Here is a 144,179-nt window from a genome sequence, read left to right on the forward strand (position 1 = left end):
GCCACAATGTGGTATCATTCCCAGGTGTCAGGCTTAGCCTACAGCGCAAAACCCATCAAGTTAAGAGAGATGAATGCATCAAAGCCTTTAAAGGCACACACCTTTAATCACAGCACTCGGGAGGCAGAGGCAGGTGGGTCTCTGTGAGTTCAAAACCAGTCTGGTCTACAAGAGCTAGTTCCAGGATAGCCTCCAAAGACACACGGAAACACTGTCTCGAAACCACCACCACCCCCCAAAAAAAAGAAAAAAGAAAAGTTCAAAAACAATCCAATCCATTGCTTCTCAAAACAAACAGCAAAAAGCTACACACAGCATGCACCTTTAATCCCAGCACTTGGAAGGCAGAGACCAGATCTCTTGAGAGGTCAAGGCCACCCTGGTCTGGATAGTGAGCTCCAGGACAGTCAAGGTTACACAAAGAAACACTGTCTCAAGGGGGGGGGCAGGTATCCCAGGCTCACCTTGAACCCATCAGGCTGTATTAAACTCAAATACCCCTGCATGAGCCTCCTGGGTGTCAGGATTATAGCTGTGTGTCACCACACCCAGTTTTCAAACACTGGCTACATTTTACTGCATACGTTGTAAAATGTACAAAACTCACTTTATGCCATCGTTGCAGACACACATGCCTGAAAACTATTTCATAAATCCTTAGCAGTGAGAATTTCTATTCTAGTACAGTTACCTGTTTCTATTCAGTGGCCACCCACTAAACTGTCTTCCCAACGCAACAGTACACGGGGACCCATAGTTGGGAGACATTAAACCGAACCCGAACTTCCCATTCGCTAATGAAGAAGCTGCAACTCGGTGGTGAATTAAGTTTCTCGCCCACAGAACTTTGCCCGTAGAGTCCAAACTCTTGTCTGATAAATCTCACGCCAGTGTGGTTTCCACTTAAGACCTCTGCCTAGGCACTCACTCACTCACTCACTCACACTCTGTACACAAACACAGCGTCAGAGAGAGCACTGACCCCAATTCCTGATCTTACATTCTTCTCCAAGTCAGCCCCAAAGCCACTGCTTGTTGGTGAGCGAGCCCTCGCAGCCGCTGCTTCATGTTCCCTCGGGTCAATCCCCTCAGCCACTATCCATCGTTCACTCCCTGCTGCATACTTACTCGGTCATGGTCCCGTCGCAGCCTCTGCCTCGTGCTCTCCGAGGTCAGAGCCCCTCGCATTTGCTGCTCCGGGGTCGCAGACCCCTCACAAGCGGCCGCCGCCGGGTCACAGTCGTCCTGGCTGTCATTGTGTCTACCTCGGTCACAGTGGCCTCGCAGCCCCTGCCTCACACTTCCCTGGCTGTCACTGACCTGCTCTTCAGTCACAGCCCCCTCACGGTCCCCGCCGGCGTTTGGACACGCAAGCAAACACTACCCGGGGTTCCTTACCGCGGCTCTCCCAGGCTCCCGCGCCGTCCGATTCCTTCCTCGCGCCGCGTCACCCACTGGCGAAGTCAAATAGGTTGCGGGGAGACGCCCGGGAAACATCTGACCCGACTGCGGACCGGAAGTCCCGCCTACCGCCCGCCCTCTTGTCAATCCCACCATCGCATCCCTGAAAACCACAACCTGACATAGTAGTTCCGCTTCCAGCAGGGCCGGGCGGGTGGAGTGACTGAGCAGAAGCACCGGAGCCAGGCGCGGGGCCAGCAGCCCCGGAATGCCGGATGTGTAGCGCCTCCTGCCGGCGGGGACGGGACTCGCTCGGCCTGAGGTCTCCCGGCGTCCCTTGCGCCCGCCCTCGTTCACACGGGCGGTCCCGACGCCCAGCCTCACCGAAGAGTTCGAGAATTCGAGCCCGCTAGCCACGTTCGGGGATCGCTCGGGTCTGAGCTCACCTACTAGGTGACCTAGGGTGACCCACCAAAAAATGATCCCCACGAATCGACTCTCTGAGAAAGTAGTTGAGCCGGAGTTCAGGCGAGGGCACTGGTCAGAGTGCGCAGTCTAAGAGAACGCACTTGCCACGGTGAACTTTTGTTTTGTAAAGGTTTCTGGTAAGATTTGTGCGGGTCCACAGAGGTCATAAAAACGGCGACAGAGGAGCTGGAGTGACAGGCCCTGGTGAGCACCTTTAGGGGTGCTGGGACCTAAACGCTAGTCCTGTGCTAGGGCAGTAAGTGTCCTTAACTCTTAGCCACGGAGCCATCTCTCCATCCCATTTGTGATGGGCTATTTGTTTGGAGATTAAAAATAACTATTAGGGTCTTACACTATTTCCAGACTGGCCTGGAACTCACTATGTATCCCTCTTGCCTCAGCCTCCAGAATGCAGGCATCAGCCCCCACACCCAGCTCGATTTTGTAGATGTTAGGCAAGTGGGTGCATAAAGTTACAGAAGAAAGATGGGAGAAAATATTTTGAATACATTTGTTTGCACTTTTTACTTGAAGATAACTAAGAAGAAAGAGGATGGTTAAACTGTTGGGGTACATTCAAAGAGAAAAATGGTTAAAATCTGACATACACACACATTTAAGTTCAAGTAGGTATTTGGACATGGCAGATAAAATGGCCCAAATAAGGACAACTGGAGGAGACACCAAGGGCCTCTGTGGGGGAAATGATCATCGCAAAAATAGTAGATTGTAGCCAACACAGAAGTCTCCAAATTTATAGGGGTTCTACTTTATATATAACTTGAAACTTCTTAGACCCTGATACTAAACAAATGTCGAAAGAGCTCAGACAGCATAATAAAGTCAAACTACTAAATATATAAAATCTAAAACAACAGATTTTAGGTGCCAAAGTACCAACTTATTTTTATTTGATCAGGATACTTAACAATATAAAAAAGTCGAGGTTTCTTCATAGTCACAGTCATTCTTTCCAAAGATTCAGTAGTAGAAACAACCAAATGCTGCTACAACACAGAATAAGCTGTCCTATAAATGAATTAATAAATAAGTAAGAAAATAGAAATCTAGGATATTAGTGCTAATGAGAAAGCAGGTCAAAAAGGCAATTGAAATTAAGACTATATCAGTGTTATATACTAGTATAAATAAACTAGACCTTCAATAATTTTCTTTTTAACTTTTTCTTCTGTTTTCAAAGAATCTCCATACATAACCCAATAGGCTTCACCATAGACAATCAAACTTGAAATGACCTTCCTGCCTCAGGCTCCCAAGTATAGGGATTACAGATGATTCCCTCCATACCCTCCTCCTTTTCGTAAGTTTTCAATTATGAAGATTTCTTCCTTCCAGAAACAGGTTTCTAAGGGGCAGCTATAAAGTTGTTTTCCTGAGGATACCTACAAGACTGCTTACTAAAAGGTAGGTGGGGAGTTGGGAGAGTGGATAATTGAAGCAGTGAATTTGCATGTATGGAAATGCCAACGAAACCCATTCTGTATAATTAACATTCAGAATCTAATATTTGAGGTTGAGGAAGGAGGCTAGAGTGGGAGGGCAGCCTCTTTAATTACATGTATATATATAAATAATTATTTATACTTGTAATTAATTATATAATTACTTATACATATAATTAATTATATGGTGTGGTGTGCTTGCCTTTAATGCCTGCTCTCAGCAGACAGAGAGCACGATCTGAGGCCTGCTTGTTCTACACAGAAAGCTCCAGGCCAGACAGGGTTATATAGTGAGACTCTTGTCTCAAAAAAACAAAATCCGTGCTGTTGAGATGGCTCAATGGTGAAAAGCACTGCTCTTGCAGAGGACCTGTGCGGTTCCCTGCACCCTCATTAGGTGGATCAGTCTGATACCCCCTTCTGACCTCTGGGGACACCTGCACTCACATGAACACACACACACATATTTATATATACTTATAATTATATATATTTTAAAAACAATGAGGTAAAATAACAGGAAGATAGAAAAACAATCAGATTTCTTAGATTAAATATATGAATGAAACATTAGGTAATGCATATTTACAAAATAATTACTCTATATCCCCCTACTTAACACAAAATAATTATCAAATGCTTTGAGGTTGTTGGAGTAAGTGCATTACCCAGAGCAAGTGATACAGGATACTGTCATTGACAGTAACAGCACTTTATAATACACTCTGGATAGGGAAACACAGATTCACACATGCTAGGCAAATTTTCACTAAATCGCCCAAGCTAGTCTTGAATTCACTCTTTGCCAAGAGGATCTTCAAGTGGAGACCTCTTGCTTTAGCCTCTTGAGCCCCTGGAATTAGAAGCCTGCATCACCAGGTCTAGCTTTATTTGTTCATCTTTTAGCTTACAAATCACCAAAGCTAAATTAAACTTTATTTAATTGCAGAGCTCAATTAAACTTGTTAATGTTTTTAAGAACTTACTATAGGAGTTCTACCTGTCTTAGCAATCAATGGCTGTCACACCAAACTTACTCCAGCCTGGTAGCAGGGAGGAAAACAAGCTGAACTTGAGTACCTAATTATGAGCCAGAAGCCAGCTGTTTGGTGGGCAGCACTCCGCTTCTGTGGCTGGGTTTGTGTGTTCTAACAACAGCATATCTGTGGAGGAAGACTTGGTTTTTGGTTTCTGTTTTTTGTTTTTGTTTTTTTGCAATTATTCACAGAATGACAGTTTGGTTTTGTTTGTGGGGATTTACAGGGGTGGTTTTTTTTTGGGGGGGGGGTTGAGATAGGGTCTCACGTAGTCATAGCCTTGGACTTCTAATCTTCCTGCCTCCACTTCTCAAGTGCTAAGATCAGAAACATGCACCACCACATCTACTTTATAATGATGCTTCTGTAAATCCTGGCAACTAGCAGTAACATGTGGGAAACTTTCCACAGACTCAGTTACTAATCCAAACATCAGCTTATTGATCAGAATCTACTTGCAAAACACCCTGGCAACTATATTTTTAAATAAGTTCCCTTTGTATTAAGGAAGCCACCCCATCTTTGGAAAACCTACTTTCAAATATTCATAATGTAATCTCAGAATAATCCAGTGGTTTCCTTAAAGTCAATCAAAGTGACTCAGCTGGAAATGGAACCCCCTTCCTAGTTTACTCAGTTCAATTTGTGTTCTGCTCTACTAATTACAACCTGAAGGACTTTAATTGGGGTGATTTCTGCCTATATCCACCAAGTGCTGGGAACATTGACATATACCACTATGTCCAGTTCAGTGAAAGTGATAGGGAAAAAAAAGGCTAAATGGGGTACTTTTATATTCTGTATTATAAAATACATTTGTATTTAATATTGTAGAAAGGAATATGCATATATGTGCTAGCAGAATACATCATTAATTGTTGTTTGTTTATATTTTTGAGACGGTCTCTCATGTATCCCAGGCTATCCTAGAATTAAATTGTAGACCAGGCTGGCCTTGAACTCACAAAACGGCCTTCATCTGCCTTCTTAGTGCTATGGACTAAAGGCTTGCATTACCATGCCTAGTTAATTGTTCTTTTAAAAAATATATTTTAAAAATTATATTAAAGGCGACGCCTTTAATCCCAGCACTCGGGAGGCAGAGGCTGGCAGATCTCTGTGAGTTCAAGGCCAGCCTGGTCTCCAGAGCGAGTGCCAGGATAGGCTCCAAAACTACACAGAGAAACCGAAAAACAAAACAAACAAAAAACAAAACAAACAAACAACATATATATATATATATATATATATATATATATATATATCCTATTTTACCTGTTTGGGTGTTTTGTCTGCATTTATGTCTGTGTACAACATGTGTGCAGTGCCTGTTGAAGCCAGAAGAGAGGGTGGTGGGTCTCCTGGGACTAGTGCTACAGACAGTCCCGAGTTGCTATGTGAGGACTAGGAACTGAACCTGGGTCCTTTACAAGAGTAGCCAATGTTCTTAACTGCTGAGTCATGTCCATGTCTTCAGCCCCTAATTGTTTGTTCTGAGTTAACCCTACCCACATCCCAGATGCCCCCAGTTCCCAGAGGACTGACTACAAGGTTAATACAGAAGCGACCATCACTCAGTATTTGAAGTTCCTGAGCCCATACATCAACTGAAGGAAGCATGTGAAGGATGCTAATGAGAAACATACAGCCATCACAGGCCTCTAAAACATTCCTGAGCACCCGACTAGAGGGGTAAGACTGAGCTCCAGAATGACTTTGTCTCCTATCCAGCCCTGCTTCTCCCAGTATCATCTGCTGCATGATGAGGAGATGCAAACACACTTTTGAGGACGTTAATCTACTGTTGTCTCAGATTGTCAGCTCTCTGAATAAAGCACAGAGATTCAATTCCTGTCTCTCTTCACTGGCACCTGTGAGCAGCCAGGCAGAAGGAACTCTGGTTTTCTAGTCACTTCTTTTTTACAGTTCCTTTTATTTCTCTTTAGTTTTTGAGAAGTGGTTTTAAGATAAAGTAGCTAATTTTATTATTGAAAGTAAGTCATCCTTGCTTATAGAATCTTCATCCAAGTTCTTTTGTTGCTCAGTAAAGTGTGATATGTTCAAATGAACAGATAGTTTTAAACTAAGTTAATTATTACTCTCATAAGGATTATCAGGACTGGGTTTTGGGAACACAGTGATTTATATGGGGGTGGCCAGTGGGGGTGGTTTGAAAGAAAATGGCCCCCAAAGAGAGTGGCACTATAGGAGGTGTGGCCTTGCTGGAGGAAGTGTGTCACTGTGGGGGCAGGTTCTGAGGTCTCTTTTGCTCAAGTTTGGCTCAGTGTGACAAAGAGTCAACTGGCTGTTGCCTGCAAGATGTGGGACTCTCAGCTCCAGCACCATGTCTGCCTGCACACCACCATGCTCCCTGCCATGATGATAACGGACTGAACCTCTGAACTGTAAGCCAGCCACTCCAACTGTTTCCTTTATGAGAGTTGCTGTGGTCATGGTGTGTCTTCACAGCCATAGAAACACTAAGACGGGGTTGTATAGGTTAATCTTCATTGTCAACTTGACTAGGTATAGCATCATATCAGAGACACTGCTGGGAAAGTCTGTGGGAACATCGCTAGACAGATTTAACTGAGTAGGAAAGACCCGCAAGTTACTCCTGCCACAGCTACCAACTGCTTCTGCTTCCAGGCCTTCCTCACAGCAGTGGACTCTACTGCTGGAACTCAACCTTTCCTCATTAAGTGGCTTCCTGTCATATCTGGTCTCAGCAATAAGTAAAACAAGTAGCCAATATGGTCTTTTTGTTTGTTTGTTTGTTTTGTTTTTTGAGAAAGGGTTTCTCTGTGTAGCCCTGGCTGTCCTGGAACTCTGTCTGTAGACCAGGCTGGCCTCAAACTCACAGAGATCCCCCTGCCTCTCTCTGCCTCCCAAGTGCTGAGACTAAAGGTATGCGCCGCCACCATGTGTGCATGTGCAAAACTATTTTATTAGAAACCATTTTATCATTTTCCTGCTTTAAGCAGAAATGTCTATGAGTTATGCTTATGGTTTTTGAACAAATAAAATAGTAAAATTTAAAATAAAACCACTGATACCAGGCAGTGATAATGCACACCTTTAATCCCAGCACTCAGGAGTCAGAGGCAGGTGGATCCCTGAGTTCAAGGCCAGCCTGGTCTACGTCAGGGCTACACAGAGAAACCCTGTCTCAAAAAAAAAAAAAAAAAGTTTCAGTAAAAACACCTTATCCAGAAATCTGAGAGATGTGTCTCAAAAATACTACAGTATCCTCACTTTTCGAAGTAATCTGATATACACTGGCCATGTGTCCCCAGACAGGAGAAAGGAGTTTCCCAAAGACTTACGTTCATGAAGACATCATGAGTGTAGTTGTCAGTGTCTGCATCCCAGAAGCATCGAGCAGCCATGCTGAAATGCCAATCAAGAATGGTCAGCAGTACACTGGACTATGATCTTCTATGGGCAAGTTCACTCCCTACAACCTCACAGGTCCCTGCTCTAAACCTGTCCATGGCACATGGAGAGAAATGTATTTGTAAAGCAAAGTATTCTGGACAACCAGCTAGAGGGGAGGCAGCCAGGGCCTCTAGCCACCTCAGCACCCCAGCTGGCTGCCTGACAACTACAGGGGTCAAACACTCCAAGTCTCTGGTACTTAGAGTGGCCCTCCACTATAGATTACTTCAGCTAGCACACTTGTGGGTGATTTTCAGTGGGTTCAATTCCTGCAGGATAATAGAAAAAGTGGTCTAACAAAGGACCCCACATAATACTTCATCCAATCTGGTTATTTGTAGAGACCTATACAAGACAGGGACAACTGAGCTAGAATTTAGTCTTCTAACTAGACCAGCATTAGGAGGTTCAAACCTGTAAAACCAACCAGGGCAGCAGAGTGAGACCCTGTTTCAAAAACAAACAATAGCCAAGTATAGCCTTGCAAATCTAATCCCAACACCTGGGAATTGGAAGCAGAAGATGTAGAACTCAAGGTCATCCTCAGCCACAAAGTGAACTTGAGGCCAGCCTGGGCTACAGTGAAACCCTGTCTCAAAAAAAACAAAAAAAAACTAGAATTTGAAAATACTGTTAGGGGCTGGAGGAATATGAATACAACATCAGACTGTATTTATAACTAATAAAGCTAAATCAAAGAGTAGTGCTTTTTTTTTTTTTTTTTTTTTTTCCTGAGACAGGGTTTCTCTGTAGCTATGGAGCTTGTCCACTCACTGGAGCCTGGAACTCACTCTGTAAACCAGGCTGGCCTCAAACTCACAGAGATTCTCTTGCCTCTGCCTCCTGAGTGTTGGGCCCTATAGAATGTCTTGAAAGGATGGAAGAAAGAAACCTGTGCACCATGGCATAAAATGGAGGTCAAAGGGCAACTACTAAGAGTTGGTTCTCTCCTTCTACTAAATTGAGTCCAATGATTAAATTTGGGTTGTCAGGCTTGATGGCCGGTGCCTTAACTGATGAGCCATCTCTTTAGCCTCCCAGGACTTTTTGGAGCTTGGCCTGACTACATCCAACGAAGTCAACCCAAATCAGTAAAAGTTTCAAATACAAAACACAATTCTGAAGACAATTCTAGCTTTGTGGAGGCTGAGATTATAGTGAATTGGAGACCACTTACTTCCTATGCATAAGGCCCTAAGTTCAACATCTCCACCCCACAGACTGCAAACTAGATAATGTGGATTGTCAATGATATCAGAGTCAGGCCCTGCTGACAAGGGGCTGCGAAGTAATGCTATCACACCCACATGCAGAACATGAAACAACAGTGTCATGACTAAATAAGAGGTGACTCTAGGGACATGAACCTTGGAACCCACCTAGACCATTAGCCTTACTACTCAGCTGTCAGAACCTCTTCAGTGCATAGCTGCATCTGGTAAACCATCCTCCTCATTCTTGCAAAGACAAAGGCTCAGTGAATTATCTATCTATACAATGGATAACTCCCAAGGAACCCAGATATGACAGGAAAAACCAACTACTCACAATACTCCTTCACCCCTCTGTTCTCCAATCACTACTTGCACCACCATTTTATACCGGTCATATCCCAATTCTAGAAAGGAAAAGAAAAGAAAGTTATCTCTATTCAAGTACATAGTAAGGGCTGGAGAGATGGCTCAGAGGTTAAGAGCACTGGCTGCTGTTCCAGGTTCTGAGCTCAATTCCCAGCAACCACATGGTAGCTCACAACAATCTATAATGAGATCTGGTGCCCTTTTCTGGCATGCAGGCATACACGAAAATAGAACACTGTATAGATAATAAATGAATAAATCAAGTACGTAGTAAATGACCTACTGAACACAGATTCTTCCAGAATAGATGTAAACACTCAGTCCATGGGTACTTAAGGAATATGAGAGTGAGATTAGGGGTCTGAGATCTGGAGAGAAACCCTAACTATAAAAGTACGGCACAGTAAATCCTTAGAGCCTAACTTTTCCTTTGAATTTCTCTGTCTGTTAAAAGTGAATGCTCTCACCTGTTAGACTGTGAGGTGAGATACAGTATGCAAAGCTCTAGCTTAGTACTGATACACAGGGGTCTTCAGTGAACCTTGGCCCCTATCTGAGAAATGAGAAACCATTCCGCTTGCCTCGGGGACCAGAGAGCTCACAACAGAACTCAAAAGCAGACAATTTATTTCAGGAGTGGCATGCACAAGGTGTGACAGAGCTGGGAGTTCTTCGCTGGGGTGGAGGTGGAGGTGGGAGGAGGGGACACAGGATCAGAAAAGACTTTACCAGGTAAAGAGGGTTCTCCATTCTATGGAGAGGGAATAGCAAACACAAAGGCATGAGGATGGGACTCGAGGTGGCTCAGAGTACACAGTGCTTGCTGCTCCTGCAGAGGACCTGAGTTCCACTCTCAGCAGTTCACAACCACCTCTATCTTCAACTCCAGGGAATCTGATGCCCCGTTACAAGGGCACCCACAAATAGACAGACAGACAGACAGACAGACAGACACGCATGCACGCACACACACACACAAATTACAAATAAAACTAGGCAGATGGTGAGAACATGGGATCTTCAGGAAAATGTAAGCTATTCATTGACGTGGAGAGGAAGAGAAGGAAGGAAAGAAACATAACCTGGGCGTGGTTGCAAATATAACCCAGCACTCTGGAAGCTGCAGGAAGAGGATTTCAAGGCCAGAATGCAGGACAGCACAGTAAACTGGACAAAACACCTGAGGACTACAGATACCCTCCAGGGGCAGCTTGAACGAAATTCTTAGAAAAGAGCCTGGTGATGGTGGTGGTTTTGTTAGAGCCATGATCTCACAGTGTAGCCCTGGCTGATGTCACACAGTCATTAATCTCCCTGCTTTAGCCTCCCCAGAGCTATGACTACAGGTGGGCACCACCACCCTGCTCTCCAAATTATTTTTTTAAGAACACCACACCCTCACCTGAGCTTCCCCCCTTCTCTCTTAATCCCTAACAGCACAGAAATGTAAGTGGGACACTTACATTTACAGGGCTATACAGAGAAACCCTGTCTCAAAAAACAAACCAAAGAGAACACTGCAAAGGGTAAGCTAACTGAATGCCTTCACAGTATTATCAACTGGCCAACAGGTGAATTTCCTTCTCAGAGTTGTTTATAGTTGCACTTGACTATGTAAGGCCCTGGAGCACTAACTCATTTCAGCTGGCTTAGCACGACTATTTTTGTGACATAGCAGAACAGATTTTATAAGTATGTACCTAAAGTACTTTCTAAAAGAAATGTCAATTAATATTCATTAATTGTGTCATCAATTTATCCTGGTACCCCAGTGTTTACTACTATGATCTCTAACTTCTTAACCTGCTGTTGCTAATAATGCCTCTTACTTTCCATTGAGAGTACACTACAGAAGAAATATAGCTTTATTTATTCTGTGAGTATTGAAATACTAAATGTACTGTGAATAGCTGCCAATTCATGTGTTAGATGAAAATGGAATACTGTTTTGAAAACAAATCCTCCACTCTTACAGAGTAGCCTCACTGGAATAAAAGTTGTGACATTTTACCAAATTAAATGAAAAGAAAGGAAAAACTAATTAAGAGGTTATGGCTGGGTTTGTGACTGTGACTTTGTGGTACAACACTTGCCTGGCATACAGGAGGCCCAGAACTCTATCTCTGACACTACAAAAAAGGGGGCAGCACAGATAGAAATAAATAACTTTTCTGACGGTTTAACATTAAAAATAGGACATGAGGTGGTCATGGTGCCTGCCTTTAATCCCAGCACTCAGGAGGCAGATGCAGGTGGATCTCTGTGAGTTCCAGACCAGCCTGGTTTACAAAGTGAGTTCCTGGATAGTCAGGGCTACACAGAGAAACCCTGTCTCAAAAAACAAAGAAAAAAAACAAAAACAAAAAAACAGGCATGATGGCACACCTCTTTTCTCCCATCATTCAGGAGGCAGAGACAACAGATGAATCTCCATGGATTCCAGGCCAGCCTGGTCTACATAGCAAGTTCCAGGCCAGCAGAGCTATACAATGAGATCCTGTCTCAAAAAACAAAAAAGTTTTTGTTAGCAAGAGACAAAAGCACAAAATGTACTATGCATATGTCAAGTTTGGCAAGAGTGGAGGGCTGAATAAGAAAGGCAGTTAAGGATTCAGCAAGAAGTGGGCCTAGGACAGCCTGGGAGGGTACTGAACGCCAGACAAAATAATCTATAGTTGGTGGGGAAAACAAGCAAAATTTACCAAGGAAAGGAGGCCTTTCTGAATATTTGGGTTTCCTGGACATTGGTTCCCTATGATGCTTTCATGCAAAGCTTTACTGTTTCCTATAGTCTGCAAAATCCCACCTGAGTAAATGTCACCAAATAATTATAGAATTCTAGACTCTGAAGAAAAAGTTGTCTTTAACAGAATGCATAGTTCACCTTCTGGGTTCAAAGATGGGGCAGGGTGCCAGGTGGGCAGCGATGGCCCATGCCTTTAATCCCAGCACTCAGGAGGCAGATTTCTATGAGTTCAATGCTAGCCTGGTTTACAGAGTGGCTTCCAGGACAGCTAGGACTACACAGAGAAACCCTGTCTCAAAAGGGGGGGGGGGAGCAGTAACAAATGGGTAGAGTTGGGTGTTTGAAGCATTTCCAGCTGCAGCCCATGTTACCTTTTAGTTTATCCTTAATGGTTTCTGACAGATGTTTTGTGAGATGAGGCATTTCATCTGGAGAATATTCAGCACTTGCCAGTTCTTCCTTGAGCACGGCATGGATGCAGTCTTTAACCACAGAGGGTCTAAACCTAAGTCAAACAATTTGAGAATATCTAAATGTCAGCTCAGAACCCCAGTGTGTCTATACACTTCAGCCTTTTTGTCATCAGTAGCCCTAAAATACTGTATCTAGCTGAGAGGTGGTGATTTATGCCCTTTGGTCCCAGCACTCGGGAGGCAGTCTCCAGCTCTCCACCTTGGTTTTTGAGGCAGAGTTTCTCACTGGGACTTGAAAATAAGGGTGGCTCCCCAGGGAGCACCAGAGTCTGTTTCTCCAATACTGGGATCAAATTTTCATCACTGGGATTACAATATGCAATGACTCCTTTAATGGGTGCAGGAATTGCTTTCAGAGCATGACAGACAAAGATATCTCTACAACCACCCACCAGTCTACACTCCCACTTTGGCCTCAAATTTAAAAAAAAAAAAAAAAAATCCTCTCTTGGGCCCAGTGAGATGGCTTAGCTGGTAAAGGCCCTTGCAGCCAAGCCTGAGACCCGAGTTGAATCTCCAGGACTCACAAAATGGAGAACAGAACAGAACCCATTCCCGCAAGTTGTCCTCTGACCACAGTGCACAGTAGTATGTGTGCACTCTACACACGCAATCCTTTTTATTTTGAAAGATGATGTTAGTGACTAAGATTTTACAGACTTAAGTGACCACCCTCTTCTAGCAACCTATCGGGCTGGTGGTCGATGCTATGCTATATGGGAGGGCTCTTTGTATAGACTTGCGGACACCAGAATTATCCCGGCACAGGTGAGCACGCGGTAACTCTTGGAGTACTGCTTGCACACTGCTTGTTTCTAACCTCTGTTTTTCCTGTCCCCCGTGCACATCCCCTAAAGCCCCGGAGAGGTCAACCACTCCCACGTATGGCTCAAGGAAGGAACTGCCAATCCCACTGCAGAGCTCACTGAGGGAAAAGTCGCCACGTCTGAAGGCAAAAGCCCGCCCAGCCCCGCCCCTCTCCGCGTCTCCTTGGCGACGCTCGAGCGCCAGAGTCCCACTCCCGACCGACATTGCCCTCTGTGTCCCGTCCGCTACGCGCCTTTGCTGGAAAACGGGCCTCAGAATATAGGTGTTCTCGGGCTCCCCTGTGTTCTTCTCCGACTCGTACAAGGCATCGGAGGTGCCAATGGATAAGCGGGTGGACACAGCCATAATCCCGCATCTGGATCCTGCCGATCTCTAGAGCGAGGCCCAGCCGGTTGCTGCTGCTCGGAGGTCCGGGAGCGCGTCCCCAGGGCAACCGGTCGCTCACGTGACTTGTCACGGCCACGCCCTCCCTGCGCATGCGCGCTGGCAATACTAACTGATGCCTAAGCAGTTGGTAATTAGAGAATTTACCATCCGCTCACAGCCAGCAAGCTGCAGGACCAAACCCATCCTAACTTCCTTTTGTTTCCTCTGTTCCTGGTTTTTGAGACAGGATACACGTAGACTGGCCTGGAATTTTTTCAGACTGGCCTGGAATTCGCTAGGTAACCGAAGGTGCCCCTGAACTCCGGCCTCGACTTCTAAGTTAAAAGAAGTAGAATTTATAATTTTTTTGTTTTATTTTTTGAGGCAAGTTTTTTTAATTGAAATTTTTTATACACTGTATTCTTATCACAATTTCCCCCTATGCTTATTCCACCAGATCCTCCCCACCTCCCTGACAGATTCAAAGAAAACTAATTCTCTAAATTCCAAAGGGCAGCCCAGAAATGAGCTCAAGCTGGACCACAGGAATTCTGGCTGTGAGATACTCAGGACTGGTGAAACCGGTTGCCTTACCTCCTGCAGGAAGGACAGTAGTCAACCCAGGCTCTTATCAGCCTATCAAAGTGTATACTGGCCTCCAGGCTCCCTCACAGATAGCTCTGGCCATGCCAGTCTCCTGGCCTGGCCATGTTCAGTCTACTTTCTCTCTGCCCTGGACTCTCTCAAATGCCTCTGGCTATTCCCTCATATCTATAATAAAACCCTTAACCAGGTCATGTTGGCAATTTCTTTACTGTGTCCCCTTGAATACACTTCCCACCCCACCCCCAACTCAGGCCCTTTCTTTACTTTCAACACTCTGGGGACACAGGTTGGCAGACCTTGGAGTTTGTGGCCAGCCTGTTAGCCTGTTTTAAGGAGGGAACGTAGAGTGAAAAGGGCCAAGGAAAAAAATACTCTGCCCCTGACTTGACCCCAGAACCAGTGCTTGAAATCCCACCAATGCCTGAGCTTGCTCCAGAGCCAGGCTACAGAATCCCATCAACCCCTGAGCACAGAATCCCACCAATCTCTGAGCTTCCCTTAGAATCAGGTCACAAACCCCCCCCTCCCCCCAATCCCAAGCCACCCAGGGCCTGCCTCCCTAAGAAACTATGAAAGCTCTGTAAAGTTTTCTGCTACTTCTCACCCTAGGGGCAGCCACTCTCCTGGATTTTTCCTTCCCATTCATCTCTTAAGTGAGGTTCCTTCTGCGATGTGACACATTCCATGGAGTGGAACCCGGCTGTAATAATTTCTGTGGGAGCCAGAGAAGACAAGAGTTTTAACACTTCCATTGGGGAAACTTGCCCTAGCAGAGCAGAGTTGTTACAGTTCCCCAGGACCTGAGGAGAACTCTAACACTTCTCCTGAGCAGAGCTATAACAACTTCACAGGGAAACCTTCCCTGCCACCAGAGCAAAGTTGTTAAACTTGCACTGGGGAAACCTTTCCCTGGAGCAGAACTGTAAGCTGCTGTGCTTAGAGTGACTGTGGTAGTCCTTGGCTCCAGACTGCTAGGATCTCTTTCCACCTGAGCTGCAACGTTTACAAGTTCTGTTAGGTCCCAAAGAAACACTGGAGGAGTCTCACTCAGTACCTGTGTCTCCTCCCAGTACTTCTCAGCCTGCCCCACAGCCTAGCCTCTCCAACCCAGGGCCTGGGCTTCACTTCCTTTCCCTCAGGTTCTGATTTCTACACAACTCAGTCATTTTGGCTACATGCTCTCTTGGTTCCCATGCATTCTCTTAGTCCGCTTGGTCCCCTCTCTCCTCTCGTCCTCTCTTGCCTCCCCCCCCCCACCCAACACACACACATAGCCTGGTCTATTTATTCTGCTAGCCATGGTCAGTCTGAACTCTTCCAGATGCCTCTGGCTGTTCTCTCCCTCATGTACAATAAGACTCTTCTTCTAACTGGGAGGTGGTGGCACACATCTTTAATCCCAGCACTTGGGAGGCAGAAGCAGTGGATCTATGAGTTTGAGTTTGAAGCCAGCCTGGTCTACAAAGTGAATTCCAGGACAGCCAGGGCTACACAGAGAAACCCTGTCTCAAAAAAAAAAAAAATAGGAAGGAAGGAGGGAGAAAGGGAGAGAGAGGAAGAAAAGGAAGACAGGCAAAATAAACACAAAAGTGAAAACCAAAATATACAAGCAAAAGGCCAATAAGATATACCCAAAATAAAGCAAAATGAAGCAAAAAAAAAAAAAGTCTGCCCAAATCCATTGATTTCTGTGTAAATTGATGACACAACTGCTCCATGATGTGGTTAAGATTTTTATTGTAGATATAAGAGAACAGCCAGGAATATCTGAAAGAGCCCAGAGCAGACAGAGAAGGCAGCAGAATGGACAGAGTCAGCAGATCGGACTGGCTCTATATGAGGGAGGGAGGGAGGGAGGGAGGGAGGGAGGGAGGGAGGAGGGAAGATAGCAGGGAATAGAGAATAGAGGGACAATATCGAGAGAAGCAGGAGCAGAGCACAGAGAGACTACAGCAACAATAGCAGGGTGATGAGGAGAATGAGTAGCTGTGGGGAGGGAAGCCCATGAGTTTAGGATGAGGAGGAGGTGAGAAGGGCTAGGATGCTAACATGGACTTTGAAATGTCTAAGAGGTATTTATGATGCTGAGGGAGTCTGGAGGCCAGCATGAACTTTGATACAATGATAGGCCTCACAGGTAACTGATAGGTATTTCTGAATCCCTGATAGTGGGGAATTAAAAGTCCAGGTTTAATGAGCAAAGCACCCCTGGGTGCTCTTGGGGGAACAAACGTGGGGAAATCACATGGCATCTCTAGGGACTGGAGCTTAAGTACCCTGTAGGCATGGTCTTGAACAGCCCCAGGGGAGAAGCCACCACCTTGTGGACTTAGGGCCAGGGTTTGGAATGGGTAGGAGTGGAACTGAAGTGGAGCTCCCAGCTGAACAACTGGACATCCCAATCTTTTTGGTTACTTTTTTTTTTTTTTTTTTTTTTTTGGTTTTTCGAGACAGGGTTTCTCTGTGTAGCTTTGGAGCCTATCCTGGCACTTGCTCTGGAGACCAGGCTGGCCTTGAACTCAGAGATCCACCTGCCTCTGCCTCCTGAGTCCTGGGATTAAAGGCGTGCGCCACCAACGCCCGGCCTTTTTGGCTACTTTCTGTTGGCATGGGATGACATGGGGAAGGGAGACGGTAGTCAGTGGGCTCATGCTCTGTGGGAAGTGTGGGTAAAGACACATTTGGTTAACTGTCATCCTAGAGACCTCAGGAATCTGTTTCTTGAGGAAGTGGAGAAGGCAAGTTGCTAGGAGAAAAAATAGGTTATTATCACCAGCCCTGTGAATGGGGCTGGCCATGGGAAGAGTGAAGACTGCCAGGAAGAATGGAGTGGAGATGTGCCCTGGTTGCACAAAAAGAGAGAAGGGTGAATGAGCCACATGAAAAAGCAGATATGAGCCAGGCAGCGGTGGCACACACCTTTAATCCCAGCACTCAGGAGGCAGAGGCAGGCGGATCTCTGTGAGTTAGAGCCTGGTCTACAAGAGCTAGTTCCAGGACAGCCTCCAAAACCACAGAGAAACCCTGTCTCGAAAAACCAAAAAACTAAAAACAAAAAAAAAGCAGACATGCACTTGGGTCTGGAGAGGTGGTACTCTAAATTGTCAAACACCATCAGAGCTGAGAAAAAATAACTCTCACCTGAGTAAGCAGAAATGAGACAGGTTTCCAGATACCTAGGGCAGCTATCCCAGGTTTCTCCATGGCCAGTGGGGACAGAGGTTTCATCAGTCCTCAACTGCCAGGCCCAGAAGATCTGACTGACTTTCCTGTGGAGAAGAATTTGGGACGGGGGGGGGGGGGGGGGAGACTGGCCTACCTTGTCTTGACGAAGCAGGGAAATCAATTCCCTGGTGTCCTGCTGGTCCACAGTCTGGACAGGGTCCTAGTAGCAGTTAAGGTGCAAGGCAGTTTTACACTCTGTGGGTGGCTTTCCTACATTTGAAGCGAGCTCCAGATGGAGGCTCTTCTGTAGCTGCCAGGAGAAGCTACAGATCTCTATTCTCAGATCTCTGAAGCGTTTGAGGTTTTAGGATGGGATCACTATCTCTTAGGTGTAAGCAGTTTAGTATCTCTAGAAGGCAAACCCAGTTTTCACAGTGTAAACAATTTAGTGCTTTTAAAATTACTCTTACATTACAAAATCTGGCTGCCAGCAACAGAGGTGCAGCTTTGATATTTCAGTAAATCAGCATTGTTTTAAACCTTATCTTTCATAAACCTTGTTTTTAGGACAGGACAGGAATCACACAAAAATCCATCTTAATCTAAAGCATCTTGGAGACCTGTTGTAAGATATCGGTGAAGTCACATGACCTCCCTCTTTTCAACCCTAGTCAAAATGGTGTTATTTTCAGAAAAGTTATAATTTGGACTTACCAGTTTTAAGTTAACCTTTGTTACAGATTTTTAACCATATCCATTTCCTTAGCTTTTTTTTTTCTTTAATAATGTAAAATAGCCTAAAATAACTTTCTCTGTCATTACATCAGATTCAGGACCAGAAAAGTCCAGAGGCAAATTCTGAGTCCAGGCAACTAGTTGTTAACCAAGACACACAGAACACGTAAACTCAGACATCCAAGACCAGTCAGAAACAAGCATGTGGCCAGATAAATTTACATATTTCCATCATACAAACAAAATGTATGGAACAGAAAGACAAATAAAACTTTTCACAGGAAACCCTGTCAGATGACCAACTTAAAAATCCTGAAATAGGAGTTTACAGTATAAGAAACCATAGGAATAAAAGAATTCTTAGGAGTGAGGAAGTTGAGAGTGAAAACGAGTGAGGGGCAGGACTGCAGGTGGAAACAGAGATAGCATAGTAGGTCTGCAGTCTGACCGAAAGGTGAGAGAAAGCCAGGAAGGAGCAGAAGATAAGGGAGACTTCCACGTGGGTCTGCAGGCTGCAAGAGCCAGAGCCACATGGAAAATACAGCCAGCTTAAACTGTGGGTCTCAGAGGCTATTGGGGGAAGGGAGAGAACAGCCATGCCCTGGACACGTAGCAATAGCAGCAGCCTTTGTCTCTGTTCCTTCTGCTAGAGATAAGGGGAATGACTTCTCTTGGCTGATGGGAACCAGTTTCACAAGTTCCTGAGGAATGCTGGCTTTTATCCAACTTGCAGAAATCTTCCTATAGCCCATGTTAAGCTTGTTTCTGGATATTCAGACTGACTTTTGGAGTTTGGGAAATTAGTTTCCTTTGAACCTGACCATTCATTTTGTATTGATCAACTATTCCTGGGCATGGAGTCTTCCCTGAAGCATGTTTAATATCCCCAGTGAATCTCACTGGAGGGAAACTAATTTTCCTTTGCCAGAGGGTCTCAATTGCAGATAGCTTCCAGGTTGGGGGTAGGAGCCTGCGTTCATGTTTACCTTTCAGAGCTGGCACCCTGTCTAGCTTGAAGCTTCGCAGGTCTTGTGCATGCTGCCACAGTCTCTGTGAGTTCATGTGTGTCACCCATCACCCCTGGCTCTATAGCCTTCCCACCTCCTCTTCAGAATAGATTCCCCAAGCCCTGAGGGGAGGAGTCTGATGAAGACATGCCATTTAGGACTTTGAAGTCTCACTCTGCACACTGTCCAAGTGGGGTCTCTATTAGTTCCCATCTACAAGAAGAAACTTCTCAGATGATGGCTGAGCAAGATGCTGATATATAGGTATAACAGAACGCCATTAGGGGTCATTTTATCGCAGTGTTCTTTTAACAAAACTAATAGTATTTGGTTTTCCCCTAGACCCATGGCCTATCCAGTTTTAGGTTCTTGGCCATCCTAGTCGTATCAGGCATGGGTTCCATCTCATGGAGTAAGCCTTAAATCTAATCAGAAAGTGGTTGATTACACTCCCAACATTTGTACCACTATTGCTCCACCTTATCTTCCAGGCAAGTCACTATTGGAGGCCCAGGTAGTGTTCAGAACACCTTTCAGTACCACGAAGGCTGGGTAGTAGGGGTGAAGCCTCTAGTTAGGCACCAGCTTGAGTTTTCCATATTCAGCAATAGGGCCTTCCCATCAGTTGAGACAAGGTTTTGATAGGTAGCCTGCAACTCCACCTTAGTGTCCAGAGTGCTGGGATTACAGGCATCACCACTATCCCAATTTTATATTTTTGTAATAACTGTAAAGTCCAAAGAAAAACAAAACGTGGTGTGTTGGCACATTGCTATAAATCCAGTGTCAGGAGGTTGAGGTAGGAGGCCAGCCAGGACTAAGAGTGAGACCATTTCAGAACAAAACCCAAAGAATAAATGGTATTTTGTGAGAAGTGAAGATTACAGAAATTGACAGTGCTTTTTTGTTTGTTTGTTTTGGTTTTTCTTTTTTTTTTTTTTGTTTTTTTTTTCGAGACAGGGTTTCTCTGTGGCTTTGGAGGCTGTCCTGGAACTAGCTCTTGTAGACCAGGCTGGTCTCCAACTCACAGAGATCCACCTGCCTCTGCCTCCTGAGTGCTGGGATTAAAGGCGTGCGCCACCAACGCCCAGCTGTTTTGGTTTTTCAAGACAGGGTTTCTCTGTGTAGTCCTGGCTGTTGTAATTTAAGAAAAGTGGAGTGAAAAAGATGCCATGCGACAGGGTGAAAGCAGAGGTTTTTTTGTTTTGTTTTGTTTTTTTCATTAGGGAAAGAGATGATAAAAAGAGGCCTCTGGGGAAGCAGCAGGAAAGAGGAGGGGGGGAGAGGATCAGACAGAGAGAGAGAGACAGAGAGAGGGAGAGGAGGATGGGAGGTGGACGGGGCCCTTTTAAAGGGAACATAGTGAACATAGGTGGTGCTCTTAATGGCTGCAGCTGAGAGCATATGCTGTCAGAATCCCAAAAGACAGACCAGAACAGATGCCTGAATACTAACACTGACTGTCCTGGAACTCGCTCTGTAGACCAGTCTGGTCTCCAACTCGGATATCAACCTGCCTCTTCCTCCCAAGTACTGTTAAAGGCATGTGTCACCACCACCTGGCTCAGAAATTAAAAGCTTTACCCAAAACTTTCATTAAAAATTTTCAAAACTTCTTCCATGTACAAAGTCACACTGGAACAAAACACACTCATTGACATCTTCCCAGTTGCTTTTATCCTGAATAGGCAGACATGAGCAGTTACACAAGGACTGTGTGACCCTCAACACCTAAAATGTCGTCTTCCCCTTAAACAACAAGTTTGCAGAGCACAGTTCCAATCCCTAATGACAGCCTGGGTCATCCTGCTGCATCTGATCCACACCCGCTCTGGGGCACAAGTCAGGAAGGAGCTAATGCCAAACACAATGGAGTCAGAACTAGATTGACAGCAGGTGGGTTATTAAAGAGATAGTCATCACACAAGGGCCAGTGACCAGGTTCACACCGGAGCTGGAGTGACCGCAGATGTCTGCTCAGCCAGGCAGGAGAGAGAAAGAGAACCGAGTGCATGCCTCTCTGATACTTAAACCCTTGCTATATCACTCTGACCACGCAAAAGTGGGCATGATCAGCGGTACCTCTAAACAAGATTACTCCCTACAAGGAGAAGGCTAGGCTGCTTCCAGGCTTCCAGCCCTGGATCCTGTTTTAGAAGGCTGTAGATCCTGACCTCTTCCTTATTCAAAAACTAAGAGGGATGGAGAGATGGCTCAGTAGTTAAAAGCACTTACTGTTCTTGCAGAGGACCTGAGTTGGGTTCCCAGGACTCAAATCAGGCAGCTTACAATTGTCTGCAACTCCAGCTCGAGAGGAGATCCAATGCTCTGGTCTCTGAGGTCACCTGCAGTCATGTGCATATAGACACAGACACAGACACACAACACACACACACACACACACACACACACACACACACACACACACACACACACGATTTAAAAACTAAGAGAAAGAATTTCCTCTGGTGTCCATCCAAGCTTCTTTTGTAACCTTCAACTTGATTTTATTTAAGAGTTCCAAAATGTCTTCTATGATGTTCAGAAGGGGTAGTTGCTAGGGAAATACCCCATTACTAGTTCCATTATAGACAAATTTTACTATTCAGTTTTTGGTTCAGAATGTACCTTCTTCAGCCAGACATGGTGGCACATTTGGGAGGTGGAGGCAGGAGGATCAGGAATATAAGACCATCCCCTGCTACATGGTGAGTTTGAGGCCAGCTTGAGCTGTATGAAACTCTATCTCAAACAAAACAAAAGCCTCATTCAGGGAGGACTAGATTGGTCTCCTTGGTTCTAACAACCAAACCCACTTTCCCTGACCATCCTTCACAGAGTGGCTTTCCTGTGTTCCATGCTTGAAATCTCTCAGTGGTTCCTTTGGCTGCCCTCTGGCATTCTTCAAAATCTGACTGGCTTGTTATACCTTTCTCCTGGAACCGGCCCACACACTGAGGCTGTGGAGAAAGACCATATGGCAGGGTACACAGTCCACATCAGCTCAATGCTCACAGCCTCTGTAGCTGCCCCTTGGCTCAACAGCACCAGCTCTGTTTCTGGCTTGAGCCTTTCATCCATTGACAAGCTTGATATCTGTCTGACACTGTGATAGTTTGGGTGAGAATGGCCCCCTTAGGCTCATATATTTGAATGTTAGTCTGAAATTGGTGAACTGTTTAGGAAGGATTAGGAGGCATGCCACTGTTGGAGGAGGTGAGTTACTGGAGGCAGGCTTTGAGGTTTCAAAAGCTCATGACAGGCACAGTCTCTTTCTCTCTGCCTCCAGACTTTCAGATAAGATAGAAAGCTCTCAGCTACTGCTCCAGCACCATGCCTGCCTGCCTGCTGCCACGCTCTCTGTCATGGTGATCATGGGCTCATTCTCTGTAACCGTAAGCCTCAGTAAACTTTTACTTTATAAATTGAGTTTGTCATGGCATATCTTCACAACAGTAGAGAAATAACTAAGACACCCTCTCACTCCTCTTTGCTGGACTAACTTCCAAGTTCCATCAGCTCAGACATAACCAAAGCCTTCCTTAGGTTTTCTCTGAAGTTCACTGCTCCCCTGAGCTCTTTGGCACCTGTGTTGAATGCTAACATAGTTCTTTTGTTCTTTTGTTTGTTTGGTTTGGTTTTCTTGAGACAGGGTTTCCTTGTGTAGACTTGGTTGCCTAGAACTAACTCTGTAGACCAGGCTGAATCCACCTGCCTCTGACTCCTGAGTGCTGGGATTAAAAGCAGGCATCACCACTGCCCAGTGCTCACATAATTCTTACCATATAATGTCCAAATTATGATAAGTGGATCATCAGTCTGAAGGGCAGGGCAGAGACCAGAGAGAGAAGCTTGTCTTGGGCACCTCTGGATTGGAGTTACCGCGTGTGCAGCAGTGCAGGTATACCCTGGGTACTCAGAACACACGATTTGTTGAACTCTAGTGTAGACTGATAAGTAATTTTGGGCCCAGGTAGGGGTTTTCTCTGCTGATACAAGAAGCCAAGTCAGGCCGGATTAATAAAATCAGGTTTAATCCAAGCAAAACACCCCCAGGTGATCTCCAGGTAAGGAAGAGGAGAAATCACCCCTCGGGTCTAGGGACCGGGTCTTAAATACCCTGTAAGTGAGGTCTTGAGCTTGGGGGAGGAGCTGCCTTTTGGCAGGCTTTCTGAGGGGCAGGGTTTGGAGAGGGAGGAGTGGGAGTTGAAGGGGATCTTCCAACAGAACCTAGATCACTGCAAAAGATTTCCTCTGCCTGGGAGGACTAGTCAGCAGAAGCCTGTGATGTTGCTGTTGTTGAGACAAGGTCTCTCTATTCAGTCATGATTCTCCTGCCTCAGGCTCCCGAGTGCTGGTGTTATAAGTATGAATTCATATTCTCTCACAGTTCGGTAAGCTAGAAATTAAAGATCAAGGTAACAGTGGATTTGATTTCTATGGGGGCCCCTCTCTCTGGGTTGCAGATGGTTGGCTGGCTCGGTCCTTAAGTGGCCTTTTCTTTGTTCTCATGTAACAAATGAGATCTGGATGTCTCACCACCATCACCACCACCACCACCACCACCACCTATGTTTCTCTTATTGGTAGATGAATAAAGCTGTTTCAGTCAATGGACAGGCAGGATATAGCCAGGCAGAAAATCCAAACAGGGATAGAGAAAGGTAGTAGGCATTCTTTGGTAAACAAAGACCATGTGGAGATACACAGATTATTAGAAATGGGCTAATAAGAGAGAGCTAGCCAATAAGAAGCCTAAGCCATCGGCCAGTTTATTTTATTTATTTTTTTTAAAAAGATTTATTTATTTATCATGTTACAGTGCATGCCAGAAGAGGGTACCAGATCCATTACAGATGGTTGTGAGCCACCATGTGGTTGCTGGGAATAGAACTCAGGACCTCTGGAAGAACAGTCAGTGCTCTTAACCCCTGAGCCATCTCTCCATCCCCCAAGCCAAACAGTTTATAATTAATATTAGCTTCTGTGTGTTTATTTAGGACTAAATGGCTGCGGGACTGGGCAGGACAGAAACTTCCATCAACAACACACACACAAGCATGCACATGCTCTGTGGCTCACATTCACAACTCTTACCCCCCAAACAAAAACAACTTGTTTTACTTTATTTGTGTATATGGATGTTTGGCCTGTATGTATGTCTTTGTACTTGCATGCATCTACAGAGGCCAGAAGAGGGTGTGAGATTCCTTGAAATTGGACTTAGGGATGGTTGTGAGTTACCATGTGGGCATGCACACCAATCTACAGAATCTGTTCTACCAGATGGATTCTGGGGGTTAAGCCTCAGGTCCTCAGGTCCTCCGGTTTAGCAACAGGCATCTTTACCCAGGGAGCCACGTTCATCAGTTCCTCTTACCATAAGCCCCCACCTCCTCTCTGGAGCCTCATCTTGCATGTAAACAAAAGTTTTCTCCCTCCTTTTCAAAAAGGATGTTCAAGGTGTTTTATAGGTCAAAGGTTCCTTCTTCCTGCAGGGAGACAGACAGATTCCATGAAACTGTTTCTCTGAGAATTGACACCTGTATGTTTTACAGATCAGAGGGCTCCTCCCTTCCTTCTGGAAAAGGGTCCATCATTTAAAAACCAGCCCTCAGCCTACACTTGGTGGGATGTGATTGCAGCCCTTAGACTTTAAGAACCCTACTGTGCATCTTCGCTACCAAGAGCTTTTCTGAGGCTCTTGCCTGCTCTTAATCAGCAGCTGATAAAAAAAAAAAAACCCAGCATGGTGATCTGTAACTTTCTTTCATGGAATCCCTTCCTCCCTCCCTCCCCTTTCCAGTACTGGAGACTGACCCCAGAACTCTGCTTATGTTATAACAGTAAGCATCCTCAGCCCTATTATTTTGAGACAGGGTCTCAATATGTAGCCCAAGCTGGTCTAGAACTGACGATCTCAGGTGTGCACCACCATACTCAGCCTCTCATTCTTCTTGTAAGAGCGTCAATCTTACTGGATCAGGACCTCACGTTTATGACTTCCTGTATCCCCGACTACCATGTAAGGCCCTGTCTCCCATACAGTCACAACGGTGATAAGGGTCCCTGCCTATGGTTTTGAGGAAACATAGTTCTATTACAATGGTAAACTTGAATTTAGAATTTAGGGGGTCACCTAGCCATGTGTCTGAGATTGGGGAGTCTCAGATTCTCTGTCTTAACACATGGCCAGCTTTTCTGGGACTGTCAAGAGGCTGAAACAAAATCATTTTACAAGTTAAAAGCTCCTCCCAATACACTAGTAATGACTTCCCTGCTCTTTCTTATCCCTGGGTAACCTTCAAAGTACATAGTGTGAGTTTCATTTTATTGCACCATTCTCCCACAGTCAAGAAAGTGCTGGTAGCATATAGGAAGGCATAACAGGGATCCACGCCCTGTCCTTGCAGTGAGAACAGCAATACAGCATGAAAGGACATCCATTACCTAGCTCTTTTCACAAAAGCTGCACAACAGGCCGAGGATGCTATTGATGAAATGGATGGCCACCAGGAGAAACTGGAGGAGGCTGATACACAACAGTGTGGAGAAGAAGGCCACATGCCACACCACAGCCTCAGAGGGCTCCAGGCAGACGGAGGTCCAGAGTGAGCGGTCGTACAAATAATTCCTAGCCCCGATAGCAAGGATGTCAGGGGTGGGGAATAAACAAAAATAGCCAATCAAGGGACTGCGATAGAAAAACACGGGGTGGGTGCTCCATTGGCCCAGGTCACGGGATTGTAGTTGTGAGGGTTACCGTTACCTGTTGGGCAGGTCTTTGAAGGGATAGCCAAATTTCCAAGCTTGTGTCTGATTGAAGGATGAGATGTCAAACATGCAAAAGGGGCCATCTTTCAAGGCTACTCCAGAAGTGACAAAGCAAACCAAGGCCCCAAGTAGAGCCAGGCCACTTGATAACAGAGCGATAAGCATCTATAATGGAGGCAGAAGACAGAGGTTACCTAGAGCTATGGTCAGGGGGCTGGGGCTGGTTGTGTGACATGGCCAAATCTAACTTCTCTAGTGGCCAGGCATTCTCCCACCCTATCATGGGAGGGATCGGAGGAGCAGGGAGGGGCAGAGTGACACATTCCTTTAAAACATGTCCAATGGTGGCTGATAAGGTATCTGTCCTGGGTAGAGTCAAGAAGGAACTGTTGAGAAAGGCTAGAAAGACAGACAGACACATGGGCCTGCATGTCCTCACTGCACGGGGTCTTTGGACCCTCCAGCAGGTTGATACCCCCTTGCTAGTCTACTGCAGTGTCTCAGCTCTGAACTAGAAAACTGATCGTTGTATGTCCACGTTTCTCCTCTAATGACAAGCTATTGGTTTCACAGCCCCCAAATTCCCATTCTTGATCTCTCCTTTTCAAATCAAGCATAAACGGCAGGAAGGGGTTGTTAAAGGGTATAGTTAGGAAGTGACTTCAAGACTGAAAACTAAACTTGCCCCTCGAGCCCTCTGCCTCAAGTAGAGAATGTCAGAGTTGTGTTGGGGGCAGGGTACTTACACACAGACAGGGAGCGCTCTTACTGAAGTAGCCTGTCATGGAGATGAGAGCCGCTGCCACCAATACCTGGAGAGCAGAGACGTGTGTTAAGAGGAGACTAAGTGGGAGCTGGAGAGATGGCTCAGCAGTTAAGAGCTCTTTTAGAAGACCCAGGTCTGGTTTCCAGCACACCCGGTGGCCTACAATCTCTGTCAGTCCAGTTCCAGGGAATCCGACACCCTCTTCTGGCCTCCGAAGGTTCCCGTACCCACATGGTACATGTGTGTATACACAAACTGTCAAACACCCATCCACACAAAAACAAATAAATCCGGAAGAAGAGACCGGGTGATTGTCATTTCTAGCTGCCCCACACAGCTCTTGAGATGGGCGTAGGGCCCGGGTTGAACTTAGCGTGTCTTGACTCTGTAGGTGCTAAGATCCATCTAGCCTTCCTGGTTCTAATCTAAAATGCAGCAACCCATGGTAAGTCCCCCTATTCCTTGGGCTGTTTGTGGACCTAATACCAATTTGTTGGAACACCCCAACCACCACCACCTCCTAGTGGGAATTCCCACTCATGGAACCCAAGACACGTACCATGAAGCCTCCTCCCCAGAGCCCAGAGCCCAGCATGGCATGCTTGCCAATGAGGCCCCTCGTCAGGTAGGTCATATCCCAGTTAGGAAAGAGGAGTGCGATGTTGGCCCCAGCAGCAAACAGGGATGCGGTCCCGAGGCTCAGCCCGAGGAAGCGGGAGCAGGTCCGTGAGCAGGCCATCACACGGGGAAAGGACAGCATCCTGGAATGATGGGAGAGCGCCACAGCAGGGTTAGGGTGGGAATCCCCAACAGGAGATAGATGGAGAGGCTTCTGGGAACAGGTCATATCAGGGACAGCTGAGGTGATGTTACAACACACTGCCTTTCAAACCCTTTCGAACCTTCAGAGGCCAGAGTTACATCCTCCATTTTCTGACAAGCTTCAACCATACACATTTCTGCAGTGCATCACATTTTTCTTTTAAATTCTTATTACATTTTAGTGTGTGTGTGTGTGTGTGTGTGTGAGCGTGCGCACACACTCGCATGGGGACATTCATGTCACACATCACATGTGGAAGTTAGACGACAATTTTCTTTCTTTTTTTAAGATTTACTTATTTGATGTATATGGGTGTTCTGTCTACATGTCCATCTGTCTGCACACCAGAAGAGATCATCTGATCCTATAAGACGACGCTTATAGATGGTTGTGAGCCGTCATGTGGGGCTGAGAATTGAAACTCTGAAAGAGCAGCCAGTGCTGTTAACCACCGAGCCATCCCTACAACCCCAGAGAACAACTCTCTCTCCCTCTCCCTCTCTTTCCTTTTCTTCCTTCCTTCCTTTCTTTTTTTCTTATTTTGTTTTTTTGAGACAGGGTTTCTCTGTGTATCTCTGGCTGTCCTGGAACTCACTCTGTAGAACAGGCTGCCCTCGAACTCACAGAGCTGCCTGTCTCTGCCTCCCTCTGCTGCTGGGATTAAAGGCATGAGCCACCACCGCTGGTATTCTTTTGATGTTGTCGTTTGTTTTTGTTTTTGTTTTTTTGAGACAGAGTCTCACTGTGTAACCTTGGCTGGTCTGGAACTCACTGTGTAGACCAAGCTCTCAAACTCAGATATGTCAGCCTCTGTCTTCTGAGTGCTAGGATCAAAGAAAGGCATGTGCCAACACACCTGTCCGTCAGTGGTGCTCTTATTGCTTGTCCAGTGTAATAAGATAAACAAAGAAACAAACAAAAACCCACTGCCCAGTGGTGCCGCACGCCTTTAGTCCCAGCACTCAGGAGACAGAGGCAGACGGATCTCTGTGAGTTCAAGGCCAGTCTGGTCTACAAAGAAAGTTCCAAGACAGCCAGGACTGTTACACAGAGAAACCCTGTCTTGAAAAAACCAAAGGGGGGGGGGGGGAACCACCATAAACAGGAAGTAACACTATTCAAAGATAATCTGGCTATATATGTAGAAAATCCTAAGTAATCTATTAAAAGTTACTATAGGTGAGTTTAGCAAGGACATACAATAAAGCATTAATACTGTATTCTATCCCTATACACAGGCAATGCCAAGTTGAAAATTTTAATGTAAAAGTTATCCGCAATAGCTCAAGACAAAAATATCTATGGATATATTTAATAATGTGTACAGACTGTGCATATGACAAAAATTCCAGAGCGCTGTAGAGAAAAGGAAGACCTCAGTGACCCAAGCCAGTGTGACTGTGCATGCCTGCAGTCCAGGTATGTGGGAAGATGAGGCAGGAGGAGGAAGACCACAGGAGCCCAGGAGTTTAATGCTAGTCTGGGGGAGGGAGAGAGAGAGGGAGAGACTGACTGACTATATAACCCCTACAATTGTTAGAGGTTTGATTTGGTTATGTTTTATTTGAGACAGGATCTCACTGTGTAGCCCTGGCTAACCTGGACCTCATTATGTAGCCCAAGCTGGCCTTGAACTCACAGAGATCAGCCTGCCTCTGCCTTTGGGAGTGTACCACCAATGACATGCAGCCTTGTTAGCGTTTATAAATGTGGGCGAGGATGAGGAGCATCAGAAATGGTCCCACGTGCTGTGTTGCTGTGAGAACACAATGGTGAAACCGTTCTGGGAAATAGTGTGATACTGCCCTGTGCCTAAACATCCACTTACCAAGTGAGCCAGCAATCCCTCCCTCTGCTTGATGAAAGTGCACTGAAGATGCCTGCCCACACAAGCACTGGGACTTGGATGTCCACAGTAGCTTCACTCATAATAGCTAAAGTCAGACGTATGCCAATAACCCAAATGTCCAAATGCAAATGCGTTCTATATTCATATGGAGAAATATTCAGCCATAAAAAAAGAAAGTCCTGATGCAGGCTACAGGTGGCTCATACCTGTAATCCCAGTAATTTAGGAGCTTCAAACAAAAAGAATGTACGAGTGAGGGCCGCCTGAGCTACGCAGTGAGTTTCAGGATAGCCAGGACTACAAAGAGAGACCCTGTCTCAGCAACAGCAACAACTAAACACCAATAAAAAGAGCCTCAAACCAAAAGGCGTTAGTTAACCTGGTTTCTACTTGTGTAAACTACAGTTTATGGTAAGGAAATGGTTTCCAGAGACAACACTGAAGAGGCAGGCTTTCTCCTCAGCAGGTCCCCACAGCCCGTTGGCACCTATGATTCCTTCAGTCTGTGTTTTCCCCTGCTGCCCCCATGCACCTACCTTCCTGCTGCACTTCTGTTCTGTGTGGTGAGTGGCCTTTACCAAACCCTTTCACACTGAATAAAGTAACTTGTTCCAAGTGAAAGAATGTCTGGGTCTTGCTAGAGGAGAGGGTCATGTTAGGGGAGCGGGGGTGGGTGGTGGGTGGGTGTGAAGAACAGCCTTTACCTGGGGATGCCAGGGACTTAGAAGGGACGAGGTGAGCAGCTAGGGAAGATAATGGAGGCCTCCTTTTGAAGCCTACCTTCCGGCACCAGACTCAGCCTTGCAGCTCCTGTAAGGATCTGACCCGTGCCCAGCTATGGAGAAGCAAGGCCTCTGGAAAGCATTCCTTCCCACCACGCTGGGGTTTGCTTCCTTTTATTTTTTCCCCTTGTACTGAGTCCCTCATCATCTTGTGATCCCTCACATTACCTTGCCATTTAAGGGCAGTGCGCTGCTTCAACTCTAACCCACTGTCTTTCCGAGGACTGACTTTGTCAGGGCCCAGTAAGGACTGGTATGTTACTGGCCATTCAGGACTGTGTTTTGAACCTGGCCCAGGATTTAAACACCTGCTCATAATCACCTGTGAGTGAGGCGTATCGAGACCTCCAATTATCAAAACCAAACTCTGCTGCTTCTTCTTGGGAAAGTCACAGGAACGGCTCAAAAATTATTGAGCCTGAGCTAGGCATGGTGGCACACACCCATAACCCCAGATTTGGGAAATAGAGGCAAAAGGATTAGGAGTTCGAGGCTGTCCTCCACAAAGTGAGTTTGAGGCCAGCTGTGGCTACAAGAAACCATGTCTCAAAACCTCCCAACCCCTCCCCCCAAAAAAAAAACAACAAGAAAAGACTCTCAGTTAATGCTGAACTTGAGCTTCAGATAATCAACAAAAATAATTCTTGAAGTCAGGCATGGTGGTGTTACCTGTTATCCCAGCTCCTTGGGATTGGAAGCAAGGATCTGGAGTTCAAGGCTAGTCTTGGCTACATTGTATATTGAAGGCTAGCCTAGGCTACATGAGCCTAGTCTCAAAAACAAAAAAACAAAAACAAAAAACAAACAACAACAACAAAAACCAAACAAACAAATTTAGACAAATAGAGAAAAACTACAAACGTGAGTGTGGCCTTTTGAGTGAGTGGAATTCAGAGAGACCCTATAACTGAACTCCTGGTGGACTCCTGGTGTCTTGGTGAGTGCCAACCCAAAACCAGGCACGATGTAAAAGAGTGGAGAGAAATGTACACTCAAGGAGAGCAAATGGGGCCTATGCACAGTGTACATAAGCACACATGTATGCTATGTACATATGAACACTGTTAAGTCATTCTGAGCAAGCTCAAGTCATAATCTAAAGTGAAAATCTAGACACATTGGGGGTGCACATATGGAGAAGCAATGGACAGAAATGACTCTAGGCGTGCTCAGCTTGCAACATAAAATTTTAAGTGAAAATAAAGGACACTTGAAGGGGAATTAACACAAGAGTCTGTCCCTGATGGTGCCAGCCTTGCTTAATCACTAATGACCCTTAGCTGGCCTGCCCATCGGACTCTGCAGTAAGAACAAGGAAGCCCTACTCTATCTAATGAAACGGGTGGGGGGGCTGTAGTGTGGTTTGACTTTCGTTTCCTCTATTATGATTAAACACAAGGGGAACCTTGTATGGGGGACCTTGGCGGGTTCCATGGCAGGCGAGGGTGACCAAGGCAGAGGGACAAACATGCCAGGCAGACAGAGCTTAGTGAGAAGTTTTATTAGAAAGGGGAGGGAGGGGGCAGGAAAGAGAAAAGAGGTAAAGAGACACAGAGAGAGGACAGAAGAGACCTGTCTGCCCCAGGGGAACTGTGGGAAAGAGAGCTTAAGTGGGCAGGGGTCTTTCTTTTGTTTTATTTTGGGGTTTTCTTCTTCCTTTTCTTTTTTTTTTTTCTCTTTTGTTTGGTTTTTCGGGACAGGGCTTCTTTGTGGCTTTGGAGGATGTCCTGGAACTAGCTCTTGTAGACTAGGCTGGTCTGGAACTCACAGAGATCTGACTGCCTCTGCCTCCCGAGTGCTGGGACTAAAGGCAGGCCGCAAATGGGGGGGAGGGTTCTTTTTTTTTTTTTTTTTTTTTTTTTTGGTTTTTCGAGACAGGGTTTCTCTGTGTAGCTTTGGAGCCTATCCTGGCACTCGCTCTGGAGACCAGGCTGGCCTCGAACTCACAGAGATCCACCTGCCTCTGCCTCCCGAGTGCTGGGATTAAAGGCAGATGAGTTCTTTCTTTTAAAGGGGTCCTCTGTACCTGCCTGCAGACTATGCAATCATGCATTCTCTAGGTGACAGGGGCAGGCCAGCATAATGCCTGAGTCCTTATACTCTCCCCGACCTTTCCCTTAGAAATTGCAACATTATCAGAAATCCTTCCAAATACATGAGTCAGAAGATTAGCAAACAGGCTGCCTTGTTTTCATGTGGGTAGAGACAGGCAGAATCAGAAGGTCAAATTTGGGTTTGTTTGTTTTTGAGATAGGATCTCTTGTAGCCCAGGCTGTCCCTGAATTTCTGATCTTTCTGCCTCCACCGCCCAAGGGCTGGGACCTCAGGCATGCACCATCATGCCCCATAGGTCAAATCTCAAAACTGGACTGTAGAGGAGGCCCAGGTTCGAACCTGAGGTGCAGGCTGGGGAATCCAATCAAACATCAGCCACTGTCTGGGCACAGGAGCAATTGTCTCGGAGGGGGAGCACAAATTCTGTGTCTGTTTACCCAATTCCCCACCTTTCCCTTCATTCCTCGGTTGATATTAATCAAATGCCTAGTCTTTGCCTGGCACTGTGCTAGAGCCTAGCTCCTTTCCTTGAGGGCTATAAAGCTAGACGGAACAGGCAAAAAGCAAGGAGAATGAAGCGTGATGAAGGCAGAAGCTCGCACAGGGACGCTTAACTTTTGCCTGCAAGACAAGGCCTCCAGGAGGAAGGGCTGTCACAAAAGAACTTGACTGTTAGGGAGGCGCTGGATGGGAAAGGTATTCTAGGCAGGACAAAGAGATGCCTGAAGTTCACCGAGAGAATGTCAGAGATGGTCCTAAGTCCCACAGCAGTCAAGCAGCAGAGCCAGGACTCCCAATTCCAAGACTGGCGGGCGCTCTTAACTGCCAGGCCCTGCTGTGTGTGCCCGGACATCATTTCATCGGACCCTTTCATGTCGGCTTACCTGTGTCTGAAGTCGGGATTGGAGAGCAATAAAGTGGACGCCGCTCTTGGCGCCTGCAGCCCCAGCCAGGTCTCCTACGGGGCCAGGCTTGCAGGGTCTGTATATATAGAGGTCGCCTGGACATTCACACATGAGTGGGGATGTGTGGCCACAGCTGCCCACGGGCCGCCACTGAAGGATCATTCTGTCACAGGCGAACCCTAAGCTTGTGACCCACTCGCTGCTCATTTTCACGTGACTTCAAGGAAGGAAACAAGAGGCTTGGCCTCATGAGCTCAATGGTCTTAATGAGTCACTGGATGCACCCAGAACTACCTCAGCGTCCTCTGCCACCAGAGCCCTGGCCCCACGCCCGCTGCGCCATCCTGCTGTATCATCCTTGCTTGTAGAATCTGGACTCCGTGGGAGCAACACTGAGCACAGCCCACCTTTTCTTTCTTCTCGCTTCTCTCACTTGACCTCAGGGCTGTTCTTTGTGTTCAAGCACCAGCACCACCCTCTATTAAGTATCACAGTCATAACAAACATTGTATATGGGAGCTCCAGGCCGGCCTTAGGTAAGCACTAGTCAAGGTTTCCCGACACCAGATGTGGACACTCCCCGAGATCCTAAGAAAAGAGAAGCAGAAGCAAGAGCCCTGTCTCAAAAACAAAAGATAGCAAAACCAAAAATAAAAACAAATAGGTTAAAATAATTCCACGGCACAGTAACAGCAAAGATGACAATTAATATCTAAGAATCATTGTCTTTTTTCCCCCTAGAAACCACCCAAGTAAAACATTTTTCCTTAATTAACTTTCTCATGCTTAGCAGAGATAATTACAGGAGGCAGAATGCACTGTTTGGTTCTTGATTGTAAGCCAGCTTAGTAAGTTTTAGAAAACAGAACTAAGTTCACAAATTCTGGAAGTGAACACACACACACACACACACACACACACACACACACACACACACACACGTCTTTTAAAATTATGATTATGTAATGTGTATGAGTTTTTGTCTGAATACATGTGTCTGTGTCTGTCTGGAACCTGTGAGGCTAGAGGGCATTGGATCCCCTGAAACAGGAGTAACGGATGAATTACCACTCGGGTACCATGAATTTCAAACCCAGGCCCTCTGGAAGATCGGCCAGTGCTCTTAACTGTCCAGACTGTCTTCCCCACCCCAATCACAGACATGTTAGTCACTCAAATGGCCTTGTAGAATGTTTCCTGGGAACTTCACACAACTGGTCCTGGAGCTCATGTGAGGCAAGAAGGAAATCCAGCACAACATGACTTAGCTGGTGTCGGCTCAAATTTCTAGAGTCTGATGCCAGGCAGTTTATTGTAGGCATACTGAAGTACAGTACAATTTGGAAAAAAAGTTTCCTGATGTAACACAATTCCCTGTGCACAAGGAGGCATGATGACCTCGACACTCTTCTCAAAGTACATGCCACTTCTTCCATAAAGATGGGTTCTAGAAATAGGCTATATGTATTATCTTAAGAGCCTAAGGGAAGATCTGGATGGACTCTGGGTGGGCTCCGGCATGCATATAGTGTAGGGATCATCTGGGCCATTAGCCACCCTCCAGTCTTGGTTGTGGGAGCGTGGGAGGGCCCCTGGCCATACAGATAAACAAGGTCACCTAACCTATTAGCCACCCCTGGTCCTGGTCGTACAGATAGCACAGGTCACCAGGATATTAACGACCTCCATTCCCAGGGTTTTTGGGTGGAAAAACAGGTTTGATCTTTCTTATTGAAGAGACAATTCTGCATGTTTAACATTCCTGATTTCCCTAGTGCTAACCTGTGAGCACAAGAATCGTGTACTTACAACAGCTTCCAACTAAGTCTTCTAAACTGTATACATTTTTAATTTTTTTTCCTTTCTGAGACAGGGTTTCTCTGTGGTTTTGGAGGCTGTCCTGGAACTAGCTCTTGTAGACCAGGCTGGTCTCAGAACTCACAAAGATCAGCCTGTCTCTGCCTCCCGAGTGCTGGGCTTAAAAGCGTGTGCCACCACCACCCAGCTGGTTTTTGAAATTTTTCTTCTTTGCCCTGGTACTGTTTCCTAGGTGGTCATGAAGTCAGGCAACTTCCCGCCTTGGTCTCCTTTGTTCTAGGACTAAGGAGTGCTCCACCATGCCTAGCATTATGTATGCATGTTAATATATGTCAATGTGTACATGCCTATAGAAATTGAAACATTGTTACATTGAAACAGAATCTAAGCTGGGTGTGATAGCATGTGCTGTATGTAGTCTCTGGTACACAAGAGGCTGAGGCAGGAGGACCACAAGCCTGGGCAACAGTAAGATGACCACTCAAAAACTAAATACGGTTTAGTTTTCACTTCACAGGCAATGAGTGAATTCTTCATCTTCCCAGAAATTTGAAATTCAATAGAAATACCAGGCTGAGTATAACCATCCCGGCAAGAATGAGGACATTTTGTTTTTTCCCCCTAAGACAGGGTTTCTCTATGTATCCCTGGATGTCCTGGAACTCTGTAGACCAGGCTGGCCTTGAACTCACAGGCATCCACCTGCCTCTGGCTTCTGAGTGCTGGGATTAACGGTGTGGGGAGCCACCCTGGTAGAATGAGGACATTCTAAGGAGGTACTGTGCTATAGACTATTGAAACAGTGGTACCCCAGAAGTCATAATTTCCCCTGGAATCTCATGCTGAGATGAGGAAAAGCCTCGTTTGGTGCCAGATGGATGAAGAATTTTTGGGAATGATTTCATGCAGTTCTCACCACTTTTCTGACCATTTGCAGAAGAGAAGACTGGAGCAGAAACAACCCTTGACTGGGATTACTTAGCCATGCTCACCTCCTTCCCTCTACTGAAACCTAAATCTCAGTTTAGGACTCAGAAGACTTGGGGGTGTGGCCAGCTCAGTGGCCCTCATGCTGCCTCATTGGCTACATTTCCCTTCTCTTTTTCATCAGCTCTTCATCTCATTGATGAGTGCCAAGCCTGGCTTGTTAGGGTTCTCAGGGCCCAGGCTCTGACCCTAACAACTCTTCCAGGGTTAGTGTGTGTGTGTGTGTGTGTGTGTGTGTGTGTGTGTGTGTTAAGTTTATAAAAACTAACCAGTACAAATGGTTTATTGAGTCCCCATTTTTTTTATGTTATAAAATAATAATGCCTTCCTCACAAATTTTGGGACTTAAATAAGATACAAAACACATCTTTTTAGTTCTTTCCTTCTATTCTTGGATCTCAGCCTAGCAATGGGAATTTTATATGTAGTTTCTGTTAGAAACATCTTATATTTAGACAATTAGTATAATTGGAATACCAGTTACCAGATACCACTCAGCTTTTTATTATCAGTTTCTAACCCGAAGGCTTACTTAATGGCTGATAATCATGTGTGGGTAGTATATTTACTTTTGTTTTTTCAAGACAGGGTTTCTCTGTGTACCCATGACTGTCCTAGAACTCACTTTGTAGACCAGGCTGGCCTCAAACTCACACAGATCAACTTGCTTCTGCCTTCCGAGTGCTGGGATGAAAGGTGTGTGCTACCACTGCCTGGCTTTTATGGGTAAGTAATAAAGCATGACGTGTGGAATAAGGGAAAAAGGCTGTAACTAGCTTTAAATTGTAATGGGAGCTTGTAATGGCAGCTGGGTCACTGCTCCTTAGTGTCAATTTGTGACAACTGAATGATTAATCTTGCAAACAACACAATAAACTATATACAGCCAGCTGTCAAGAGGGCTAAATAGGCCTTGCCTTCAAGACTGAAGATCTCTAGAGCCCATACGGTGGATGAGAACTGATTCCTGAAAACTGCCCTCTGACCCCCACACAAGTGCCCTGACACTTGCATGCACACACAAAATAAATGTAACTTAAAAACTTTTTATACAGAAACTACATACATGCTTGCAACAAACAGGTTTACAAAGGCCCCGTTAGGTGTTTCCTCATGAACTCAGCTTTTGGGAAACAGCAGAGTGCTGGTCACCTCCCTTTCACAGTTGTGAATTTGGCTCTTACAGACATTGTCCATACCTACCTCACTTCACCAGGGCACTTGCAAGTCAGATTATGAATAGGGCTGGTGTGGGAAGGTTAATACCATAGAAGCTTCGTCAGGCTGGAAGGCTTGGGAAAAAAACAGGACGCACAGATGTTCCATTCTCAGGGGTACTTAAGGGGAAGTTAAGACAAAAGGATCTGGAGGAAGGGAAAGGGGAAAGAGGCCCAGCAGGCCAGCTGTTTTCCAGTCTTCTTTAGAGTGACTAACTCTCCTCCGCTGATAGCTGATAGGACAGAGCACATTGCTTTAATTGGAGGGAGGAAAAAAGAAGTTTCAAGAGGTTGAGAGACACCATCAGTCATCAGAGAGAAGTGTGGGTGGTTTTTCCTTCCTTAGTATAGAAATACTAAGACCATGGGCCCACTCAAGCTGGGCTTCATTTCCAGCACACTGAAACTGCTTTTGGTTTCAGGGACTGGCTCTGACACCTCACGGTCCTTTTCACTTGACACCTGCAGCATTAGATGTAGTTAGACGCTTATTCTTGAACACCCTCCCTTGGTCCCCAGGCACCTCACTGGCCTCTCTCCTCCCTCACTAGCTATACCTCCTGGACAGTCTCTCTTTACAGGGCGATTCCTAGGCTTTGGACCCTCCAGGAACCGCGTTCACTCTGAAGCACTGAGCTCCACCTATGCTTGTATTTCTCAGCTCTAACTCCAGTTCCTCTCCTAGCTCCATCCTTGTGTACAGTTCCCTATGCTATGCCTATAATTAGACGTTAACACATGGAGAAAAGTTTGCTCTTACCAATCATGTCTGATGTTTTTAGCAAGGTTCCCACCTGCCAGGAACTTTTCATTCATGTTTTCTCTTCATCCCAGATCAAGCTGCAAGCTCCCTTTTCTTCCCAGTGCCTCTGAACTACACATTATTTTCCAATCCACTCCCTACATTCACCACATGCTACACAACTGGCTCCCTCAGAACCTCAAATTCTCTTTCCTGCTCCACAGTCTTTACATTTATACTCCTGCTCTTAGATTAGTTTATCAGCTTTCAGGTCAGGCCTCAGTATGAAAACGAATTCCCCAACATGCTGTCTGTCTAATCCCCTTTTCTGTATTGGGTACTAAACCTTGAACTGGGTAGACAGCACTCTACCAATGCTTATTATCCCTATCCCTTCAATTTTCTAGTGAAAACAAAATCACCCACTGGTTCCTTTTCATACCTCAGTGAAATCTGTGGCTTCACCAATACCTTGAGGACAGAAACTATGTTACTTTGCCATTTTCTTACTCCCCCCTTTTTTGCTTTTCACTTTTTTCTTAGATTTGTTTTTGTGCTTTGGTGTTTTGACTGTATGTCTGGAACTTGTGTGAGCTGTCATGTGAGTGCTGGGAATTGAACCTGGGTCCTTTGGTTAAGAGCACTAGCTGTTCTTAAATGCTGAGCCATCTCCCCAGTCCAGTCACCTGCTGTTCACTTTTTGAGACAAGATTTCATTCTGTAGCCCAGGATAGCCTTCAACTTTCAGCAATCCTTCTGTTTCAGCCTTCAAAATGCAGGGATCACAGGTGTTTTGGAACATGGCAAGTCTGGCACTTAGGGACACTAACAGTTCAAATAAAGGAAAGGACAACTGACCCTTAGTTGGTCTGGCAAAACCATAATGCTTATTATACAACATGATTACATCTCCTGACTTTTTATCCTATTAGTAATTATATTTTTTCATTAGTTTAAATGGAGGTTTTAGGTTTTGTTTTTTGAGGTAGGATCTCATGTAGCTCAGGCAGGCCTTGAACTTGTTACCTAGCTAAAGATGACTTGGACTACTGATGTCTCCGGTCTCTGAGTGCTAGGATTACAAGGAGACACCACATACCCATTTTAGCCAATTTTGTCATTATTATCCGTCTGAAAGAGTAAACACTTCATTGCCCAAATTTGTTAAATATATAATGGTACTACTTTCAAGGCTTACAGCTAACCCAATGCTTTCATAACCTTTTAATCTAAATGTTTTATATATTTCTAAGAATGGAGAAAAAACAAGAGCAAACATCTGACAAATACAAACTACCCTTTGTCAATAAAAACTAAGTGCCTTACTTTTTGTTTGTTTGTTTGAGACAGGGTCTCTTCTCTCTATGTGGCTCTGGCTATGCTGGAACTGATATGAAGACCAGGTTAGTTTTGAACTCACAAGAGTTCTGCACACCCCAGTACTGGAACTAAAAGTGTACACCACCATTCCTGGCTGTTTTTTGAGAGAGGGTTTCATGTAGCCCTGGCTAACTCTGACCTTGCTATATATAGCTCAAGCTGGCCTTGAACACCTGATCCTCCTGCCTCAAAGTACTGAGAAACCAGGTTTCAAAAAACTAATTTAAGTATCTCAAACATGAGAATTTAAGGACAAACTTTGGAATCTGAATTATGAAAATACCCATTACTTGACAAAAACAATGACACAAAAAACTAATACTGAAAAGTTTTTGTTTTTATTTCCAAGATCAAATATTATAACAGGACATTTACATGTATTTATAAAAAAATGCAGCAGTTGAATTTATAGATCAGAGGTTTCCTTGAGTTTGGTCCCTCTCTCAGCACAGTGAGCTGATGTCTTCAAAAGACTTCTTCATTCCACTCCCCCCGCCACCCTGCTGCCCCACCCACCCACCCCAACTCATGTTGCAATATTAATATAAAGCAACTGGGTACAACACATCGAATATTCACAATTTGGTACAGCCCAAACCAGGAAATCAACAGAGAAATCCTGACTTCAGAAAGCATTTGCCTATAGCCTATGTGTGTCCATGGATACATAACAGCCAGGTGTCTAACATGCCCTACGTTCAGAGCAAGCGGAGTCCAGTGTGTCTTAGCCAGCAGTTATAGCTCTCCTGCCTCCATGTGCCTTTTGTTTTCAGGCTTCCCCTAGCACCTTTACAATCACTAGATATTCGGGAGGGTCTTTCACGAATATCAACAAAAACTTCAGTGGATGGCAGTTTCTCCATCTCACTGGTCTCAATTTGGGGAAGCATTCTAACAATAAATGATCTCCTACTACTGTGGAACTAATTAATGCCCAGAAACCTGAAAAACTCCATGAGGGCACATTGGCCAGAAACACAGGAACTAGCTCTGTTCATTATTTTCTTGGATTCAGCAACAACCTCAACTATAGATTAAATTTAGAACCTGTTCTATATTAAGATTTCAAAATTCAGTACCACCACTTTGTCCAGGGCAAACTGAGCATACAGACAGCCCAAGAAATATCTAAACACTGTATTAAGAACTGCTAGAAAAACACATGTAAAGCAAATACCCCAAACTGACTTCAATCACCTCTTGATAAGATAGAAAGTGGTTTGGAAAAAGACACCAGAGACATGTTTAAAAACAGAATTAGTGAAGACATGCCAAACTGGGCATCCCAGATGATTCAAAAAGCATTGTTCAATCTGAACTTATACAAAACATGAAAACCTCACAAATACTCAAGTTTCTGCAGAACAACACTTACTAGAAAAAGGACTTTCTTAACAGTTAAGGAGAAAGAAAAAAAAAGATGTTTCGACACTTAGAATTTGTTAATAACCAACAGAAAAATTGTTTGGAGTAAAGAATTCTCAGGAGTGAAAAACTTATGTTTAATATTCATGTCAAACTTGGACAGAAGCCCCCCAAAGTCTACTTATTATCAAACAGCACTCATCTCTCCACATCTGAGGCTAGAGGCTCTCACAGCTATCCCATCTGCCTTCCAGGTGCGACAAATACCCTTTATAAACGAGTAGACCTAGAAAATAAGGCCCGTGTATGCCAAGGGCAAGATAAACAGCTCCCAACATAGGCTTGTCGCTCACGAATGAAAAGTGGAGGTCACAGGCTACTTTCTCTAAGTAGCTGGCAAAGCAGGGGGCTCTCTGGAGGCAGTAGAACATCAACACAGTTAAGAATATATGATTAGTTACATGAGCCTATTTGTATTTTGAATCATATCACTTTGAATTTATTGATATTTTCCACTGTTAAGAACACAGCAGCACTGAGCGGCAGTGGAGCACGCCTTTAATCCCAGCACTCGGGAGGCAGAGGCAGGCAGAGCTCTGTGAGTTCGAGGCCAGCCAGGTCTACAGAGCTACACAGAGAAACCCTGACTTGAAAAATCAAAAAACAAAAACAACAACAACAAAAACACAGCAGCTGTGAGAAATGCACACCATAAAACTCAATTTGTTGAAAACAAGGTATCCAACTGGATATAAATATTCTAATGTCATTAGCTTGAAATTCATCTTGGGGACACACACTGTAACATCAGCTATCTTGATACAGGGAAGAAATCAGGACAAGAATGAATGGTTCCCTAACAGTTAAGATTCCCACATGAGTTCATGAATACAAGTAAAAATAAATGATTCTGAGACAGGGAAAAATCAATTTCAGGTCAGAACTTATCTCACTTAAAATAGTTCCCAATTTTTAATGATGAATAAGTGACTCCCAGTATCCTAGATTAAGGACTGCTCTTCTTGGTAATGGTGAACATTGAACCCAGGGTCCTGAATACACACCAGTCCATAGCTTCCTTTCTGGTGGAGACAGGTGATTAGGCATTACCTATTGTTCCAGTTTAGCTTGACTCTTCTTCTTCCCATTGGAAAACCTAAGTGACTATGAAAAACTATTGGAAAACCTAAGGCATATGAAATCTTAGAGCAATTTAATTGTTAGATGAAGTACCATTACACAATGAAAGTCTGCTGATAACTGCCAAAGAATTAAGTGCAACAATGTAACTTTCCACACTTGCAAAATGCTACGAGGGGTATTCACATCTCTAATTATGTCAGCAGGTCTCTAAAACTATTTATTTATTTATTTTGTGTGTACAACCATTTTGCCTATATGTATATCTATGTACCACATGTATACCTAGTCACAAGAGGGCATCGGGTCCCCTGGGACCCTCTGGGACTGAAGTCATGGATGGTTGTGGCCCACCATGTGGGTATAGGGAAATAAACCCAGCTCCTCTGCAAGGACAGCATGGACTCTCAACTGCTGAGCCACCTGTTCAGACCTATGTTTTCTGGTTTATAAAATCAAACATAAACTCACTATATAAATGAGTATTTCTATATCTATTTTCCTCCAGAGCAAGGAGACATGTTCATACAGATACTTATATGTGACACTATGGTGTAAATTTAATTATAATTCTTGAAAGAATAATGATAATTTAATTGGGGCTAGAAGAGCACTATGATGTACAAATACATGCCAAAGCAAACTACCCATATATCCAAAAAGGGTGAGGCAAGAAGAATTTTATTTTTGAGTCAAGATCTTGGTATGTAACTTCAGATTGACTGGAACTAGCAATCTTCCTGCCTCAGCTTCCTGCAAATGCCTAGTGGCCTCAGACTCATACGAGTTTGATCCCCGAGAACTTTGTGGTTGCTGGGACTTGAACCCTGGACTTCTACGAGAACAACTGTTCATCCCTCCAGCCCCAAGAGCAAATTTTTATAAACTTCTTCACTATGTTTAATCAAGTCGTTAGTCCATTTGGATAACCAAGTTTATTTTGGGATTATATGGTATAAAGGCCATCTTAGAAACAGTCAAAATTAATCAGGTTAAGCCAAGTGTAGTGGCTTGACCTATGATCCCAGAAGAGCTCAAGGCCAACCTAAGCTAGTGAGTTCCAGGCCAGCCTGGGCTACAAAGTGCTGGTTCAGCAGTTGTGTCTTTAAAAAACAAAATGTTTACGAGAATGGTGAGATTTATAGATTTTTTTTTTTTTTGGGGGGGTTTTCGAGACAGGGTTTCTCTAGGTAGCTTTGGAGCCTATCCTGGCACTTGCTCTGGAGACCAGGCTGCCTTGAACTCACAGAGATCCGCCTGCCTCTGCCTCCCGAGTGCTGGGGTTAAAGGCATGCGCCACCAATGCCCATCGAGATTTATAGATTTAACAAATTAACTGCCTTGGGAGTTTACCACAGAGCCAGCCACCCTCTTATTTGGAATGAGAATTCTCCTTAGGAAGGAAATAAGCTGTAAAAAGGATGTCTGCCTCAAAATATTCCCTTCTATATTAATTTATAAAAATGAGAAATATATATTAAAGCTTAGAAATACAATTTTAAAAATATAGCCAAGTGTATTAATTATGACAAATTTTGAAGAAAATTAGGTAAAGAATGAAGAAGAGACAGGGATGGTGGCTCACTGTAATTAAAGGAGGACCCAGAGGTTCAAGGTCATGTTCAACTACAGTCACTTAAGAGGCCAGGACAGAGACTGCATCTCAAGGAGAAAAAAAAGAGGCTCTCCTGACCTACGTGTTTGAAAACAAAACAAAACAGACAAAAAAGAGAATGGAGAAGAAAGATTAAAAGATTGTTTCATTTCAGGGTTTCAACATATCCAATAACCTAGGCATCCGGATCTTTGAGGGAGAAACCAACCAAGGATATAATAATCTCTGCTCTTAAAAATCAACAGACCAAATACCTCTTAATTCTAGGACTAACACAAAGGGTGAGTCTAAAATCCAAATAACCATCACTGAATACTAAATCTCTGTATTACAGGAGAAATCAATATATTAGAATGGTACTCTTTGGTTATTTTGAGTTCTAAAGAACATTTCTGCACCATTCTAAAATGTGAACTAGGGACTCTAAGTCTCACAGTAAACAACTGAAATTAAGTAAGGCAAACCAACAAAGCTCAGTGTTCAGGGCCTTTAGGTATCTGTAACTCAGAGAGTAGCTCAGGTGGTAGAGTGACTGCCAGAAGAAGCCTACTCATTCAGGGTTAAGCTGCTGGCAAAGTGTGAGCCCGAGAGGCTGGTTCCTCCTACCCTCATTACTTTTCAAGTTTTAGTTTTATACAAGACATTACTCATAAATTTGTACATTATAATTTACTATTAAGTAAATGAAAGATCTCTAAAAGGTGTGACACCATAAAGATCTACTCTATGGGACAAGAACTATTTTTAAACATCGGCTTAATGGAAACTTTGAAAAGGTCACATCTGCCCAAACCAAGTGTGGATTTCAGCAAATCATCTTTACAACTGCTGAGCCAGTACTTAGCTTAAAGCACACAAATTCAGCTCCAGTGTTGGGAACATCCTGCTCTGCATTTATTGCATTTCAAGTCATTCTTAAAACTCATTAGGCTTACAGCACTAAGTTCTTAAAAAATAATTGGCTGTTTAAAGACCACTAGATCTGTAATTATTGTACTCTGCTTTGAGGGATTTCTGTCATCACAGTGAGGTCTGTAAGAGATTGGGTAAAAGATACTTGGACACAGGAAAAAAGCAAAAGGAACTGACTAATGGTTAACAAGTACTCTTTTAACACATGAATTAGTCTGAGAATGATATAAAATAAAGGGAGAGACCAGATGCATAAAACATTGGGGTGGGGCCAGGCGTTGGTGGAGCACGCCTTTAACTCCAGCACTTGGGAGGCAGAGGCAGGCGGATCTCTTTGAGTTTGTTCGAGGCCAGCCTGGTCTCCAGAGCAAGTGCCAGGATAGGCTCCAAAGCTACACAGAGAAACCCTGTCTCGAAAAACCAAAAAAAAAAAAAAAAAAAAAAAGAAAGAAAGAAAGAAAGAAAGAAAGAAAGAAAGAAAGAAAGAAAGACCAAAAACCAAAACAAAAATGGAGGAAAAAAAAACATTGGGGTGGAAGAAAGTTTTTCTGTAAGGGCTGATTCTAGGTGCACGCTTCCTCCACGAGGTTGATTCTATTAGTAGTTAACCCTATTCTTCCCAACTCATGTCAAAACTTAAAAACATCTGAAGTCTTGAAAAGACAGAGAACTACTAATCTACTCTGCTTCTGTTTGTCAAATAAGAAATTTGAAAGTCAGAAGAAGAAAGATAACAAGAAGCAAAGCTGTTACCCAAGTGCACTGAACCCACCAGGCATCCTTCTTTGTCCCAGGATCAAAACCACGTATTGTACCCAGGGAGAGAAATCTTGACATCATTTTTCAGAAGCCCTCTGGTATTCTTTTAAATGTTCAAGTGAGATTCCTGCTAATTAAAGAGTTTTTAGTACTTAAGCTCAAAATTCTTTATTACTCGGGCAAAGGCCTTGACTTACTGATAAACTTAATGCCCCAAATTTGGTATTTTCAAGAGGCAGAGTCAAAGAATGAGCCACAGTGCTTGCTATCATCCATATTTCATCTCTGTGAGAACACCCCTAACTAAACCTATACTATCTGTCCCTCTTGAGTTCCTTTTATAACCACAGTTCAACCCTGAAAGGGTTAACATTCACCTTAGCTTTCAAAGTATTCCGACTTTCAACTCAGACTCACTAGAATGCTAATACAGAGAGTTGTATACCGGATAAAACAAAAAGGTATCAAGAACAAATGGTTGTTAAATGCCCTATCGTAGATAAACTATGAGAAACATAACTGTAGCTTCTTTTTTTAAAAAAAAAATTTCTATGGTTTCCATCTATTCTTGGCAAATAATTCCTTATTGAATTATCTTAAAAACCAATAGACAAATGTCTGTTAAAAATGAAATAATTAGGATTTTATAAGGATAGCATAAATCCTATAATCTTGACCCTAACTACACCTTCCAATTTTAAGGAAACAAAAACTCTTAGTTTACAAAGCCAAATAATAAGATGACCTTTAGAGTAAATGGACTACAAATGATGTAGGACAACACACCACACGACGGTAAAAAACAGACTATGGGCTCTAATTATAATTTGGCCCTTACTAGTTAAGGACACACTGAACAAGCTGTATGGTTCCAGTTTTCTTCCTCATTTATAAATGAGTAGAATATACTGTGTAGGGGCTGCATGAAGACTGAAGGAGGAAACACAGACGTAGTACACACAGCACATGCTAGCTACACAAAGCCAGTCCTGCTCTTCCCTCGTCCAGTGCTGTTTTCTCATCCAAACAGCATTCGGCTCACTTTTCTCACTAGTTTTCATTCCCTCTCTTTATATGTCACTCTCAAGTCTATCTTGTCTCTTTCCTCCTTACTTCAAATACTTTTGAGCTGTTTCTACTACCTACAGGGAATATGTTTAGCTAACCTCACAGACCTCATTTGACTGTCCAATAAAAGCTCCCCATTGAAAGACAAATAACTTGAAGAAGAACTAAAGCAAACTCCTTACATAGATTAAATACTTGAGCAAGGCAATATTCCCATTTATTTCCCTCATGTATAATCCATAACCCTTCCTCCCATGGACCAACCCTGATAATCACACTCCTGGTCAAAATTAAGTAAAATCCCCTACAACTAGCTCATCATCCTGACTAAGCTTGATAAATGTATACCGCCCTGTCTCTTAACTCACACATACACTCAGTCATCTTAATTTGGTTCTCATAAATGGATTTGACAGTGCTAAGCATATATAAAAGAACTGCATACATCCTCTCATTCTGAACATCCTGTTTCAGGTTCTCAAGACAATTACTATGTAGAGAACCTAAATGAACAGGACAAGACGATGCAGCAGAGTCCTCTAAGGGAAAACTCTTGCCTGATTTTGGCTTTTGATGGGCCTGTGCTGGGAGTGGAGATGGTGCCAGCACAGCAAAGCTGAGGACTCTCTCTCTCTTTTACCCTGTGGCTCCTGGAGGCTTTAGGCTGTGACGTTTCAGAGCATACAGCTCCATTCCTCAGACAGTCATTTCTATTCAAGTTCAGAGCTACAACTGAGGAGTTAACAATGCTTGATCAATATATCCAAACTGTTGGCTAAGCCTCAAGCGCTATGAAAAACAAAGTGGTATTATTCAGTCACCAATCTAAAGAGAGAACTTTGACTCAAAGTATAAATGAAATTGTAATTATATAAATATATTTATAAATATTCATACAATCATATACTTATACATAAGCACTTACACAGACTTAGAAAAAAATGTAAGAACATTAATTCGAAAGGACTCACTGAAAAATAACAGTTTCCCATGATTTCCTTGAGGAGATACATAACCCATTCTTTAGGGAGGTCCCTCAAAATCCAACCATTAACAACCATATTCTATCATCACATACTAGTAACATACCACATCTCTTTAGCTTATATTTTTAATCCCCTAGTTGCCAAGAGAGCAATCTGCAAGTACACAGGAACCCAAAGGTCTTTGAACAATTACAATAAATGTTCCTCAAGTACAAGAATCAATCAAAATCTCCACTTGACAAGAAAGGTCATTCTATAGAAATGGTTTTATAACCAGTTTAAAGTTTTGATTTTCCCACCAAATCACTACTGCCCTGCTAGAGCACTTTACCTAAAAGATCAAGCAAAGAACTGAGCACATAGTGAAGGTGATGAATAGTACTGCACTGACTCAGGTGGCCTCTTCTAAATAATACTGAAAAAAGCTTTCACCAAATACAATTTGAATGTGACTTGTTGGCAGAAAAAGACTCACATCTGGTGGTTACTGGTAATGTCCCTCTTAATAACTGTTGTCTTATGAACCAAGTTTCAAAGTCTCCTCTCAGAGACTTTCAGTTTTGATTTTCTAAAATAAAACAGCGCGAGGAATTAAAGTCAATTGGTTACCAGAACATTTTAGAAATTATTCCAATTGGGGGTAAAAAAGAAAATCACTATTTCTAAACAAAAGAACATTGTTAGCAACTCTCAGCTGCAGGCTTTCCCACCCTTTGCCCACCCACCCAACCCTGGTACATACCTAAGTATGCTGTAAGCACATAGGACAACCAATAACCATAGTGGTTACAATTACAAGCCATTGTACTACATGATTATTGAACACCTGCCTTCCTACAGAACACTACAGACTCAGACAATGGAGCCAAAGGAACCTGCTGTGCAGGTAAAAACAGCAAGCACCTTGCTAGCCCAGACACAAGATGCTCACTACAGGTTCATCCTAGGACTGGAAAGAGGAATATAACTAACAGAGTACTAATAAAACTGTCTCAGGCTAGGACACCGAAAGCCACCCTGTGCTACACACAATACACTGAGCACTCCTTCTGCCAATAACACACACCATGGGCATAACTCTTGTAATTGGAAGATGGGAACCCTTGAGGGAAATTCTAAATATAATGAGCAATAGTATAAGGGATGCTTTTGCCACACAAACAAAAACCTGGGTATTTCATTAAGAGATCTTCCTACATGAAGAACAAAATGCATGTTAAGAGAATTTCTTTTCCCTACTACAAATGGGGGCTTACAAAAATGAGGGCTGTTTTTAATTCTGATTCTAGCCATTCTTTGCCAAAAGAGTCTAGGGTTAACATCACTAGATCCCAAAGAGGTGCCACACAAGAGACTACTTATTAGAACACACATATCCTGCTGCCAGTACTAGGAGAGATCTTATTCTTATCTTTACACTTCCATTTGGTCACCACATTTGTTAAGAAACAAAGTGAGAAAAAGAAGAAAATCACAGAGAAAGAGATAAGCAGGAAAGAGACTAATTACAGGTGACAGAAAGAGATAAAGGAAAGGCAGGTGACTTGCTTGCTCAGCTTTGGCTCTATAGTCCTATGAGCCAAAATGCATACTTAGTGACATGGTATCTCACAGGAAAAGGGAAAAAGGGGTAAGCTGAGAGAGGTCAGGCCATGGTGTTAATTTCTTTCCTGTACAAAGACAGTCTCTTGAGGACAGAGGCCTGCTTCTTGTAAGGTGATGTCATAGTCCAGATGAGAGAGCTTCCTCCGGGGGAAGTTGGTAAGAAGTTCAAAACGTTCATTTGGATATCCTTTAGACTGGACGTGCTTCACCAAAGCCTATGACAACCAAAAGTAAGACAAAACTGTTAGCTGGAAATAACACCACGCTGACTAATTTAAGAGTACTGTACTTTTTTCATATTAGATAAAGTAAGCTATTCAGATAATCAAAGCTTATAAAAAGCCAACAAAACTCTTTGGATAAGTAAGATAAATCTATACCCAGTAATTCAGAGCTACTATGTGATACTAAAAGAGTCACTGCTATCTCCCCAATAAATAAACCCAGTTAATATTTGTAAAATATAGCACTGTTTTCTTCCTTCAACAGGGAATATGTTCTTTCATTCTGTCTATTATCAACCACGACCACAGAACGTTATAATTTCAACACTTCCTTCACTATAAATGCTTTCTCATCAGATAAACATGCTCAGTCTTCTCCAGTGATCTTTTCCCTTTACCCACAGTTTTGCAACTAAACTTCTCAAAAGAGTGGTCTACAGGCTGGAGAGATGGCTCAATGGTTAAGAGCACTGACTGCTCTTCCAGAGGGCATGGGTTCAATTCCAAGCACCCACATGGCAGTTCACAACTGTCTAACTCCAAGATCTGACACCTTCAGATAGACATATATACAGGTAGAACACCAATGCACATAAAATAAAAATAGCAGCCCTTGTCCCTAGGAAACATGCACCATGACCCCTGGTAGATATCTAATGATACATATTAACAACTAATAATAAAACACTATATATACATAAAAAATTTACACACACACACACACACACGCACGCACACGCACACGCACACGCACACACGCACGTGCATTACTTCTTTTAAGCTGCAGAACCATCAGTAACTAAGAGTCACTTGTATCTCCCCAAGAAAGGGTTTCACTATGTATCCCTGGCTTTCCTGGAAGTCAAGCTATAGACCAGGCTGGCCTCAAACTCAGAGATTTGCATGCCTCTGCCTCCCCAGTGCATGGATTAAAGGTGTGCACCACCACCCCTATTGAAAAAAAAATTTAATATAAATTTTAAAAGTTTTTTGAAGTTACTTTGACCAGAAACCCTATGGTAACTATAACATTCATTTGGTAACTAAGATGGCTATTACCTCTCAGGTATACACAGCCTGGCTATTCTGGATAAAGGGAATGGTTCACATCTCAGGTGACAGAGTGGGATGGTAGGAGGTTTCATTGTGCTGTTCAGGAGAATATGCAATTTAAAACTTATGCATTGATTCTGAAATTTCCCACTTAACATTTCTATACCAAAGTCTGCTATCAGAATTAGGTTATGCAAGTCAGACCAATTTCCTTTTCCTTTTCAGAGGTTAGGCCCTTGGAAGCACCATAAGTGATGTCATTTGCAAACCAAAGAGCAAACAAAACTTACAGGCAGACAAAGATGAAACGGAATAAAATAGAGAATCACAAGAAAGCTGCAGTGTTGGTGCACTCCTTTAATCCCAGCACTTGAGAGGCAGAGGCAGGCAGATCTCTGTGAGTTCGAGGCCAGCCTGGTCTTCAAAGAGAGTTCCAGGACAGCCTCCAAACCTACAGAGAAACCCTGCCTCAAAGAACCAAAAACAACAACAAAGAATCACAAGAAAAAGTTCTAGCAGACCACAAAAAGATACAGAAGAACATTGGTTCTTAACTATTTTGTAGTAACACCTACTAAGGAACCCAAGATTTCCACTATAGTCTTCAGATAAATCTACCATTTCTTTTCTAGAAGTCAGTGTATTCCACACAAACATAGAAATGAAAAGCCTTGGCTGGCCTGTGACTTGCCTAAAAGAATGAGAAGAAAATAAACTAAATAAAATAAGACAGGCATGGTAGCTCACTCATGCTTATAACTACAGTATTTGGGAGGCTAAGCAGAAAAACTATTTTGAGTTCCAGGTCAGCATGGGCTATAAAAGTGAGATCCTACCTCAATAGCTACCACAGCCTTAATTCCAGCATTTAAGAGGCTGAGGCAGGCAAATCTCTGAGTTCCAGGCTAGCCAGGGCTACATAGTGAAGCCCTGTGTCAAAACAAGTTTAAAAAAAAAAAAAATCACAACAACTCCAGAAATTAAGACTTGTGGACAATAAGTTTCGAGTTAGATACCAGATACCCTGCATCTATGTCAGAGAGTCCAGCAATACCTACTTGACTTCAATTTTCTACGTTCTCTATGGTTTGCTTAGCATGCATTAAGTTATGGGTTTAATCCCTAGCACCACAATCAATTTCTTTGCTTCAACCACATGTTTCAGTGATATAAACTCACCAGCAGTTTAGCTTGCTCTGGAAGAGTAATCTGCTCTCTTTTTCCATCTGGGTACCTCAGCATCAGCTGTGCTTTTGGTCCTAAGGAAAAGTTATAGACACATAGGTGTTTAATATGGGAGATTAACTAAAGCAAGCCATCCAGTACATTCAAGTTCAGTTAAGTAAAGCAGGTCTATCCTGTAACCCACCATTTACATCTATCCCCTCCACTATTCCATCTGACTTTTCAGGTGACATCTCCAAGACCTCAGGATCCATGGCTGGCATTCCTTGATGGTTTGTGGCTGTGCCAGGCTCAGTTCTGGCTGGGGGCTCAGTCATTGGCCTTCTGTTCTCCTCTTTTCTATGCCCCAGATCTTTATGAGGAGACTTTCTGGACTTAGCAAGATTCTCTACCTCCTCTTCTTCATCAGAGCCACAAACCGATATGAATTCCTCGCTGCCAGAAAAAAGTTCCGATTCAGATTCTTCATCTGAGCGGCTATCCTGTTTTGCCTGTGCTGAGTCGAAATGTGTTTCCTGCAAGGAGGCTCTGATGGCAGCTTCCAGCTGGCTGTCTTCACTGGCATCTATGAGGCTCTCCTATGAGGTGTAGTCAAAAGACAGGTGGAAAAAATAAGTTAAACCAAAAACCACTCAAACAGGTATAAAAAAACATACGAGTCAACACATCACCATGATTTTCTGCCAAAGCAGTCTGTCTCTTACACAATGTGAGGTCAAGGACTTAGTATCAGAAAGCCAAATTGAAATGGATATTTTAAAGGCAAAAATAAAAGGCTATCATTAAGCTGGATATGGTGGCACATACCTATAATGCCAGCATTCATGAAACAGAAATGGGAGCTTGCTCAAGGGCTGAGGCTAGCCTGTACTACACAGTGAAAACACAAACAACACAAAAATCTCAAAGTACTTAGTACAATGGTGTTTTAAGCCCAGGCATTTTTGGCATCAAAATGAACACAGCCAAGAAAATGGCTTCTTATTTTTATTTAGCAAAAGAACTGAAGTTTTAAAAATAAAGCCAAACTACTATTTAAAATGATTAAACATCAGATGTCTCCTTTGGTTATCACTAAATACAATGATTCGTAGCATTCAAAACAAGGAAATGACATTATCAAAATATGACATGGTGGTGTATACCATGTCAATCCTCTCAGGATTTAACATTGGGAGGCTGAGGTAGGAAGCTTGCAAGTTTTTTGCTGCTGTTGTCATTTTTTTATGAATTATTTATTGTATGTGCATTGGTTTCTTGCTTGCATTTATGTCTGAGTGAGGGTTACACATAGTCTAGAGACAGATAGTTGTGAGCTGTCATATGGGTGCTAGGAATTGAACCCTGTCTGATCTTCTGGAAGAACAGCCAGTGCTCTTAACCACTAAGCCATCTCTCCAGCCCACGCCTATAAGTTTGACTTCCAGCATGTGAGATATTTTCTTAAAAAAAAAAAAAAAAAAAAAAAAAAAATCCAAAGGGAAAAATTTTGTGGTATATGTGGGTTGGTTAACTAAAATCTCGAAAGTTTATTAGCTATAATGAAGATTTTCATTATGACAATGAGAAATACAATCTCTTTTATTTATCCTGTGCATATGTGCGAATGTGTGTGTGGCTGTGGCTGTGCAGCCAGTGCGTACACATATAAGTCAAAGGACAACTTTCAGGAGTCTGTTCCCTCACCATGAGAGTTCCAGAGATTAGATTCAGGTCATCAAGCTTGGTAGAAAGTGTCTACCCACTGAGCCATCTAAAAGTCAGAGTAATGCAAATTTCTAATCTTGTTAAACTTTTGAACATCTTATTCTTCTCTCTCTCTCTCTCTCTCTCTCTCTCTCTCTCTCTCTCTCTCTCTCTCTCTCTCTCTCTCTCTCTCTCTCTCTCTCGTTTTTCAAGACAGGGTTTCTCTGTGTAGCCCTGGCTGTCCTAAACTTGCTATGTAGGCCAGGATTAAATACATACGCCACCACTGCCAGGCCACAGATTTCATTTTTCAAAATCACAAAATATGGGGCACCTGAATGGGACTTAGTTATGCATGTATACCATGTGCATGCCTGGTACCTAGAGTCTAAAAAAAGGCATTGAATGCCCAGGAACTGGGGCTACAGGGGGTTATGAGTTGTCTCAGGTGGGTGCAGGGAACTGAACTAGACTTTTCTAGAAGACAAGCAAGTGCTCTTATCCACAGAGCCACCTCTCCAGCCCTGTATTATGATTATGACTACTATTCTTTTACACAGAGTCGTAATATAGTCCACATTGGCCCCAAATACACAATGTGGCTCAGGATAGTCTTGGAACTCTCAATCCCTTTCCTACTGCCACATAATAATTTCTGGGCAGGGCTGGAGGGATGGCTTAGCAGTTAAGAGCACTGGCAGCTCTTGCAAAGGACCTGGGTTCAACTCCCAGCACCCACATGGCAGCTCACAATATGTGTAACTAGAAATACATTCAGGCAAAACACCAATGTACATTTAAAAAAAAAAATTATCCAAAAAAACTTAAATAAGCTGGGCATGGTGGGGCATGCCTTTAATCCCAGCACTCGGGAGGCAGAGGCAGGCGGATCTCTTTGAGTTCGAGGCCAGCCTGGTCTACAGAGTGAGAGTTCTTGGACAGTCAAAGCTACATAATAGAGAAATCTGCCCAAAAATAAGTAAAAACTTAAGTCTAATTTATCATCCACATAAAGCAGGTAGACTTATTTACAGGACATACACTAGCTTAAATGATTAGATTTGCAATAACACTGCATAGCAGGGAGACAGCAAACAGCACCAGATTCCTATCTGATACTCGCCCTTCCCTGGGATTCCTGACTTAAAGAACCCAAATTATGGCTCTCTCTCTCTCTCTCTCTCTCTCTCTCTCTCTCTCTCTCTCTCTCTCTCTCTCTCTCTCTCTCTCTCTCTCTCGCTATCTAGCTATCTCAGGGGCTTGAGAATTGAATCAGATTAAGAGAACTTGCTACTCTTTTTAGAATTTTATTTTATCTGGTTTTTTGAGACAGGGTTTTTCTGTGTAGCTTTGGAGCCTATCCTGGCACTCGCTCTGGAGACCAGGCTAGTCTCGAACTCACAGAGATCCACCTGCCTCTGCCTCCCCAGTGCTGGGATTAAAGGCGTGCACCCGGCTAGAATCTTACTTTTATTATTTTAGTGGTGTGTGCATGCATGAGCACGCACCCACAGGAGTGTGGGTGCCCACAGACACCCGGAGCTGGCTATAAGTCACCTGATGTGGACACTTGGACCTGAACTCAGTTCCTCCGGAAGAGTAGTGCATGTTCCCACTAATCCATTCTTCCAGCCCCATCTGCTGCTCTTGCAGAGGACACAGGTTCAGTTCCTAAGACCCACATCATGGCTCATGACCATTCATAACTTCAGTTCCAGGGGATCCAACTGTAGATGGAAGTTTCTGTCCTGCCCAGTCCTACATTATCTCATGTCATCCAACATTCTCTTGTGGCTTCGGAGGGCAGTGCACACATGCAGGACACATATACACATACAGGCAAAACACTCATATACATAAAAAAATTTTTTTTTTTTTTAATAAAAAATGTCGGGCTGGAGATGGCTCAGAGGTTAAGAGCACTGACTGCTTTTCCAGAGGACCCGAGTTCAATTCCCAGCAACCACATGGTGGCTCACAACCATCTATAATGAGATCTGATGCCTTCTTCTGGTGTGCATGCATGCAGATAATTGTATATGAAATAAATAAATAAATAGACAGATAGATAAATAAATAAATAAATAAATAAATAAATAAATAAAATCTTTTAAAAAAATGTTGCCAAGCATTGGTGGCGCCTTTAATCCCAGCACTCAGGAGGCAGAGGCAGGCGGATCTCTGTGAGTTCGAGGACAGCCTGGTCTCCAGAGCGAGTGCCAGGATAGGCTCCAAAGCTACACAGAGGAAACCCTGCCTTGAAAAACATAAAGAAAGAAAGAAAGAAAGAAAGAAAGAAAGAAAGAAAGAAAGAAGGAAGGAAGGAAGGAAGGAAGGAAGGAAGGAAGGAAGGAAGTAAGTAAGTCTAATTAAGGAAGTCCATGTGCTACTTGTCCTATAGTATTTATTTGCTTGTTTTGTCTGTGACTTGTTTTGAGACAGGTCTCACTCTGTAGTCTGAACTAGAACGGAATTCATTATATAGCTCTGACTGTCCTCAAACTTGTAGTAGTCCCCCTGATTCAGCCTCCTCAGTGCTGGGATCACAGACATGTGACACCCTGCAAACTAAGAATAAAAGGAATACAGGTAGGAGATGGAGGCAGAAATATCAGGGATTTGAGGATATCCTTGGCTACATAGTGATTCTGAGTTTGGCTGGACAAGATGTTATAGCCTGTCTTCAAAAAAAAAAAAAAAAAAAAAAAAAAGAGGAAACCTCAGTAACCTGATAAACTACATCTTAATAAACACACATGGAGTAGAGAGACAATCAGTAGTTAGAGCTTACTTCAAAAGCATGAGGACTACTGCTCAGATCCCCAGAACGCTTATAAAGGCTCACTGGGTATATCAGCCTGGCTAAAATTCCATCATTCAGTAGGCAGAGCAGGGAACCCCCATAGCAAACTGTCTAACCAGACTAGCCATATTTATGAGCCTTGGGCTCAACTGAGACCCTGCCTCAATGAATAAGGAGGAGGGCAAGGAAGGCAACTGAATAAGGCTCCTGACATCAACCTTGAGCTTACGCATACGCCACCATACATAGGAACATACATGCACACATACCACACACATACACAAATTTAAAATAGGAACTATATAACCAGAAGAGGAACTTCTAGTGGTGAGACATGTCTCCAGGAGCCAGAGAAGGAGCATCGAGAGACTCAACAGTCAGATTAATGCTGCTGTTGCTTTAGTTACAGAAGTTTCTTTCTGCAGTAGACAATGGTAACTGCAAAGACTTGTAAGTGTGATATAATAAATGCTGACTGTTCAGCCATAAATGGGACTATAGCACTCATAGCAGCCTCTCCAGGGTTAGGGACATGGTAGAAGAGAAGGCAGAAAGAATGTAAGATGTGAAGGATGGGGTGTAGGGATGTGGGCACAACAAAATTAAAAACCTAAATGCACAGTGGCTGTGATCACCTGTGAAAGTCCTGCACAAAATGGAGCCATCAACACCCTGCCCTGGAAGGGTGTACCCTCTCCCTTAGAGAAGCAGATAACAGTTGCTGGAAACAGAAGGACATTTTCTTTAGGGGTGTAGCCACTGGTAAGGTGCCAGTGCTCCTAATTTCTCACCTACGCTTATTTAAGTAAGATTGGATCACAAAAATAAATAAATGAATAAAATGTACAACTCTCTATACACATATATACATGCATGCATACATATATATCAGCTAACAGCAAGATGTATCTTGCTGTTCAAATTAATAAATTTGTTTAATGAGGCTGCACTCTAAAATCAATACAAAAGAGTAAGAAAACACTGCTGGGAGAAATTAAAGACACAGAAATAGGGAGATACATTCCATACTACCAGACCTGAAGACTCAATTACTAGATGTCCACAGAACCAGTGCAATTCCAATTAAAATTCTAGCATCTTTTCTTGTATTAAGTAACTAGCTGGTTCTAAAATTTGTAAAGAAATGTAAAACGCCCAAAACAAACAGAAAAGTTTCATTTATTTAATTTTAATTAGGTACCTATTTTAGATAACTTCAAATAACAATTTTTTATCACTACACAATAGACTTCTAAAGATAATTTTATTCTCATTGCCACCAAAACCCAAATAGCAATTATAGCCAAAGTGAGACTGCCTTATCTTTGAAGATCTTTTACTTGAAATTAATCATGATATCTACTAGCAAAGATGACTGCACAATAACATATTGTAGACATTAAGTATAAAAATAAACGCTGGGAGAGCCAGCGCATCCCAGGACCTAAAGCTATCTAACCAATAATAATGCCAAATAATATCCCAAGCGGAAAAACCTTATATCCACTGTTGCTTCAATCAGTCATGAGAAGCCCTCCCAGAGCTGCCCTAGAAAGAAGATGCCTCCACCAGAAGCTTGGCCATATCAGGTCTCCATATTTATACCGTTCCTTTCTTTTCTTTTTTAGGTATCATTTTTATGCTTTAATTATGAGTTTGTGGGGAGTTTGTACACATGTCTTTTTTGGTGGGGGGTGGATGGGTGGTTGTCAAGACAGGGTTTCTTTGTGTAGCTTTAGAGCCTGTCCTAGAACTAGCTCTTATAGGCCAGGTTGGCCTTGAACTCAAAGAGATCTGCCTGCCTCTGCCTCTGCCTCTCAAGTGCTGGGAACAAAGGCGTGTACCACCACCCAGCTTGTATAAATGTCTTATGACTCCAGTGAGTAGATGAAATCCTTCTGGAGAAAACTATCAATAAATAAATAAATAAATAAATAAATAAATAAATAAAGTATCTAAGAAGTACAGCCAGAACCCCTAATTTTTCACTACTTACATTATTATAAGTATCATCTTAATATCAAACATTTTACATAAGATGTTGACATATAAGTACATCCAGTCACCCATCACTTATACTTACTGATCTGGCACATTTTTTGGGAGGGCTGCTAGAAAGTCCATCCAGTTGTCCATGTTCACCAAGAAACCCTGTTACTTGGTCCAAGAAAGACGATACATCTAATTGGTGCCACTCTACAAGCTTCTGACCTAAAAATTCAAGACATGTAAACATAAAATCAATATTCTTCTAATCATACTCATTAAATAATTGCCATATGCATAGTTAAACTTTGCTACAAATTCATATGCCCATCCCTCACTTGAAGTCACACAATATTGTTGTAACCTACTGACAACATCAATTACAACTCATTGATAGATTCCCACCTATGACAGGAAAATTATCTGCTGGCACCACTTACAGCCATTTAGAAAAAAGAAATTCAAACAAAGCAAAATTTAAATAAAAATATTAATGATGAAATCAGCTCATCCTCTAGTGCTTTTAAAAGAATACAACCAGTACTTAAAATAATCTTAACAATTTAATAATAGAAAAACTAGGGCTGGAGAGATGGCTCACAGGTTAAGAGCACTGGTTGCTCTTCCAGAGGTCCTGAGTTCAATTCCCAGCAACCACATGGTGGCTCATAACCATCCATAAAGAGATTTGGTGCCCTGTTGTGGCATGCAGGCATACATGGAGCAGAATGTTGTACTCTTAATAAATAAATAAGTTAAATCTTTAAAAAAAAAAAAAAAACAAAAAACAAAAACCTAAGGTGACCCTTACAAAGAGATGATTGTATCAGCCCCCACTCCCAAGAACAGAACTGCACAAACACAAAACATTGTTACCCATCAAGTTGCCAGAAATACAGTCCCTAAATATACACATCCAAGGGTGTCTACATAATTATAATGGGAATAAACAAAAAACTTTCCTTAACTATTATATTTCTGGAACCAGATCCAATAAAATATTTAGGCACTGAAAAATAATTTATAAGTTAAAAGCTGTAATTTGATATAACTTACCTGTCCGTGGGTCCAAGATGGAAACATAGGGGAAATCCCCTAGTTTATAAAACTGAATGTATCTCTGACCTTCCTCGCTGTCGTGATAAACCTGGTAAGCCAATGATATAAAAAGCCTCTTTAAAAAAGGCTGGCTATAATACTGTCTACTAACAGCAATGGAGTCTCCATGTAAGCCTTTGACAAACATGCTAAATTCTCACTTGCATGTGAGAGTGGAAGTAAGGTCAGGTATGGACTTATATCCCACTCACAGTCCCTTCTGAACACTCATTGTCAACATACAAACCTATTCCTCTTCCCTTCTCAGTTCACAAGAGGTAATAACTCTTCCTTCTCAAGTATCTGTCTATCTATGGGGTTTTTTGTTTGTTTTAGTTTATTTTTGAGACAGGGTCTCACCATGTAGACCAGGCTGTCCTTAAACTCACAGAGCTCTGCCTACCTGTCTCCTAAGTGCTGAGATTAAAGGCATGTGCCACTATGCCTGGCACAGTACATGTATTTTAATAAATCACAATATATGTAGTTTAAAAACCCATCATTTTATTAGGCAGAGATGTAACAATATTTTCTTCAGTCAATATCTGAATTAAACAAAAGGAATTCTGCCATTAAAAAAAATAATCGGGGCTGGAGAGATGGCTCAGAGGTTAAGAGCACTGACTGGCCTTCCAGAGGTTCTGAGTTCGGTTCCCAGTAACCACATGATGGCTCACAACCATCCATTATGAGATCTTGTGCCCTCTTCTGGTATGCAGATATACATGGAAGCAGAATGTTGTATACAAAAAAAAAAAAAAAAAAAAAAAACACAATCACAGAGCTTGGCAGTGATGGTGTATGCCTTTAATCCCAGCTCTCTATAAATTTAAGGCCAGCCTGGTCTACAGAGTGAGTTCAAGAACAGCCAAGGCTATTATACAGAGAAACCCTGTCTCAAAAAAACAATCCCCCAAACAAACAAACCAGTCACAGAGGCCACCATGATAAAAGTGTTGCAGCAAAAGTCTGACAACCTGAGTTTGAGTCCCAGAACCCAAATTCCAAAAGTTGTTCTCAATCCTCCATACCACATACCTATACCCATATAGCACACACAAATTTATAATAATAATAATAATAATAATAATAATAATAATAATAATAATAATAATAAAAACAGAAAAAAACACAAAAATCCCACTGAATTTATCAGACTATAAAACACAAAACAGGTAAATTAATAGCATTAATAGTAGTATATCTTAGAATAAGAAAATATTAAGTTTAAGTTATTTTTTGTAACTTTTTAAAAACTAGAAATTGAAACTGGGCCTGCCTAGACTATAATTCCCAGCTACTCAGGTGTCTGAGGTCAAAGGGTCACAAGTTGAAGGCCTACTTGGGGTAGTTTCAAATGCTAAAAAGGAGGTGAACACCTTTAATCTCAACACTCAGAAGGCAGACACAGGTCAATGTCTGGGTTTAAGCCAGCCTAGTCTACAGAGTGAGTTCCAGGGCAGCCCTGTCTTGAAAAAACAACAAAAACTAAAAAGGAGGATGGAAACTGGCTTAATGGTAGAGCATGTGACTAGCTTGCAGGAGACTCCAGGTTGAATGTCAAGTAGCAAGCCTCTCTAAAAACCAAAAACAAACAAACCAAAAGAACAAAACAACAACAAACACAACCAAACAAAAAGACTGAAACAAAAGGGAAATTAGAAGGCTACCTAGTTTTAACTAGATAATCTACACAAAAAGATATTATATCTGGGACACTAAGGAATACTAAGCTAAAACACTAGTCAAAGAGTAACAAATTCAAGCTCAAACACAAGTTTTAGTGTTTCTCCAATGCTCTAAGATGTTTTCCTCATGGCTGTTGGCCTTGTAGGGCTATTCAACAGTTGAAGTTGACTAATCCATGCAATAAGCATGAAATACATACCATATCTTGAGAATTTAATACACACAGAGAGTAATGACATTAAATCATGTATTGATTTAAAGAAGAAATATTGTTAATTTCACCTGTTTCCTTTGACCCTTTTCAGATATTTCTAGAAATATGTAAACCATGTGTGCTTCCATTGTTTTTCTACTGAATTGTACAGCTGTAGACTGACTGTCAAGATGCTCCTGACTTAGTTCTTTTTTCTCTTTCCATTACTTCTTCACTGCTGCCCTTATCCTTACTATTTACCCATTACAGTTAACTTATGTCATAAATGAATTCACTTTTCCCAGTTTATAAACCCATTTCTCTTCCACAACATCCTATATTATAAAAATAAATATTAAAAAATCTTTAATAGTCCTTCTCACCTGCCAGAAAATGAAATGTTCCCGGATAATATTCTTCACAGCTTCATTGCTCCACACATCACGGTTGAGGCACTGGCATGCAAAGTCTTGTACATTTTGAATGTTTATCATCAGCCACTTATTCTGCATCTGGCCACACTCTTTGGCCTATAAGAGTAAAGTTAAATATTTTTTAAAAAATAGTTTCTAGCCAGACAGTGGTGGTGCATGCCTTTAATCCCAGTGCTTGAGAGACAGAAGCAAGAGGATCTTTGAGTTTGAGGTCAGCCTGGTCTTCACAGTGAGTTCCAGGACAGCTGGGGCTACACAGAGAAAACCTGTCTTGAAAAAAAAATAAAAAAAATTTCTACTTGGTCACTGGTATATTTCAGCATTCAGGTGCTGTCTTTTCCATGTAAATACTAAGCATTCTTTTAAAAAATTGACACTGATGACTCATCACTTCTTTGTACATTGTGATTAATGCACAAACTCACCACTGGTCCAAGTGCAGAGAAAAGTGTCAGTGGAGTGCTCAACCACACGTGCGACTTCTACAGTACTGTCCCTCTTAGCTCCAGCTCAAGAACCATCATGAAAGACAGAGTGAAGTATTTTAAGAGCCAGAAATTGGAGAGGAACAGATTGCAACAGTATCTTTTGAACTGTGACAGGACTCCACAGCAGCTCTGACTACTCACATAGGCCTATTCAAAATCAAGCCAGTCAACATTCTAGCATGGAGTATGGAGAAAAGGACCTGAACCCTGACACCCTACCGAGGAACTACTGACAGATGATGGCTTTTGGGGCAGGGAGGGTCAATTTTAAGAGTGCCATCCCTGGTAAAGTGACCATGCTCCAGTGGATGTCCCCTGGACCATCAGTGTAAGGGTAGCACAAATTGGTCTTGGTTTTAGACAAAGCAGAGATAGGAAGTACAAAAGTTGGGAGGGAGTACCCAGGTCAGAGATGTGAATCTGGGAGGAGTTAAGGGAATAAGGAATGAATATGATTAAATATCCTGTAACAGGGGCTGGAGAGATGGCTCAGCGGTTAAGAGCACTGACTGTTCTTCCAGAGGTCCTGAGTTCAATTTCCAGCAACCACATGGTGGCTCTCAACCACCCTGAATGAGATCTGGTGCTCTCTGCTGGCATGCAGGCACAAGACTGTATACATAACAAATAAATAAAATCTTTAAAAAAAAATCCTGTAACAAATTTTAACAATGTGGGTGATGCAGACCTTTAATCGCAGGACTGGGTAGGCAGAGACAGGTGGAGTTCTGAGTTCAGAGACTGCCTGGTTCTACCAGGACAGCTAGGGCTACATAAAGAGACCTTGTCTCAAACTCTATTGCCAAAAAAGAAAGAAAAATAAATTATCCAATAATTAATAAAATATATTTTTAAAATATTATCTAGAGGCTGGAGTTATGGCCCAGAAGTTAAAAGTACTTCACACTCTTGCACAGAAATAGAGTTTGGTTCCCAGCACCTATGCCCAGTGGCTCACATCTCCAAAGAATGTGATGCCTTTTTCTGGCCTCCAGGGGCAACTTCATACATGCATATATGTACACACATATACACATAAATCTTTAAATGTCTCTAGAGTTTTTAGTACTTATACATTATTGTTTTGCATAGAAATAATCCTTGTGATAGCTGTCACCTTGAGTGGATTAGGAGAAATCAAGACTGACAAAACTGAACTTTAGACATCACAGACCTTTGACAGTACTGGGAAGAAAGGTCCACTAGAAGATGGTTGACACCAGCCACTGGATGAATGTGTGTACACGCTTGCAAATCCCCTTGCCATCATCAGACTCCAGCTCTCCCGGGAGCTTAATCTAGGCCTTTGGCACCAGATGGGATGGCTGAAGCACTGACCTTCTTGTACTGAGCAGCTCAAGTATGCAGGTAGCCACTGCTGAACTACCAGCCAATATCATTAAGCCAATAGTCTTGATTCTGCTCCTTCAGAGAATTCCAATAAGTACACAAAGCAGAGAAAGAATAATGTTGGGTTTCAGCTGGCTGCTGTAACCCCAACTAAGAGAAATGGTGCTGCCCATATTCAGCAACAGTCTTACACTCAGCAAATCCTCTCTAGAAACTCCAAGTATCTTGAAAATGTGATAGTTTTGTTTTAATTTTTGTTTGTCTTGAAAGATTTATTTATTTTTAAGTGTTTCAGTGCATGTTTATGAGTTTATGTGCATGCCTGCTATCTCTAGAGACCAGAAGAGGGTATCAGATCCCCTAGAACTGCAGTTGTAAGCCACCATATCAGCGCTAGGAACTGAACCCAGACCCTCTGCAAGAACACCAAATGCTCTTAAGCGCGAAGCCATCTATCTCTCCAGCTCCTATGCTGTTTTCTCAAAAACAGTCATTCTCATGGTGGTGAGAAGGGAACATATTCTCCTTGCTATGCTTAAAAGTTAGCAGACAAGTATCCTTGTACCAGGAAGTATTCCTTTAGGTTTAGGGAAGATAAAGCTAGGAAGAACTGGAGGGAGAATATATTCTGTAATTAGATTCATACATATTTCCAGTATCTCCAGTACATGTCTGAAACCACAAATAATAACATACACAAATTTAATGTATTATCCATTCTAACTAAGCACTGCCACACCGAGGAAAAAACTTTTACAACGTCAGATATGACAGAAAAACTAGTACAAAATTCCTTTTTCTTCTTCACAATCTCACAGATAATTAATTCTTACTATAGACCAGGAATTATCATCCTTTTACTTAAAGGAAACACTTTTTATAGTTTGCCTGTGATGTACCAAATTACCAAGACCACTAATTAAGTTTTGGGACACAATTAAGGAAAATGAGTTATTTAAACACAAGCATTAAGATACTACAAATTGAGTTGGACTGGTGGCACACACCTTTAATCTCAGAGGCTGGTGTATCTCTGGGAGTTGGGCTACTCTGGTCTACATGGTGAGTTCCAGAACAGCCAGAGCTATACAGTGAGACCCTGTCTCAAAACCAAAACATGAAATAAATAAAATGAAGATATTACAAGTTGATCAAATTTTTTTGTTTTTATTTTACCAAGACAAGGTATCTCTGTCTAGCCCCAGGTATCTTGGAACTCACTCTGTAGACCAGGCTGGCCTTGAACTCAAGAGATCCTCCTGCCTCTGCCTCCCGAGTGCTAGGTGTGCTGCACCACCACCACCAACCACCACCACCACCACCACCACCACACCACCACCACCACCACCACCACCACCACCACGACAAGTTGATCAATTAATATTATCCCAGATCAGTTAACTGAATGATAAATAGGTATGTTTATATAGATATCATATAACTATAGTGTCCTGAATGGATGGCAAGATTTCATCATGCTACTTAGAACAGTACATAACTTAAAACGTATCAATTTTTATTTCTGGAACTTTCCATTTAATGTTTTTAGACTTCATGTAAATTAAACCTAAGTGAAACTGCAGATAATGGGGCATCTTTGATATAGGGAAAAGATAATACAAACAATTCATAAATGGTTAATGAACATAACATGACATACTTAGCAGTAGAAAAAGATAGTAAGTTTTTAAAAGTTTTTTTTAAAAAAAAAAGCTTTCAAAGTGGTAATGCCACACAAGGCTAAACAAAGGCTCTCATAAAATAATTCATACACTGCTGTCAAAAATATACTTCATTTACTGCCAGTAAAAATATAAGTCAGTGTAACCCTCAAGTATAATATGCAGAAATAGTTAAGATACCAATTCTCTATATACTGAATAAAAAAAAAAAAGGCATGGTGATGATGAGGGATGTCCTTCTGTATATATGTTTCTCTTATTGGTTGATGAATAAAACACTGATTGGCCAGTAGCCAGGCAGAAAGCATAGGCAGGGCTAGGCTACCAGACCAGGAGAAAGCTGGGGAGAGGAGGGAGAGAGAAGCTGTCAGGGAGATGCCATGTAGCAGCCAAAAGGAGTAACATGCTAGAGCATTACAGGTAAGCCACATCCTTGTGGCAATACATAGTTTAATAGAAATGGGTTAATAATTAAGAGAGCTAGCCAATAAGAAGCCTGAGTCATTGGCCAAACAGTTTCTAATTATCACAAGTCTCTGTGTGTTTATTTGGGGCTAAACGGCTGTGGGACCAGGAGGAACAGAACCTCCATATACAAATGGTGCCCAATGTGAGGCAAGACTTTCTACATAAAGCAGAGCTGCAATGTAGAATGGCCTTCCTAGCCTCACAGTCTCATGTAGGCCATGGTGCAGAGACACTGTGGCAATTGGGCTTGAATACAGCATGGCGGATTCCCACCAGAGTACACAGAACCTGAGTCCCCAAGCCGTGGAACATGCTGCATGGCAGATTTAGCTTTTATTCACACAGACAAAAAAGGTTTATGGGCAGTGTAGACAAGAGTTGAGGTAATGAGCATAGCTCCCAGTGTGGTTGGTAAATGTACCCTCGGATGTTGGAAAGCCAGAAGCTAAAATGTTAGCTTTAATCCTAGCAATGCTGTTTAGCAGATAAAATACTAATGGTCAGAAAAATAGAGAGATTCAAAACAAAACCTCTAGTTGATTTAAAATGTGTTTAAAAATATACGTAGGCTTGGGAGAGAAAGGAAAAAGGATAAAGTGGTTAAAAAAGAAATAGAGTAGCTGAGTGTGGTGGCACATGCCTTTAATCCCAGCACTTTCGAGGCAGAGGCAAGCAGATCTCTGTGATTTCAAGACCAGACTGGTTTACAGAGTGAATTTCAGGACAGCCAAAGTTATACAGAAAAACTCTCAAAAAACCAAAGAAACAAAAATAAATAGTTTTTTAGAAAAGCAATATAAAGATGGAAAATACACAGGAAATTTGGATACTGTATGTTATTCTGTTGTCTTTGAATTGACTGCTGAGGAAATAGCAACAGCTGCTAACTGACATTTGTTTATAATGGTATAATCCAACCTATATATTTTGAAAATGCCTTGACTTTAAAATTTAAGTCTAGGGGCATGTTACTTTTGAAAAGAGGTTCTGCTTTTGTTTCCACAGAAAATGAAAGGTTGTGGATTCCTTCCAGACTAATATGGTTTGATCAAGCAAGACCCCCTGAAGCAATGGCCCAGGTGAACCAACATCCAAAACAGCTGAGACGATGCAGCTTCAGACTACTATAACCAGGATTTAGCCAGGTTTCTGTGTTTTCTCAGGATCCCCTTGGGGATGACAGTGCCCCCAAACAGCAGGAAGCAATTTGGAGAGACTGACGCCCAAATTCCCAAATATTGTTTATAAATGCTTGTTTTCATTTAACAGGGTTGGTTAGAAATGGTTAATGATTATAGTCAATATCTTTCTAAAGAAAAAAAGGGAATATAGAAATGTGTAATTTGCATTGATATGGATTTTGGTTTATGGCTATAAATTCAAGGTCAATTTTGTTATATGTGTATTTCTACTCTTGTTTAGGTATTGTGTTTTTTACAGCTCATTTGAAAATGTAATGTAAAGCACTAAGCTGAATTCCTGGAATCCAGTTGTAGAGAGGGAGAAGTGATGAGCAAAATGGTCAAGACCATGCTGGGGAAACCCACAGAAACAGCTGACCTGAGCAAGAGCAAGTTCAGCTGGGGAACGAATATAAGACCAAACCAGGCCCCTTGAAAGTGGGTGTCAGTTGGGAGGCCTGAGCAGTCTATGGGGCCTCTGGTAGTGGAACCAGCATTTATCCCTAGTGCATGAATGGGCTTTGAGAGTCCATTCCCTATGAAAGGATACTCTCTCAGCCTAGATACATGGGGAGAACCTAGGTCCTGCCCCAAATGATGTGTCAGACTTTGATGATCCCTCATTAGAGGCCTTACCCTCCCTGGGGAGTGGATGGGGAGTTGTTGGGGGGCATGGGGGGGGGAAGACTGGGATTGGTATGTAAAACAAGATTATTTTAATTTAAATAAAAAATTTATTTAAAGACTTTAAAAAATGCCAAAAAAATGTAATGTATAACTAAATACAGATTATATATACTCACCTATAATAGTCAAAACTCAGTTATTTTAGTTAGATTTTCTAGATATACAGAGATATATTTGAGATGGACAGTCTTCAAATCTTCCAAAGACATACAGAATATGGCATTTAAAATGGTTTATTAGAGTTTTTATGAGAATGAGACACAACTGATCCTGGCAACACCAATTATGTCAGAAAGGAAGATGGGCATCAAAGAAACTTGATATGGAGTTCGTTTTCAATATAGCAAGAAACTGTTCTTTCCTGGACTGTTTGACTGTATGCTGTATAAGCTGGACATGCAGGACCCACAGGAAAGTGACTGCTGAACTTGCCAAAACAAGATGGGACAGTCCTTCACGGTTCCTACTTCATGGAAGAGACTGTCACACATTCTGCAGGACACAGAGAAATGACTGACAAACTGCCAATACAAGTGGACAGTTTCAAATTTCCTGCTTTGCTGAGAAATCTGCCAGACACTCTAGGCCCATAGGCTGAAGATGGATGCCGGAAGATTACAGAAGAAATTTGCAACGAGATGTCTCTGTCAATTCTAGAGTTTATGTATTATCGTTCTTAGGTCTTTGATGGAGTTGAAGGCAGACAGTTATATTATGGTTTTCTTTAGTTAGGATAAGAGGTAAGTCACATATAAAACTTTAGACTCACAAAGATAGGATAGATGATAGAATATTTTATAAATTTTGTCAAATGTTAGTGGACTAAATATTGTTAACTATAGTTTTTGTTTGATAGGTGTTTTGTTATTTATAATTTTACTATGTTAAAGTTAAACCATTTCTTTTTATTTAGACAGAAAAGAGGACATGATGGGGATGTCCTGTATATATGTTTCTCTTATTTGTTAATGAATAAAACACTGGCCAGTAGTCAGGCAGAAAGTATAGGTGGGGCTATGAGACAAGGAGAATTCTGGGGAGAGGACAAAGGGAGAGGTCTCAAGGGAGACACCCTGTAGCTGCAGAAGGAGTAACATGCCTGATTATGGATAAGCCACAGCCGTGTGTCAATACACAGTTTAATAGAAACAGGTTAAATAATTAAGAGAGAAATAGCCAATAAGAAGCCTGAGCCATTGGCCAAAAAGTTTCTAATTATAAAATTATAAGTCTCTGTGTGTTTATTTGGGGCTACATGGCTGTGGGACTAGGCGAGAAACAGAACCTATGTGTGGTAGTACACAGAGGAGGCAGAGGCAGACTAGCCTCTGTGACTTTGAAAGATTGTCTATATAATATGTCCAGGTCACATAAGACCCTGTTTCAAAAAAAGGAAAAAACAAAAGACACTAAAATTTTAAGCCATTTCATAGTTATAGTACAGAATCTCCAACAACTTACTGTTTCAAAGCTTCCTTTGTGCATCAAGTCGATTGGGGGCCGGAACAGATCTGCAAGGGTTGTCAGTTTTTTATCTATTGCTCCTCCATTTCTTAATTCCTGTTCTTGCCTAACTGCAATACAGAAGGATGGAAAATTTTTAATTAGCCATAAAATGAAAGTAAATTACATAATAAACAAAAGGTCTTATACTGACTGAAAGAATGAACAATATGCTTGGCTTCAAATACAAAAAGCTAATGACTGAAAAAAAAAATACAAAGAGGGGCAAAAAACATTTTAGGATTTGGTGGTTGTTCCCTAGCCAAAGAATAAAAGTAGAAAATTAAATTATTTGCAAATGGTCATGCTGGGCTAGGCCTGGTGGTGCAGACTTACAATCAAAACTACTTAGAAACCTAACACAAGAAGATGAAGGTTCAGCCAGATGTGGCGGTGGCATACTCCTTTAATCCCAACACCCAGAAACAGAGACAGGCAGATCTCTGTGAGTTCAAGGCCAGCCAGATCTACAGAGTGAGTTCCAGGACAGCCAAGGCTACACAGAGAAACCCTGTCCAAAAAACCAAAAGGAAGATGAAGGTTCAAGGCCAACCCTAGCCACAGAATGAGCTAGTCCAATCTGAACATCTTAGTGAGAGACTGTCTCACAGTAAGAAGTAAAGCCAGCTAGGGATCTAGCCCAGAACCTATCAAATATATACAGGACCCCTGTTTAGTCCCCAGCATCATTAAAATAAAACAAACAAACGAAAAAAAAACAAAAATGAATTCACTTTGAGAAGAGGATATACCTTCTTGAGGGGTAGAATGTTTGCTTGCCTAGAATATTCAAGGCTCTGTTTGTCCCCAGGAAACACACACACACACACACACACCAATATAAATTCTTTCACATATTCATAAGCAACACAGAAGAAAGCTTTCAGAATCATTTCTCTAGCTCTGAAAGTGATCCTAGACCATCTATTGCAGTTGGCTCCCAGTCTTTAATGACTCCTGCAGTAGACATTATGGACACTGCTGTCACCATCTACTAGAAGAGTACAGCTTTCTCTGATAACTTAAACCTTCTCTTTCAACTTTTTCCAAAGTTACAGGACCTATCCATGCCTTCAAGGGGGCACAGATAAATAAGTTTACAAAACTAGACACAGACCAAGTAGCATTTTTCATGTATTATCTAAAAATAACTGTCCTGAGCCAGCTAGACTGCTGCCAAACTTGATGGCTGTAGTTCAATCCCCAGAGCTCATATAGGAGAGAATCAACTTCAATAAGCATCATGGCCTATACATCACACTCAACAAATAAAAATTGTCCTTTCTTTAAAAATCTTTAAAGGTATGAGGCCAAGAAACTTATGAGCTGTACCACAGAAAGGTATGAACTGTGCTGACTAGTTTTATGTCAACTTGACAAGATAAAGTCAAAGAGAAAGGAGACTCAATTAAGAAAATGACTCCATTAACACTAGGCTGGTTACAGGCAAGCCTATAGGGCAGTGGTTCTCAATGTTCCTAATGCTACGAACCTTTAATACAGTTCCTCATGTTATGGTGACCCCAAAACCATAAAATTTTTTTTCATTTTTTTCATAAAATTATTTTCATCACTGCTTTATAACTGTATTTGCTATTGTTATTAATTGTAATGCAAATATCTGATATGTAACGCCTGCGAAATGGTCATCTGACACACACCCCCTGCAATTGGTTCTGACCCACATGTTGAGAAACACTGCTTGCTTTAGGGCATTTTCTTAGTTAACAATTGATGGGGGAGGGGGCCTCAACCCATTGTGGGTAATGCCTTCCCTGGGCTGGCGGTGCTGGGTTCTATAAGAAAGCTGGCTGAGCAAGCTATGAGGAACGAGCCAGCAAGCAGCTCTCCTCCACAGCCTCTGCATCAGCTCATGGTTCCAGGTTCCTAGCCTGCTTGAATTCCTATCCTGGCTTCCTTCAATCATGGACTATGACATGAAATATGAGCCAAATGAAACCTTTCCTCCCCACGCTGCTTTTGGTCATGGTGTTTCATCATAGTAACAGTAACCCTAACTAGGACAGTGTATGTATATACATGCATATCATGGAACACATATGGAGTCAAAGTACAACATGCAGGAGTCAGTTTCTCTCTTTTCATCATATGGGCCCTGGGGAATCACACTCAGGCTTCATAGCCAGTATCTTTACCCAAAATCTTGGTGTCACTAGAATTTCACTTTTTAAACATGGTACACCCTCTAAGTAATTAGGACTAATACTAATCACCCTTTTCTTTTTTTTGGGGGGGGGGAAAGGGGGGTTCAAGACAGGGTTTCTCTGTGGCTTTGGAAGCTGTCCTGGAATTAGCTCTTTGTATAACAGACTGGTCTCAAACTCACAGAGATCCTCCTGCCTCTGCCTCCCAAGTGCTGGGCTTAAAGGCGTGCACCACCACTGCCCAGCTCACCCTTTTCTTTTTAACAGAAAAGAAATGAAAGAAACTGACAGACTGGTTCACAAATACCTACTAGTTTCAGTTTGAAAATCTCGGAAACCATCAAATATTGAACGTGCAGGCCTTCGTCTTTTAGGGGCTGTAGAAGAAAAACAGAATTGGTTAAAAAAAAAAAAAAAAGAAAAAACCACATTAATTTAGAAAATTCTAAAGAAATTCCTTATATAGGCATTTCTTTTTTTATTTTGTTTTCTTTTATGTGTTTGTGTTTTCCCTACAATGTAAGTTTGTGCATCATGTGACCAGAAGAGAGTGTCAAATGTCCTGACATCAGCCAATACGTGGGTGCCGGGAATTGAACCTATGTCCTTTCTAAAAGCAGTAAGTGATCTTAACCACTGAGCCATATGTATTTTAAAATGCTCATATTCTTAATAGCACTTTCTCTCAGGAAGAAAAAAATTGTAAAGAAGAAGTGGTCAGTGGTGGAGCACACCTTTAATCCCAGCACTCAGGAGGCAGGGGCAGGCGGATCTCTGTGAGTTCCAGGCCAGCCTGGTCTACAGAGCGACTACCAGGACAGGCTCCAAAGCTACACTGTCTCAAAAAAAAAAACAAAAAAACAAAACAAAACAAAAAAAAAGAGTAAAGAGATGGCTTAGCAATTAAGAGCACTTCCAGAGGATCTGCACTCAATTCCCAGCTCCTACACAGCACCTTATAACTGTCTTGTGACTTCCGTTTCAGGGAATCTGACACCCTCACACAGGAATACAAGAAAGCAAGAATGCCAATGCACAAAAAAATAAAAAATAAAGCAGGGCAGTGGTGGTGCACTCCTTTAATACCACCACTTTGGAGGCAGAGGCAGGTAGACATCAGTGAGTTTGAGGCCAGCCTGGTCTACAAAAGGAGTTCAGGGACAGCCAGGACTGTTACACAGAGAAACCCTGTTTCAAAAACCCAAAAATTTTTTAAAAAGGAGATCCCTGGGACTTACTGACCAGTTAGCCCAGCCTACTTGGGCTACAGAAACAAAAAATTACTTAAAAAATAAAAATAAAAAGAGAAGATACTTACACACACACACACACACACACACACACACACACACACACACACACACCAGTACACTTTAAAGTCAAGACCTGGTATAGTAGCAGCACCCTTGTAATCCCAGCACCTGAAACATGAGGATCACTGCAAGTTCTAAACCAGCCTGAGCTATAAAGCAAGACCCCCTCATCTCAAAAAACAAAATAGCTCAGTGGGTAAAATACATGCTAAACTATAATTATATGCCAGGCATAGTGCTACATGCCTGGAATCCCAGTAGGAATAGGAAGTTGAATGTCATAACAGGCTACATAGTAGTTCAAGGCTGGACTACATAGACTGTTTCAAAATCAAAGAATCACAATTACCTTCAGGAAAACAGAGTGCTTTAAATGGTTAGTATTACATTTTTAAATAGTTAACCCAAATTTTAAAAAATTTATACCTGGCTGGCCGTTGGTGGCACACGCCTTTAATCCCAGCACTCGGGAGGCAGAGGCAGGCAGATCTCTGAGTTCGAGGCCAGCCTGGTCTCCAGAGCCAGTGCCAGGATAGGCTCCAAAGCTACACAAAGAAACCCTGTCTCAAAAAACCAAAAACAAACAAACAAACAAAAAAACCTTCACCCATTGAACATTTGGGCTGGAGAGATGGTTCAGAGGTTAAGAGCACCGACTGTTCTTCCAGAGGTCCTGAGTTCAATTCCCAGCAACCACATGGTGGCTCACAACCATACGTTATGAGATCTGGTGCCCTCTTCTGGTGTGCAGATATACATGGAAGCAGAATGTTGTATACATAATAAATAAAATCTTTAAAAAGAAAAAAATTTACACCTGATCTTTTTCATTTTGCTGTTTAAAAAAAATGGAGAATTGTGATTCTTTTCAATCTTCAAACTGCTTTTAATCAAGAGTTTCTATTTAAAATGTATGTTTGTAGCAGGAATACTTTAGGCTCTATGCCTTTGTTCTTGTTGCTTTGGTTTGTTTAAAGACAGGTCTTATATCTAGCCCAGGCTAGCAGGGATCCCAAAATCCACCACTACCTCAGCCTTCTAAGCAACAGAATTACAGTAATTACTACCATACCTGGCCTCCAAAAATGTCTTCTGAAAACTATATGATAAGGTTTATTTTATTTTATTTTATTTTGTGTGTGCCTGCCATAGCCCATGTGTCCACTTTCAGGAGTTGGTCCTCTCTCTCAAACTCAGGTCATCAGGCTTGCATAGCAAAGTTTACATGCTGAGTCACACACCGATTGTTCTGACAGTTTTCAACCCTAACCATTGACAAAGAAGTATGGTATGCAACCTGACATAGAAGAGCAGCGTAGTAGGAGACTATTCTACTTCTAAACCACCAACAGCAGCCAGATGTTTTCTCCCTTTTTTGAGGCACCGGATCACCTTGGTGCTTTTACTACTTTATATTGCTAGCCCTCTATGCAGCTCCTATTATTTCTTGGGCTCATCCCCTGCTCCTATTTGCTCCCTCCTCATTTATCATACCTTCTCTAAGAGCTTCTTTTCAAGCTACAATACTTCTTGCCCTAGGACTTTTTCTCTAAGTACACCCTGGCTCTTGCAAACCAGTTACCTTAAGCAAACGCCATTCCTCTGTAATCATCCTTCTGCCACTCAGTAGGCATGTTATTCACTAAGGCCAAAACGACTAAGCTACAAAAAGCTTAAAGAAGTCTGCATGCATAGCAAAGCTCTATATATCATAGTGGAATACAAGGACTAGCAGAGAAAAATAATTTAGAGAGAAGACCAAGTTTCCATAAATTTCTGCTAATATCTAGCTTAAGAGAAAAATAACTGGGATTTTTATATCATCTGCATAATTTTTAAGTCTATTTCTTTATTTGAATTCAAGTATAGGAAGAATATTAAAATCTAGCCCCACACAAAAATACAGTAGTAAAGAAGTGATATCATTTTAGATAAACATGAATATTCTTTGATACCACACCAAAATTTAAGTAGTGTTGGTCTCTTAAAGATTTGTGCTAAGTTGGAGTTGCTTCAACAGTTAAGGAGAATAGATAGTTTAGTTCCTAGCACCCACATCAGTCAGTTCACAACTACTTTTAACTCCAGCTCCATGGTATCCAATGACCAATTCTGACTTCCTTGGACAGGCACACACATGCATATACACATTCCTACTTGTAACGTCAGCGTCCTGAAACACACAAACACACAACTAAAAATTAAAAAAAAAAAAAAAAAAAAAATCTTGAGCTTGGCGGTGAGGCAGTGAGTGCACACCTTTAATTTTAGCATTCAAGAGGCAGAGGCAGAGACAAGTGGGTCTCTGAGTTCAAGGCCAGCCTGGTCTACAGAGTTCGGACATCAAGGCTATATAGAGAAACCCTGCCCCAATATAGATAGACAGACAGACAAATAGACAGACAGACTGACCGACCTTTTAAAAATGGTTTGTGAAAGCTAAAATCTAATTGGCTCTTTATATTCGGTCTCAGTAAAATCCATTGTTCCTGTCATAGGCAGTCTCACAGACTTTGGCTCTTTTATTTGCTTTGTACTGAGGATACAGCATCTCTATCCAACAGCTTGGAAGGAAATCTTTCTTCCTATGATTCAGGTGTCATCCCAAGGGCCCTTGTGGTAAAGGATTGGTTCTCACCTAACACAGCAACCCACCCGTAATCGCAGCCTTAAAAGGTACTGTATAAATTTCCCCAGAGATTAAAACATTCCAACCTGCAGGAAACTCCTCAAGCTGGAAGGTAAACATTTCAAAACAGCTTCAGGAAGTCCCTGAAACTGACCAGATTCATTAGGCCACTCCCTGAAAGAGTTAGCAGTCAAGCTAAGAAGACTCTCAGATAAGACCCACTGCCTGGAATAAACAGAAATCAGCTGAGCTGCCTTGAAGAGGTTTAGACCAACTGACTCACTTGGAAAGGACATTGTCCAACCTGTTGAACAGCCTGCAGGCTGTGCAATGTGCTCCAGGTTCCCAGCTTTGTAATGTGTTACCCGTTCTGGGGTTGGCTTTGGTGACGCAGCTGTGTTTGAGACCCCTAACCCATATTCCTCTAAGTAATCTCAATAAACTCATTAGTGCACCGAGTTGGACTTTGATGATATCTATACTTTGGTATGTAATGGGTTCCCTATCTGAAGTGAACTGGGAAGCTGCATCTCCCAAGGAAAGTTTTGTCACACAACACAATGCAAAAATGGAATCCCCAGAGCAAACTGGCCACGGAAACCAACCATATCAGAGAGCTCTGAGTTTGACTAGGAAACCCTGACTCAATGAATAAGATAGAAGAGCAATTGAGGATGATCTCAACCTCTGTTCTTCACATGCATGCACATTCACGCATGGGTACATCCTTCAATGTACTTTATAATTCACACTATCTCTAGATTACTTACTATACTTAATATAATGTAAATGCTTTCTAAATGATTGTTCTGTTGTTTAGGGAATATTGGTTTAAAAAAAAAGTCTATGTTCAATACAGATGAACTCTTTCTTCCCTTTCTTTCTTTCTTTCGTTCGTTCGTTCATTTTTCGAGACAGGGTTTCTCTGAGGCTTTGGAGGCTGTCATGGAACTAGCTCTTGTAGACCAGGGTGGTCTCGAACTCACAGAGATCCGCCTGCTTCTGACTCCCGAGTGCTGGGATTAAAAGCGTGCGACACCACATTCTCTCTTTTTGTGCAACCAGCAACGCACGGCCAGATGGACTTTTTCTAATGTTAGGGATTAAACCTCGTGCCTCACACATGCTAGGCAAGTACTTCACGACTTAGGAAGGAAGTACTGACACCTAATGGGTAACTTTTTAATCCTTTAAAAAATTAGTTCCCCTTCTTGCCTGGCATAGTGGCATACATCTTTAATCCCAGAATTCAGGAGACAAAGGCAAGCAGGTCTCTGTGAGTTCAAGAGTATAACAAGCTCCAAACCAGCCAAGGACACGCACGGAGACCGTGTCAAATAAGTAAATAAAAATTTTAAAAATTATTTCTCTTTCCCTATCCTAATTTTTCTACAAAACTCAAAATATAGGTGTTTCAAACCATTTTTCTGTACTAGTGTTCTCAATACAATATACATTTCTCCATATGTTTGCCCTACCACAGTAAGATTCATCATTTTTTAAATACCTAAAAATATTTGCCTCATAAAAGGAAGTAGGTACTTATTAAACTATTACTGTTCTTTAAAATTAATTAAATACCCTATATTTCAGCATATTCTTGAATTCATCCAGACTGCTAGCAATTTTTTGGGGGGGGGGCATGGAATAAGGACTATTTTTTTCCTCTGTCCCAAACAAGAACAGCACTTGGAGAAATTAAAATGAGAGAAGGCAAGGCATACAAGACAATAAAGAGCTACAAGTCAACTGTATATTGAGCTATCTATCAGTCATATGTATAATCAGAAGAAGACACAACATAAAATAAAGGGTTCTTTTTAATATAATGACACTGGTTTCCCTAAGATGCAGCAGTTCCAAAGGGAGTGGAGAGGGGAGCAGGCATGGCTCCGCACATCTTTAATCCTGGAATTTACAATGTAGAGCAGGCAGTCTCTGAGTTCCAGGCCAGCTAAGGCTATAGTGATAACCTCCCTTACAAAAAAGACAGCAATTCTTTTTGGTACGTTTCCTCCTCCTCCTCATTATTATTCTCTGTTAAGGAATGAAGCTTAGATCACAATTGATTCTATAAATGAGAAACAATCTCTGAATAAGCCCTCACATCTCCAGTTCATTTTATTAAAATCCTAGACAACAACAAAATCAAATAGTTAAGCAAATAAAGCGAACTTACCACCAAACAAAGGTTCTGGCTCCACCAATATTTCTTGCTTCTGAGGAATAGGGGCACGAACTTCTTCTCTGTTAAAAAAAATAAATAAATAAAGTACAAAAATATCAAAATGAAAACTGCCTCTGTGACACCTATTTTCCTTCTAAATTGTGAATGTATTCAAATTAACAAGTGAAACAAACACATGGTTTTTTTTTAAGAACTACAAAGATGACACCAACTGGCAATCTAAGCAATAATGGAGAGGCTTCCTTAAATGCCTTCCCTGATAATGAGATTGATGACTACCTTGTATGCCATCCTAGCGCCTTCATCCAGGGGCTGATGGAAGCAGAGGCAGACACAGCTAAACACTGAACTGAACTCCTGGAATCCAGATGCAGAGAGGGAGGAGTGAAGAGCAAAGGTGTCAAGACCGAGCTGGTGAAACCCACAGAAACAGCTGACTTGAACAAGGGAAGCTCATGGACCCCAGACTAATGGCTGGGAGGTCAGCATGGGACTGATCCAGACCCCCCTGAAGGTGGATGTCAGTGAGGAGGCCTCGGCATCTATGGGACCTCTGGTAGTAGATCAGTATTTATCACATGGTACATGAATGGACTTTGGGAGCTCTCTCAGCCTGGACTTACGGAGGAAGGCCTAGGCCCTGCCCCAGATGATATGACAGACTTTGGGGATCCCCCATGAAGGGCCTCACCCTCCCTGGGTAGGGGAGGAGGGATGAGGTGCCAGAGCTGGTGGGGAGCCAGGGAGGAAGGGAGGGAAAGGGAGCTGGGATTGACATGTGAAGCAGGCCTGTTTCTAATAAAAACAAAAAAAAACTACAGTACTAAGAATAATGAAGTTGAAAGTGATTTCTACAAGATTAACTAGAATAAAATATATAGCACAGATAGCTAAAATGGTTTACAAGAAAGAAAAAAAAAGAAGAAGATCTCTATCTCAGGTCCCTTACACATTTATTTTTAAGATTCCATCTCAACCTAACTTGACTCTTCTACCTCTCTCCCCCTCCCTCTCTCATTATGTAGCCCTGTCTAGCCTGGAACTCATAGAGATATACCTGCCTCTGCCTCCCAGGCTCTGGGATTAAAGCCTGTTCCATACCACATCCAGGCTGCAGTTACTGTTTTGGCCTTTCTGCACAGTCCCATCCTCCCCAACCCCCTACGCCCTGACCCAACTAAGAGCTGAACCCAGGGCCTTGTACTTGTGTGGCAATTTGTCTGTCACTGATCTAAATCCCCAATCCCCAACTTCCCTGAATTCTTTTTTAAAGACTTTATTTTTAGTTTAATTATGTGTGCAGGAGTATGTGCATGTAAATGCAGAGCCCTCAGAGGTCATAGGTAACATATCCCTCTGGAGCTGGAGTTACAGGCTCTTAACTGTGGAGCTGTCACTCCAGCACCCAGCCTCTCTAAATTCTTAAAGACAAGGAATTTATCAAAAAAAAAAAAAAAAGTCATGTAAAAATGACTGGAAAATACAGGCTTACTAGCATCAATATTACTGCTGTATCTCATAATAACTAAAATACAAGGATACATTAAAGTAAGAATCAACAAATAGGTAATAAATTTTGTTATGAAGAAGCTACCATAGGTGTAATATTAAAAGCATTTACTCAATAGATCCTACTATACAGAAAAGAAATCTTCTATATAAGATATATAAACAAATATATAAAATGTATAATAAAATATAAACTCTTACTTTTCTTGAGTTTTTTCTTTTTTTCTTTTTGGAGACAGAATTTCACTGTATAACAGCCTTGGCTGTTATAGACCAGCCTGGCTTGAATTTATTGATCTGCCTCCTGAGTGTTGGGATTAACAGCATGTGCCACCACCACTGCCCGGCAACAAGTTTTATTCATTCATTCATTGTTTTTTTTTTTTTTTTTTTTTGAGACAGGGTTTCTGTGTGTAGCTTTGGAACCTGTCCTGGAACTAGCTCTTGTAGATCAGGTTGGTCTCGAACTCACAGAGATATGCCTGCCTCTGACTACCAAGCGCTGGGATTAAAGGTGTGTGCCACCACAGACCAGAGAAATTTTATTTTATTTTTTATGTGTAAGAATGCTGGCCTCAAAATATGTCTTCACACTATGTGTGTGCATGCCCTCAAATGCCCTGGGACTGGAGTTCAGACAACTGTGAGCTGTCATGTAGGTGTTAGGAATTTAATCCCCTAGAAAAGCAGCCAGTGCTTTTACCATCAAATCATCATTCTAGCACATTCTTTAAAAGGTGGTTCTGCAGTTAGAGATGGCTCAGTGGGTGAAGACTGCCTGTCATGTCTGATGACCTGAATTTGATTTCTATACACAAGGTAGAAGGAGAAAACTGATTTTCAAAATTTGTCCTCTAATGTCCATACATGTGCCACATGTACACACACACAGAGAGAGAGACATAGATAAGTGTAATAAAAATTTTAAATAAATTAAAGCCTACTCTCAGCAACAGAGAGAGTTCAGCAGTAGAATACAAGCCTAATATCTGCAGGGTACTGCATTTGAGCCCCAGCACTGAAAATTAACACAAAAAAACATTCTTTTCAAGGTTTATACTCATACTCAATAGTAACTCAGTAAAAATAAATTATTTTCATAAACCTTTTTTCTAGGAAGGTGAAGCGTAAATCATTTTGATAAATGGGCTGATAACTCAGTGGTTAAGAGCATTAGCTGTTATCCAGAGGACCCTAGGTTTGATTTCTAGCACTGATAAAGTAGCTCATAACCCTCTCTAACTCCATTCCCAGGGAATCCAACATCCTCTTCTGGCATCCATCACACCAGGCATGCACATGGTGCACAGACATACATGCAAGGACAAAACTTCTTTACACATAAAATAAACTTAAAAGATCTTAAAAATACAAATAAATGGGATCTGGGCATTGTGGCACATGTCTTTAGTACCAGTACTTGAGAGGCACAGAGACAGGTGGATCACTGTAAGTTCAAGGCCAACTTGGTCTACATAGTGAGTTCCAGGTCAGTAAAGAATATGCAAAGAGACCCTGTCTCAAAAAAACAAAAAATAAAAATGAATGGCAGGATACCTTTAAAATCAGTTCATTTAAAGTCATAACTAAGTATCAGAAGTACTTAACATTTCTGGGCTTAATTGTCATAGAAAATAGCAGTAGCTTGTAAGACTTCTAAGCATATGGGCCAGCAGGATGACTCACCAGGTAAAGGTACTTGCCACCAGGGCCTGACCAATTTACTGAATCCCTAGAACCAACCTGCCTCAAGTTGTCCTCTGACCTTCCCATAAGTGATATGGCAACCCACATGCCCAAACACATACATAGGGGGGAAAAGAATTATAAACATATAAAGATCAGTTTAAATTAAGCCTAATGAGTTCTGATCACATATCTTGCAAAACCCCTTGCTCACCTCACACACTTTTTGAGCCCATTTCTAAGCCAGGGTCTAACTAGGCTGGCTTCAGACTTCAATCTTTACAACTGAGCTGGGGCTGCACTGGGCATGTTGATGCATGCCTTTAATCCCAGCACAAAGGAGGTAATGACAAATAAATTTGAGGCCATTCTGATCACATAGTCCCTGATGCAAAAAACAAAACAAAACAAAATACAGCAAAGAATGCTAGGATTATAAATATGTGCCATCAAATCTAACAAGGCTCTATTTTTTTCAATATCTAACAGTTGGAATTCCAAGAATTACTTTATATTTAAAAAAACTATAAATATTCATTTGCCAATGAACAATCCATAATTAAAGAACCACCAGTTAGACAAATCTATAATAAGGCAAATGACTGAAGAATAATTCAAGATTATGTTAAGTATTCTTTCCTACTTTTTGTTTACAAGTCTTACACATAACCCAGGCTGGCCTCAAACTTGAGATTCTCGTTTAATCTTCCAAGTGCTGGGATTAACCATTGCTGGCTCAGTGGTAGAAGTCTCACCTGCCACGTGCTGGGTTATAGAAATGTGACAGCACACCCAGCTGCTCTTTCCTACTGGACATAGGTCACTGCTCATATGCAGAATTTCAATAACCAGAAGGAACAAACAATGTATCTGTAGAAGGAAGTTTAATACTTCAATCAAAAAGAAACAAGCCAGTTGGTTTTGGTGACCCATGCCTATAGTGCTCACTGCTTCAAATGCTGAAGCAGGAAGTCACTTGACGCCAAGAGTCCAGTCAGGGGCAACAAAGGAAGACTCCATTTCAGGGAGAGTAAGGGTGGGGTGGGTACGGAGGGGCCCATAAGTACCTTTAAAAGAATTTTGCAGTAGGGTATTATTTACCCACAAGCAGGCCTTGAACTTGTTATGTAGCCAAAGCTGTCCTAGAACTTTTGATATTCCTGTCCCCACCTCCCAAGTGTTAGGATCACAGGTGTGCACTATGATGCCAAACTTTAAAAAAATCTTTTTTTGTTTGTTTTTTGAGACAGGGTTCCTCTGTGTAACAGCCCTAGTTGTCCTGGAACTCGCTCTATAGACCAGGTTGTCCTCAAACTCACTGAGATCCACCAGTCTCTGCCTCCTAGAGTATTGGGATTAAAGGCGTGCAACACCCCAACATGACTAAAAAACATCTTTTATCCAAGAAAATCTTTTCACTGGCATACTGCACTTGACAGGGGATGTGTAAAATTGCCTCAATCTAAAACAGTTACTCACTCAACTGCAATCCAAAGAATTATCTCAGTTAAATAAATTAATAGTCTTGGGGATGAAGAGACGGCTCAGGGGTTAAGGGCTGCTGGTTCAATTATGAGTTTAGAGCCCATCATTCACAAAACCTGTAACTCTAGCTCCAAAGGATCTGACACTCTCTCCTGGCCTCCATGAGCACTCATACACGCATGGGTATGAAAGCAAACACACACACACCCTTTAAAAAAAAAAAATCCCTATAAGGTAAGACTTAATTACTGTATATCTAAAGATTTTGGCAATGTTAACTACAATGAGTAGAAAAACAGAGAAGGTGAATTGGAGTGAAATTCTAGTTAAGGAATTAGCTACTACGAAAGTTCAATAGTTAGCATATAAACACTCTATCTAAATCATGGTGTAAGTAACTAAGGAAAATATACTCATTTATGAGAAACATTTGCTACTTAAGAAGCTACTTTCTCTGGGGCTTAGGAGTTTAAGACTAGCTTAGACAAAGCAATGAAACCCTATCTCAAAAAGGTAAAAATACATGCTATAGGGCTAGGATTTAACTCAATGGCAGAGTACTTGCCCAGTAATGGTGAAGTCCTGGGTTTCATTTATCTTTACACACACACACCTACCTACCTGTTAAAGTCATTAAAACAAAAGCCAAAGTGCCAGTCATGGTGGTATATACCTTTAATCCCAGAACCTGGAGGCAGAGGCAGGCAGATCTCTGAGAGTTTGAGGCCAGTCTGGTCTACACAGGAATATACAGTAAGACCCTACCTCAAAACAAAAACCACTATTTCAGGCACAACCAAAAATAAATAAACAAGCAATCAAGAGCAATCAAGGAAATAAGCGTGCGTGCGTGCGTGCGTGCGTGCGTGCGTGCGTGCGTGCGTGCGTGTATACATATATATGCTCCCCAAAAATAAATAAACAAGCAATCAAGGAAATAAGCAAGCGTGTGTGTGTGTGTGTGTGTGTGTGTGTGTGTGTGTGTCTACATATATATGCTCCCCCAAATCAACTGCAAATATCTACTATTGAAGTTCCTATCAACTAAATCATTTTTCAATTTTATTTGTTTGTTTATTTATTTATTAGAACAGACTAGTCTGGAATGTGCCATGTAGACAAGAATGGCCTAGGAATTAACAGAGATCCACTGGTCCACCTCCAGAGTGCTGTAATTAAAGGGGCATAACATATCAGCTGGATCAATATTGATTTCCATTAAAACTCTGAGCCATAGCGGGGCGTTGGTGGCGCACACCTTTAATCACAGCACTTGGGAGGCAGAGGCAGAGGATCTCTGTGAGTTCGAGACCAGCCTGGTCTACAAGAGCTAGTTCCAGGACAGCCTCCAAAGCCACAGAGAAACCCCTTGAAAAGCCAAAAAAAAAACAAAAAAAACAAAAAAAACACCTCTGAGCCATGTTGGGGAATGGGATCACACTTGAGGTGGTTATCAGAATGGTTATCAGAAAACAAAAACAAACAAGCAACAACTTTGTAAGCTATTAATATGATTTCTAAAGTTCCTAACTCATGTAGAAACAATATTCCATTAATCTGAACTTAACTCAACAAAGGAACAATTATATTTGTATGTGACCTGGTTCTTAAATTATGTCTGACTTAATAAAAATAAAACTCTGGCCCTTTGCCTGTTGTATTTAAAATGATTCCATATTTAGTTTCTCTTATTATAAACTATGAGAATTACAAAAGATTAAAAGTATTAGAGTCTTACTTAAGAACTTTTAAATTAAGGGTTTTTTTTGTTTTGTTTTTCTCACTATATAGACCAGGCTGGCCTGGAACTCATATAGATCTTGCCGGCCTCTGCCTCCTGAGTGATGGAACTTCAATACTACGCCCTGCCCCCTTTAAAGCTTTTTATTGTTGTTGTTAAAATCAATTCTTAGCCGGGAATTGTGGGCACACCTGAGATCCTAATATATAAACAGATCTGAAGTCAAGGCCAGCCTAGGCCACAGAGCAATGGTATCTCCAAAAAAAACCCAATGGCCATCTGAGTGCAGAGGCATGTATCTATAGTAGTCCCAACAAGTTTCAAGTCTAATACTTTCCGAAGACTGATGAATTTTGCTCAAAAGTTATATATCTATTGCAAACTCTCACTAATAAAATATAAAGGGCTAGAAAATCAAATATATACAGTTCTAAATACAGTGGTGATGCTTTTAGTGATTAGGCAGGTAATTAAAATGAATGGACTAGAATTTTTAAAAATGATTTATTTACTTTGCGCATTGGTGTTTTGCCAGCATGCATTTCTGTGTGAGGATGTCAGATCCCCTAGAACTGGAATTACATTCATGAGCTGCCATGTGGGGGCTGGGAATTGAACTCAGGTTCTCTGGAAGAGTAGCCAGTGCTCTTAACTGCTGAGCCTTCTTTCCGGCCCCTTAAAAAACTAGTATTTTTTTTTATGCACAATTACATTTATTTATTTGTTTGTTTGTTTGTTTGTTTATTTTGGGGGGGATGCTACATCTTAAACTCAGGTCCCATGTATGTTAGTCACACATTCTACCACTAAGCTATACATTCAACGTTAGTTTTCAAAAACATTTCAAGATAACTCACTTTCCTGAAAAATATAGGAAAATTTACATTTGGAAATATGAACTTCATTAGACTGTATTTGCTTTTTAACTGCTGTGTAGCTTAGAAAAAATGGCCATACTCTAGTTTCTTCAGATGCAAAATAATAATACCAATCTATAAGGTTCTTAAAAAACAAAAAACCCAAACCCAAAATGACTTCGAACTTGCTCTGTAGCTAGGAATGACCTCGACCTTCCAATTCTCCCATAGGCACTCCCTAACTGTTAGGCTTAGACGCATGTGTCACTAAGTCTGTTTATTCAGGGTTGGGGCTTAAACCCAGAACTTCTTGAATGTTAGACACTCTACCAACTGAGTTAAATCCTCAGCCAACAAAATTATTTTTGTTGTATAGCTGGTGACTGTGAAGCACACAAACCTCAATCTCAGGCCAAATATAATCAAGCAGTTGCACCCTGTACTCTTGTCACCTGCCTGCCTGCCCATCTTTAACCCGCACAGTTCTTTTGAGGAATGAAAAGGAGAGAGGATTAAAGAGACAAGATGGTATGCTCTAGAGAATGCAAATACAAAAATTTCCACTATTTTTCAGATTCTTTCAACCTTAAATGTTTTTCAAAGCTAGAAAATTAACCTAACTTTGATAAAAATGCAATTTAGGCAAAGAGTAACTGCTACAATAAATAATAAATTCATACTCTGTGTGTGGTCTGACAGCAGAAACACTTGCTGAACTGGTACTGGGCTCCTCAGCAATTCCTCCACCATCCAAAAACATAGTGACCGCCATCTCCAGGTTGTTGTTACAAGCTTCAAGCATATGTTTTCCTACACTTTCACTTGCGCCTGAAATAGAAAAGACAGTTAAAAATGACATCTTACAGTCAAGCTCACATTAAAACATGCAATTCCCAAGCAGATTAACAGTCCTTCCCCCTTTAAAATGACTTGTACAAAAACATATTTGTTTACTTTTGTCCTGTTGGCTGGTTGGTATAAACACAGAGGTAGAAAATAGCACGACAGTATCACAGCAGTACAATCATTTTTTTCTTTTTCTTTTTTTTTTAAATATGTTGTGGTTTTTTGTTTAAGACAGGTCTCACACTATAGCTCAGCCAAGTGTTCAGCTCAGAAATCCTCTGCCTTAGCCTCTTAGCTTACAAGAATGAGCCACTGCCACCATGCCTGACTATTTATCACTTCTTTGCATGTATGTGTGTGCATGTGAGTGTACATGCACAGAGGTCAAAGGACAATGCCTGGTAGTGTTCCTTGCTTATACCTTGTCAGACAGAGAGTCTCTTACACACCACTACCCATGTTAGGCAAACTACCTAAGAAGCTTCCAGGAGATTCTCTAGCCTCTCATCTCAACGTAGGAAGAAGGAGCACTGGGATGTGTGCTACGGTCACTGCCTTTACATAGATTCTGGGGATTTGAACTCAAATTCTCATGCTTGCATCTCCTTAGCTCCATTTGCAATTTTTTTACAAGGCTGAATTATCTAGTGTGGTGGTATATACAAGCACCTGGGGCTCAGGGGCAGGTGGATCTCTGAGTTCAAATAGTAGTACCCTGTCTCAAAATCAAAACAAAACCATAACAGGGTAAGTATATTTTTTTGTTAGTAATGATAAACTAAAAAATAGGATAAAGAAAAATTAAAGACTGCATTCTAGAAAGTTAGAAATATTTTCTGTTGAAGAAAATGCAACTCAATTAATATTTTATCTATTCAAAAGTTTTTGAGGAGGGGCTGGGCTAGAACTCAAACTCAGAACACATTTTAACATCAAACCAAGAGAAGTAACCAAGACAATTTTGTCTAAGATATAAATATCTGGTAAAAATGTCAATCTTTGCTATTTAAAACTGGTCCAAACAATCATTTGTAAATAAAGCTAGTACAATCTGTTGAGTGAAATGTAAATTGGTAAAACCCTCTTAAAATAATTTTACATGTACCAAGAAATTCCTTTTTTGACTTAGTTGTACCGACTTCTAGAATCAAATCAACATACAATATTACATGCACAAACATGTTCAGAAATATGTTCAGAGTAGATTCAATTAATGAAACAAATTTTGAAACATAAAGCATCCTATAATAGTACAATGTGAACCATAGTATGTATTTGATTTAAATATTATGTGGCCACTGCAAATCACCCTGAGCTTTCTATTTGGGATGAGTTTTCTTTATTTGAATTATATCCCTTGGAATCTGTACTGTTGGTGGCAAATGCTCTAAGATTTTTGTCTTGAAATGTCTACTGTGAAAGCATTTTACTGAGCATGCCATTTCAAGGCTGACAGCTGTTTTGTCTCAGTACACAAGACAGAATTCCAATGTCTTCTGGCTTCTGTTGCTACAGCTGGGATATCAGTTGTCAGCTTAAAGAAAATTATTTTTATAGCAGTTTGTTGGTTTTAGAGCTTTTAAGGTTTCTCTCATTGACCTGCAGTTCCACTCTGACTTGTCAAGTTTAAACTTTATTTCTTGGAATTCACTGGATTTCTTTTCTTTTTTGTTTTTTCGAAACAGGGTTTCTCTGTGTAGCAGCCCTGGCTGTCCTGGAACTCCTTTTGTAGACCAGGCTGGTCTCCAACTCACAGAAATCAAACTGCCTCTGACTCTTGAGTGCTGGGATTAAAGGCAGGCACCACCACCTGGCATCAACCTTTTTGTTTTTGTTTTGTTTTGTTTATAATGCTGCCTCTTTAAATCTTCATGCTGCATTCTCAGCAGTGTCTTGTTTGTTTGTTCCTTCTGAGATAGGGTTTAGTTCTATAGCCCAGAATGGCCTCCTCCTGTCTCAACCTCCCAGCCCTGGAATTACAAGCACATGGCAGCTCACTTGACTTTACTGCTATCTTTTAGTTCACATATTTTCTCTTTAGGTATGACTTTAACATCATCTAATCCTTTATAAGTTCTATTTTTGCTTAGTTCTTCATCTGATCATGTTTTAAGAAAGTATTAATTGCAGGGCAGTGGTGGAGCACACCCTTAATCCCAGCAATTGGGAGGCAGAAGCAGGAAGATTTCTGTGAGTTCGAGGCCAGCCTGGTCTATAGATCGAGTTCCAGAACAACTAGGGCTGTAAAACAGAGAAACCCTGTCTTGAAAAACCAAACAAAAAGAAAGAAAAAGAAGAAGAAAAGTCTTAATTCACATTCCTATTTCAACTGTTAACTTCAATTACATTTACAGTATAAAACATATACTATGACAATATAAACTTTCTACAATCTCTATGGATTACTACCTCTTATTTTTCTGGCTCTCATTCATTATCCAATGGGTTTTTTGTTATTTTTAATTTTTTATCTTTTCATTGCATATAAACTGTTCCAGGACACTCTGAGACTGCCAATAAAATTTAGCCTTGAATCAGGAGGTGGAGTTAGCAACTAGCTGACCAGAATTTGCCATAGGGATTTGGGAGGATCCAGGATACACACAGAGAGACACAGGAAGTAGTAAGGAGGAGCTTAGAAAGATTTGTGAGCTCTTTTGAATCTGGGAAGGAGCGAGAAAGGTCACTGGCCACTTCTCTTATCAATCAAGTTTTTACACTCTGAGGGTTATTTAATAGTAGTACAATATAAGTAAATGCTATATGTGTATGAGGAAGGTGGGTGAATCTGGCACATGAATCCAGAGAGGGTGTCAGATTCCCTCAAGCTGGTAGTTTTGAGTCAATGCATGTGCTTGGGTCCTCTGCAAGACCAGTTTGTGTTAGTATTTAGGCCTGCCCTTGGAGTTCAGCCAGGATATGCCCTTAGCCACAGCCACTAACAGCATCACCTGTGCCTATTCACGATGTTCCCTTTTAAAAGGGCGCTGCCCACTCATTCTCTCTCTCTCTCTCTCTCTCTCTCTCTCTCTCTCTCTCTCTCTCTCTCTCTCTCTCTTTTTCTCTCTCTCTCTCTCTCCCCTCCCTCCCTCTCTCTTTCTCTCAGCCTCTCTTTCCTCTCTCCTGCTACTCCTGTTCCTGTCCCTGCAGCCAGGTCTCCCCATCCCCTTTCCCCCTTTTACAATCCCTTTCCCCTAATTAAAAAAACAAAACCAAAACAAAACAAACAAACAAAAAAAACACTTGAACTCTGTCACATGGCATCTTTCTCTCTTGCACCACCACTTTTTTTAAAAAAAATTTACAACAGTTTGTTCTCTTAACTGCTGAGCCTTCTCTCTAGCCCTGTAATTTTTTTCTTTTCATTATTTATTTGTATGTGGATCTTCATAAGTGCATGTACATGTGTGTCCAGTTGCATACATCTAAAAGCAGAGGGCATTATACAGTTCCTTCCAACCTCTTGAAGCTGAAGTTCCAGGCATTTGGAGGAGACCAGCTTGTTACATGGTGGTGAGATTAAGACCCTGGTCCTTATGACTGTACAGGAAGAGGTTTTAGACACCGAGCCATCTCTCCCCCACCCCTTGTCCCTGTTCCTTTTTTTTTGAGACAAAGTCTCACATTGTAGCCCAGGCTGGCCTCAAACTGAAGTTTTCTGGTTTGGCATCCAAAGTGCTGAGATTAGGGACCAGAAAGTTGGCACAGTGGGTACACATATTTGCCATTAAGTACTGAAATTATGGTCTGTGGCACCTTTGTCTAGGGCTCATCTGTGATTTGTTTACTATGGTCTAGTAAAGTGTGCCCTGGAACTTTTATCTGAAGACTGTTTTAAGCCTGGCATTGAAGGAACATCCTAAAAGCTTGACGGATTTTGCAAGGTAACCACAGGTATGATTAAGTAAGAATTTATAGTTGGCTGGAAAATTTTCAAAGACCACATGGGAAATTAACTCTGTAACAAGTCTTGTTAGACATCCTTCTCCATACATGGGGCTCCATGCCAAGAGTGGTATCAAAATGTCAGCTTCCTTGAGTTTCTTTGTGTGTGTGGTGGGGGGGAACAGACAGGGTTTTCTCTGTGGCTTTGGGGGCTGTTCTGGAACTAGCTCTTGTAGAGCAGGCTGGTCTCAAACTCAGAAATCCACCTGCCTCTGCCTCCCGAGTGCTGGGCTTAAAGGCATGCACCACCAATGCCAGGCTGAACAGGAGTTCTTTTGGAATCCTTCAACCCTTGGGCTTTGTTTCTTGGGCTTTATTATGCTAGGAAAAGAAGTTAAGAAACAAACAAAAAATCCAATTTGGGCAATTCCACAGGATGGAAGGTTGTAGTAAAGCTACCTAACATCTGTGCACTGGTGATACACCTTTGATACCAGCACTTGGAAGACAGAGGTATATGGATCCCTGTGAGTTTGAGGCCAGCCTGGTCGATAGATCCAGTTCCAAGATAGTCAGGACTACACACACACACACACACACACACACACACACACACACACACACACAACACACACACAAAAAAAAAAAAAAAAAAAAAAAAAAAAAAAAAAAAAAAAAAAAACCTGTCTCAAAAAATAAAAACAACAAAAGGCTAGCTAACATCTGCATTCCCAATTAATTTCATGTTTAGCCTTTTGATAGCACAATGATGAAATATAAACGTTTTAAAATACACTTTAATGTGTATGAATATTTTGACTACATGTATGTATAGGCACCATGTGTGCCTATACATACAGAAGAGACTTTATCATCCTCTGAAACTGGAGTTAAAACAGTAATGAGCCAACATGTGGATGCTGAGAACCAAACCCAGGTATTCTGAAAGTGCAGTTAAATGTTTTTAACTGATATGCCATCAATCCAGTTCCCAGTATCACACATTTTATTCAGCAATTTTTTTATAAAGAGGAATTATTCATATAATCTGCATTAGTCAAACTTTGAAAAATGGAAATACTAGCTCTACTCCTGATATATATCTCATTCACCACTATCATACACCCACACACAATTTTTAAATAGCCACTTATTGTGTAGCCTTGGATAGCTTGAAACTCACTGTGTAGACTAGCTGACCAAAATTCAGAGATCTGCTGCCTTAGCCTCTGAGATTTAAGGTGTGTACCACCACACTTAGCTTTTATATATCTGCATCCATACTCGTGTGTGTGTGTGTGTGTGTGTGTGTGTGTGTGTGTGTGTGTGTGTGTGTGTGAGTAGTAGTAGTAGTAGTAGTAGTAGTAGTTGTAGTGTATAGTAGTAGTAGTAGCAGTGTTTTAAAGACAGGATCTTGCTATGTAGTTGGCCTGGAACCCATTATGTATAAAATAGGCTAGCTTCAACTACCTCAAGTTCTTCATACTTTTTACTTAATTATTACAACAAGCCCCTAAAAGAGCATCATTCCGTTTTGCTGCTAGAGTATGCTCCAAAACACAAGGCTAATTATACCACTCACCCACACTTCCTTAATGACTTTCTTCTGACAGCTACAAGATAAATCTCAAAGCTTCAAAGTCAGTCGTTCATGATAAGGTCTCAGTTTATTTATTTTGATTGCTTTGCCAACTAAACTCAAAAAGAAATTTCAGCCAGTGGTAGTAGCACAGGCCTTTAATCCCAGCACTCAGGAGGCAGGGGCAGGATTGTCTTTGTGAGTTTGACCCTGCCCTGGTCTACAGAATGAGTTCCAGGACAGCCAAGGCTACACAGAGAAACCCATCTTGGGGGAAAAAAAAAATTAAATGCTTGGGATGCTTATATTCACCTCCCCCATATAGTTCAGGCATGCTGAGCATCACCAGAAGTGTTAATTTTGGGGGACGGGAGTTTTGAGACAGGGTTTCTTTATGTAGCTTTTGATGGTGTCCTGGAACTGGCTTGAACTCAGAGATTTGCCTGCTTCTGTCTCCTGAGAGTTGGCACTAAAGGCCACCACCCGCCCAGCTCAAAATGGTATCTTAAGGCATGCAACTGCAAGTGACTAATGGCTGAAAGCCATTAGTCAGCTTTTAGGATGGAAGCTGATCACCTCAAAGGCAGATTAAGCAAGGGTAGAAATCAATCACATACATGTAATGGAATCTTCAACAACAAACAGAAATGACAGGCTTCAGAGAGCTCTCAAAAACTAAATGTAAGGTTCTTAGAAGGTGGTATGTCCACAAACAGTAGAAGTTCCATGCCCTCCAGTAACTCACCCTATACATTTACCTATATCCTTTACAATACCCCTCATGATAATCTGGAAAACAAGTATTTCTCCAAGATCAAGAATTAAACAGGAAATCAATCAAGCCTAAGAAACAGCAGGCTGGTAAATTTGAGAAGCTTTCTGAGACTCTTCACCTCCCTCAACTATGAACACCATCAAGCAGCCAAGTCCTATAGTTTTCACCTAAGGAGTATCATCCTACTCAACTTTCTAAACTGAGTAAAGTCCTACTACAGACTTGTCGAGAACTCTGCCCTTGGTCATGCTCCTTTTAAAACAACACTTAAACAAGAGTAATTGTAGATTTATTAATGAAAAGTGAGAAATAACACGCAAGAGTGGGTTCCCAGAGAAAAACACGCTGATGTGTTTTTTTACATTGTATTTATTTATGTCTAGCTCTATTTTTTTTTTTTTAATTTTAGAACTTATCTTGGGTGTATGATGTGTGTGCACGTCACAAACTTGCAGAAGTTAGTTCTCTGCAAGAGAGTCACAGGGACTGAACTCAGATCCATCAAGTTTAGGGGCAAGTGCCTTTACCTACCGAGTCATCTCACCAGTACCCTTGATACACGTTTTACACAGCAAAGTAACATGTGATTCTCTCTATTTTCTTTTTTAAAAACTCAGTCTCTCTTGAGCTGCACACTAGATATATGACAGACTTTAGCCAGAGGCTAAAGCAGGATTGAGACTAACCTGCACTACAGAATTCAATCCCACTTCAAAATGGAAGAGGACAAAAAAGGAAAGTCAAAGAAAAAAAAGAGAAATATAAGTGACAAATGACCACTCATACAACTTTTTACTGTCATATTCCTACCACCCTCCTCTTACCAGAATTCCAAAGACACTTTAATTGTGAATTGTAAATAAAATAAGTTCCCAGCAACCATTTTTTTTTTTTTTTTTGCCGGGTGTTGGTGGCTCACGCCTTTAATTCCAGCACTCGGGAGGCAGAGGCAGGAGGATCTCTGTGAGTTTGAGTCCAGCCTGGTCTCCAGAGCGAGTGCCAGGATAGGCTCCAAAGCTTTACAGAGAAACCCTGTCTCGAAAAACCAAAATAAAATAAAATAAGATAGTATAAGCAAGGCATGGTGGGATACACCTGTAATCCCACTATTTGGGGGGCAGATGAAAGATTATAAATTTTCAGGCAAGCCTGAGCTAGACAGTAACACCCTGACTCAAAAAATAACCAAACAGGGGGCTGGAGAGATGGCTCAGCAGTTAAGAGCACTGACTGCTCTTCCAGAGGACCTGGGTTCAATTCCTAGCACCCACATGGCAGCTCAAAGCTGTCTCTCTAACTCTAGGATCCAAAACCCTCACACAGACATATACATACAGGCAAAACACCAAGCAAACCACCAATGCACACAAAATAAAAGTAAATGAAAAACAAAATGAGGAAGTTGTCAAGCCAATCCTCTAGCAAAATGTTAACACTTTGGACTGTCTATCTCCCCCCAAAATGGCCTGAACGCCCCCCCCCCCCAACAGGGTTTCTCTGTAACAGTCCTGGCTGCCCACCACTGCCCAGCAGAATTTCCAACTATACATTCTTGCCATCATGATATACTTGTGCGGCAGCACTGTCAGCATTGATTACAAAAATCAAATTGACCAACTCTGAAAAGTACTGAAGATGGTTTACATGCTATAGTATCAAATATTCATCCAAGAGTTCTTTATGTAAAAAAGTATATCATTATGCAAATTTGTTTTTGTACTTAATGGAAAAATCACATGTATACCAAATTGCTTTAAAATAAATGTCTTAGGGCTGGAGAGATGGCTCAGAGGTTAAGAGTGCCGACTGCTCTTCCAGAGGTCCTGAGTTCAATTCCCAGCAACCACATGGTAGCTCACAACCATACGTTATGAGATCTGGTGCCCTCTTCTGGTGTGCAGATATACATGGAAGCAGAATGTTGTATACATAATAAATAAAATCTTAAAAAAAAAATAAATGTCTTGGCACAGCAAGATGGCTCAGTGGGCAAAAGTACTTGTCAAGCAAGCCTGATAACCTGAGAGAGAACCCTACAACCCACAATGGAAGGATAAAAACCAATTTCTGAAAATTATCACCTGTCCTCCCCAAGCACACTACCTATACCACCAAATCAGTCAAACAAAGATTAGATAGGTGTTGTACACTTTTAATCTCAGCAGTGAGTTTGAGACCAGCCTGTTCTACACAGTAAGTTGTAGGTCAGCCAGGGTTACACAGTCTCAATAATAACAAATAATAATTAAATTAAAATTCTTGTGCTGAGGACATAGGGGTGGTATTCTTATCAGGCACTAAGCCCTGAGTTTGATACCTGGCACCACATAAAACTGAGCATGATAACTGTAATGGTTTGAATGAGAATAGCCCATACTGGCTCAGATATTTGAATGCTTGGTCTACAGTTGGTAGAAATGTTTGGATTAGGAGATATGTCACTGGGGAGTGAGCTTTGAGGTTTCAGAAGCCCACAACATACCCAATTAGCTCTCTGTTTCACAGTTTGTCTCAAGATGTGAGCTCTTTTTTTTGTTTGTTTGTTTGGTTTTTTTGTTCAAGACAGGGTTTCTCTGTGCAGCTTTGGAGCCTACCTGGCACTCGCTCTGGAGACCAGGGTGGCCTCGAACTCACAGATATTCACCTGCCTCTGCCTCCCGAGTGCTGGGATCAAAGGCGTGCGCCACCAATGCCCGGCCAAGATGTGAGCTCTTAGCGTCTGCTCTAGCACCATACCTGCCTGCCCGCCTGCACTCATGCTCCCCACCCTGATAGTCATGGACTAAACCAACCCTATGAAACTACAAGTCCCAATAAATGTGTGTGTGTGTTTTTTTAATCAGTTGCTTTGGTCATGGTAACCCATTATAGCAATAGAAAAGTAACTAAGAGAGTGACACAAATCTGTAATCCCAGCATTGAAAGGTTAGATCAGGAGGATCAGAAACCCAAGGACTACTCAGCTATATATCACATTCAAGATCGGCCTGGATTTATATAGATTTTTCTCTCAATAAACAAATTTTGATTTATTAGCAATAAATGTTTTATGTATATTACTTTATGTGCTTATATGTATTACCTAGGGTCTGGTAAAAAATTTTGTCAAACTAAAAGAAGTCACCAGGAGCTTAAGATAGCTCAGCAGTTAACAGCATTTGTAGAGACCTGCATCCACATGGTGGCTCACAAATATCTGTGGAACTCCAGTTCCAGGTGTCTTCTTCTGACCTCCGAAAACACCAGGCACACATGCAGAGCACATATCCATACATACATGCAAGCAGGCAAAACATTCATGCATATAAAATAAATCTAAGACAAAAAGTTTTTAAAGGGAAGGAAATTTAATCAGTATAAAAAAACTTAAGCCCTGGAAAAAGCTTAAGTACCTGGGGATAGACACAAAAAAGTTAGAATCAAGCTGGGCAGTGGTGGTACACTCATTTAATCCTAGAACTCAGGAGGCAGAGGCAAACAAGTGAAATCTGTGAATCTGAGGCCAGCCTGGTGTACAGAGCAAGTTCCAGAACACCCAGGGCTACACAGAGAAATCCTGTCTCAAGAAACAAAATAAAGAAGTTACAATCTATAAAAACTGCATGCCCAGCCTCTATATTCAGGAACAATTAGAAAACATTCTGCATAGTCCATTCTGCACAAAGGCAAAAGGATGTATATAACACAGATAAAGATCCTGGAAACTCCTCAGATAAACTTGGTCCCAAATCCTAGCATGTCATCCACTTGTTGTATGATTAGGTAACTTAACTAATTTCTCTAAGCTTTAGTTCTTTCAGTTACATAAGGAAAATATTACCAACATCTTGAGCTATGTGAATTAAGAAAATGAGTATGAGGGGCTGGAGAGATGGCTCGCTGGTTAAGAGCACTTGATGCACCCACAATGTGGCTCACAACCATCCCTAACTCTAGTTCCAGGAGCTCTAATGCTTTCTTCTGACCTCCACAGGTACCAGACATGCGTACAGTAATACATTCAGGCAAACATGAATACAAATAAAAGTGCAATAAGTCCATCTATAATTAAAGAAAAGAAAAAGCAAATGCACATAAGGGTATGGGGTGTGGGTCGGTGGCAGAGTACTGGCCTGGCATGTCTGAAGTCCTACATTTGATCTCCAGCAAAGGACAAGAGGGCCAGCAAAACTCACACTGCCATTAAGAGTGTGTACCACTACAACTCCCTTTTCTATTTGAGTTTCTGGGGACAAATACGTTCCTTCTTCTTGGGCAGAAAATACTTTACAGACTGCTCTGTCTCCCCAGTCCAACACAGCTCTTAATCAGCAAACAGCTGGCTGTTACTAAATGTCCAGATTGTATGACAGTAAAGCTATATGTAAATGACCAATGAATAACATACAGAGATATAATTTAAATATTTATACATACCACTTAAGGAGAACCATTTTGTCACATAGTATACAGAGCAAGTAATGTCTCAGTTATCTTTCTCTTGTCTATTTGATACTATGAATATGTGCTTCTCTCATGTTATATACTCATTTAAAAAATAACAGGAATACTGGGGATGGTGACTCCTGAGCAAAGCCCGGTGGACCGATAATCTGTGTGATGCTGTATGTGGATTTGTGCTATTGTTTTAAAAAAAAAAAAAATGGATGCACTAAAACTGCACTTAGTAAGTATAGGGAAACAACTAAATCAGGTTAGAAAAAGCCAATCCTTCACTGCACCAAGGAGCAAAACTCCAGTACTAGAAGGTAACAACCATGTAAACGTAAAGGAATAAAGAGCCCAAGCACTGTTCCCTGTTGTACAATAACCTTGACCAGAAATACCCAATGAACAAACAATAGTCAGAGACCCTTTGCTATCTGACAAAGCACTGTCTTTGGACTCTAACAAAAGTTGGGGTACGAGAGGTTTATGAATGGTAAATTACTGTATGTAAAAATGTCTATAACAATAGTCATTAGGAAAATGTTAATTAAACCCACAACTGTATTACACTTATTACATACTTATAGAAAAGGTTTTAGGGTTGGAAAGATGGCTCAGAGGTTAAGAGCACTGACTGCTTCTCCAGAGGTCCTGAGTTCAATTCCCAGAAATCACATGATGGCTCACAACCCTCCGTTATGAGATCTGGTTCCCTCTTCTGGTGTGCAGATATACATGGGAGCAGAATGTTGTATACATAATAAATAAATAAAATCTTTAAAAAAAAAAAAGAAGAAGAAGAAAAGGTTTTAACAGCAAACACATGGTGGGTTACTACCATCTGTGATGAGATCTGGTGCCTTCTTCTGGTGTGCAAGCATGCATGCAGATAACTGTATACATAAGAAAGAAAGAAAGAAAGAAAGAAAGAAAGAAAGAAAGAAAGAAAGAAAGAAAGAGGGAGGGAGGAGGGAGGAGGGAGGGAGGGAGGGAGGGAGGAGGAGGGGAGGGAGGGAGGGAGGAGGAGGGAGGGAGGGAGGGAGAGGAAGGTTTTAAATCACAAGTGCTCACAAGAATGCAGACAACTGGAATTTTCATGAACTGCTCAGGGGAATGCAAAATGGCATGGTAGCTTTTGGGAAACAATTTGGCAGCATCTTATATTTATTCACGCATTAATATGATCCAGTAAGTAAACCTGTAGGGATTTGTGTAAGGTTAATCTTCATTGCTAATTTGACTAGATTCGAAATCACCTAGGAGACACACCCCTAGGTATCTTTGATGGCATTTCCAGAGAAACTTAACTAAGGAGGAAGTGACATACCCTAAACATATGGCTGGCTGGGCCCTGGACAAAATCTCAACAGACTATTCACTCAAATTGTGAGCCAAAAGAGACCCCCCTCCTTCTTGAAGTCGCTTTTGTCAGGTGCTCTAGCACAGCAAGGAGGAAAGAAGAAGACAAGACAAATGAAAATAGGTATTCACAAGCTTGTACACTGCTTTTAGCAGCTTTATTTGTAATTTTTCTAACTGGAAACAAGTATGCCCCCTCTTTTAACTCTTCTCAAATACTAGAAGTTCAACCACCACAGTCCTGTGCCACAATATGAAGCACACAAGCCCTTGGTAAATGTATAAATAAAAGTGTAGAATAATCATAAAATGGTATACTGTTTACCATTAATAGAAATGAACCACTGTGATAGGCAGTGGTGGCTCATGCCTTTAATCCCAGAACTCAGCAAGCAGAGGCAGAGACACATCTCTATGTGCTTAAGGACAGCTTAGTCTAGAGTTCCAGGACAGGCTACACAGAAAAATCCTGTCTCAAAAAAACCCCAAACAAACAAAAAACCAAAGAAATGAACCACCAATACTACAAAATGTGAATGAATTTCAAATGTAATACACTAAGAAGCCATATCTAAAGACTGCAATAATATAATTCCATTTATGACATTCTGGAAAACAAAAGATTACAACAAATTAGGCTTAAAGTATAAAAGCAACTACAAGGGAGCAAAAGGAACTATTCTGCAATTTTCCTTTCTCCTTAAGAATCTCACTTTATCTTTATTTAATCGCAGCACTTGGGAGGCTGAGGTAGGCGGGTCTCTGTGAGTTCGAGGTCTGCCTGGTCTGCAGAGAGAGTTCCAACACAGGCTCCAAAGCTACACACACAGAGAAACCCTGTCTTGAAAAATCAAAACATAAAAATAAAAATAAAAAAAAAAAAAGATTCTCACTCTATTGTGTAGCCTGGTTTTGAATTCTTGGCCTCAACAAATCCTCCAACCTGGGCTTCGGAATAGTGGGTGCATAACACCATTACCCTGTTTGTTCTGCATCTTGATAGGTCATAGTGTCATAGTTCCAGAATTTATACATTTATCAAAACTTACAGAATAGACCAGCAAGATGGCTCAATGGGTAAAAAAGCATGTGCCACCAAGCCTGATCACCCATGTTTGATCCTTAGGACCCATATGAAGGAAGGAGACAGGACTTCCTCTGTCCTCCACATTCTTGAGCTCTCTCTCTCTCTCTCTCTCTCTCTCTCTCTCTCTCTCTCTCTCTCTCTCTCTCTCTCTGTCTCTCTCTCTCACACACACACACCAAAAAAAAAAAAAAAAAAGAACCCACTTACAGAACTAAATGGACATTGTAGCACAGGCCTATATTCTAGCTATTCAGAAGACTAAGGAAGGAAGTTTGAAGCCAGCCTCCTACATAGAAAGTACAAGGGCAGCCTGGGCAAAGTAGTGAAACCCTGTCTCAAAACTGATCTAGACATATATAACTCAAGTCAGTTCATTTTTCTCTGAGTAATTTTTCTTGTTTCTGTAAGGTAGAAATGGGTCAAGATTTTCTAAATCTTCCAGACTCTTAACAACAACAAAACGTATGATTTTTCTTTCTATTCTAATGAGAGTAAAAAAGGAAGAGGGATATGAATGTGTGTACTCATTTGTGTGTGTGGAGGCTTTAGGATTTGATCCTCTGTGGGAGCCTATTTTCTTGGGGGGGGGAGGTTGTTTTGTTTTTTGAAACAGGGACTTTCACTGGACTCCTGGATTAGCTTAGAGGAGCTGGATGGCTGACCCCAGGAATCTGCATGTCTATCCCCATCCCTGGGATAACAAACATGAACACTTTTTTTTACCTAGGTTCTAGATTCTAAGGATGGAACTCAGTTCCTCATGCTTTTGCAGCAAGTGTTTTCACAACCTCTGTTTGTTCTATTTGAGCCAAAGTCTCACTATATAATCCTAGATGACTTGGTGCTGCTACTGAGCGCCAAGTGGCTACAAACTAGCAGCAATCCTCCTACTTCAGCCCTCCAGAATGCTGGATTACAGGCATGCAATCCATTTCCAGTACAATTCCCTGAGTTCTGATTTCCTACAGTGTTTATCTGATATCTAAGAACCAGCACACTTGAAATGTTTAATGTCATTACTCTCCTGACTTTATTCATACATCTCTGGCTTACTTTTCTGTACTTACTCAGCAGTTTCCCCAGGCCCTTTTACTTCAGCTTCATGCCCTAGAGCCTACATTTCCTCACATTCCTCTCTCCTTTAAAATGACATTCTTTTTTTAAAAAACATATTTTTTTGTTTAGCATCCCAACCAAAGTTTCCCTCCCTCCCTTCTTCCTAATCCCCCCCATCCCCAGTCCATCTACTCCTCCACTGTTTCTCTTCAGATACAGGCAGGCATCCCATGGATATCAGCCATTCTTTTTTTTTTTTTTTAAGATTTTTTATTTATTATGTATACAACATTTTGCTTCCATGTATATCTGCACACCAGAAGAGGGCACCAGATCTCATAACGAAGGTTGTGAGCCACCATATGGTTGCTGAGAATTGAACTCAGGACCTCTGGAAGAGCAGTCAGTGCTCTTAACCTCTGGGCCATCTCTCCAGCCTTAAAATGCCATTCTTATTGTTTTATTTATAGCCTTATCAACCACCAATATGCCAGATCTGTCTTCTTTATAGGCCCAAGTATTCACTGACTTACTAAATAGCTCCATTTGAGATAACCTATTGACAGCCCCAACTTATCCAAAACTGAACCTATCCCCTTCCCAAACCTCTTCTACAATCCCAAACCTTCAGGAACAGTACTGTTATATACATATAGATGTCCAAACCAGATCTTAAACTGCATTCTGACTTCTCAGATTTCTTTATCTATTGAAGTTCACTTTTCTCTGCTTCCTTTATGCAGAATTTCTTGCATTAATCCAACAGGTGTCTGGAATATCTCTTCTTCAATGTAGTTAAGAAGCTCTTTCTTTAAAAGCCCAAACACATAATAAAGCCAAGATTCCCTAAAATGGCTTACAAGGCTCTTTTAGCTGCACCCCCTGCATCTTTCACAAGCTAGCCATATTCTTTTGGAATTCTCACCAACTCCCAGACCTACTATCTCTTCTCTCACTGTATGCTGGTCCTCTATTTCCAAGCCTTTATATATATCCTTCCTGTCAGAAATGTCTCTTCCAGGTTCAGATAGGAAATTCTTCTGGAAAGTCTCTGTATCACTTCCTGTGCCTTCACATTAGTTTTTTGGTTGGTTTTCTTTTTGTTTTTGACACAAGGTGTCACCCTGTGTCTTGGGGGGTCTGGAACTCAGACCTGCCTGCCTCAGCTTCCCAAGTGCCAAGATTAAAGGCATGGGACACCATGTCTGGCAGCTGAAATTTTGGTTAAACTTCATTACCATCTTTTGAAATTCTAAATTTCGAATACTAATACTAAAATTCCTTTAATATCTAGATCATGGCAATGTTTCCTTACACAATGCTCTCAAACAGTTTAGTATCAATCCAAGAGAAATATACAGAAAATAGGATTTGGAAACTGACCCAAAACCAAACACTACTCACATCAATATTTCTTTTCTTTTTTTTCTTGTCTTTTTTTTTTTTTTTTTTTTGTTTTTTGGTTTTTCGAGACAGGGTTTCTCTGTGTAGCTTTGGGGCCTATCCTGGCACTCGCTCTGGAGAACAGGCTGGACTCGAACTCACAGAGATTTACCTGCCTCTGCCTCCCAAGTGCTGGGATTAAAGGCGTGCACCACCAACACCCGGCCACATCAATATTTCTAATGTTATAGTAAATATCCAGACCAAATATGGTGGTTTACATACTCCCAGTACTTGGACAGATCTCTAAGTTCAAGGATATCCGTAGTGAGTTCCAGGACAGCCAGGGCTACATAGTAAGACTCCATCTCATATAATAAAACTAATAATCCATCTATTCAAAACTTTTAGAGAAATAGTAAACTAAGGTCTTTCCTACAATGAAATTCTGTAACTCTTTGAACTATACAAATGCCTACTATGCACAAAACTCTGAAAATCTGTGTGGTTGGGGAGAAGGCTTTGAGGTTAAGAGCACTTGCTGCTCTTGCAAAGAACTGGAGTTTGGTTCCCACCACCCATATCATGAGGCTCAGGAGATCCAACACTCTCTTCCTACTTCCTGACTCAAATTCAGGTATACATAAGCAAGTAATTTAAAAAATATCATTAGTAGTCTCTTAAGTCTTCTCAGCTTCCAGTTTTTAAAGTTTATTTCAGGACTGGACATGGTGACACACAACTTTAATCCCAACAATCTAGAGGCAGAGACAAGTAGATCTTTGCAATGTTCCAAGTACAGCCTGGTCTACATAGTGAGTTACGGGACAGTTACAGGTCTTTCCCTACCCCTCCCAAAAGAAAGAAAGAGAGAAAGAAGGGAGGGAGGGAGGGATGAATGTTTTGCCTGTCTGTGTACCATGGAGGTCAGAAAAGGGTTTCAGATTGCCTAGAACTGGAGTTAGAGACAGTCCTAAGTGACAAGTAGGTGCTGGGAATAAAACCCAGGTCCTCGGAACAGCAGTCAGTGCTCTTCAGCACTGAACCACTTATCCAGCCCTCCCAGCCTTTTAAAAGGCAAGGTCTCACTATGCAGCCCTGGAACTTTCCTTTTCTTTTCTGGGGGGCGGTAGTTCAAGACACGGTTTCTCTGTGCCTTGGCTGTCCTGGAACTCACTCTGTAGACCAGGCTGGCCTTGAACTTAGAGATCTACCTGCTCCTGCCTCCCAACTGTTGGGATTTTAATACACCACCACTACCAGGCTCATTTATCCTTATTTTTTATTGCTAGTTTATTTTTACCTGTTCTTTCTTTTTTAGTTTGTTGATTTTGAGGGTCTTATTCAACCCAGTGTGACCCTGAACTCACTACATAACAGAAAGCAGCAATGAACAAATGCTGAGATTACAAGTATGTGTCACTATGTCTGGCTTTATTTTTTATTTGCTCTATGATGTCCTTTTACCTCTTGAATTATTCTGATTATATATGTAAAATTTCTATATATGTAATTAGACACCAGCCCAAGGTTGTTAATGGGATATTTCAGGGTTCAAAACATTTTTTGAAAAACTGTCCTCCCAGAATAGATCTAATACATCATTTCTTCATGTTTTGAGAATTAATTATGTCTGATCTCAGAGGCTAAGTAAGGTTGGGCCCAGTTAGCAGTTGGAAAACTAATATGACTACAAATATTTTTTAAATGTGGTATAATTATAGAACATCAAGAATAGAGGATGTATTGCCAACTTGTACAAAGCCCCGAGTTCAAGTACCAACATAGAATAAATTAGATGTGGTAGTACAAAACCGTAATCCCAGCATTTGGGAAGTTAAGACAGGGAGATCAGGAGTTCAAGACAACTTGCTGCATAGCGATAGATCTGAGGCTAGCCTAGGCTATACAAACCCTGTCTCAAAACAAAAATAACATAATTTAGTAGGACTAATTTTCTTCTCCCCTTTGCAATGTTTTTATCACATTTAGAGAGTGTATGAGAGTGACAAAGTCTGTGTGTGCGCATGAGAACAGGTTCTGGGGAATGGAAAGGTCAGCAGGCACCTTTAACCTGCTAAGCCATCTCACCACCCTACTTTTCTTACCTAGCCTTAGACAACAAAGGTAGGCTCTTCATAAGTTCACATCAAAGACCACTAAAATATTTAAGTTGTCATCATTAAGTGAAGTTGTCTGGACTCTGGACTCTGTATTATCTATACCACGATTCATAGTATACAGAGCCAAGAACATAAAGCGTTTGTCTCAGACTCGGGAGGAAAAAGCAGAAAGATTGTAAGTACCAGGCCACGCTGGGATAGACAAATGAGGAAGAATTTGTAAAATAAACTGGGCATTGGTGGCACATGCCTTTAATCCCAGCACTCGGGAAGTAGAGGCAGGCGGATCTCTCTCTGTGAGTTCAAGGCCAACCTGGTCTCCAGAGCAAGTGCCAGGATAGGCTCCAAAACTACACAGAGAAACCCTGTCTCGAAAAGCCCCCCCAAAAAAATCTGTAAAATATACAATACTGCTGTGGTGACAATGGAAAATTCATTTCTTCCATTTTCCCCAAAAACTACTTCACAGTGATATACATCTTTTGAATAATTTTTTGAACATGTGTTCTTTTTTAATTTATGTGTATGAGTTTTGCCTATATGTATGTCTGCTCATAAAACATACACATTCCTGGTACCAATGGAGGCCAAAGAGGGTGTTGGATTCCTTTAGACCAGAGTTACAGATGGTTATAAGCTGTCATTTGGGCCTGTCTTCTTTTTTCTAAAGGGTCTCACTATGCCATACAGGATCAAGATCTCCTGAAGTTGGACATGGTGGCACAAACCTTTCATTACAGCACAAGCAGAGGCAGGAGGATCTCTATGAGTTTAAGGCCAGCCTGGTCTACATAGTAAGTTCCAGGATAGTCTCCAAAACAATAGAGAAACCCTGTCTCAAAAAAGCCAAAAAAAACAAACAAAGTAAATAAATACAGATTTCCTGCCTCAACCTAAGTAGTACTAATTGTATATCACCACATTAGGATTAATCAAGTTTCAAATAGTTTATTACAATCTTCTAAAGAGTCCTAAAATTTATCAATAGAAATTCAAAGGCTGGTATACAGCACTGGGGAAACAGGTAAAAGCAGGGAGATCTCTCTGTTCAAGACCAGCTTAATCCACATAAGTCAGCACTCATATAGTGAGATCCTGTCTCAAAAAAAAGAAAAATAAATAAATAAATAGCCGGGCATTGGTGGCACACGCCTTCAATCCCAGCACTCGGGAGGTAGAGGCAGGCGGATCTCTGTGAGGTTCGAGGCTAGCCTGGTCTCCAGAGCCAGTGCCAGGATAGGCTCCAAAGCTACACAGAGAAACCCTGTCTCGAAAAACCAAAAAATAAAAATAAAATAAAGTGAAGTTGGTTGAGATTGTAGCTCAGAATATTCAGCATTCACTCTTCATCAATGACTCCCCCAGAAATATTTATTTGTAACTTTTAGGGGGGCTTTGAGTACAACTCAGTGGCAGCATCGGTCTTAACATATTCAAAGTCTTAGCACGGCTTTGGTGGTGCCCGACTTTAATCCCGGCACTCGGGAGGCAGAGGCAGGCGATCTCTCTGAGTTGGAGGCCAGCCTGGTCTCCATGGCCAGTGCCCGGATAGGCTCCAAAGCTACACAGAGAAACCCTGTCTCGAAAAACCAAAAAAAACAAAAGGAACTCGGGAAGGGAATGTGGCTCACTTCTGTTAATAGAAAAAGGGCAAATCCCAGTCATTCCTTTCTTGATCACTCACTGTGTGCCAGACCCCTGTATGACTCTCCAGAGGCCCTTTACAACATATTCAAAGTCTTGAGTTTAATTCCCACAACAAAAAAAGAAAAGAAAAAAAGAAACTAACAATAATCCAAAGAACCAGGCATAGTGGGTTATGCATGTAAATGCAGCGGCCAGAGGCTAAGACAAGAGAATTCAGAATTTGAAGCCAGCCTGAACCACAAAGTAAGACCCTGCCCCACAAAAAGACGACTCTAAGGAATTTCCCTTCTGTAGACTTTCAGAAACCACTATGTACCAGGAGACTCCAATCTGATCCAGCAACACAGGGGCCTAGACCAGAAACAAGACTGGCAGACAAACCAAGGCTATTTCAGCAAATTTTGGTTTCTGTGTATATGTTTTCAAAATGTTGTACAAGAAATAATATGAAGTTAAAGCAACTGAGTTTCTGAATGATACCAATTCGAAGTGGTAGTAATTTGCCCAAGAACCTAATATTAAATAGTAGTATCTTAAACTATCTCTAGGAAACCCAGAAAAAGATTAATATTTCTCTGTTTCACTTACTAGATTTTCTATGTAAACAATGCAGCACTATTAGCTTCTATACGCAGAAATCTAATTTCTTTCCATAATGTTGGTTTGGTTAGACACTGGGAAATACACATATTTAAGTACAATAATCTGACCACAAAGCTTAACAATATTTTCAGTTACCTTAACTTTTCACTTCAACTTTATTAAAAATCTTATTTTACAAGCTTTAACATATTTCATGTGAGAAGGCAAAAAAATGCAGCAACCATCTAATTATAGTTGCAGAGCAAAAAATAAAACTAGCTTCAATTATTAAAACTGCAAACAACGTGTATTAGCTAAAACACCATGTCTTGCACATCAAACTCAAGAACGTGAACTAGAAATATTCTTCACATCTAAAACACATCATTACCAAAGAAAACATGGCCCTACTGAGAGCGGGAACTAACTTTCTGACCTCTTTTCAAAATGACAAACTAGAACAGCAAAATCACACTCAGGCACATGGAGTACTGCTCTCTCAAATCACTCCACAGAGAACTTCATCATTTGCTCCGCCCTCTAATAACTCATGCAAAAAAAGTTGAGCACCATCAGAGAGAAACAAGACACACAGCGCATTCACAGAATGGCTTAGAGCCTCCCCTCCGGGCTAAGAGAACCTGCGTCTGCCCTTCGTCGGGGTCCGAATGGAAAGCAAAACCTAGGCCTGAGGTTTCGCCGATACCGACACCCAGAAACAGATTTCTCTGCAAGAAGTTTCTGCCGCCATCCCTGTTTTATCAGCAAAGGCTCGGGCGCCATCGTCTCGATCTTTGATTTTATTATGAGGATGTGCGAAAGGCCACCCAGGATTACTCTAGGCCTCCCCCCATTAAGCTTAGGGGTGCCCCCCTCGTTCCTATCCTACACCCTCCGTCCCTAAGGTACTCCTCCGCACCCCTTGTTCCTGGCGGCAAGTCCCCCGGGATGTGCAAAGGCGCGGCAGAACCCCCCGGCCTCGCCGTTAAGGAGAGAAGGCCCTCACACGCCAGGGCCACCGCCGAGGCTCCGGGGGGCCCAGCGAGGGGAAGGGCAGGCTGGGGTGGAGGGAGGATGACCCGGCCGGGGAGAGAGGACAACGTGAGAGGACGCGCTGCACCCCCTTGTCCGCGGGCCCCACGGTACCCCGAGAAGGTGATGAAGGAGGAAGAGGGCGGTGGCCCGGGTGCGGCCCCCTACTCCTCCCGCCCGCAGGTCCCCGGCCTCGGGCACCGCGGGCTCGGCCCATCCCCTGCTCGGGGCTGGCAGGGGGCGTGGGGGCCAGTCTGGGAGCTGAGAGGAGACCGAATCGAGGGTCTGGGGGGCACGCGCGGCGGGGGGAAGCTGCCTCCCGCCTGGACCGCAGACCCCGGCGCCGCCGTCGCCTGTTCCTCAGGAGAGGACAGGAGCTGAGGGGAAAGCCCGAGGGAGGAAGGCATGAAGGTGAGGTGAAGCCGGGGGCAGCCCCGACAGCCTTCCGATCCCCCCCCACCCCACCCCGCTATCACCTTCCCGTAACCGCGTCTCTTACCGGTGATAGCGGTGAACTGCTGAATTAACCCCTTCAGCGCCGACGACGCCGCGGAGCCCCCGTGGGCAGCCATCTTATCGCCGCCGCCGCCGCCGCGGAACAACAACACAGACACACACGGGCCTCCCTCCCCCACTCCGCGGCGGGCTGTGCGCAGGCGCACTGGCAGGCCCAAAGCTCCGCCCCCCTCCCGCCTGCGCGCGACTCGCGCAGGCGTAATCTCCGCCGGCCGCCCGGCGACCGGCTGTGGTGTGACTGCCGCGTTGCTACCTGCCGGCCTCGCATTCTTTGAAAACATTTAATGGCCTCTTGGAGCCCCGAAGGTATCCTCCTCCTAATTGCCGTGTTAGAGCCCAGGGTCGGAAAGAAGCTTCAGAACTGAGATACCAGAACCTGCATGCTACGCTCGAGGTTTCAAATATAGTAGGTATTTCCTCTGGATTTGTGAGATGAGTAAGTTTTCTATATTCTAAAGTGTAAATTAAAAACTTAGTCAAGCCGGGCGTTGGTGGCGCACGCCTTTAATCCCAGCACTCGGGAGGCAGAGGCAGGCGGATCTCTGTGAGTTGGAGGCCAGCCTGGTCTCCAGCGCGAGAGCCAGGATAGGCTCCAAAGCTACACAGAGAGAAACCCTGTCTCGAAAAAACAAACAAACAAAAAAAACTTAGTCAAAAATGAACCAGTCCGTAGTAGACGTCAATAAATGATTGTCCAGTCCTTTTCTTCAACAAATGTCACAGTATCTCTCGCCTCGGGTCATTCTTATTTTCTTCAGATATAAAATGAGTTTTTTTTTTTAAACAAAGATAGGTATATATGTAGATACAATAAATATGTAAAAAGAACACTGGAAAATGGTCCTAAAAACGTTGATAATGGTTGCAACTAGAAAAGAGAAGCTCTAGCTTAGTTTTTAAATAGGGTAATAGTACGTAACTTGTACGATTCTAAATACTTATTATTTCAGTTATTATAATATCTTTTATTCAGCATTCGGGAGGCAGAGACAGGCGGATCTCTGTGACTTGCAAGCTAACCAGATCTTCAGAGTGAGTTCCAGGTCAGTCACAGCTACACAGAGAAATCCTGTCTCACGCCCCCCTCCCAAAAGAAAAAATAAAAAAAGAGTTAAAGGATGGAAAGATGGCTCAGCTGTTAAGAGCACTTGTTGCATTTGCAGAGGACTCAGATTTAGTTCCAACAAGATGCAGTGCATCTCACAACTGTCTGTAACTCCAGTCTCAGGAGTTCTGGACAGCCTCCTTGGGCACAGCACACATGGGGTACACAAATGTTTCACTCAGATCAGAACACCCATACATGTAAAATGAAAAGAAAGAATTTATGTATGCAGTGTTCTGCCTGCATGTATGATGCAGGCCAGAAGAGGGCATCAAATCTCATTATAGGCGGTTGTGAGCCACCTTGTGTTTGCTGAGAATTGAACTCAGAACCTCTAGAAGAGCAGCCAGTGCTCTTAACCTCTGAGCTATCTCTCCAGACCCAAAAGAAATTATTTTTAAAAGTAGGGGGAAAGAAAGACACAGTGTAATTGGTAGGTCCTAAAGTTGTAGATCAAAAAGTCCAGATCAAAGCTCGGCAGTGGTGGCAGATGCCTTTAGTCCCAGCACTCAGAAGGCAGAAGCAGGTGGATCTCTTGAGTTTGGGGCCAACCTGGTCTACAGAGTGATTTCCAGGACATCCAGGGCTACACAGAGAAACCCTGTCTCAGAAGGGAAAAAAAAAAATCCAGATCAAGAAAGAAAGACCCCCTTTAGATCTGGCAGAGGCATACAGGTCTCTGTGAGTTTGACATCAGCTTGGTCTACAGAGTGAGTTCCCGACCAGTCAGGGCTACATAGTGAGACTCTGTCTAAAAGGGAAACAAACAACAAAAACAAACAAACAAACAAACAAAAAAACATAGGAAAGGCAAGCAGAGAAGATGGGAAAAGGAGAATAAAATGGAACTTTGGACCCAGACAAGAATAAGCTAACAAGATTGGGAGAATGAACACAGCAAATGCAAAAAGAAAGTCCAGAAATACAGATTTCTGTTATTAAGGTCAGGGAAATGGTTCAGTATAAAGGCATGTGGCCAACCTGGGTTCAGTCCCCTGGCCACTCTTTTAGGTAGGCCCAGTGTTACCACCATCAGAAACAAAATATTAGGGCTCATTGGAGAAGTATTCACAAGACCCTTGTAAATTTGATTTGATCCCAGCACTATCCAAAAAGTAGAGAAAACATTCAGTTAAAGCATTCAGCTATTTGGGGTTATTATGTGTTGTATTAGGAAAGCCCATCTCAGATGGCTCAAACATCAGGGAAAATGAAGGGAGAGTTTATGCACAGTGCTGTAGGGCTTCAGCTCCACTCTGACTCTGAAGACACACCCTTGCCTGTGTGAGTGCTGTCTCAGGCTGATGGCAAGGTCGCACTTTGGAACACCACATGGAGGCCTAGGAAGAAGCACCATCCTCCTAAGCTTTAAAGGGACCATTTTCTAGAAGTCTCTTTGGAGGTTTTCCTTCAGAACCCATTGGTTTGAAGTGAGTTACAATTCCCTTCCCAACCCAGTCCCTATGCCAGGGGGTGGGAGAGAAACGGAACTGGTTTAGTATAGCATATGGCTTTGTGGAGGAAGGTGCTTTCAAGCTCCAGAATGTGGTACTTGAAAAGGAGAAAGGAGGAGGAGGAATTGATGTTAATTAGGCAACAAACAGACTCTCCTCCATTCATAAAACTTCCCTGTGGACATGAAATGCTCCTCCACTTCCCTTCATTCTGGTTCTCCTTCCGAGTAATAGTTTTTCCGGGTTCTTCAATACCAGGAACACAACCACTAGAACTTGCACCTCTCAATATGAAATTTAAAAATTGATATTGTGCAGTTAAGAGCACTAGTTGCTCTTCTAGAAGACCCAGGTTCAATTCCCACACCCATGTGGGAGCTCACAACAGTCTGTCATAACAATACGATGGGATCCAATACCTGGCCTCCTCAGGCACTTCGTACAGGTGGTACACAGAAATAGATGGAGGCAAAACATACACATAAAAAATAAAAATAAAGGCTAAAAACGTTTAAAATGGTATTGTGAAAATGGTCAGAATTAAAATAAAGTCACTTCTGTTAAGTCTTCCTTCATAAGGAATAAACAAAGCTGGGAATCCCATTTGCATAAGTTGGAGAGCAAGAACTATTCACAGAAGACTTCTGGAAGCACAGCCTTACACAATGGCCATTGTACCTTTCAACTGATACCCCGGTGAGGATGTTGGCCTAGCACCTGTTTATTCAATCTCAGACTGAAGCCATCATGCAATAGACACTTGTAGCCAGTGATTATAGTCTGAGGATATTTCATGTACTCCTTTGCATTTCACGTCCATATATTCCTCTTGTTGCAAGCATGGTGGCACAAAAGTGAAATCCCAGGAAGCTGAGGCAGGAGGATTACTAGTTCCATGTCAATCTGGAGTTATAGTCCAAGATACATAAAACTCTCTTTGCCTCACCCTTTTTGAATACACCCGTACTTCATTGTGACATGTGTTTGTACATCCAAATGCTCTTCTAGCCCCAATTAAATATTAGTCTTCCAAAAATTATAATTAAAGCTACTATAGTGCTACACACAAGTGTCTGTATGGACATATCTCATTGCTCTGGAGGAAAATAGATATAGAAATACTGGTTTAGGGCTGGAGAGATGGCTCAGAGGTTAGGAGTACCGACTGGTCTTCCAGAGGTCCTGAGTTTAATTCCCAGCAACTACATGGTGGCTCACAACCATCTGTTACGAGATCTGGTGCCCTCTTCTGGTGTGCAGATATACATGGAAGCAGAATGTTGTATTCATAATAAATAAATGAAATATTTTTAAAAAAGATGTAGTCTTTTTTTAAAAAAAAAAGAAATACTGGTTTATATAGTGAGTTGATTTCTGATTTTACAAACCAGAAAATACGGCTCAGCAGTTAAGAGCACTTGCTGCTCTGCAGAGGACCTGGGTTTAGTTCCTGGCACCCACATGGTGGGCCACAATCATCCATAACTCCAGTTCCAGGGGATTCAATGCTGTCTTCTGACCTCTGAGGGTACCAGGAACACATATTATACACAAAAAATGCATGCAAGCCAAACAGTCAAACACATCAAACAAAAATCTTTAAATTTTTTTTAAAGAAGCCAGAAAACTTATTGTGGTTTTTAAATTTCAGTTGTAGGAGGCTAATTGGCAGTCATCATTTTAACCAACTGATGACACTTTTTTTGGCGGGGGGAGGGGAGGTTTCAAGGCAGGGTTTCTCTGTGGCTTTGGAGGCTGTCCTGATGACAGCCTGATAACACTTAACATTACTAATAAATTAGGACACTTTAGCCTGGCATGGTGGTGCAAGCCATGATCCCAGGTGCTCCAGAGGCTGAGGCACAACCCTAACAAAAGCCCATATTAAGATAAAGTTTAGTAGGGCATTGGTGGCACATGCTTTTAATCCCAGCACTCCGGAGGCAGAGGCAGGCGGATCTATCTCTGTGAGTTCGAGGCCAGCCTGGTCTCCAGAGTGAGTGCCTCCAAAGCTATACAGAGAAACCCTGTCTCAAAAAAAAAAAAAAAAAAAAAAAAGGATAAAGTTTTGTTTTCTAAAGAGAGCTAGGGATTGTTTTCCTCACAAGAAGAAGCAAGACCCTGATTCAGTCCCTAATAACACATTCAGAAAAAGAAAAGACAACTTAATATTTGGTATTCCTAGTGCAATGTGTTAGGAAGCGCTGAGTAGCACCTGTGACATATTCTTGGCAAAATTGCTACCAGTTAAACGTAAGAGTTCTACTTTTCAAACTAAAATAAATACAGGAGGATAGGGTCAAACTAAAGGATGCTAAGAGGGAATCACTCAAGACAGTGCAGAAGATGGCTGCCCTGGTCACTTAAAACAGTCTGTGTTTAGGATAGTGACATGTCTGTAATCCTAGCACAGACCTAGCACATTGGAGGCCAATGCAAAAGGATCGTGAGTGGTTTTTGGTCTTTATCCAAATGACTGTCCCAACAGAACAGCTTTGCAGAAGCTGCAGCTGCATTGTGGTGAGGCAATACTGCACTGAAGATTCCATTAGTTGCAAACCCCCCTTTGGTTTTTTGAGACAGGGTTTCTCTGTGGCTTTGGAGACTGGCCTGGAACTAGCTCTTGTAGACCAGGCTGGTCTCAACTCAAAGAGATCCTCTGGCCTCTGGCTCCTGAGTGCTGGGATTAAAGGCATTCGACACCAACGCCCAGCAGTAACTTTTCTTTTCATAATTCAATTTAATTTTTATTACTTCTAGGCCAGGAAGGTGTTAGGAAACTATGGGTGGAGTAGTATGGTGAATTATCATTATCATCATCATCATTAACTTTACCATTAAAATATTTTGTTCTTAGGCTGTCAAGATGGCTCAGTAGGTAAAGGCACTTGCTGCCATGACTAACAACAGAATTTGATACCTGGACCCATATGGTAGAAGGAGAGAACCACTTTCCACAAGTCCCCTGACCACCATACACCTACTGTGATATGTGTGAGTGCATACACACAACAAGACAACTTATAGAACTGTTTATTGGGGCTTAGCACACCCGAGCCCCAGTGGGTAGCAGGGTTGCTATCAGCCACTTGATTACATAGTTGTTCTCATACTTGGGTCTCCTCAGGAACCAGAGCCCTAAGGGGGATTCTGAACTTGCAGTTGATTTCCCTCAGAGAACGTAAAGCTGTGTACATCTGCACACAGACATAGGAGTAGTCTAACGACTGTCTCCGAGGAAACACTGACCATTCTGCATGCTCTGAAGATGTATTGGTCACCATCGTCTCTGGAAATCATCCCCTGTCCCCTGCCACAGGACTCATAACCAAGCAGGATCTAAGCATTTCCAGAGAAGAGCCAGAAGTAATGGAAGGTGACACTTGGCATCTAGATGACAAGAGATTAAAGGTGTGCACCAGGGCTGAACAGTGATGTCCCATGCCTTTAAGCCCAGCACTCAGGAGGCAAAGGCAGAGGCAGGCGGAACTCTGGGATTTTGAGACCAACCTGGTCTACAAGAGCTAGTTAGTTCCAGGACAGCCTCCAAAGCCACAGAGAAACCCTGTCTTGAAAAACAAACAAAACAAAAAGGTGTACACCAGGCAGTATGGTCTGCATAGCAGTTCCTGGCTAGCCAAGGCTATATAGTGGCACCTTGTCTCAAAAACAAAACAAAACAAAAAAACTTACCTACCTTGGTAGCTCACTCCTTTAATCATAACACTCAGGCAGCAGAAATGTACAGATCTGTGAGTTCAAGGCCAGCTTCATCACCAGCCAGGGCTATAAAGTGAGACATGTACATCTCAAAAAGAATGTACATGTGCAAGGGTGCGTAGCTCCAGCTATCACAGCAAGCATCTTTTCCATGACTTTAAAGGTTTAAGGCAGAAAAAAAGTGGAAAGGGGCAAGGTAAAATACTCTTAGCACCCCCATCAGATTTTTGCATTTTTCTCATTCATTATGTTAGAGGACATACTTATGATGCAAAGCACTCCTTTTTGAGAAATCTCTCACTCTCATGACGGTGAGACCTGGATAAAGGTACCTGAATGCTTGAAAGGAGGAATTGCTGCCCTAGTCCCCAAAGGTTCATGACTATCTGTCTTAGTTGCTCTTTTATTGCTGTGAAGAGACACCATGACCAAGGCAACTCTTATAAAGAAAAGTCTTAAATTGTGGTCTTGTGGGGCTGGAGAGGTGGCTCAGAGGTTAAGATCACTGCTGTTCTTCCAGAGGTCCTGAGTTCAATTCCCAGCAACCACATGGTGGCTCACGACATCTATAATGAGATCTGATGCCTTCTGTAATGCAGACATATGTGCGGTCAGAACACTTGTACACAGTAAGTAAATAAATAAATACAGGGTTTTTTTTTTTAGAAAATTGTGGTCTTGTGGGGCTGGAGAGGTGGCTCAGTGGTTCAGAACACTGACTGCTTTTCCAGAGGTCCTGAGTTCAATTCCCAACAACCACATGGCAGCTCACAACCATCTGTAATGAAATCTGGGGCCATCTTCTGGCCTGCAGGGATACATGCAGACAGAACACTGTATACATAACACTGTATACATACTAAAGAAAGAAAGGGAGATGGAAGAGAAGAGGAAGGAAAAAAAGGAAGTAATTTACACAACTGCAACATACAAAGGCAGTGTGTATAGGGAGGTATGGAAGAACAGGAAGTCAGAACTAGACCACAGCAAGAATGAACCCAACAGGCTGCACATCCAAACCAAAGTGTGGAGCACAAGTGTAATGATATGAGTATTAATGGCCTTCACCAGCACTGCTCCTGTGGCCTTGCCAGCCCCAGCCACTGTCTCCACTCATTGCCTGTGGCTTTCCTAGACAGATGTTTCACACTCTTGGTACCACCAACATGCTAGGGTCTCCATTACAGCTTATGACTCACGCTGGGCCTAGCTACATCACAGTCTTAGTGCAATTGGCTACATAATGATAAATATTGAATACATTCCTTTCTGGCTCTTCAAATTCTTAGGTAAGCCTAAGGAGTACCTTTGTTCGCCCCTGTATATCTATGTTTCTATTGTAGTAGTAGCTCCATTCCCATCACTCCTCAGGGAAATGTCCTTCCACTGCACTGGGTGATCCTCTTGATGGGCTTTATATACCAAAAAGAAAAAGGAAGGAAGGAAGAAGGAAGGAAGGAAGGAAGGAAGGAAGGAAGAAGAAAAAGAACAGAGCCTACTATCCACCCATGTCATCTGCCATCTTCCTTCTTAGGCACATTTCATGGTCTTAGTTGTCTACCATAGAGGTAAAACTGGTACCACAAAACAGGCCCTTGGGCTGGAGAGATGGCTCAGAGATTAAGAGCACTCACTGGCTGCTCTTCCAAAGGTCCTGAGTTCAATTCTCCAGCAACCACACGGTGGCTCACAACCCTCTTTTATGGGTCTGGTGCTCTCTTCTGGCATGAAGAGACACATACAGGCAGAATACTGTATACATGCTAAATAAATAAATTAAAAAAAAAAAAAACAGGCGCTAGGCATTGATGGCACACACCTTTAATCCCAGCACCTGGGAGGCAGAGGCAGGTGGATCTCTGTGAGTTCAAGGCCAGCCTGGTCTCCAGAGTGAGTGCCAGGATAGGCTCCAAAGCTACACAGAGAAACCCTGTCTCAAAAAAACAAAAATAACAACAACAAAACCAGGCTGTTTGTGGATTCTCTGGCTTCCTTCTGAAACATATATATATATAAATATATGATTTGTGGGTTCCTGGCTCAGTAGTATACACCAACAGTCCCAGCTACTTGAGAGGCTGAGGCAGTAGAATTGCTCAGAAGCTCAGGCATTTGAAACTAGCCTGATCAACATGCCTGGGGCCGGTGGGGAAGAAGCTTGTTGATTTAGGAATGATTCACTTTGCTAGAACCCATGGCAGCCTCCGTTTACCTGTAGTTTCCTGCATCCAGCTGTAGTCTAAGATCCAGCCTTTGAGACTGTCATGTCTCAGGGAACCAGGTACAGTGGTAGCAGACAATGCTCCCGAAGTCTTACCTGGAGGTCAGCAGTAGCCTCATGCTGTGCCAGGTATGTTGTTTCATCTCATCACCCAGCCATGGCACACTGTCACAGGAAGTGTGGTTCCTGCTGTGACAAGACAGTCTGTGCTGAGGAAGGGTCACACGCTTCCCATCCCAGCACCTGGGAGTCTGAAGCAGGAGGCACTCCAGTTCAAAACTAGTCTGAGCTACCAGCATATTCCAGGCCAGCCCAAGCTACAAAGAAAATAAATGCTGTTTCCAAAACAAGTCAACAAAGTAAACTTCTGAGACCACATTTACATGTTTGATTATACATGCAGTGTAGTGTGTTTTTATTACTCTATTATTGCTAAGTTCTTACCGTGCATAATTTATTAAGTTTTCTCATTAGTATGTGTGTATAGGGAAAACATGCAGCATAGAGATGAATATTGGGCATCTGTAGTTTTAAACATCTACTGGTGACTTGTAAGCTATTTTCTGTGGATTAAAGGAAACTACTATGTTAATAAGAGATATGACTGCCTTATCCTAAAGATTATTTTTTAGGAGAGTTTAGGATCTCACTACGTTATGTAGCTCTGGCTGTCCTGGAACTTGCTATGTAGACCAAGCTAGCTTAGAACTACCAAAGATCCATGCACCTGCCTCTATTTAAAGCTTACCTTTAATTTTTTACATTTATTTATGTGTAGGGGCAGGTATATGTGTCACAGCATGCAACTTGGGGAAGAAAGGGTTTATTTAATTTCTCAGCTTGTAGTGCAGTCATCTAGGGGACGTCCAGGCAAGAACCTGGAAGCAGGAACTGAAGCAGAAGCTATGGAAGAACCTTTTAATGACTTGGTCCTGATGGCTTGTTCAGTCTGCTTTCTTGTACCATGCAGGACCACTGGCCCAGGGGTAGCATTGTCCACAGAGGGCTGGACCCTTCCACATCAATCACTAAGAAAACGCCCCACAAACCAATCTAATGAAAGCATTTTCTCAATTGTGGTGGCCTTCTCTTAGATAATTCTAGCTTGTGTCAAGTTGATAAATAACAAAATAAAACTATACAAACAAACAAACAACAACCAGGACAACAGACCATTTTTTTTTTCCTAGCAGATTGTGAAGTTATACCAGTTTGAAGTAGGTAGTAGGTCCACCTAGAACTCTATGTTACCAGGCAGGCCTCAATTCCTCCCTACTCCCAGCAAAACCAAAACAATAAAAACTCAAAGTCCTTGGGTGGCTGGAGAGATGGATCAGCAGTTAAGAGCACTGTCTGCTCTTCCAGAAAACCCAGGTTCTATTACCAGCACCTACAACGGCAGCTCACAATCGTCTGGTAACTTCAATTCTAGGGGATCTGATGCCCTCTTCTGGCCTCTTCAGGCACCAGGCATACATACATATAATCAAAACACTCAGAAACAGAAAATAAATAGATTCAAATTCAAAGTCTTTTTTTTTTTTTTTTTTTTTTTTTTGAGACAGGTTCTCACTAAATAGCATGGCTGGATTGGAACTCACTCTGTAGACCAAGCTGGCCTAGAGCTTGGAGATCTGCCTGCCTCTGCCTCCTGGGTGCTAGGATTGAAGGCTTGCACCACATTAAAAGAATCAGTTGCATGGCTTTTTAAAAATCATCATAATAGACATATAAACAGTCTCTTCACATGAAATGAAAAACTAGTGTCAACATGAGAGACAAAAAAAAAATGTGAAAATTGGCTGGGCAGTGGTGGCACACTTCTTAAATTCCAGCCTCGTGAGGCAGAGGCAGGCAGATCTCTGTGAGTTCAAGACCAGCTTGGTCTACAAGAGCTAGTTCCAGAACAGCCTCCAAAGCCACAGAGAAACCCTGCCTCAAACCCCCACACACACCGCCCCCGAAAAAATGTAAAACGCCTTTAATCCTAGCACTCAGGAGACAGAGGCAGGTGAATCTGAGTTTCAGGACAGCCAGAGTTACAAAGGGAAACCCTGTCTCAAACAAACAAAAAGAGCCTGTTCGGGATTGGGTTGTGTTAGGTCCCAAAGAAACCCAGGGCAGTGGCTGACATGGTGTCCGTTAGCATACCAAAGTGTATGTTTGGCTTCTGGGCTCACCCAGCATCTGTGACTCCTCCCAACCCCCCAAAAGCCCTCTCCAGCCCAGGGACTCTTCTCCCCCTCCCCCAGCTTCTCATTCCTATATAAACCTGCTATTTCCACCATGGGCTCTTGTTTCTCTCATTGACCTCCTTTTCTCTCTCTTCTCTTCCTTTCTCTCTTCCTTCCCTCCTCTTATGGCCCTGTTAAGTCTGGACTCTTCCAGATGCCTCCGGCTGTACTCTCCTCATATCTACAACAAACTCCTTCTCATCAGCCATGCCTTGGAGCAGTCATGTCCTCATTTTCATCCAGTTTTCAGAGGTGTTTTCCATGAACCAAGCTGTCATTGATTGATTAGCTAGGTTTATAACCTCTTTCTAGTGTTACTTGTTACCATGGATATAGATTGAAAAATCAATGTTTTCCTAGGAGCTTGGGGAGTCTTACTCTCCTGGGGAAATTTTTTGTAACTCACTACAGAGAAAAAGTCAATTTTCCAAGTGTATAAAGAATTCTCTGGAAATTGAGAAAAAAAAGATCAACACCTCAACAGAAAGAACTCAAACAGAAAAATAAATACAAATGGTCCAGAACATTGAAAGAAAAAACTAACTTCATGCTGGAGTGTAGGTAGCTCAGTGGGAGGTCCCTGGTTCATCCCCCCACACCAACACAAAAGCACCTCAACCCCTCTGTTGTTTCAAATTAATTAATTTACCTTGCGCAGTGTCTCGTGTATATTGTTCAGTGTCTTGTGTCTGCTGTGCAGTGTCTTGTGTCTACTGTGCAGTGTCTTGGGTCTATTGTGCAGTGTCTTGGATCTACTGTGCAGTGTCTTGTGTCTACTGTGCAGTGTCTTGTGTCTGCTGTGCAGTGTCTTTGTGTCTGTTGTGAAGTGTCTTGTGTCTACTGTGCAGGGTCTTGTGTCTGCTGTGCAGTGTCTTGTGTCTACTGTGCAGTGTCTTGTGTCTGCTGTGCAGTGTCTTGTGTCTACTGTGCAGTGTCTTGTGTCTACTGTGCAGTGTCTTGGGTCTACTGTGCAGTGTCTTGGGTCTACTGTGCAGTGTCTTGTATGTACATAGGTGTGGAACTCAAAGGACAGCTTCAGGAGTTCCATCTTATGGGTTCCAGATATCAAATTCAAGTTATTAGGCAAACACCTTTACCTGTTGAGACATCTCCAAGGCTCTCAATTTTTGTAATAAATGCTTATCTAACAACCATGTGCAAGTACCTGCAGAAAAGCACATATTACAGCCAGATTAAGGTACAATACCAATGGACAGTTAATGCATAAGTCACCAAAATTTTAAAAAATATATTTACTTATGCCCAGGAGGACTCAATCCTTCACAAAGAACCACAGGCAACTGAGGAAAGCTGAGAGCAAATAGTCTCCCCAAGGAAGAGCACACCAATTGGTTATCCAATACCAAAGTTCAGGCCTGAAAACATACAAGTAATACTATAATGATTGCATAGGTTGTATTTAGGAATATGTTTTTGTTTGTTTGTTTGTTTGTTTGTTTTGTTTTTTTGTTTTTGTTTCTTGAGACAGGGTTTCTCTGTGGTTTTAGAGCCTGTTCTGGAACTAGCTCTTGTAGACTATTCTGGTCTCGAACTCACAGAGATCTGCCTGCCTCTACCTCTGCCTCTGCCTCTGCCTCTGCCTCTGCCTCTGCCTCTGCCTCTGCCTCCTGAGTGCTGGGATTAAAGGCATAAGCCACCACCGCCCAGTTTAGGAATATGTATTTATATATGTATGTTTGTACGAACAACTAATGAAAAAAGAGGCCTTCTTCCTCTGTGACTGGCCCGAGATTCCTCGGACTCTGCCCTTCTCAGCATCCTCCTAGTCTAGCTCTCCCTTCCAATCTCTTCCTGCCCAGCTATAGTCAGCTCTTTATTAACCAGTGGGACTCATACATATTTACAGTGTACAAAGATTGTTCCACAACACAAGGCAGAAAGAGAAAACTAATCTCTGACATCTTCATGTATGCATAGAATGTGTTGTTCTTTTGCTGCAGCCACAGGCAATGAAACATTAACCACAAGTCAACAAACCCACATGGAGTTTATTGAAGGCAAAGAGAAGAGAAGGGGGGTGCTGGCCAACCGGGAGCAGAGAAAAAGAGAGAGAAGAGGGGGCAGAGAAGGGAGAGTGAGAGATGAGAGGGAGGAGAGGGAGAGAGAGAGAGGAGAGAGAGGGAGAGAGATAGATATGAAGGGAGAGAGCAAGGGAAGAGAGAGGGAGATGAAGGGCGAGAGAGAGCGAGCATGTGGAGGTGCACGCTTAAAAGGGGAAGATTGCACGTGTGTATTGAGTCCCTATGCAGCCCCATAATGCCTGACATAGCCATGATGTGGCCAAGCAACACAGGGTCCTTTGAGCTGCCTGAGAGTCTGCCTGAATGCCAGATGCATGTCCCACCCATTGTCAGGGTCTGGGTCAGCATAATGCAGGGCTCCAACAGCATGGATGCCTCTCTCCAATAATATAAAATAAAATTTAAAACTTTATATATACTACCATTGCTGAGTGTGTGTGTACATTCCTGTAGCTCTGAAGAGTATAGTGACTTCCTGAAGGGACCAGCTCCCCATTTCAGCAGCCATAACAGCTGAACACGTACTTGCCTGACCTTGTCTTGGTCACTAGGAGGTCAGATGCCTGCCCCTTTCAGCAGCCATGCCAGTAACACATGCTTGCCTGACCTTGCCTTGGTCACTAGGAGGTCAGATGCCTGCCTCATGGCAAGGAACCAATCAGAAGTCAGCTGGTGGTGCTATGCTTTATGTCTCTGGGTGTGCACAGCAATGATGCACAGAGCATAGCAACCACCCTGGCAGGGCCTATGGGCCATAACAACCAGTTGACCAATCAACACAGGGCAAACCCTCCAAGCCTGGAGGCACACCAATCCTGAGCCTGTGCATACCCTTAGACACTCCCCTTACGCTGCCTTATAAGATCTCTATGCAGTGGCTTCGAAGCGTGTTTCCTAGCCATCCGCCATGGTGGATGGATGAAAGGCCTGAGCTAACATGGGGTTAGCTCGTTAAACAACTGCAATAACACCTCTTGCTGTTTGCATCAACTGGACCGGATATTGAGTTCTTAGGGGACCGGCCGGATCAGGGAGACTCCTCACCTCAAGGGTCTTTCATTCCTAGTATTAGAAATATGTTTGGGGTTGCAAAGAAAGAGACCACCACTCCAACTGAAGTGCCCAGACAAGGCCATCTGTCTTAGTTAGGGTTTACTATTGCTGTGAGGAGACACCATGCCTACAGCAACTCTAATAAAGAAAACATTTAATTGAGGGTACTCGTACAGTTCAGAGCTTCAGTCCATCATGGTAGGGAGCATGGGGCATGCAGACAGGCATGGGTGTGGCATGCAGACAGGCATGGGTGTGGCATGCAGACAGGCATGGGGCATGCAGGCAGGCATGGATGGGGCATGCAGGCAGGCATGGATGGGGCATGCAGACAGGCAGGCATGGTGCTGCTGAAATAGTTGAGTGTTCTATATCTTGCAGGCCACAGGAAGACAACTGACAATCACACTGAGGAAATCTTGATGAAAATAAACCTCAAAGCCAACCCCCGGTGACTCGCTTCCTCCCATAAGACCACACCCACTCCAACAAGGCCACACCTCCTAAAGTGCCGCTCCCTTTGGGGGCCAGTTTCACTAGACTTTACTAATTGGCTAATTGAAAAAGAATTAGTGAACAGGGAATGAAGGAGGAAGGGGAAAAGATGCACTACTCAGGTTATGGAATGCAATGGCGGCCTTTGTGTAAACAAAGGTTTTACTAAGCTATAGTGTGTGAGTGTGTGTGTGTAAAGACAGTTGCATAAAAGTCTTACAAAGTGGGAAAGAATAAAAATATTTGAATTCCTTGTCTTAGACACAGTTTTATAATTTTTTCCGAGACAGGGTTTCTCTGTGGCTTTGGAAGCTGTCCTGGAACTAGCTTTTGTAGACCAGGCTGGTCTCGAACTTACAGAGATCTGCATGCTTCTGCCTCCCAAGTGCTGGGATTAAAGGCATGCGCTGCCGGGTTATAATATTTCATTTTAAAAGACTCATATTTGATATTTGTTTTTCTTTTTTTTGTTTTTGTTTCTGTTTCTTTTTCAAGACAGGGTTTCTCTGTGTGTGCCATCACTGTCCAGCTATTTAATATTTCTTACACAGACCAGCAAGACATCTCTGCACTCCCCATCTCCAAACAAGTTTAAAAGTTAAGTTCTTCTTTAAAAAAATCAATAAACGTTTTTTGGTTTTTCTTATTTGATTTTTTGAAATGGGATTTCCCTCTTAGGTAGGCTGACGTTGAACCCTCGGCATCATTCTCAGTCTCCTGAGTAGCTGGACTGTAGGCCCACCTGGCTCTATGCACCAGCATACCTGACTCTATGCACCAGCGCACCTGGCTTTATGCACTTCCCATGCTGTCTGCTTCTAAGCTGTCTGGTTGATCCGAGGTCAGTACCTCTTGCTAATAGTTACTCCTCTTCTAGCCTTGCTTTTTTTTGTGATTCAGGTTTATTTTGGAGAGTTACTTCATTATGCTCTATTTCCAATGGTTCATGTGCCCTGCTTTCAAGAGAGAAATCTGATCTTATTATCCAAGAGTCCCAGCTCTGTTATTTCTAGGGTGTACCCTGCGAGCAGCACTGGGAATGTAATGGTTATGTCTCAGGGCTTAATTTTATAAGGAGGCAGTTTCAAAGAGGAACCTGAGGAATTGCACAGGCTTGTGGGTCTTGTAAGGGCTCAGTTAAATTGTCAATGATAGATTTAAGTAACAGCCTGAAAATGGAGTGGGACACACACACCCCTTATTCTTTTGAATCAGCAACTCTAGTCATGGTCAACCTGAACCTTTTGTGGACCCTTGAGGTTCTCCTTTCTCCAACTGATCGTTTGTTTTGTTGTGGTTGTTTTAAATTTTTTAAACAGACTTTTATTTTATGTATGATTATTTTGTCTTGTCATACGTGTGCACATCACATTTGTGCCTGGCTCCATGGAGGATTTCCCATGGCCGTGAACCTCCATTTGGGCACCGTGACCTGAATCTAGGTTGTTTTGCAAGAACTCTGGAGACCAGGCTGGCCTTAAACTCACAGAACTCCACCTGCCTCTGCCTCCCGAGTGCTGGGATTAAAGGGGTGCACTGTCCTTAATTGATCCTTACTGAAGTTTTCTCTCTCCTGGAAGAATGGATGAGTCTGATATTACCCCATTTTGTCTGGATAGGAGCTTACAGATTTTTGTTTGCTTGTTTGTGTCAGGTCCCAAAGAAACCAGGGACAAGTCTCACTCATTACCTGTGGCTCCTCCCAGCACTTCTCACCTGGTGTTAATCCCAAAGATTCGATGACAAAGACCACCCACCCAAATCATCATGGCCAAATTAATTCAAGCTAGCAATTAATTAAAGCAAACTTTTTTCATTCATGTACATGGGTTGTCTTGCCCTAAAATTGGGGTTCAAGAGATCAGCATTGGACATGGAGAAGACAAGGGCTTTTATAGGTTAGGGTTAGGGAGTCTCCAAATGGGGGATTTGGCAGTCAAATAGGTGAGGTTATAGACACAGACATAAAGTAGTCATAAAAATAACCAGTGGTTATAACCATTTGAAACAAAGGTAAGGTTGTAAGATGTTTGTTTGGTTGGAACCTCCAGCTTGCTCCTGCATGATCTGGAAAGCCCCAGCCAGCCTTGTCTTTCCAAACTGTCTCCCATAAAGGAGATATTTGAATTCCTTGTCTTAGATACAGTTTTATAATATTTGATTTTTTTCCCCCGAGACAGGGTTTCTCTTTGGCTTTGGAGGCTGTACTGGAACTAGCTCTGTAGACCACTAGAACTTTTATCTAAATGCTAGACTTTGGAAAAAGGAATTTCTTGGACCTGACACCATGTAGACCAAGATAGTCTCAAACTCAGAGATCTGCCTGCCACTTGCTCCAGAGTGCTGGAATTAAAGGTGTTTGCCACCACCGCCAGACAGGTTTAGATATTTCTAGGCATCTGGGTTGAGAATGTTGGTCAATGGTAGAGTACCTGCCTGTGCATGAAGCCCTACATTCAATTCATAGAATAAAACCTGGTGTGATGGCACACACCTTGCAATCCCAGTACTTGTGAAGTGAAAGCAGGAGGGTCAGAAATCCAAGCTCATCCGAAACTACCTAGAGAGTTCAAGGGCAGCCTGGGATACAGCAGACTCTGCTTATAAGTAGAAATAATAAATGAGATCATCCTAAACTACCTAGAGAGTTCAAGGGCAGCCTGGGGTACAGCAGACTCTGCTTATAAGTAGAAATAATAAATGTGGTTTCTGGTCATTTTAGTCTTATCTATAAAAGGAAAACACCTGTGGGTTGTTTCCCTTCCTCTTCAGTTCTAAGATGCCATTCTAAACTACCATGATTTAAACCAATTCTCAGGCTCTTTTGCTTTGAGGAAAAAAGTTATCAGTTCGAGGTGGTAGCACAAGCCTTTAATCCTAGCACTAGTGAGGCAGGCCAGCCTGGTCCTTAGATCGAGTATCAGAACAGCCTGACCTACACAGAGAAACCTGTCCCCCACAAAAAAAATAAATAAAAGGAAATTGCCTGTCAATAGGGGTAAATGGCTGCTGGAATTAAAATTTAAAATACTTAAAAGGGGTGGGGGTTTGAATCCAGATGTGGTGGCACACAGCTCTAATCCCAGAATTTGAAAGATAGTAAGAGAAAGATCAGTAGTTTCAGGTTATCTTTAGCTACATAGCAAATTCCAAGCCAGCCTGGACTATAGGAGAGACTGTTTTGCCTCCCACCCAAAGTAAAAGATTTTATGTTTGATGTTTGTATACATGTTTCTCTTATTGGTTAATGAATAAAACAGTTTGGCTAGTGGCCAGGCAGGAAGGATAAGTGGGGCTACCATTCGAGGAGAATTGTGGGAAGTGTAGGCAGACATGAGTCATGATGTAGAGTCCGGGAAGAGAGGATGCACCAGGAGTTATCCTGTAAGCCAAGGTCACATAGATTAATAGAAGTGGGTTAGTAATTAAGATAGAGCTAGCCAATAAGAAGCCCAAGCCACTGGCTAACAGTTTTTTTAACTAATATAGTGTTGGTGTGTTTGAGTTTGAGGCGGCTGTGGGACCAGACTGGAAAGAACCTCGTTACATGTTATTTATATTTTATTTGTACACATACAGGTGTTTTGTCTGCATGCATGTATGTGTTCCATGTGTGTGCAGTGTCTGTGGATCCCGTAGAACTGGGCATTGGAGTTACAGTTGTAATCTGCCATGTGTTCCTCTGGAAGAGCAAAGCCATTTCCAGCTCCTTGTGTTTTGCTTTTTTTTTTTTTTTTCTAAATATTTGTATTTTATTTACTTTGATGCTTTGCCTGGATGTCTGTGTGATGTTGTCAGATCCCCAGAACAGGAGTTATAGACAGCTGTGAGTTGCCATGTGGGTGCTGGGAATTGAACCTGGGTCCTCTAGAAGAGAAGCCAGTGCTTTTAACCGCTGAGCTGTCTCTCCAGCCCCGTGTTTTACTTTCTTATTGTCACAGTAGTGCCAGTCTGACTTTAGCCTCCAAAGCCCTCCAACTCTTCTAGAAGCGGACTAATGGAGCTATTTCAGAGACACAAGCAACAGATGGGATGTATTTCCTTCTCCAAGGTCTGTAGGGTCCATCCTCTCCCACACCCTGAGCTGCTGGAAGCAGCAAATTACATCTCCAGTTATGCTTAGATTGCTTCAGTGTTTCCCTGTAGGGTAAAAAGTCTGAGCTCACTTCCAGGTTTTGAAGACCCACCAGTTCCTTAGCTTGAAAACCCACCAATCCTTGGGCTCTGGACTTGAAATCACACCAATCCCCACCCTGGAAAACCCTGCCCCCAAGAATGCTCTCTATAAGCCTGTCTCCTGCTCAGTTCCCTGCTGCTTCTTGCCCCAGCAGAGGCAGCCACCCTCTTGTGCCTCTCCTAACAAATCTCTTGTGTAAGGTTTGTTATTGAAGGGACACTAGCCCCCTTGAACACATGGCCTTGGCAGGCCTTGCTTGCCCTTCTCCCCATTCCCTTTGCATTCCTAAAAAAACTTAAGATTGCATTATCCTAATGGTAGCCACCAAGGTCTGTGCCCTTATTTGGCTGCTTCCTCCTCCTGAGGCTGACTACCAAGGTCCAGTAAGCCAAAGCCCCCTTTGGTTCACCTAATTAACATGCTTAATCAAAAGATACCACCATATCCTAGCCCACCCTAACACAGACCTTCTCTATTTTTCTTTTCTTTTTTCCTTTTTGGTTTTTTGAGACAGGGTTTCGCTGTGTAGCTTTGGAGCCTGTCCTGGAGCTCACCTTGTAGACCACACTAGTCTCAGACTCTGAGATCCACCTGCCTCTGCTTCGCCAGTGCCGGGATTAAAGGTGTGCACTACCACCACCACCCGGCTTCCCTCTCTTCTTAAAAATTACATCGGTGCCAGGCAGTGGTGGCACACACCTTTAATCTCAGCACTTGGGAGGCAGAGGCAGGAGGATCTTTGTGAGTTCGAGGTCAGCCTGGTCTACAGAGCTTGTTCCAGCTAGGACCACACACAGAAACCCTGTCTCGACCTCCCACCCCCCAAAAAGGTCATTTGCTGCTGTTTTCTGAGTCAGAAAGCAGCCACTAATTTGTCTTTCCTGCTCAATAAAGGACTTCTGTGAAAACAGGCGTTTGTGGTGTTGTGTGGGGTGGGGATTGGGGTGGGCAGTGGGGTCTCCTTCAGTTATGTGATGTGACTTTGTGATATTCCTTGGCTCCAGACTGCCAGGATAGCTAGTCTCCATAGTGAATATCTACTGTTAAAATAGTTCCTGCCAGTTTGTTGGGTTGATTTGTTTTGACCTTTTACATGTGTATGTGTTTTGCCTGCATGTGTCTCTATGCATCATGTGTGACTGGTGCCCAAGAAGGCCAGAAGAGTTACAGATGGTTGTGAGGCAACATGTGGGTGCTGAAAATTATATCCCAGTACTCTGAAGAACAGACAGTGCTCTTAACTGCTAAACCATCTCTGCAGCCCCTGCTTTTGTATTTTTGCAACAGTTCTTACTACGAAGCACTGTCTCCAGCCCTGGCTGGCCTGGAGCCTCTATGGAGACAAGGATGACCTGGGACTCAGAACTACCTGCATCTGCCTCCAGAATGCTGCAATTAAATGCATGAGCTACTACATCCAGCTATGTGTTTTGTGAACCAGTGAGGTTTCTGGGGTTATCTGCAGCACGGGTGAAGAGAGAGGTTGCTTACAGGTCCATGGTGACTAAAGGCAGCTCTGAATCATTGCAAAGCCCATTTCAGAATGGGTACCACCCTATGGTGATATTTTATGATCTAATAAAACTTGCCTGAAGAGCAGAGTACAAAGCTAACCACACTAGTTAGCCAGAGGCCTGGCAGTGGTGGCACACATCTTTAATCCCAGCACTCCAGAACCAGAGGCAGATGGAAACTCTGTTAGGTCAAGGCCAACCTGGGTTACATGAAATTGTTCCAGTCTAAAAGAGAAACAGAGCTCAAAGGTGATCACAGCACTTGGCATAACACACCTTTAATCCCAGCACTAAGGAGGTGGAGACTGGAAGGAACATGGCTGGGCAGAGAGGAATATAAGGCACTCTGAAGATGCAGTCTAGGCAGTCACAGCATTCAGTCTAAGGATCCAAAGAGACAGGATTGCCCATTTGGTCTGAGGTAGAGGTAAGAGCTAATGGCTGGCTGCTCTGCTTCTCTGATCTTTCAAGCCCCCACCCTCAATATCTGACTCTGGTTTTTATTATTAATACCAACTAGAATTTAGCCGGGCGTTGGTGGCTCATGCCTTTAATCCCAGCACTTGGGAGGCAGAGGCAGGTAGATCTCTTTGAGTTCGAGGCCAGCCTGGTCTCCAGAGCGAGTGCCAGGATAGGCTCCAAAGCTACACAGAGAAACCCTGTCTCGAAAAACAAAACAAAAAAAACAAAACAAAACAAAAAAAATTTAGAATTCAAGCTCACCAAAGCTGCATTCAAGAAACTCCCTGTTTAACTTGCAGGCAGCTCCACCAGAGAATCTGCTCTCCTCCAGCCACTGTTACTGTTTATATAACCTTGGGGAGGTTGTTTGGTTGGTTTGTAGTTTTGAGACAGGGTCTAAAGAGAACCCCAGGGCAGAGAAGCTGTAAATCTCAGGTTGGCTTCTAACTCCTGTGTAGCTGAGGGATCCTGATTCTCCTGCCCATCAAAGTGGGAGTAATAGTCCCATATATTCTCTCTCCCCACCCACCTACTGTGTCTGTCACTAAGTACTGAACCTAAGACCTTGGGGCTGTCAGGGAAGTACTCAACTGGACTCTATCTCCAGCCTCTTTATTATTTATCTGGGGTGGCGGGGTGGTGTGGAAACAAGGTTTCTGTGTGTAGCCCTGGCTGTCCTGGCACTCACTCTGTAGACCAGGCTGGCCTCCCTATGCCTGTGTCCCAAGTGCTCAGATTAAAGGCATGCACTAACATGCGTATTGCCCAGCAACTATGTTTGTAAGTTTTGTAGTTTTGTTATAATGCATGTCTAATTTTTTATGAAGCCTATTTTTGTTTTGGTTTTTGAGACAGAATTTCACTTGGGCTGGGGATGTAGCTCAGTGAGAGAATGCTTACCTAGCATATGAGGCTGTGGGTTTCCCCTCTAGCACCACAAACATGGTCTCAATATGCAGCCCAGCTTGGCTACCAAATCAAAATCTGCTTGTTCTAGCCTCGATAGGGTTGGCATGTACCACCATGCCTGGTTTATAGACATTTTTTTTATTACTAAAATAAACATGAGAGTCAATTTTTATTTATCATTCTTTTAATCAATTATATGTATTTTTAGAACTCAGAGATGCCTCTGCCTCCCAAGTACTGGGATTAGTTAGTCATGTACCACCACGCCCAGTCTCTTTTTAATTTTATTTTCAACATCTGCACAGCTTTAATATTCTGATAAAATTAAATATTTTCCACAAAAATGAGGAAAACAACATTCACTAATGACCAATAAAAAAAAATGTAATACTCTCTAACACAAAGGCATAAACAGTAGGAATAACAGAAAGGCTAAAAGAGAATTGACAAATCTCAAAAGCAACTTCAGTCAAGATGACTCCCCCCTGGACAAGCCAGTGGAGAAGTACATAAATTCTAACCACATCACTCTTTTTCTTCTTCCCTTTGGTTATGAACTATTCCACAAAGATTCAATGTGATAACTTTTAATTTGGAATTCCAACACTTAAAGCATTAAGTTAAATTGCTCTTAGAAAAAAAATTATGCCAAGATAAACATAAAAACAATCTCAAAACTTGGAAGAAAAAGCTCAAATATGTGGACAAAAATGTGGATCAAGTCAAACACTGTACCAAGACGGTTCATTATGTCCACAGTAAATGGATGCCAGGACACCAGACGAAATACTATTGGAAAGATGTTAGTAAAAGTTAAACTTCACAAAATTAAGTCTGTTCCCTTTGGATTTACCTTTTAGGGAAAGCCTGGGCAAACTCCACATACCACTTTCAATCTATCTCTGCATACAAACACAAAAGTATGAGCCAGTAAGCAATAAGGGTGGTATCAACGGTGTTCAATAGAAGTCTACGGTATAGTTTTCCTGTAGTAAATTTCTTATTTCTAGAAGGGATCTGTAAAAATATCCCAATATTTGCCAAGATACCATGGTGTGAAAAGCTGAAAACCCAAAATATTTCTGTCACTTAAAGAAGGGTTCATGTTGTGCCACAAGAAATTCGGTGCCCATTCTAGACCCAGTTTGTGGTTACAGTTTCAGTGACCCCTAACTGCCAACCCACCACTCAGCCCCATACCACTCTTAAACCCTTTTGTGTTACCCACCTAATATCCCTTTTGTCAACTACTTGATGTAGATCCTAGTCCATCTTAAACCAAAGGAAAGCTAGTATGCTTAAAGCAGGTATGGGAATAGCTACTTTAGTGTTATATGGAAGACACCCTGGTGGATTCCTTACCCATTCATGGCACCTGAAGGTGTCCCACCTAGGCATTTTTATACCTGTAAAGACTGCTGCAATTAGAACACAGTAGTATTGACAACAGAAACAATTCTTAAGGCCCGTTCCTTATCACTGACTTTCGCAAAAACATGTTTGTAGGCTCTTCCTTTGTAACCAACCCTTAGAAAAGAGAGTAAGTGTGCTTGCTGAGTAGAAGTTAATGACATCTCAAGATTTTATGATGGAAAAGAGATAGCTTTACAATACAGCTTTGCTAGATTATATAACACTCTCTTCAGCCATGCTTTGCTTGGTTTATCGCTGAAACATTTGGATAATACTTTTCTGTGAATTACTAGACTGTAGGGAATAAGTACGTTTAGATACATTACTACAAACATTTTTAGTAGAACTTTTCTTTCTTCCATTAACTGAATCCTTCCATGTGCTTTTAAAGGGTTGCCAATATTCATCTTTTGTGCTCCTTTGAGATTTTGATGTTTCTGAATTAGTTGGCTTTTCGGAGTTCCTATCTTTGGAATTCTTCCTCTGTTTACTCAGCAGCCTGTCTGGTGGTGAAGATGTGCGCAATTGGTACTGATTTGGGGATCCTTTCTGTCGGTTTAGCGTCATCGGTTCTTTGTCCACCTCTTTCTGAAGCTGTAATGCTAACAATCTGTCCTGTTCTTCTTGCTTATGTCTCTCAAAAAGCATGTGTTCCAAATCTATCAGTTTTTGTGTAAAATTCACTTCTGTTTCTTCTTGATCTGACGATTTGAGGAACATTTTCCTTCTTTTTGCAGAAAAGCACGGATCCATCACTGCTTCTAACACAGACTCCTGGTTTTCTTTTTCGGAAATCTCTTTTCCAACTACTAGATGATACACTCTACTTTCTGGAACTCTGTTACTGTCAGCTAACTGGGTCACACCTGACACAGAGCACTCTTTGTTTTCTATTTTACCGGGGGGCTTAACTGTAGCTTCAATAGAGTAGGAAACTTTGACTTTAGATCCCTCATGATTTACGACACATAAATCATCACCATTGGTTGATAGTGTTTCAACTGTTCCTTCAAGGCACTGTTCAGCATCCCCGGCACATAACCATGGCACAGGTGACTCTGCCGAAGACCCTGAACCTTGTTCTTGAGTTTCTAGGCATATCTGCGGAGAAAGGGTTGGCATATCTTTTTCAATTTCTGTGTCTTGCCACACAGGGCTCTTCATGTCACTACTGCCAATTTCCTGTAGAAAACAAAATTACTGATTATATAAAGGGAACATATTATATAAGCCACCTACACTCACACCATAGGTGAATAATGGTCCCTATACACCATCATATATTACTAATAAGGTATGTTCTCATCACCTTTGCTCCCCCCACCTTTCCTTCTCTTCTCTTTCTTGATGGGAACAAGGATCACAACCTATGTCTATCATAATTCTTTCTTAATCCTATTTTTACCTGGTGTGCCAAGTAAGATTAGAATAATTAATTTCACTGACATGAAAACCTACAATAAGCTCCACAACAATATTTAACATATGGCCAATAGCTAGTATCAGGACTTTGCCTCTTTCCTCTTACAAACTTCGACTCCAAGATGTTTTGACCTTTATAGATCTCTGACATTTTAAAGGTTTTATATTTTAATTATATGTGTGTGTGTGTGTGTGTGTGTGTGTATGTGTACACGTGCGTGCATGTGTGGCAGGGGATATATGGACATGAGTGCAAATCTCCAGAGTCCAAAGACAGCCCTGAATCCCCTGAAACTGGAGTTACAGTTGGTTAATGTAAATGCTGGGAACCAAACTTGGGTCTTCTGGAGGAGTACTGAGTGATCCTGAGGCATCTCTCCAGTCCTTTGGGTTTTTTTGTTTTGTTTTGTTTTTTCCTTCAGTTTTTAAGATAGTTTCTCTTTCTCTAGCTTTGGAGCCTGTCCTGGAACTCACTCTGTAGACCAGGCTGGTCTTGTACTGGAGATCTGCCTGGCTTTGCCTCCTGAATGCTGGGAATAAAAGTGTGCACCACTAACCGCCTGAATGAAGTGCCTACAAAAATCTCTTTTGAGGAAATTTCTTTTTTGAGATAGGGTCTGACAACAATCTGACCTGAAACTCTTGGACAAGAGATTCTGCACTGTAGCTTTCCATGTTCCAGGACTACAGGCATATGGGCAAGGTACTTCAATGTTTTCTGTTTGGTTTTGGTTTTGCTGGGCATCAACCTAGGACCCTATCAGATCCTGGAATAGTGCTCTACTACTGGCAGCCAGAAAGTTTTTTTTCCTGAGACAGGGTTTCTCTGTATAACAACTCTGACTGTTCTGGAACTCACTCTGTTGACCAGGCTGGCCTCGAACTTACAGAGATCCTTTTGCCTCTGCCTCCCCAGTGCTGGGATTAAAGGCGTATACCATCACAGCCTAGCCAAAAAGCATTAAAAAACAAAAAAAAAACAAAACAAAACAAAAAAAAAAAAACAAAAAAACTTGAGATACATGGCCTTACAAGGGGAATGGTAACAAGGTTATTATAATATTAAAAAAAAAAAAGTGTGAGCTGGGAGCGCACACGCCTTTAATCCCAGCAATTGGGAAGCAGAGACAGGTAGATCTCTATGAGTTCAACAGGCGTTCCAGGACAGCCAGAGTAAGACCTTGCCTAAAAACAAGTGAACAAACAAACCCAAAGCAAAAACCAAACAGGTAAGAGTTGGAGATGTAGCTCAATCGACAAAATGCTTGCCTAACATGTAAGAAATCCTGGATTCAAACCCTAGCATCACATAACATCACGCATGATGGTATACACTCAAAACTCCAATACTCAGTAGTTCAAGATCATCCTTGGCTACATAGCAAAAGTTAAAAGCTATCTTAAGCTATGTGACATCCTGTTTGTTTGTTTTTTCTAAACAGGATTTCTCTATAGCTTTGGAGCCTATATGAGTTCAAGACCAGCCTGGTCTATAAGAGCTAGTTCCAGGACAGCCTCCAAAGCCACAGAGAAACCCTGTCTTGAAAAAGCAAAAATAAAACAAAAACCACTTTCTTTTATTTAGCCTTTAAGTAAAGAACTTACAAGACTCGAGAGATGAGTCAGTGGTTAAGAAAATTGGCTGTATAGCCAGAGGGCCCAAGCCAGAGGATCAAAATTCAATTTCAAACACCCACATAAGAGTTCACAGCTATCTGTAACTCCAGTTCCAAGGGATCTGTTGCCCTCTTCTGGCCTCCACAAGCACCAAGTATACAGACATACTTGAAGGCAAGACACACAATTCCTTTAAATATTACTTATTTTGGTTTTTCAAAACAGAGTTTTACTCTCTGTATCCCTGGATGTCCTGGAACTCATTCTGTAGACCAGACAAACTCAGAGATCCTTCTGCCTCCAGAGTGGTGGGATTAAAGGAATGTACCACCACCACCTGAAAAAAATAAACACACTAAAAAAAAAAAAAGTTTGAAGTGACTTAAACTGACTAGGTTGTTCCTTATAGACCCCTGAGAGCTGCACACTGGGGATTTTACCATAAATAACTGAATTTTTTGAAAATAGAAAGAGTCCAGAGTGGCATGGAACTTGCTATCTAGTCCAACTCACAATCTTCTGACCACAGCCTCCACCTGCCTATGTGAAGGATTATAGGTCCATACTACCTGCCCAGAAACCACTCTGACTTGGGGATTGAGTGCCATCACACTCTGACACCACCCTCCTAGAACACACTGCTTTGCACTGTAAGATCTTCTAGGTAAAGTGGTGCCAGGTGTAACCTATTCAGCTGTGTAGCTGCTGTCATGTTTGCCAGAGATTAGAAACCCTTGCCGAAAAGTCCAGCCTGCTGCCTATATGTGGAAACAGCTTGGGGCTGGAGAGTTGGCTCAGTTCAGAGCACTTGTTGCTTCTGCAGAGGACTGCAGAGGATTTGATTCCTGGCACCCACATGGCAACTTCCAACCACCTGTAACTTCAGCCCCAGGGCAATGCCCTCTTATGATCTTCTTGAGTATCAGGTATCCACATGTTGTACATATACACATACAAGCAAAACATTTATGAGGAGAAATGGCTTAGTGGTTAAGAGCACTGGCTACTTTTGAAGGACCTGGATTCAATTCCCAGCCCCCAAACAGCAGCTCACAACTGTCTAACTTCAGCTCCAGGGGATCCTACACCCTTCACACAGATATACATACAGGTAAAACACAATGCACATAAAATAAAAGTAAATCAGGCCATGGTGGCACATGCCTTTAATCCCAGCACTCAGGAGTTGTAGCTCTTGAGTTTGAGTCTAGCCTGGTCTACAGAATCTTAGGATAGTCAGGGCTGTTACACAGAGAAACCCTGTCTCCAGGGTTGAGTGGGGTGGGGAAGAAAAGTTTTCCTGGATACAGATAAGCTCACTTGTTTGGTAGCAATGGCAGAGCCCCTCTGATAACAGAGACAAAAGTATCTGTCCCTGGTCCATTGGAGAAAAAGTGAGATGAAGACAGCACAAGTCCCAGTAACCCACAGCAGGAGTCAATGCCCTAGAGCTTCTTCAGCACCAACATACCTTAGATAAGCAGCTTTTATCTTCTCCACATAGAGCTTCACATGGCCATGCTGACCCAGACTTCAATTTAGGTGACAAATATCTTTAAACAAAAAAAAATGTTAAAAGTTACTAAATCTTAAATGCTTTGAAAAAACAATATGCTAAAGGGAGATGAACCACTTATGCCTAAAGGTGTGTTTGTTGGCTATTTAACTTACTGGGGCAGATTTCATCTCCAGGGACACAACTTGAAACCCTGAGTAGTCTAGGACGGTCAGAGTGCCTGGCTAGCAGCTGGAGGTCCTAGCTTCCCACCTAGCACTGCAGGGGGTGGATATGGGGGTTGTTTTGTGGTGATATATTTATGATTTATTAAACCTTGCCTGCAGATTAAAAAAGCAAAGTCAGCCACAAGCTATAGATGACAGGCAGTGGTGGCACACACCTTTAATTCTGGGACTCAGGAGACAGGCGGATGGATCTCTGAGTTCAAGGCCACCCAGGGCTACATGAGATTGAATCAGTCTAAAAGAGTAACAGAGCTCATGTCTTTAATCCCAGGACTCATGAGAGGTATTTTAGACAGGAACAGGGTCTCAGAGCTGGCATTCATTCTCCAGCCACATTGAGGAGAGCATAGCAATCTGAGTAAATCTGAGGAACAGTGAAGTCAGAGCAGTTTGAGGATCCCCCTTTGGTCTGGGCTGAAGAAGAGATAAGAGCCAGTGGCTGGCTGCTTTGCTTTTCTGATATTCAGCTTGAAGCTTGACCTGAATACCTGTCTCTGGGTCTTTTATTTTGCGTGCTACAGGGTTCAGTACAGTACCTTAGTGTAAAAGTAGAAAAGGTCATATTAAATATCTCAAAAAAATCTTTAAAAAACATAAGCTCAGTAACAAAACTTGAAGAATCAGTGGTCAATATGAACAAACCCAAAGTATACAGAAGATCATCAATGGATAAACGGCAGTCATGTTCACTTACTTTTGAATGTCTCCAAAGTTTTTTTGTTTGTTTGTATTTTTCTTTTGTGACTTGTTTGAGACTGCATCAGATTTTCTGGAACTTGAAGGAGAAGCCGAGATATTTTTCTCATAGTTACTGTTCTTCAATCACAAGAAAAACATACAAAAACATTATTAAAGAGAACTTTATGAAAAAAAGCTTTGAATTCTATGAACTCAAAATTCTTAATTTTTCAGAAACTGAATTCTTTAAATTCTTTGAGGAATACTGAGCATGCACATACTTCATTCTAGACTTTATTTTGCAACAGGCATCCACATAGCATTTACACTGTATTACAGATCATAAGACATGATTTAAAGACCATGGGAAGCAAGATGGTTCAGTAGCTAAGGTTTTCATGCTAAATCTGGCAATCTGAGTTCCATCTCAGGACCCATATGATAGAAACAAAACCAACTCTCACAAGTTGTCCACAAGATGCTATGGTACATGTGTACACACACACACACACAATCAAATATATAAATGTAATAAAAATAAGTATACAGGAGGATTTTTAGGTTATACACAAAGCTGTGCCATTTTATGTAATACTTTATTACCTTTAGATTTTTATATACATGGGAGATTCCAAAACTAATTTATATGCCAAGGGATGCCTATATAAACAAAAATAAGCTCATTAAATTTATCTAAATTAAACACATTTGTTACTATATATATAAAATGAAACAACACGGGGCTGGAGAGATGGCTCGTGGTTAAGAGCACTGACTGTTTTTCCAGAGGTCCTAAGTCCTAAGTTCAATTTCCAGGCTCAGAATCACCTTGAATGAGATCTGGTGCCCTCTGCTGGGATGCAGGCAGAAAAATGCATACATAATAAATAAATAAATAAACAAACAAACAAACAAATAAATAAATAAATGCTAAAAAAAAAAATGAAACAAGACACATACAAATACACTCTCCCCTCAAGGAAATGATGATACTAATTAATCTCCAAGCTGATAATTTCACCATTTTTTGTTTGTTTGTTTGTTTGTTTGTTTGTTTTCACGTGACAAGGTGTCTCTGTGAAACAGCTCTGGCTGTCCTGGAGCCTGCTTTATAGACCAGGCTGGCCTCTGCCTACTGAGTGCAGGGATTACGGATGCCATCACCAGCTGGCTCACTGTTTTGTTTTTTAATGAAGATTTACTTATTTTACCAGCACATATGTCTGTGCACCACATGCACGCCTGATGCCCCAGGAGTTCAGAAGAGGGCGTTGGATACCCTGGAACTGTAGTCATAGATGGTTGTAAGCTGACATTTATGGCAGGTGCTGAGAATAAAACCTGGGTTCTCTGCAAGTATAGAAAGTACTCCTAACCACTAAGTCATCTTGTCAGCTCTTGACAGTCTCATGTAATTAACTGAAAGAGCCAAGGATATATCTGGTGCAAAAATTACTACACAGAAATAAGTCATCTCTAAAATTTACATTAAACCAAAACTACACTAAAATTTCAATAAACTTTCTGGGACACCATGTGAAAGTCAGGTACAAGTGACTCTGAATTCCCCTCTTCAAATGTTTCCATCTGGATTCTACTCATCTACCCATTATACTAGACAATCCCTTGCCTCCCATCTCTCTCTGCTTTGTTTGTAGACAGGGTTTCAACTATGCAGCTCAGGCTGGCCTTGAAATTGCAGTGATCCTTTTGCCTCCACCTCCCAAAGTGCAAGAGTTAACCCTCGGCTGGTTATTTTTTTTTTTAATTTCCTGATTTGTGTATCTTTCTAAATTTCTACTCAAACTGAGAAAAGGATATAACTAAAGGGGATAAGAGCTTAAGAGTTCATTATTAGCTTCCAAAGCCACAGAGAAACTCTCGGGGAAAAAGAAAAAAAGAAAAAAGAGTACATTATTAATGTATTAATGGTAAAATTCATAAAAAAATACTAGGTATATTTCATTTTAGTGAAATATATTCTCAGATGTGTTTTTCAAAAGTAGGAGAGTTAATTCTCAGCAGCTGTGTATCCTCAATATTTCAGACACCCTAGCTCTCACTGGAGACAGTACTCACTAAGACGCATCCCCAGAGAGTCCAAGTCAATTTGGTTTAGAGTAGGTATGAAAACTTGTACTTTATTTTCAATATACTTTATTTTATTGATTTCTTCATGTATGACTGTTTTGCCAACATGTATGACTGTGCACAACATGTGTAAAAGGTGCTGGGGATCAAACCCAGGTCCTGAAAGAGCAGCTAGTGCTGTTAATGCTGAAATATCACTCCAGCCCCCGAGAGTCTGTATTTTAAAAGAAGCGTAGTACTATAGCTTGTGCTAAGACTTTGGCTTCAATTTATAAGCCTCTTTAAGCCAATAGGTTTCAGAATCTTTAGGTTTTAGTGTATATTTTACCATCATGCCTTTCATTGCTTTTTTTTTTTTTTTTTTTTTTTAAGATTTATTTATTGACTATGTATATGTATACAGTGTTCTGCCTGAGAGGCCAGAAGAGGGCACCAAATCTCATTACAGATGGTTGTGAGCCACCATGTGGTTACTGGGAACTGAACTCAGTTACTAGTAATTTTTTTTCCTCTTGAGGTTGGAGAGATGGTTCAGAAGTTAAAACCACTCACTGTTCTACTAGAGAACCCAGGTCACTTCCTAGCACCCATGTCAGCACCAACTGCCTATAACCCTTGCTCTAGAGGACCTGATGCTCTCTTTTGGACCCTGGGGACATCCCAAATACATGTGGCATATATTCAGAAACAAACAACAAACAAAAAACATTTTCCCCTTAAGTAGAACAAAGATATCCTAAAAAACTTCTAACTGTGATGCCTTCTTCAGGAAAACTTACAATACTGACGCTGAGCCTCCTTGCCAGCTCTTCATCGCCTTTCAGCTGTTCTTCCATCTCACTTCTCCTCTTTTGCGTCCGTCTTTTTTCCTCCTCCTCCTCTTCTGCCAACAACTTCTGTATGTATTCCTCACTGGCTTTATTTTCTTCTTCCTTGCTGGCTTGTCGTTCAGCCTCCACCTTAAAAATCATTAAGGACATCCTTTTTCTGAAATTTCTATATACTCATATTTCACAGTATTTGCAAAAGAAAATGAACTGAAAACTATCAAGAATTTATCTCCAATGAAATTCAAGTCTCCATACTAAACTGCTATAGAGCAGTTCAAGGTCCTACACCTCAGGACGTCTAGCCCCATCAGCCCAACAAAGGTTTGAGTCTTTGTTCAAAGACTCAAAGGTTTGAACAAAGACTCAAACCTCTTGTCCCCAGTCCTTACCAGTTTCTACCAAAGCAGCACAGACAAGCAATGTTTCCTCAGTTCATGGAAGGCCATGTGCTGACTAAGATAGACCTAGCTGTCTCTGCAGCTGCTCATTCTAGCAGATTTACTAAGGAAAAGAGAAAGAACCCCCAAAAGTAGAAGGGGAGCCAAGGGAGGAATTACCCTAGACCTAGCTGCCACTATTGCTTTTTTTGTTTTTTTTGAAGACAGGGTCTCATCTCTGTGCTTGCAGCCCTAGCTGTCCTGGAACTTGCTCAGTAGACCAGGCTGTCCTGGAACTCAATCTGCCTGCCTCTGCCTCCTGAGTGCTGGACTAAAGAACATTCACTACCATGCCTGGCATTTGTTTGTTTGTTTGAAATATTATTTGTGTGTGAAAATAGGAGGATCACTGGGGCTTGTTGGCTTCCAGACAAGCTGATTAGGGGGGAAGAAAAAGCAAGTCCCAGGTTCAGGAGACATTTGCCTAAAAGGAGTAAGTGAAGAATGACAGAGGACACCCAACACCCTCTGCATATACACTATATAACTGACAAACAGAATGTTGACTTTAGGTGGCTGGGGAGATGGCCCAGTGTGGTAAGTGCATGCTATGCAAGCATAAGGAACTGAGTTTGATTTCCCAGCAGTACATAAAAGGTGCATGTGTCAGCATCAGTCTAAATCCCAGGTGTTCATAGGTTAGCAGTCCAGCTGAATTGATGAGCTCCAGGTTTCATGACAGACTGAGGTTCAAAAAACAATGTCGAGAATGATCAGGAAAGATGCCAGATGTCAATTTCTGGACTCTACATGCATGGGTACACATGTACAGACATAATAAAAAAGACCCAAACATTTGACTTTAGCTGGGTATGGTAATACACACCTGTAATCTTAGCTCTTAAAGGCCGAGGCAGGTGGACTACTGCAAGTTCAAGGCCAGCCTGGGTTAGATCTGAAACCCTATCTCCAACCCCTTCCTTCTCCTAATCAAACAAGTAGTCTTTTTGGAAGTTATATTGGGTTATGTTCCAGTTCTATAACATTTAAGAAAACAGCTGCTGCAGCTGGTTCAAAATGGATGCTTACCACAACAGATTCCAGGTTCCTTGTGTACAGTCAGTAAAGCTCATCTCTCTTCCTCTAGAATTTACTCCTGAACTCTGTGATTCATTCTTTGGCAGCTTTTGACCCTAAGCTCACTGTGAATCCTTTCATTTACTAATGTCTTAGATGCCGCCACCATGAATAACAAACTTGTCATCTGCATAGAACTGTGCTTCCTATAAGTCAACAGCTATATCAGCCCTCTTTCATTATAAAGCTAATACCATACTGGGGCTTGTTTGCTTCTGAAGTTTCATTCCCTCCCGCCTGGGGGGTGGGAGGGAAAGAGACCCCTTTTGTGATGTTACACACAGTTACTGTACTCCTTGATAGTATGCTGGTGCTGAGTTAAATACACAGCCCAATTTCAAATTTAGCTATGTCACCAACACAGATTTTGGGTTAGAAGAGCAACCCCCAGTGATTCTCTAGAAATTCAGGAAATTGGTCTTTAACAAAAGCAGCACTGGGTTTGCTTCCACAATAGCAGGTTGTCCCACAAGTACTTATTTGAACTGGTGTATTTTATTTCCAGCACTTGGCCTGTTGAGTCTTGTTATTTCTCAATTAGTAATAATTAAAACTCCTAAAGGAACTTTCAGGACACAGAAATCAATTATTTTCTTTGTGGAGGAAAAGTCAATTACTAATTCAAATGTAGCTATTTGCCTATAATACCAGCACTGAGAAGGCAATTAGAGGGCAGCCTAGGCTACACAGTGAGTTCTAAGACAGCCTGGGACACAGAGCAATACCCTGTCTCAAAAACGTAAGTGTCCTCCTGGTACTATACTATCGAGGCTCAAATGCTTCACTGGAAGGTGAACCTTTGCCCAATGTGTATTTCAGTCACCCCTGTATACTTTCCTCACTAAACCCACAATCTACCACTTCTTGGAGTCAGACACACTACCCTTGCTCCACAAGGTCACCAATCTACCATTTCTTTACCATCCTTTTTAAGGTAAGAATTCCAGAGAAATCCAAGAAATTTTTGTATTTAAATGTTTAGGCATCACTAACTATATAGTAAGTATTAAGGCAGCCACTGCTACCTGGCAAGATCCTATCTAAAAATAAAAAGCATCTCTCACTAATTATATATAATAGAGGCTAGTTTATTATTATTGCTGCTGAATTTTTCTTTTTCTTTTTTTCTTTTTTTTTGGTTTTTTGAGACAGGGTTTCTCTGTGGCTTTGGAGGCTGTCCTGGAACTAGCTCTTGTAGACCAGGCTGGTCTCGAACTCAGAGATCCACCTGCCTCTGCCTCCCGAGTGCTGGGATTAAAGGCGTGTGCCACCAATGCCCGGCTTGTTGCTGAATATTTAAAAAGGGACCTTGGACCACACAGATGGCACACTGGTTAAGAATACTGGCTTCTCTTTCAGAGGACCTAGGTTTGCTTCCCAGCACCCACCCACATGGTGGTTTACTAACTATAGTTCCAGGGAATCCCATGTATGCCCTCTTCTGGCTTCTGACACTAAGCACACAAGTAATGCACAGACACACCTGAAGGAAAAACATCCATATAAATAAAATAAAAATAAAAATTTGGGGTGCTGGAGAGATGGCTCAGAGTTAAGAGCCCTGTGTGCTCTTCAGAGGTCCTGAGTTCGATTCCCAGCAACCACATGGTGGCTCACAACCATCTATCATGAGATCTGGTGCCCTCTTCTGGCCTGCAGGCATACATGCAGGCAGAACATTGTATACATAATAAATAAAATCTTTAAAAAAAAACACATTAAAAATAAAAATTTGGAACCTCTAGGTATACTTAGGTGGCACATGCTTTTCATCCCAGTACTTGGGGAGCTGGGGCAGGACCTCTGTGAGACCATGTCTTACAACAACAACAAAACAACTTTTAAAACCAGGTATGGCCGTGTGTTTGTGGTGCACACGTTTAATCCCAGCACTCAGGAAGAAGAGGCAGGCAGATCTCTGTAAGTTCGAGACCAGCCTGGTCTACAGAGTGAGTTCCAGGACAGGCTCCAAAACAACAGAGAACAAAAAAAACAAAACAAAACAAAAAACACACAACATAAACAAAACAGGTATGACATCACTGTTCAAATAACCCCACTACTGTGAGATGGAGGTAGAAGGATCAGAAGTAGTCATCCTGGGCCACAAAAGAGTTTCAGGCCAGATTGAGTTTCATGATACTATCTTAATGGGGGATAAGAGGGACTATAAAGTACATTAAATTACTAGCATTTCAGTATATGATAGTTACATAAACATGCCCTATATATAAATGGGATTTCTGAGATTGAAAGCATAGCAAAGACATTTTTTCTTTTTAGACATTTTCAACAAAATAAAAAAAAATAAAATAAAAAACTAAACTATTCCATACCCACCTTGCTTATCTCTTCTTCATATTCTCGTCTCAACTCTCCAGGTTCACTTAACAGACGAACTGGCTGGTAGTCATCAACTGTTTCATACAGGTAAGAAAATAGTGTTAGGGCAACATAACTTTATAACTAACTTTGGCCTCCCTTTAAAACTTAATGAGCACACACAAAGACACACACTCTTTCTAGACTCCATAAAAATAACTATAAAAAGCCAGGTGGCGGTAGTGCACACCTTTAATTCCAGCACTCCGGAGGCAGAGGCAAGTGGACCTCGAGTTCGAGGCCAGTCTGGTCTACAAACTAAGTTCCAAGACAGCCAGAGGTGTTACACAAGAAACCCTGTCTCAAAAAACCAAACCAAACCAAACCAAACCAAACCAAACCAAACCACCTGTAAAAGGCAGAGCTAGGGATGTGGTTCAACAGCAGAACCCATATCTAGCATGCATCAGGCCCTAGGACATAAAAAGTTGCCAACAGCATACAAAACAAAACAAAAAGTAACCCCTAATAGTATACTAAGAGATTAAGGAAGAGGGGAAAAATAATTTTTAAAAAACGAGACAAGGACAAGTTTCCAACTTGTGATCCTCCTGCCTCAGACTCCTGTGTTGTAATTAGAAGCACGTGCCACTAACTACCAGGCCCAGCTAAGTTTTGCTTCTCTAATGTTTTGTGGTTCTTCTGAGAGGAAACATTAGATATTGTGTTGAGCTGTGTTCCAATTCTAAACTCCAGTGCTTCAGGATAGGATCTTATTTGGAAATAGGATCATTTTGGAGGTAAAGTTCAAGTATGGTCATTGGGTGAATCTTAATTATGACTAGTGATCTTGTAAATATGAGACAAATTTGAACAAAGACAAACATGCACAGATGGGAGATGGTATCAAGGCATGCAGAGAGGGGGCCTGGGGAGATGGTATCACGGCATGCAGAGAGGGGGCCTGGGGAGATGGCTCAGTGGTTAAGAGCACTTGTTGCTCTTCGAGAGGACCTGGGTTTGATTCTCAGCACCCACACAGTAGCTCACAACCACCTGTAACTCCAGCTTCAAGAGAGCCAACATCCTCTTCTGGCCTCTGCAGGCACCAGGCACGAACATGGTAAAGATATACATGCAGGCAAAACACCAATACACATAAAAGCGAGGAAGAGTTCTGTTTCCAATTTCAAAAGTCAAGGCTACATCTTGACTTCTAGCCTCTAAAACTGTAAGAAAAAAAAATTTTTTAAGTCATCTAGTTTGTGGTACTTTGTCATTCTGGCTTTAGGAAACTAATATATAAATGTTTTCTTTTTGGTTTTTCAGGAGACAGGGTTTCACTGAGTATCCCTCACTGTCCTGGAACTCACTCTGTAGACCAGGCTGGCCTTAAGCTCAAAGATCTGCCTGCCTCTGCCTCTCGAGTGCTGGGATTAAAGATGTGTGTGTCTCATTATTGCCCTCCATCGCTTGTTTTCTTTCCTTGTAAAGAAACATTTATTTTTATCCACACGTGTGTATGCCTGTGAGTTTTATGTTCAGCACAGGCATGCAAGCACCAATGGAGACCAGAAGAGGGCAGGACCTCAGATCCTCAGCAGCTGGAGTTATAAGGAGGTGCCTGGTGAGGGTGCTGGGAATTGAACCCAGTCCCCTCTGTGAGAAGTGCTGTTAATTGATGAGCCATTTCTTAGCCCCATTTTCAGACTCTTTTGACATAGCGTAGGCTGGTCCCAAACTTGCAGCAGACCTCTTTCTTGCCCCAGCCTTCCAAGTGTTAGAATTACAAATGTTTGCTGTCTGTTTTCTTATTATCTATAATTTACAAATATTTTTCTTCTATTTTGTGGGCTGCCTTTTGCTCTCTTGATATCTTGGCTATTTTTATTTATCAAGTGAACTTTAAAAAAAAAATAAGAAATTTGGGCTAAAGAGGTGGCTCAGTGGCTAAGAACACTAGCTGGTCTTCCAGAGGTCCTGAGTTCAATTTCCAGCAACCACATGATGGCTCACAACCATCTGTAATGTGATCTGGTGTCCTCTTCCGTCCTGCAGGGATATATGCAGACAGAACACTGTATACATAATAAATAAATAAATCTTAAAAAAAAAAAAAGAATAAGAAGAAATTTCTGATTGCAACTGTCCTAACTGTAGTTCTGGGGGATCTGATGCCTCTCTTGATCTCCAAGGGTTCCTGCATGCACATAATGCTTGCTCTCTCTGGTTGGCTTTGAACTTTGGAGATCCACCTACCTCTGCCTCCCCAGTGCTGGGAATAAAGGTGTGTGCCATTTTAAGACAAAGTCTCTGTTGTAGTTCTGGAGCTCAAATAAAGAGAGGAGGCTGACCTTCAACTTAGAGATCCGACTTCTGGACTCTCCCTCCCATGTGATTGGATTAAAGGCATGCAGGACTACACCCTGCTTTAAGCAGTATTTTAAATAGGCGACTATTACCATATGCATCTCTACAAAACTGGGGGTTTCTTGTTCAAGATTTGTTGCTTAAAATGATTAAGACGGGAAATTTTGTGGGGGTTTAGTTGTTTGACACAGTTTCTCTGTGTAGCCCTTGAGGTCTTGGAATTCTCTGTAAACTAGGCTGGCCTTGGACTCAGATCCACCTGCCCCTGCCTCTGAGTACTTTGATTAAAAGTGTGCACCACCACTCCCAGTCACCTCTGTGTGTGTGTGTGTGTGTGTGTGTGTGTGTTTT

The 144,179-nt window shown here is 42.1% G+C and overlaps 4 protein-coding genes and 2 long non-coding RNA genes across 11 annotated transcripts in view; 2 read left to right on the forward strand and 4 right to left on the reverse strand.

Annotated features, from left to right (window-relative positions):
* Window positions 1-1,750: 1,750 nt before the first annotated feature.
* LOC118238792 lies at window positions 1,751-6,217 on the forward strand. 2 transcript variants are annotated; one of them, XR_004769938.1, is made up of 3 exons: window positions 1,751-2,006; window positions 3,226-3,294; window positions 5,889-6,217. It is a non-coding gene; the product is annotated as an uncharacterized LOC118238792 (long non-coding RNA). The 2 variants fall into 2 exon arrangements; XR_004769937.1 differs by lacking the exon at window positions 1,751-2,006 and having other exon boundaries at window positions 2,892-3,294.
* Window positions 2,749-13,887, reverse strand: Tctex1d2 (Tctex1 domain containing 2). Of its 4 annotated transcripts, XR_003484879.1 has the most exons (6): window positions 13,667-13,885; window positions 12,505-12,638; window positions 9,356-9,425; window positions 7,696-7,759; window positions 4,413-4,495; window positions 2,749-2,898 (listed from the first exon to the last, which is right to left on the reverse strand). XR_003484879.1 is itself a non-coding variant. In XM_027412851.1 (5 exons), exons 1-5 carry the CDS (start codon window positions 13,777-13,779, stop codon window positions 2,851-2,853), a joined length of 429 nt encoding a protein of 142 aa, XP_027268652.1. In that variant the 5' UTR covers window positions 13,780-13,884; the 3' UTR covers window positions 2,749-2,850. The 4 variants fall into 4 exon arrangements, 2 of the variants coding, with proteins under 2 accessions (XP_027268652.1, XP_027268653.1); XR_003484880.2 differs by lacking the exon at window positions 9,356-9,425 and having other exon boundaries at window positions 13,667-13,887; XM_027412851.1 differs by lacking the exon at window positions 4,413-4,495 and having other exon boundaries at window positions 13,667-13,884.
* A 10,389-nt stretch (window positions 13,888-24,276) lies between these two features.
* Tm4sf19 (transmembrane 4 L six family member 19) lies at window positions 24,277-27,720 on the reverse strand. The gene is made up of 5 exons (XM_035444619.1): window positions 27,413-27,720; window positions 26,834-26,899; window positions 26,083-26,252; window positions 25,764-25,947; window positions 24,277-24,805 (listed from the first exon to the last, which is right to left on the reverse strand). The coding sequence occupies exons 1-4, from the start codon at window positions 27,698-27,700 to the stop codon at window positions 25,764-25,766; spliced, it is 708 nt and encodes a 235-aa protein (XP_035300510.1). The 5' UTR covers window positions 27,701-27,720; the 3' UTR covers window positions 24,277-24,805.
* Window positions 27,721-47,122: 19,402 nt separating this feature from the next.
* Ubxn7 (UBX domain protein 7) lies at window positions 47,123-106,576 on the reverse strand. 2 transcript variants are annotated; one of them, XM_027412853.2, is made up of 11 exons: window positions 106,426-106,576; window positions 84,825-84,972; window positions 76,858-76,925; window positions 71,048-71,113; window positions 68,530-68,642; window positions 61,162-61,308; window positions 58,855-58,945; window positions 57,896-58,023; window positions 51,508-51,901; window positions 51,318-51,397; window positions 47,123-49,076 (listed from the first exon to the last, which is right to left on the reverse strand). In XM_027412853.2, exons 1-11 carry the CDS (start codon window positions 106,496-106,498, stop codon window positions 48,915-48,917), a joined length of 1,470 nt encoding a protein of 489 aa, XP_027268654.1. In that variant the 5' UTR covers window positions 106,499-106,576; the 3' UTR covers window positions 47,123-48,914. The 2 variants fall into 2 exon arrangements, with proteins under 2 accessions (XP_027268654.1, XP_027268655.1); XM_027412854.2 differs by lacking the exon at window positions 71,048-71,113.
* On the forward strand, window positions 106,562-121,026 carry LOC103160911. The gene is made up of 3 exons (XR_003484881.2): window positions 106,562-106,848; window positions 113,242-113,350; window positions 120,653-121,026. It is a non-coding gene; the product is annotated as an uncharacterized LOC103160911 (long non-coding RNA).
* Window positions 121,027-128,094: 7,068 nt separating this feature from the next.
* Window positions 128,095-144,179, reverse strand: part of Rnf168 (ring finger protein 168) — a 17,694-nt gene continuing 1,609 nt past the window's right edge. The window contains exons 3-7 of the mRNA XM_027412855.2: window positions 141,477-141,553; window positions 137,572-137,751; window positions 134,718-134,839; window positions 133,752-133,833; window positions 128,095-130,423 (exon numbers count right to left, since the gene is read on the reverse strand). Coding sequence (XP_027268656.2) covers window positions 129,491-130,423; window positions 133,752-133,833; window positions 134,718-134,839; window positions 137,572-137,751; window positions 141,477-141,553 — 1,394 coding nt within the window. The 3' untranslated portion in view covers window positions 128,095-129,490. The remainder of the gene's footprint in view (window positions 130,424-133,751; window positions 133,834-134,717; window positions 134,840-137,571; window positions 137,752-141,476; window positions 141,554-144,179) is intronic.

Source organism: Cricetulus griseus, chromosome 4, assembly GCF_003668045.3.
Source record: "Cricetulus griseus strain 17A/GY chromosome 4, alternate assembly CriGri-PICRH-1.0, whole genome shotgun sequence".
Classification (NCBI taxonomy): domain Eukaryota; kingdom Metazoa; phylum Chordata; class Mammalia; order Rodentia; family Cricetidae; genus Cricetulus; species Cricetulus griseus.

Bases quoted from the DNA above. Each gene is read 5' to 3' on its own strand.
- Ubxn7 (XM_027412853.2), bottom strand. From the start codon at position 106,498: ATGGCTGCCCACGGGGGCTCCGCGGCGTCGTCGGCGCTGAAGGGGTTA. The intron at 61,309-68,529 runs GTAAGTTGTTGG...TTACTCTTATAG, and splicing joins ACAAAGGAAGCTTTGAAACA to GCCAAAGAGTGTGGCCAGAT. The intron at 58,946-61,161 runs GTGAGAAGGACT...TTGGCTTACCAG, and splicing joins AACATTTCATTTTCTGGCAG to GTTTATCACGACAGCGAGGA.
- Tm4sf19 (XM_035444619.1), bottom strand. From the start codon at position 27,700: ATGACCTGTTCCCAGAAGCCTCTCCATCTATCTCCTGTTGGGGATTCC. The intron at 26,900-27,412 runs GTACGTGTCTTG...TCTGCTCTCCAG, and splicing joins TCTGGGGAGGAGGCTTCATG to GTATTGGTGGCAGCGGCTCT. The intron at 26,253-26,833 runs GTAAGTACCCTG...CCTCCATTATAG, and splicing joins AGAGCGCTCCCTGTCTGTGT to ATGCTTATCGCTCTGTTATC.
- Tctex1d2 (XM_027412851.1), bottom strand. From the start codon at position 13,779: ATGGCTGTGTCCACCCGCTTATCCATTGGCACCTCCGATGCCTTGTAC. The intron at 9,426-12,504 runs GTAACATGGGCT...TTTCCTTTCTAG, and splicing joins CATTAAGGATAAACTAAAAG to AATTGGGATATGACCGGTAT. The intron at 2,899-7,695 runs GTAAGTCTTTGG...ATTCATTTATAG, and splicing joins CTCATGATGTCTTCATGAAC to GACAGCTTATTCTGTGTTGT.